The sequence below is a fragment of the Pocillopora verrucosa genome, chromosome 13, assembly GCF_036669915.1.
Source record: "Pocillopora verrucosa isolate sample1 chromosome 13, ASM3666991v2, whole genome shotgun sequence".
NCBI classification, from domain to species: Eukaryota; Metazoa; Cnidaria; class Anthozoa; order Scleractinia; family Pocilloporidae; genus Pocillopora; species Pocillopora verrucosa.
Window position 1 is genome coordinate 3981500 of NC_089324.1, and position 107451 is coordinate 4088950.

The 107451-nt window shown below is 38.4% G+C and overlaps 8 protein-coding genes and 2 pseudogenes across 12 annotated transcripts in view; 3 read left to right on the forward strand and 7 right to left on the reverse strand.

Annotated features, from left to right (window-relative positions):
• The window catches only part of LOC131776892 (putative leucine-rich repeat-containing protein DDB_G0290503), a 14223-nt gene extending 10468 nt beyond the window's left edge, over positions 1-3755 (reverse strand). For both annotated transcript variants that reach the window (XM_066160695.1, XM_066160696.1), the window contains exons 1-3: positions 3617-3755; positions 1207-1396; positions 429-570 (exon numbers count right to left, since the gene is read on the reverse strand). In XM_066160695.1, coding sequence (XP_066016792.1) covers positions 429-570; positions 1207-1396; positions 3617-3709 — 425 coding nt within the window. In that variant the 5' untranslated portion in view covers positions 3710-3755. The remainder of the gene's footprint in view (positions 1-428; positions 571-1206; positions 1397-3616) is intronic.
• Positions 3756-13328: 9573 nt separating this feature from the next.
• LOC131776507 (aryl hydrocarbon receptor repressor-like) lies at positions 13329-33087 on the forward strand. 3 transcript variants are annotated; one of them, XM_066160151.1, is made up of 13 exons: positions 13329-13630; positions 16912-17081; positions 18064-18158; positions 19016-19105; positions 22076-22177; positions 23038-23104; positions 23530-23618; positions 24184-24371; positions 24650-24756; positions 25835-25973; positions 26726-27012; positions 28629-28859; positions 30004-33087. In XM_066160151.1, the coding sequence occupies exons 1-13, from the start codon at positions 13596-13598 to the stop codon at positions 31026-31028; spliced, it is 2625 nt and encodes an 874-aa protein (XP_066016248.1). In that variant the 5' UTR covers positions 13329-13595; the 3' UTR covers positions 31029-33087. The 3 variants fall into 3 exon arrangements, with proteins under 3 accessions (XP_066016248.1, XP_058948691.1, XP_066016249.1); XM_059092708.2 differs by having other exon boundaries at positions 23533-23618; XM_066160152.1 differs by lacking the exon at positions 28629-28859.
• A 9071-nt stretch (positions 33088-42158) lies between these two features.
• Positions 42159-44625, reverse strand: LOC131776567 (protein transport protein Sec61 subunit beta). Its single transcript, XM_059092776.2, has 4 exons — positions 44470-44625; positions 44270-44364; positions 43217-43315; positions 42159-42416 (listed from the first exon to the last, which is right to left on the reverse strand). The coding sequence occupies exons 1-4, from the start codon at positions 44608-44610 to the stop codon at positions 42329-42331; spliced, it is 423 nt and encodes a 140-aa protein (XP_058948759.2). The 5' UTR covers positions 44611-44625; the 3' UTR covers positions 42159-42328.
• A 288-nt stretch (positions 44626-44913) lies between these two features.
• LOC131776591 (adenylyl cyclase-associated protein 2-like) lies at positions 44914-48312 on the forward strand. The gene is made up of 9 exons (XM_059092808.2): positions 44914-45089; positions 45232-45433; positions 45523-45554; positions 45664-45732; positions 45813-45890; positions 46538-46591; positions 47341-47430; positions 47605-47687; positions 47781-48312. Exons 1-9 carry the CDS (start codon positions 45030-45032, stop codon positions 47884-47886), a joined length of 774 nt encoding a protein of 257 aa, XP_058948791.2. The 5' UTR covers positions 44914-45029; the 3' UTR covers positions 47887-48312.
• A 429-nt stretch (positions 48313-48741) lies between these two features.
• On the reverse strand, positions 48742-52845 carry LOC131776578 (uncharacterized). 2 transcript variants are annotated; one of them, XM_059092796.2, is made up of 2 exons: positions 50651-52845; positions 48742-50033 (listed from the first exon to the last, which is right to left on the reverse strand). In XM_059092796.2, the coding sequence occupies exons 1-2, from the start codon at positions 52125-52127 to the stop codon at positions 50029-50031; spliced, it is 1482 nt and encodes a 493-aa protein (XP_058948779.2). In that variant the 5' UTR covers positions 52128-52845; the 3' UTR covers positions 48742-50028. The 2 variants fall into 2 exon arrangements, with proteins under 2 accessions (XP_058948779.2, XP_058948771.2); XM_059092788.2 differs by having other exon boundaries at positions 48742-52845.
• Positions 52846-53026: 181 nt separating this feature from the next.
• LOC131776882 (uncharacterized) lies at positions 53027-55588 on the reverse strand. The gene has a single exon (XM_059093090.2). It carries the CDS (start codon positions 55560-55562, stop codon positions 53730-53732), a length of 1833 nt encoding a protein of 610 aa, XP_058949073.2. The 5' UTR covers positions 55563-55588; the 3' UTR covers positions 53027-53729.
• Positions 55589-58942: 3354 nt separating this feature from the next.
• On the reverse strand, positions 58943-60807 carry LOC131777094 (uncharacterized; annotated as a pseudogene).
• A 612-nt stretch (positions 60808-61419) lies between these two features.
• LOC136277757 (uncharacterized) lies at positions 61420-64242 on the reverse strand. Its single transcript, XM_066160415.1, has one exon. The coding sequence runs from the start codon at positions 64240-64242 to the stop codon at positions 62410-62412; it is 1833 nt and encodes a 610-aa protein (XP_066016512.1). The 3' UTR covers positions 61420-62409.
• A 3996-nt stretch (positions 64243-68238) lies between these two features.
• LOC136277881 (uncharacterized) lies at positions 68239-70107 on the reverse strand (annotated as a pseudogene).
• Positions 70108-80986: 10879 nt separating this feature from the next.
• On the forward strand, positions 80987-89180 carry LOC131793309 (tetratricopeptide repeat protein 28-like). Its single transcript, XM_066160588.1, has 3 exons — positions 80987-81053; positions 83364-87038; positions 88269-89180. The coding sequence occupies exons 1-3, from the start codon at positions 80987-80989 to the stop codon at positions 88289-88291; spliced, it is 3765 nt and encodes a 1254-aa protein (XP_066016685.1). The 3' UTR covers positions 88292-89180.
• The last annotated feature ends 18271 nt before the right edge of the window (positions 89181-107451 follow it).

Sequence of the window (107451 nt, forward strand, 5' to 3'; positions counted from 1 at the left end):
CTTCTGCTGCTACTTCTGCTGCTACTTCTGCTGCTACTTCTGCTGCTACTTCTGCTGCTACTTCTGCTGCTACTTCTGCTTCAACTTCAGCTGCAACTTCTGCTGCTACTTCTGCCACTACTTCTGATCAGCTGCTATCTCTGCTCCTACGAGTGCTGCTACTCAAGCTGCTACTTCTGCTTCTACTTCAATCTGCCGCTACTTCTGCTTTTACTTCTGCTGCTACTGTGGCTGTTACTTCTGCTGTTGGTGGTGCTACTGCTACTGACATTACTACTGCACTAGGTACTGTTGCTGCCACTGACACTGCTACTGCTAAACCACTGGCAGTGTTACTGCTACTTCTATTACCACTAACATTCTAATACTAGTCCTCCTTCTACTACTTCTAACAGCACATTAAAACATAAAATTAAACTTGAATTTACTCTTTACTGTCAGGTTGTCTGGCATATCCGGGTCTCACAGCATGACGAGCTCTTTTCTTCTTTGTAGCTGATTGGCTCATCTGCTGTGGAACAACTTTTGGCTGCATTGGCTTGGGTAACAACTCAGCTTCGATGGGTCTTGCTGTAGCAAAATGAAGGAAACCAAAATTAATTTTTTTGTTGATGTAATCTGAATTCTCAATGATTATGCAATCATCACTTAACCCTTTAACTCCCATGAGTGACCAAGACAGAATTTCTCCTTACAATATCAATACAATATCAATACAATATCAAGCAGACATTAAGTGATGGGAATTAAGCAAAATATTGGTTAGGAGATTATACGTTGATCCAATACCAAATTCTCCAAACTAACATCCCAAGAACTGTATGGGAGACAGTAAGGAGAATTACTAATGAGATCTTGGGAGTTAAAGGGTTAAAGGAGTGTATTTCTAAAACCACTCACCCACAATCTGATTTTTAATCCTCCCCTTAAGCTACTTGACATTTCCTTGTATATTGGTAACAAGAATTTTGTGTTAAATCAAGATAACAACTTCTACCTCATAAGTTTGAGTATTCTACTTTCCTGTTGCTGGATAATGTACAGATATCATGGGAAGAAGTTACATGCATGTTAATCACTTAAAAAAGAACACCTTTCTAGTTTATGGTTTTGATTTCCAAGTGTGCCAGGAGTAGTCCACCCTCCTTGTTGACAATGTCCGCATCTCAAAGAAAAGTCAGAGCAAACACAAATTTTCTGTCTTACCAAGAACTGCACCAAAATCTTGTGGATTTTCAATATCTGTTTTGGGTAATTTATCTTGCAGTGAAACATCACCATGACCCATCAGATTAACTTCATCAGAGGAGGTTGTCCTTTCAGCAGGAGCTGCTGTTAGGGTCATGCCGCTGAACAACGACCCACTAATAGCACTGTCACCATCATTCTTTTCTCTCTAAGATTAAAATTTAACATAAAATGGTTTCATGAATGAAATAATCAGGGAGTAGGAGTGGCAAGGAGCAGGACAGCTCAAAAACAGAGACTGAGAAACAAGCTCTTATGGAATCATGGGCAAAGCTCTCCTAAAAGGTTTTTAACTGCAGTTAAACTTATATGCAGTCACCCACAGGGAATGGCAGGGTGACCGCTTAACCCTAACATCACTATCTATATTCTCCACACTCTTCTTTAAACAATTCCTTTTATCTGGACAAAGAGAATTTGTTTTATAATCAAAGCATCTTAGCTTGGCGATCATTATCTTTATTCTCATGATATTAATGAGTGATTCTACAGTATTACTGTAAGGAGAATTTGGATGCTGGTCACTACTAAAGGAATGGATGGTCACTATTAGGGTTTAAAGGGTTAAAGCAGGTTGACCACTCAACATTGGTTCTGATTGTTAATAATATTCTCCCCTTTAGCTGCTACACATTTCCTTGTGAAATAGTTATGAGAACTTGGCTCTAGATCAAGATAGCAGCTTCTACCTGATAAGTTTGAATGTTCTCATTACCTGTTTGCTGAAGAATGTATGGATATTGTAGGGAGAAGTTTCATGTTAATCACTTCTGGGAGTTAAAGGGTTAATGTACAAAAACTCTCTCAAAAATACAACAAACATTGATTTCATAGAAAAACATGGATTTTTGTAGTTCTATTTTAGTGGTTCCACTTAAGGTGAGTGTTGAATACAGGCAAAAGACAATATAAACAGGCTGTTGGGACTCAGAGAAGGGTGACCGTGACTGCTTCAAAATTCCTAAGATCTCATTTGAAATTTTGCTTACTGTCTACCTACACAACTACAGAGAATTTGGTTTTGGATCAACTAATAATTAGCTTACACAAAGTACTGGGTTTAATAACCATACTGCAGCACAAAATATTTACCATGGGCTCCAATTTAACAGTTTTTAAAACTAAATCTTGAATCAAAAAACCTTCATGATCAGTTAAGCAAACTAACAGTGGCAGATTGCAAAAGAACAAGTGTATCACAAGCGACATTGAATTTATGTTGGACAGCTTCATCGTAATGCATCTTTATCACCTCTAAAAACTGAATCTGTGTTGGACAGCTTAACCGTTATGCATCTTTACAACTCTACAAATTGAATTTGTGTTAGACAGCTTCATTGTAATGCATCTTTATCACCTCTACAAATTAAATTTATGTTGGACAGCTTCACCGTTATGCATCTTTATCAACTCTACAAATTGAATTTGTGTTGGACAGCTTCATCGTAATGCATCTTTACCAACTCTACAAATTGAATTTGTGTTGGACAGTTTCACCATTATGCATCTTTATCAACTCTACAAATTGAATTTGTGTTGGACAGCCTCATCGTGATGCATCTTTATCAACTCTACAAACTGAATTTGTGTTGGACAGCTTCATCATTATGCATCTTTATCAACTCTACAAATTGAATTTGTGTTAGACAGCTTCATCGTAATGCACCTTTATCACCTCTACAAATTAAATTTATGCTGGACAGCTTCACCATTATGCATCTTTATCAACTCTACAAATTGAATTTGTGTTGGACAGCTTCATCGTAATGCATCTTTATCACCTCTACAAATTAAATTTATGTTGGACAGCTTCACCGTTATGCATCTTTATCAACTCTACAAATTGAATTTGTGTTGGACAGCTTCACCGTTATGCATCTTTATCAATTCTACAAACTGAATTTGTGTCGGACAGCTTCATCGTAATGCATCTTTACCAACTCTACAAGTTGAATTTGTGTTGGACAGCTTCACTGTTATGCATCTTTATCAACTGTACAAATTGAATTTGTGTTGGACAGCTTCATCGTAATGCATCTTTGCCAACTCTACAAATTGAATTTGTGTTGGACAGCTCCACCTCTATACATCTTTATCAACTCTTCAAATCTTCTTGGGGAGCTACAAACTGTGGGAGATCCGATAGATAATCGATGTTGTTCGTGTATGAAAAACAAACATCCTGGTTTCAAATTACGAAAAAAGGAATTAAGAAGGAATTTTATTGCTATGGGGACCAGAAAACCTTAATCAGTGACACAACGTTTATAAAAAACACCTCCCTATAAAAGGCATTGGACAACATCTTGCAGCATCTCACACGGAAGTAAATTCATAAATTACACCATGCAAAATCAAAACTACCCACCGAAGTTTCCTGAGAAACATCTCTAGGACCTTGAGACTTTTTATTGTGAGAAGGTGAGGATTTCGCCTTTCTAGATCGTGAAAAGAACGACATATTTGACTTTAAAATAAAACAATTTCATTTTCAGGTTGAGCCACCATATTGAACATTTAACCTGCGCCTGCAGTTTAGACCGCTTTTACTAGTTCCAGTCTACCTCCAGTCACATCAGCCATTTCGTGTTTTAAGATACTTGGAAAAAATCTGGGATATTAAGTTATCACATTTTAATTTTTCACTCTTACATTCATTGCACGGGTGAAAACATGAGGTTAAGGTTACCATTAGAATTTCTGACGTATAAAGAGGATATGAGGAGCTTGTCTGAATAGATTAACGCAAATGAACAAAAAATATCGCATTTGTCAAGAGTTAGTTCAGTGAACAGCCTCAGTGGTTCCATCAATTTACTAAAGGAATGGATGAAAAAAAAAATTAAGACAAAATTTTAAAGAAGCTTCATTTTTCTACATGCTCTATAACTCTTTTCGATTAAATCACCAATAGACAAATTAAATAGTAAAATATTATCTTTATTACTCCAAAAGACAAAGGTACTGGCCTAACTCACAAAAGCTTAAAATATGAAAAAATTCAAACAAAATGGGTGACCAAAATTTTCTTGATCAGTTTATCAGTCTTTATGATAATAAAACTACTATAAATATTTGCTCAACTGGCTCGCCTGTTCGTAAAAAAACCATTACAACTGAGATTTCCAGTCATTATCACAATTTTGTTGGTACAGGCATCCTGCCTGATTATACTTTTGACAAAATGTATTTTGTCATTTCTTAAAATATATGGAAAATAATTAGTCGGGTTAAAAGGAAGCAAGTTAAAAAAATTACGTGCACACCTCCTCTTCTAAATCCCCGTCACAATATTTTTTTTTATTTCGTTCTGGAGTCTTAATTATAAGGGCAGATATAATCTTGCATATTTTCCTTCAAGAACTTGATTGTTCCAGCAATGCCACAAGACATAAAAAATTCATATTTTTTCCTTTATTGAAACCGATTTCTGAACTGGACCGCACGATCTCTTTAAAATGTGTCACTGTTATTTCTAAAGTTCACTGCCTATATCAAAACGATTTTGACTTCAGCGTCACTTCAACGACGTCTTGAAAACAGCCACCGCGCGCCCCTAAGTGTCGTCCTTTTCACTGACACGCAAATTAATGAGTTACTTTCTTTCAGTTCTTTAATGAAGCGATTGTACTTACCACACAATTGTTTCAAGCTTTTTTATAGGAAACGAACTGAAGATATCGTCTTTACCGAAAGCGTTCGATTTTGTTCGAACTGTGTGTTTGTTACCAAGTGATGAAATGAACAAGTCTCGAATTTCGTTTCTTTTTTAATAAATAAGTCAAACTTTTAAAACAACTATGTCGTGGGGGCCAGTAAAAACCGATTATTAGAGGTCTACCACTACACCGCCGCCTAAAGAACCTCTTACCGCCGTTTGTTTCGCCAGCGAGCAGTCTCTCATGTTTGGTTTCGCCTTCGGCCCCCTTTAGGGCACAACTACCTATGAATCATCGACAGCCGCTTTTAGAAAAAGCTATCGAAATCCCTGGATGTTTTGAATTGGTTAAGCACAAATAAGTAACTACTTTTTAACCGTAACTAAAAACCGCACTAATTTCCCATCTCCTGTGTATTTTCCTTTACAAAGAAATGTTTAAAAAGGCCATATCGTCAACTCTTTTACTGAGGTCATAGGATAGCTTTTTGGGTGAATTTCTTAATAAACTGAAATTTTCTATTTTTGTGGTCTGTCACAGTGACAAAAACACGCTTTTCATTTGAGTGTCGTCATACCAAACCTACGCAGTCACAACGGCCAATCAGAAGGAAGGTAGTATCACAAGGAGCCAATCCCGAAGTATGGGAATATATTTGACCTGGAAAACAAGAAAGAAGTCAATGTTTTGCATGTGATTTTCTTAAAGGTGGTGCGACTATTTTTGACCAATGACAAAGCGAGGTTACTGGTAAAACCAGATAGTGATTTACAGGGCGGATCGTATTCCATATTGAACACGACGGGATCTGGAATAAAAAAACAAAGTTTTAAAGAAGGATTAATTGAAAAAACAACAATGTGCCTTTGCCAGCTGATGACAACAATAAAAGAAAAATAGAAGCCGCACTAACAGAGGAATTTTAACGTAATAAAATTGTTGGGGGCGATGTGATACAATCATGTTCTTTGGTTTATTTATAGAAAACCTCTTGAAGCGGTGAATAATGATGGACGACCTGATTTCAAACAAATATGTCGGTGTAAAAGATGGGATGACATAAAGATGATATTACATTATCAGCATTTAAGTCGGGATATTTCAAAGTTTAAGCTATCTTTATTCCATAGAAAAACAATTTATTTTTTGTGGGTAAATTACACAAGTGTCACTTGCGGATTATGATCTGGACAGGTGCGAAACTAAATGAATTCATCTCGTAAGTAGTTCCAAACAGGCTGTGTAAATCAACGTAGTATAGCCTCCATCATCAACATCAGCAATTACTTTCATTGTGATAACGAACTAATGTCTTCCTAGAAAGTATAGTAGCAACAAGGCAAAATTATAGGTCACGGCCTTAGCTTTTGTAGAAATTGCATATTACCATAATTCCTATACTTGAAGAATTATATCACAATCAACAAGAAATTGTTTTTTTCCATTACTTTAATGAAGTCTAGACAGTATGCAAAACCTAGCATGTTATTAAGCAACTTCGTCCGGCCCTCAGAAAACCTCGCCCCGCCCATGTAGGTTGTGTACATGTGTATCGTTAAGAAAACGTGTTGCTTTTTCATTTAGTTTTAACAGCTGTTAGGAGAGACCTAACTGCTAAACTTAAGTTATAAAAATGACAGTCTTAATTACTTGCAAATAACAGAGACGATAGGGGCTGTTTTATTCTCACCTGACCATATTTCAGTCAGGGAAGAATGTATGATTTCGCGTTTCGACTCGTCACCACACCTGATTAAAAATGTATTTAGTTTGGTTCCATACTACCGACAATTTGCACAATTTACGTTTAGTGATTAGCCTATACTTATACTTAAACGATTTGGCGCGACCTGGCAATAACACCATTAAAACTTATCGCGTACTTATATCAATGACAATTTTGACATGCATTTCAACTTTAAACCGAGTGTCTCGTAAGTTAATAGGAAGTATAATGGTAGGTAGAAACACTGGTTTGTGAACGAATGTAAGTAAAAGATAGAAAAGTAAGTCCCAATACCAGTTTGAAAGCACTGTGTTCATTGAGATATTTTCCTGACACTCATACGATATACCTCAATCAACATCTACAGTGTTTTCAGCTCGGCCCGGAAAACAGGACTACTGTATTTACCTGTTCTATATTTTTTAAGAATTTGATAGGCTAAATTGTGTTCGATTCTGCATGTACAAAATCCCTTCCCATATGATTAAATACTCCTTGCGTGCAAGCGCCATCATTTCATTGTTATGGCTGCAGTCGTGTCGAACCGCAGGTTTGTTAACTCAGCCGGTAGAAAAAGGCAAATTTTGGGAATCACAGGGCTTCTCATCCTAATTTTTGTTTGTTCACTCCTGAGACAATCAGAAATATTGTTGAAGGAAAATTTTCACCCCGCTTTTTTTCCACACCCCAAATATGGCACCCTTGTGTCAGTTCTTCTCCTTCTTTCTTGAGACGCAACGTTGAAGTGTTTTTACCATCAAAGGCGCTAAAGTAAGATGTTTTTTAAGATTGGAGAACCCCCTCCAGTTACTCTTCCTTTACCACTCTTTTTAGATTTCACAACAGAAGTACTCTTGTACTACGACGTCTTCACCAATTAATGAAGCGCAGTGGGTGGAACTTAATTAGCACCCGGCAGGTTATGCCCTCGTGATTTTGTCACACAGTTCCCGGTCTGTTCCGAAGTCGTTTGAGCTCAAACATCACACTATGGAGTTTTGAGTCAGTGAATACTCTTCTGCCAAGGGATGGTTTTTTGTAAAAAAGGCAGGGGAGAGTCTATCGGGAAAGTGACATCGTCAACATATCTAACCGGCATGTTCAGTCGACTCGATGTTGATCGGACCTCTACAACGCAGGGCAAACCATTGCTTGGTAACACCTGCCGTTGTGAACCTCCTACTAAAGGCAAGAGGTTATACAAGCCATAGAAAGTGTGATCCCTCGCAACCGTGAGAACCTAGCACCGTCTTATCAGAATAGAAGTGGAGTCTGTACAAAATCATCGCGTTTCTGATTGACCCATGCGGTTCGTGTGTTCGAATTCATTGGCCTTCCAGATACGAGTTGGGCACCGTAGCTATAAACCGAGCTAGAAAGTCACACGTTGGTAGTGGGGAAAACTGTCAGAGAGATTCTTCTTCTCCTCGTACATGCTCCTATTAACGTATCCGAAATGATTGAGTCAGTCGTGTACCGCCTCTCGTCAATGAGCTGAACTTTGTGTCTTCCATCGTCTAATCGCTCTGACGAAGGGCTAACGCTCGAAACGTCAGCTTTTTAACTATAAAATCCTTTTAACGGTGGCTTAACTTACGCTTTTTTTACTCACCTTGTTGTTTACTTCTACTACAAACCTTACCTGGTTTCCTCCTTGACGTCCCCAAGCCAACCCTGGCGGGTTATGTTTGATAGACCTGCCCTGGGTCTTATCAGGAGCCGTATCCAAGAGTAAAGTCGTATTGTGACAGCAAAAAAGTGACAAGGAAAATGTTTTTATAGGAGCGTGGTTGAACGATTAAGCTGCTGCAATGCCGACGCTGTGTGGGAGTTAAGGACATTGTGAAGGCAGGAAGTTCTCCCCCCTGAGGTCTCATAGGGTGGCACGTCGCCCGACTCTTTCATTGACGGAAAAACTCCTAACGAGGTCAGGGATAAAAGCAGGAAGTAACAAGATAAAAGAAAGTCTTACGTTAATATTGCATCTTCGTAGTTCCTCTACTTAAATGTTCCAAGTATAATCTTATCAGAATTAAAGTATTTCTTTCAGGTAATCGCGGGTCAGGCGGTCCGGTCTTCGCCGACAGATGTGTCACAAGTTGGGTATCAATTTTCATCGGTTTGGTAACGGATTGGTACCTTGAGGTTTCCGCTTATCTAGGTCCTGAAAAAATAGCGTCTGTGGTGAAGAACACAATGCAATCTCAAGTTGGAGGCAGATTTTGATCTCTTTCCGAGAACGGACGCATTTCTTGTCTTGTTACCATGTATCTACTTGACCTAGATTAACCCACGTCAGCCCCTTTCAGGAAGTATAGAGTACTGTTAATGTGTATTCACTCGTCATTTTTCCAATTTCGTCCTGCGGTAATCTTTTGGAAATGCTCGCTGCTTCAACGAATATCAAACATTCTAACTGAAAAGGTTTTCAATATAAACCCAAGGACTAACATACCTGCCTAATTATGGATTTTTTCTTATAAAAAGGAGCAATGAATGTTATATTTTCTTTTTTTACCATTTAACGTCATAAAAAGAACAATAGGCTTCGAAAAAATTTATTTAAGTAGTTCGATCCGATTGGGGGGAGGTGTGCCATGGTGTGCCGCCATGGTTCAGTGGCCGTTGGTTCCCATATCTCAAATTTTAAGGGAACAATTACTAATGTCGACTAAATCTTTCTTTTTCTCTGGAACACTGTATGTCTTCCCGGAAGTTCGACGCCAAGAAGCAACTAGCAGGAACGATCAACAGGAAAAACCCCTTGATCGATAAACAATGAGATAAAGTGGGAAATTGCAAATGGATTTGTCCTGAACAACCACTCAAAAAGCTCGCAAGGCGAGAATGCTTGTTAAGCTGCTCTTATCACTTTTTCTTACTTAAAAAAAATTCCTTTCGGCATACAGTTTTACTTACTTCTTCAGTTCAGGTCACTTTAAGTTATCATACAATGCTGAAATTTTCAATCTAACCCTTTTCCTCACCTTACTGTCTTCCCAATCTCGCAGGCGCTCTAGATTCTGTCTTTGCTTTCAACTTGAGTGGAATTGCATAACCCCGCGTGACGGTAACGGTCCTTTGATGTGTTAACCAACTACTAGAAGAGAGGAACATTTTATCACGGGTTCGACGTTTCACCGCACGTCGATTTCCGGTCCTTTTTTCTGTGGGTTTACTATATCCTAACATCTGTTGGTTATTTCACCTATAAGAATGTCATCGCCGGGGGCATAAGTCGAATATCTGTGCTGTTTCCAGAACGAATGAGGTGAGGCAGAACACCATTTGGGTTCACCGCGCTTCGTTTTCTTTAGACGAGCGTTTGTTTTCATCTAATTTTCTTATGTTTGTTTCTATTTTCTTCTTATTACCCAACAGTTGGTAAACACTCAAAGCATTTCCGTTTCTCCCTAACTTGTGGCTATGCTTAGGATCAGTAGACTTGAGAGAAACTTTCTGACTCCAGCTTATCTAATAAGCCATGCGTGAACCGCACGGTAACGAGCAAAAAACACTACCAATATCGATTGTTGTAAACAATTATGTTGCATTGTTTCAGGTCACCCCAAACCCGTGAATGAGCCGCCGGAGCTTGACACTTAAAACAAACAATTGGTGAAAGAGTCTTTTGTTTAAGTTGTTTACAGGAAGTCACGTTCGCTCCGCGCGGAGCGTGAATGACCTTACGTAGCAGACACCCGGGCGGTGATGTGTACAGACTCGTCTAATAAACGACTACAAAGTGATATTATGACTCTCGCAGAGGGTTTATTCCACGCGTCCGTGCATCTTGGGAAAAGGCCGGGATCTCAAAAAGCACCGGTTTCTCTTTCTCACTTACCCAACTATTTTTCAACAACCGTTGATGATGAATCAACACCATTTTTGCGAAACTTACTAAAAAAAAATTATTTTGAGGCTATGAAGAAGATTTATTCCTCAATCAGATTTTGAGAGTTTGGGGAATGAACAACAATTGTTCCCTAGCGCCCAAAAACTACAAAGACCTTCCTTGGTATGTTCCTGTATGAAAATTGCACGTGTTTTTTTTTTCCTTTCGATAAAACCACCGTGCAATCTGATGATTGATAAAAAAAAAAAAGTTATTACATACAGCACGAGGGAGTTCTGTATTGCAACGGATCTCAAGTTCTCTAACGAAAATTGAATCAAACTAAGTTGACACAACACCCAAACATTACAAAAGCTGTTCATAACCTAACAACGGTATCCCATAATCCAAACTTCTTAACAGCCCATATCCAGAGGTTCTGGCAAAAATTTTCCGTCAATCGGCGATTCGTGAAATTTTCAACTCTGCAAATTTACAGTCTTGACGTCCTAAGCCCTATATCCACAACACATAAACCCTTTCGGCCGCCTTTTCCCATAAAACATGATGGCAACAAAGTTTGACTGACAAACAATAACACAAACAAAAGCAGGTAAAATACTTTATCATAAGAAAAAAAGAAACCTGTCAAATGATTTTCAAACCAGAGGATGCAAACCGATTTTCCTGAAATTTCTTCTAGTTTCATTCGTTAACCTCAGTACAGAAATTAAAGCAAATTATTGAAGCATTTTCAAACTACGACTACGGTCCTCAAAGTTTTCAAAGTGTGTTTGCACATTATACTGATCTTGGGCCATACAAAGTAAATAATTTATCCGTTTCAAACCCGTAAAAGAGACCTGCACGCATAAAACAAAGCACGATCTTTATGTCTATCAGGAGAAAGATAATTCGTTTTAATAAATGCATTTTTTTAACCACCCACAAAGACAACCTGAATAACTTCTCTGCGCATCCCAAAAAATTTTGTGTTTTTTTTTTCACGGCAATTACTACAGTTTCCACGTCACTTTTGTTTAGGTTTGTCTTTTGAGGCTCAATCAGCGTTGGCTTCTTTTCCTCAAAACTCTGGCTCCCTTCTCGTTTGTTTAATATTTTTTAAAAATTTTATTATTTTTAACTTGATTAACTCTAGGTTTAGAGGCATTTATTGAGGGTTTTTTTATAGTCCTGTAGATAAAAAAAACTAATAAAACTAGAACTTGCGGTTTGGAACAAATCCTTACATACTGTTTTCTCAAGGAAAAAAAAGCGAGATTCGTAATGTCTTTTAAATCATTTTCAAAAGTGGTCGTTTTAGACTTCATTACGTTGTATGTTTGGATTTATACTGACATTTTATAAACAACATTGACACGTAGGAGGAGAATTTCTAAATATGGCTGTTAGACAGACAGGTGTTAAGATTCCCGCCAAATGGCAACAAAGCTTGATTTGTTTCGAGTGTATTCCAACAACCTGAGGCAATGGAATCAGAGCTTTGATTTAAAAGTGAATGGCTGGAAAAAAGTATATTTTCTATTTGAAAATAACGCTATCTTTACAACAGTAAAAGATGTCTCCTTGGAATAAAACACAGTTCGATTGCTAAAATGACTCGGTGATCGATGTAGCAGAGATCTTGTCTTTGGGAAAGTAGTAGACGCTATACATTCATTACACATACACGTAGGGTCCGAGTAATTTAAGTTTTTAAAGAAAAGTTCGTGTATTTGAGAGAAAATAACGATAACTAGTAATCCCAAGTACCTCAGCGATATTCAGCTCACGAGACTTGATTTCTGATCCAAGGAAAGCGAGTGGACATTTTTTGTATAAGGTTTTGGAAAATTTTTAAGGCAACCAGATTTTAACGAGTAGGTTCCAACAATTATTTTGCCAAAGAGGTATTCTTTAGCAAAAAATATTGAAATAAAAAACATTGGCCTTAGGATATCAGCTTTAAAATCATGTACCCTAGCTAAAGTAGGAAATAAGATTGCATAAACAGTAATTTTGGAACTCGGAAGTTCGTGCACTACAGACGATTGCTGTCGGCCAATGGTATGAATAATACAGCGTGAAGTGTCACCTGCTGTCTAGAAATGAATTGGTACAAAAACAACATTGGCGTTGACAAGTTAGACGTACTATTGAAGAAAAATGTTAGAAAAGCGATTTCTTGAGGTGCGTCCGCCGCGCCTCACAGGTTCAAAGTAATAAGCACCCTGTGGTGATTTTACTTATCAAGCTGGGTAGAGCTGTGGTTGGCTATTAGAGAACGATTTTTTACCCATTCAGCTACGCTACTGACACAAGGCTAAATTTCATAAACCCATTTTATTCTATCGTGCTGTTTTGTACATTACTCTTTCGCCTCAAATGGCCCTGAAAATTACGCGGGATTTCTTGCCGGGGTTAGGCGTCGACCTCGTGTAAAGCGCGCATCAAAATGCTTTGTTGAGAAAACGCAACCTTTTCTCGAGAACTCTCGACAAAACAACATTTTTAAGTACTCTTTGCTCGTCAATAAAATGCAAAGCTATTTTTCCTTTGGTCTCCTTTGTGTGATAACAATGGAAGACTGCTTGTGATTGTTTTAACACAGGAGGGGCGAAGCATAACCCACTTACTTAGGGTCTCAGATCGACGCTAAAGATTAAATCGGTGTGCCAAACCATAAATAGGCAATTCTTTATTGTTGCAAAATTTAAGCATAAAATAAATTGAATTTTCATTTCAGCTCAGAAACGCTTTAGTTCACATGCAAATTTTTCATGTGACGTTTTACGTAAGTGGTTCACTATCTGACCAATCAGCTTGAGATCTATTGTGTTTGCTCGGTTATTCAGCACGATTTCTTACTTGACATCATGTACATGGTTCGAGGGCGAACGGAAAATATGGCCGCCATTTCTAAACATAGTTACGTCGAATAAGCGCTGTTTGGAGACACAACCAAACAGCTCTTGGCTCGATATTCTACTTTAGTGATCGTAACGTGCTTTAGAACCATAAATCGCTTCGAATTGACGAGAGACCGCGGTTTGAACGCTAGAAAAAGAACACACAGACATAGACGACTGGAATGGCGACGCGTTGATTTGTTATCGTAGACGAAAATATGAGTACAGCGAAGAGAAAGAAGCGAAGCTCGAGGTAAGTTTGTTCATATTTGTACTTTTTTTATCTTTCTGCAAGAGAATAGGGTGGCGAGAAAGAGATTTTGAATCCGTGCGCCGTAGCGCGACAATAGTGTTGTGTTCGCATGAATTCGGCTGCACGTCGATTACTATTCTTGAGCGATGCAAAACCAGTTACGTCCTATTCTTTTCGATTACGATTTAACTCTGATAGATGCCACTAATAGTGAGGTCAATCTGTTATTTCATCTGTTCTGGTTTTTGTACCTGGCGTGTATTTAGTCTTTCCTCACTGCAAGGTTAAGAAATTGTATGGCATATGTATACCTCAGCTTTTTCCGGTGTGCATTTCCGAATTGTAGCGTTTGGAACCCCTTCGATCTTCACTCCCCACGAAGCATAAAACTGTAGCTGTTCTCAGCAATGGTATAAACAAACCCCACCAGCCGGCTGAGTTAAATTCACCGTCACGATACTGTGAAGCGACTGTAGAAAAGGGTGGCAGAAAGACAATTTGCATTATTTGACATCGCTACAGACGCTGTGCGCGTACCGCGTGAAACCCGCGAAAAGGGCATCATTTTAGCTCGTTCAATCGTTTTAATTCCAGTTATTCTGCTTTGAAAACTGAACTTCGAGACATTCAGATCACAGGCCTGATCGATTAAACTTCCAATTTTCAATTGTGTTTTCCATGTTGGTGTTTTCGACTCTTAGTTTAAGCTTATATTCGATGCTTTACGCAACGCCCGATAAAGTGCTGTATATCTTATGATGACCTTTGACAGCAACGACATACTTTTACTCTTTTAAAGCAATGAAGTAAACTTGAACGCGCAAAAGGATGAAGCGGTGCTTTAATACCTTGATAAGTAACGACGGCATAAGTTCGTGCTCGGTTTAGTCGCGGCCGATCAAAGAAAGTTGAAAGTCGAGTTTTCTTTTCGGCCCAAAAAAACTGTGAATGGGCTAGTGGGCGATAGAAATTTGCGTTGAAAATCATCGAGTATACCTTCTTCGACAATGCTTTATTTTTTCTTAAATCTTCTGATATAAGATTGTGGAAGTGATTTCGTCAGACCTTTAGAGTTAACTGCAGCGAAATAGCGCTTTTGTTATTTGGAGCCCAGCCCGCCATGTTTGTCTTTCAGAGATTCAGGGTGATCGACCAATTTTAACCCTCGATGCACGAAATCATTTTCTCGCGTCCCGGCCGACATATGAACATGTTTTGTGATGATTTAGATAGTTCAAACCTTGGAGGAACGTTTTGTATAGTTTTTATGGGTATTTGCCACATATTTTACGCGTATCGAGTCCTTTCATCCTTCGTCTTCGCGGTCATAATAATTTACGACGGGGGAATACATTCTCGAGACAATCTATATTATTCCAAGCGTTTTGTTGCGGTTTTCAACAACCTGTGCTTGACTGTTAAGAACTCCTCGAATTTTCTAACAGAAGCGAAAGGTTTTAGAGTAAATTTTTACAGATAGGGGGTCCATAACAAGAGAAAAAAAGGCGCGCTTACTCATTACCCCTCCAACATTTTTCAAATGTTTGAAGCAATTTACATATTCACCTGGCTGTCAAAATAATTCGTTCTTTTTGTGTTTCATGGATAATACACATGGCCTTTATCTTTGGCGTGTTTCAATTGATTCTTATGCAAATTGTAAATGGAGGTTTAGCTTGGGATGGAAATAGTTATTCCGTGATTCACAACCTATGTTTCTTGTCACGGAGGCTTCGTTTGCCGCAGAGCGCGACTTCAACGTTTTCTAGCCTCCCTAGTGTGTGTGTGTGCTGCTTAAATTCTCATTTTTCCATGGTACTTTAAGGAAAAAATAAACATCTTTTGTTATTTGCTTCTTGATCAATTTTATCTGTTTACGAATTTTCACGTTGAAGGAAAATGGCTGCGGTTTTTGTTTTTTGTAACCCTATTTGTCTAAGCGAGAGGTCGATTTTTTTTTTCCGAATTGAAAACCATCCTTTTCCTGAGTTTATCATGAAAAGGAAAACCGTTAGATGGACAGGCATCAAGTACCATTAATTATCAAGAGGAAACGTAGTATTTACATACATCGGATTTCGCCGATTTCTCATTTGATTGTTATCAAGATTTCACTCAAGTTCAGATTGCACGACAAATGATTTAGCATTCATCAAGAGCTAAAAATTACTGTACTTTCGGGGATGAGTCTCGAGAATCACTTAATGTTTGACACGTTGGCCATGTGAGAGAATGTGTGTTGACAGCTTAAGGAACAGTACGCTTGAAGAATTTAAATAATTTGGTTCAGCCTCTAGTCTGGCAGCCAGACATTAATTACTTTGGCAAGTGCTCCTTCAGTTACCGAGGTACACTTTCTTGTGGCAAGTTACAATTTTTGTCGTCAGTGAGGTTTCCGCGAGTCGTTTTCACATGTATTCGTACATACCGTGCTTGTACTTGTGACCAAGACAACATAACCACAGCATTATTTTAAGCTTTTAGCCTTCTCGTTTAAGCAGCTTAACCCTAACCCCGAACACATCATCGCAGATGTCTGGGAATTTCCATTTATTTTCATTATTTTTTTATAAACAATATTCTTAGAATTTTTTTCTTTCCCTTAAAAATATCTGAACTGAATGCAATGTTTGGTAGAACCACTTTCTAAAAAACAATTTTATTACACCAGGCAGTAAAGACTGAATTCAGTTGTTAGACAAGGGTTTTAGCAGCTGTGGAATAGGACTAAGAGTATCTTTGGCCACTGTTTAAAATAACCTTGGCAATTCAAATTTTGTGAGAGAAAGCTTAGCAAGAGCCAGAGAATTCTCTGATATCTATTAGGCAATGAACAGCCTGAAAGATAAATTGTTTTGGTATTTCTTGATTGATAAATAATTATTGTTTACGTTTTGGTTTTTACGTTTGAAAAAAAATTAAAAAGAAAAAAAGAACTGTCATCCCTTCTTTTTTTTTTGTCTTTTGCTCACTTAACAGTGGGCATCATTAAGTATTTTGTGCAATTTTCAAATTCATTTAATCCACCCAGGCCTCCTTGAATAGTACATTTATTTTCCAAAAGCAATTAGCCATAGGCAGTAACACATCACATGCAAACTTAACATTTGTGCGAGGATTCTACCACTGACCTTTAGCAAAAGTACTCTTGTGTTTCAAGATATCAAGACAGCTCATACCAAGGAACAAGAGCATAAATTTGTTTTTCTGAAATTTACAAGTCTTTTTTATATTACCAAGCTATTATTAACACAAGAATTTGTTTTAATTTTTCTTTTCAGCCTCAAAGGCTCCTTGAATCCATCTAAACGGCATCGTGATCGTTTTAACATTGAGCTGGATAACCTAGCAAAACTTCTGCCATTTCCCCATGATGTGATCCAGAAATTAGATAAACTGTCCATTCTGAGATTGTCTGCCAGCTACCTCAGAGCAAAAAACTTCTTCAAAGGTGAGGGTACTGGAAACATTGTAATATTATCCAACTTTGTGAATGATATACTCCTGTTCAATTTTTTACCTAGTGGTTCTTTGGTCAAAGTTATAAAATGGTTTGTCCATTTGATCCATATTCTTTCTAATGGTATGTGAAGAATTGTACACAGTCAGTTTAGAGAATCACCATTTTGATCTTGGGACATTTATCATGGCCTTTGTTTGATTTTTGCTTTATAGTCAGCTGATTCCAGGTCATTGTAGAATTTAAAAAAATTGCAGGTTTCAAATTTGTGTTTTGTACACAATCTGCTCGAGTAAATTTTTAAATCCTAAAAATGATGCATATGTTAACCTCGTTTGCTTGTTTTGGAAAACTGCAAAATTTTATTCCTGGCAAAAATATCAAATGCTTTCCATCCAAAAAGTAAAAGATGAAAAAACTTTACATTGTAAAGAGTATTATTGAGAAGAGCCAGGTTTACATAACATAAATTTGCATTTCTAGACAAGTTTTTTGTCAAGCAAAAAATGTCCCCTTAATTGTTAAATCTGGTTCTTCAAAAGATATTATTTGCACACTTTTAAGACTATTGCTGACAGTCAAAAGATTAGAAAACTCTGATTTTTCATACAAATTGATGAGAAACGTGGGACAAAAATACTTATTATTGTAATATTTATTGTATGTCGTTGCGAAGAGTTTGGCAATCTCTGGTCAATTTCTGGAATTGGAATATTTGATCATGAAATGTAATTTGTGGAACTAGAGGCAACTAAGGTAGTGGATTCTGCCTAGTATTGTCTAAAGTCCTGATACCAGCCATGCAAGTGTAATCCCAAGGATTTTAAGTGGTTTTTTTTTTCATTTTTTCAACAAAACTACGCATATCTATCTAGATAGTTTGTGAAATGTTAGATGAACCGGCTCAGATATTGGACTTACGGATCAAACCTAAATTTAGTTATTCCTCAACTGAATTCAATTTTTTTTACAGGCCAGCAATGGACAGAGGAAAACAAAGTTGGTAAACTTTCTGATGGACCACCAGATTTTGAAGGCAATGGAATATTTTCTAAGCTTTTACTAGATGTAAGTCCTGTTTTTGTTTAGATCTTAATATGGACAGATATTCAAATATATTTATATTTTTTATGTGAAATGAATATGACTGTTGTTGAAGATATATTAATTATAACACTTCAAGTTAATCTCTGCAAGGGAACTATATGTAAAAATAACATTTGTGGGTAAGGGTTGGTGGTTTTGAATTCTTCTTTCAAAACAGTGAAAATGATATAGTTAAGTATCTATTAAGCACTTGTATCTCGGAAGATAGCCAGATGACCATTCAGTAGAGGTTAACTTAAAAAGAGGTTGGCCAAAATTTAGTGCATTGTGATCCAGAGAGTAATTTGATGACACAATTCACATCTTATCTCAGACAATTACTAACAATGATATGAAATATATTTTAAGTATTTTTAAGCTCACATGTAGCCAACAGATGTTGTGGTGAACAGTCTTGAGTCCAAATAAATCATCTTTGTGCAGTGATTCACTGTACCTTGCTCAGAGCCAACAGGTTTTGATACAACCACAAAGAATGAACTCTTGGTTAACCAAACCAGTCACCTTTCCAAATTTTAATTTGATAAGATGACCGTTCAATAGAGATGGATTTGAATGAAACTTGAGAGAGTGGGTTGTTTAACAGATGTCCAATTTAAATGTACAGTGAATATGTGAAACACATGAAATATGTGGATCAACTGCCTTATGAAAGGTGACCTTGGCTGGTAATATTATGTGCTCTTTGAGTGGTATAATTCAAAATTTAATTTGGCATTTAGGCATGGGAATTTTATATCTACACTTAGTAATGCATTTGGTTATCTTGCTCTGTATCACTGTCTGTTATAAAAAGATTTTTGCATTTTATTTTTCAGGCTTTGGATGGTTTTGTCATTGTGTTGACAAGAGAGTTTGAAGTATTTTATGCATCTGAAACCGTTCAAGATTATCTTGGCCTAGCACAGGTACACCTTACTAGTTACACCTAAGGGCAGTTCTTTAGCTGCCATGAATTGTAATTCAAAGGCCTGTTGTAGCTTACCTTCTCAGAATATTTTCCTTCTTCCCCTGTCCCTGTCAATGTTATTGAATCTCTTCCACCCAAATATACATTCCGATATTTTTTGAGGGGAAAAACATATGGTGATGTACAGTAAAATTAGAATGCATCAGTCTTAGTTTAGTTTAGCCTTAGAAACAAGAGTAATAGTTTCCTAGTTCTTTCAAGATTTTTTTCCTTGATTACAGGTGCTACAGGCATCTAACTTTTCTGTTTTGGCAACTTGAATGATAATTTTTCTTATCACAGTGAAAACTTTTTAAGAGCTGTGCATCTTTGACTTATTAGGTAACTGATGATTCCCCTTAGAGCAGAGCTTTAATGTCTGAGTAAGACTTTTGCCTCTCAGTAAAACCTTTTGCTCTTAAGTTTTTTTTTCTTTCCTGAAGTTTGTCACCCACTGACACATTTATGTTTTGATAGTAGTACATTGCTTTTGGCCTGTTTTCTGTAATGAAATCACACCCAAGGCTTAGGAATTTTACTCTGCATGCGGTATACTGCTCTTAATGGTGATGTTGATTGATAAAAATGAAAGTCATGTTACAAAAGGGAAATTTGGAAACTTAAAGATCATTATCTTTTATGTATTTGTATGTTAATAATATTTTTATTAACAGCTCCAGGTGTTATGAAGCTTTCCTTAGAAATTGTAGCTTGTAGAATTTTGAATCATCAAGTGTTTCATTTTCTGATCATCAATGTGGTAATATAAAGCAGCGAACTATTTATTGTGACCTCCTGTCCCTGAGAGGTTATTTCAAGTTAAGCTAACAACTGCTGAAGTGTGTATATCAATGAGTGAAAGAATTTTGTTAATAGTAACAATTCATCCCATTGTTCTATTTTTCCCTCTTTTGACGTCTGAATGATTCATTGATTTTGTAATTAAGTTTTGTCATCAGGTGCATTATCTTTCCACAATGTATATTATTATGTTACTACTCACAGGGTTATTTCTGGTTCAGTGGTCTTCATATAAGTTTTCAATGAGCTTTTTCCAGAACTCCTACTCTTGAAATTGAAGGAATGCAATCAATAAACAATAGATTGATTGAACAGTTCTCTTTGGCTTCCTAAAATATCACACAACTAATTATGTTAAATCTACTAGAGACAGATCAATGTGACAGTTTAAAAAAAGCAACTCTGAAATACAGTTTTATTCCAACTGCACGTGTTAGGATAAAATTTGATCTGCATTATTCTCAAAGGTCCACATTTAAAATTGATGAGAATTTTTGACATTTTTTGTCTTTTATGCGGCTCTCTCACATACCATACATCACCAAGTCATTACATACAGATCTATGGAAGAAAAACTTGTGTTAACCTTTATATAATGGCTTTCATCAAAATATTTTATTCAGCAATTGCTTATATTTTGTGCCTCAAGTTAGTGAAATCTTCTTCGTTGTTTTGTACCTTAGCAAGTTACCTGAGTTTTCCATTGCCTTCTATTCTCATCAGTGTTGAAATTTTAGTCAACACATAGGGGCTGTTTACATATGTTTACACCAGCTGTGTAATGTTTCAAGATTCTTTCACGTCCTCTTGAAGCTGAACCCCTCCTCTCCCATATATCAGTGTCAATTTTCCACAGTTGTGTAATTTAAACTCTAAGAATTTAACATTACTCAAGCAGAGTTTATTTTTGTTTTTTTGGTTACAGTATTTCTCATCACCTTTTCATGGGACTTTTTATTAATTTTGAAAGGAGAAATCAGTGGGGGGCAATTACACATGCTAGTTCAAGGGTGAATGAAGGTCAACCGCAGCACGGAAGCTTTTTTTGAATTTTCACTCCTGAAATAACTATTGATTTTTATTTTTGCTTAAAAAGGCTCTAACTATTTTGTCTAACTTCTTCTGCTGCAGTTTGTTATTACCCCTTATGTCTTGGCAGCCTCATCATATTGATGTTTTTTAGAATTATTTTTGAACAACTTTAAGGACAAGGTTTTGGCCACCAATTCTGGATTACTTGCTCAGTGACAATAACCCTTTATCTCTCACAAGTGGTTAATCATTAACTTCTCCCTATTACATCCATACACTTTCTAGCAAACAGTTTATGACTCATCTTGATCTAACACCAAATTCTTTGAACTATTTTACAAGGAAATGTGTAGCAGCTAGAGGAGAGAATTAACAATCAGATCTTGGGAGTTTAAGGGTTAGATAGCTGAGAGTACCTCTACTAATAATGTTTGGAGGACAGCAAGAAGGGAAAAAAGGGAATTGTCAACTAGTTCTTTTTGCCAAATATCTTAGAACTCTTTTTTTGTTTTAAATAGAATATGAGAGATAGTAAGTTTTGAGCTCGGTAAAGAAGTGGAGAAAGGTATTTTTTGTCTTATCATTAGTGTTGGAAGAGCATCAGAGTGTGGAATCTGAAGGTCTGAGGTTTGATTCCTCATGAGGACTCGGAATTTTTTCTTTGTCCCATGCTTGTGATTAGACAAAAATACCTTTTCTATTTCTTTACCAAGCTGAAAACTTACCATCTCTCATTATTTCATAAAAATGGTGCTATTGACTTCCCTGATCCTAGCAGTATGCAGGACGTACATCATAATTATATGAACTTTGTGATGGGCTTTGCTCATCACCTCTGTGTGGCTTAGTTATAGAGTGTTGGAGCACAGAATCCGAAGGTCTGATGTTTTATTCCTCATGGGGACTCAGAATTTTTTTCTTTGTTCCACACTCCTGACAAGACAAAAAGCATCTTTCTCTTTTTTATCTTCTTGCAGTGCAGAAGTCCCAAGTCCACTTGTTATGTAATACTCTGAGAAAGTCTACATGTAACCTGTTTTTTATTCATTTCTTTCTTTCTTTTTCTTTTTTTTTTTTTAATTTATATTTTTTTCAGGCAAGTGTCATACACCAGGACTTTTTAAGATTTATCCATGTTGATGATCATGATCTCATTAGAAAAAATCTTCTCCCTTTCCCTGAAGATGAAGAAGAACAGGTTTGTTTTGTTGTATTTTCCATATTTTTTCTTGCAATGTCTTTAAAATTTTTATTGTAATTCATCAGCTCATTGAATAAGACTGCACAAAAATCTTGTGATGGTATATCACATGGCAGAGTCTCTGTGACTCAGTGACAGTATCAAAGTATGAAATGCAAAGGTCCAAGATTCAATTCCTCACAAGGACTACAATTTTTTTCTTTGTCTAATGCTTATGACAGGATAGTAAAAAAAAATTCTCTATATTGCCCTTGTTTTGATTAAATTCTTCATTGTCAAAGCAATATCTAGACTTGGAACCAAGTTTTTAATTCAAAAGAGAATTTTCCTCTGCTTTATATGTGACAAAACCTAAATTTTAATTGTGGGAAGAGTGAAATGTGGTTTTTCTCTTGAGAGTGTCTTTCCCACTGTATGTTTTTTAGAACAGGTCTCTCTGTTTTCAGAGCGGGTGATGTTTGTAGTGGGAAAAACAGGAAGCAATCGAGAGAATTGTATTTTACCTCATTCATGACAATTCAACTTCAAGCTTAAGTTTTCTCTCTATTTTTTTTTCGTTCTCTTTATAAATTGCACAGTTTACCTGCAGAATTTTCTTTTTACTCTTCAAGCCTTTTTTTTAAATTGGTTCTATATTGCAAAAAGGTTTCCTTTCAAACAAAAACTTATATTGCATTGTACAAAGTACCTCAATTGTGTGACGTGTCTGCGGTTAAAAATAGTGGTTTTGATATTGATATTGTGAAGCACTATGTGTAGAGAGAGGTTTTAGTGCTTTGGTGAATTCAGTAAGTTTAACCTCAGGACTTTTTGGTGATTGGTAAGTTAACATTTTATGATTTTTTTTTTTAATGTAGAAAATAAGAATTCTTGATGAAGAAAATGATGGGATTGCTTCTGAGACTGGCAGCACATGCAGCTCAGGTATGATGCTGGTTCTTTGTTTTTCTCTTACTTGTGATATTTTACAGTGGGTTTTAAGTGCCCTCATGTCACTTTTTATTTTGATTTTGAAAATAACAAGTTATGGCAGGTTGTCATCTTCAACAAATCAGAATTCTCAACTGGAATCATGCAGATCATATTTCTCTGCAATTTGTAGGGGTTGCAGTATGTTTGAAGTAAATGGCAAAAACTGCAATGTAGGCGGCAAATAGAAGTTCAGTTTTTTAATCTAATATTGATTCAGGGGGAAGGTAGTAGTGATTTCACTTTATATCTATGGAAAATTTTGCCAGTTGCCTGCTCCTGCTGAAACATTTGGATATGATGAGGCTCTCCTAGTAAAATCTACTGGTAACTTGATTTTGTGGTTATGCTCCTATGTAAAATGTCTTTTTTTATGTCAGCAGATGAGCAAGGCAAGGATGTGGAGACAGAGAGGTCTTTTGTTTGCAGAATGAAATGTATTCTAAACACTAGTGCTGGCTTTTTCAAGGTACTTGTCCTTTAATTGAAGCATTGCTTTGATGGCCAATAATAATCATTAAAATGTGAAGTTTTCAGTGTCTGAACAAGATAGCTCATCATTCAAAAGCTTTTCCTCAATTCTGAAGCATGATTCAATTGGCCATTTTACAGCTGTGGATTTTGTTGCCAAGCCTTTGATTTGGAGTGAGGCTGAAGATGAGCATGTTGTGATAGAGTCCAGGTTCTACTTAGCATGAAAACAAAGTACCTTTGAAAGCAGCAATGTCTCTATCATAACAAGGTCATCCTCAGCCTCACTCCTGTTCAAAGGCCTGGCAACTAAACACACAACTGTAAAATAGGCTATTTGAAGGATTGCCCTCAGTCCATTACAATTCACTGGTCTCTCCACCCCTGGGTGAAGAGAGCACTGTGTGAGTAAAGTGTCTTCCTCTAAGAATACAGCACAATTACTTAACTGAGGCCTTTGATCCAGGTTCCAGTGCACCAACGATGCTGCCTCTCTGTCTTCCATTGAAGTACTTGTTGAAATCACTCTATAATCAAAGTACAATTTTGATTTAATTCTTCAGCCATTCAGATGCAGTGGACGTTTACGTGAAATGACACTTCCTGACTGTGAGAGAAGAGAGTATGGGCTGTTTATGATTTGCACTCCTCTGGAAACGGTGTCATCATCAGTGCTTGAAATAAGATTAAAAACATCGCTGTTCTGCACCAAGAACAGAATGGATTTAAGTTTCATGGATATTGACCAAAAGTAAGGAAAACCTACTAAGTATCCATAGAAGGGTTAATATTTTCAATGAAAGACTCGCTGTTACAATAGCACCTTTTAGTTTATACCTTCTGTCGTTGAAACAGACCTTAACAGAATGTTATTCATCAACACAATTCCCAGCAGAGTTTCTTTGACTTGAAAACACTGTGTGATTATCTGTTCTGTTAGGGTGGTGTGATTTCTGCTTTTAGTCATGTTTGATGTGATAACTTCCTCATAAAGGTGTTTGTTAATGTGTGAATTTTTTTCGGTGACAGAGGCCGATCACTTCTTGGTTATCATAAGAGAGACATTGCCTTGCAATCAAGTTACTGTATGATCCATTTTGATGATATTCCAGTCCTGAAGACACTTCATGGTGACTGTAAGTGCTTCAGAAGTTTATTGGTCTAATTCTGCAAGGGTAATTTAGGATTATTAAGGAGGTGATAATGGAAATTGGCCACTGCAAAGAGTTTCAAAGCTTCATCAGAACCCTTCATTCATTTGCTCTGAAGAAGGGCTGACACTTAAAATGTCAGCTTTTAAACTCTTTACTGTGGACAATTTACATCATCAACACCTTGATAATACTGAATTACCCTGTTATACTCTCCCACTGACACACCATAGTTTCCTTAGAAACCTGCCCCTTTATTAATTCTCATAGGATTTGATATGCAATTTTTTTCAAAGGTTAATTGAATGTTAGTGTGTAGACATTGATTCCAGGAGCAATCACTTCATAAGTTATTCAAGCAGTGACCAGAGACATTTTTCCTTATATTATCAATTGTTACACTGTCAACTTAAAAACATGATGAGAAGGAAGAAAACTACTGCATCAGCTTGTGGTTGTAATTCCACATTGTGAGAGCTAAAAGTGTAAGGAATGGATAGAACTGATAGTTAGATCCATGAAAGAGAGACAGGCAATGAGAAGAAGAAAGGAATCTATCAACTTAAGGTTGTAGTACCACATTCTGATGGCTTAACCCTATAACTCCTGTGAGTGACCATGAGAGAATTTTTCCTTACAATATCAATACAATATCAAGCAAACAAGTGATGAGAAAAGGAAAAATATTAATTAGGGGATTATAAGTTGATCTAATGCCATATTCTCCAAACCAACATTACAAGAATTGTATGGCAGACAGTAAGGAGAATTACTAGTGAGATCTTGGTAGTTAAAAGGGCTAAAGGTATATGAAATGGAGATACTAGGAATTGATGATTAATTCTGTGGGAGAGAGAGACAGGTAATGAGAATGAAAAAGTGTTTTCTAAAAGATATTGTTTGTACTCTGTAGACAAGCCAAAAAAAAACAAAATGAAATGACATTGCGTTCAGGAAATAGAAGTACCTTTCATATCTTGGGAGTAAAATGACTCCCTAAGCAGCAAGTTGAAGTCACAGAACTTCATGGATTTAATTACTGGTTGATGACTGTTCCTTTTAGTGATGAGCACTGGGAAATGTCAAGGGACCTTCCGTATGCTGAATAAAAACCTAAAGTGGCAATGGCTTACTGGCACTGCACAGGTTGTGTTCAAAGGAAGTGAGCCTGATTTCATTATTACAACAAACAGGCCCTTGAGGTAGAGTGATATTCTGGTTTTTTTTGTTTGTTTGTTTGTTTTTGGTTTTTTGGGTTTTTTGGTGTGGTGGAACCAAAATCAGTGTAATCACAACAATCATAACAAAGGAAATATCATATATCACAGTGCAAAAATCAGGGCACAAAAATCAGGGCACAAAAATCAGGGCACAAAAATCAGGGCACAAAAAATCAGGGCACAAAAAATCAGGGCACAAAAATCAGGTCACAAAAAGTCAGGGCACAAAAAGTCAGGGCACAAAAAGTCAGGGCACAAAAAGTCAGGGCACAAAAAGTCAGGGCACAAAAAATCAGGGCACAAAAAAATCAGGGCACAAAAAACCATGGCATAGTGGTGAGAGGGTGTGCCTCCTACCACCACACCACAGGTTTGATTCCTGGACCTGGTGTCATTTGTGCATTTAGTTTGTCATTGGTTCTCTTCCTTATTTCCTTTCTCTTGAAAAACAAACACTCTGAATTCCAATTTGACTTGCAAACAGAGGACAGGAACAGCCACCTTGTGGAATGTCAGCTGCTAAATCCCAGTTGTTATCCCATCCCATTTATAAGGATAAAATGTAGACTCAAGGTGAAAACAAGTAGACTATCTATGAAAATATATCTGCTTGTGACTCTGTTGCTCATTTTTTTTGCAAGAGGTCTCTGTAGGAAACCATCACCACCTATTACAACAGGATTACCGAATTTGTTTACACCACTTTTCACATTTCCTAATTTTTTTTTTTCCAGTGAAGAGGAAGGTGAAGAAATTTTACGACAGAGGGGGGAGTTTCCTGCCTTGCCTTTCACAGCAAGTGATAGTGGCTCACCAAGCCCTCGTAGTCCTAGAAGTCCGGGTAGCATTAGTAATTACAGCAATGGTGGCAGCCCTCTAGGCGTTCCATGGGGAGACTTCTCTGCCACCTCTGACTTCAAATACCCACCTATGCCTGCGTCACATAAGTATTCTTCTACCAATGGTAGAATAAAAAGAAATCGGAATGTTCCTGATGGATTTGTGAAATCTCCTGCCAGTGGTAAGTGTCTAACACTTTTTTTTTAGTTGAAAATCTCCTAAGATTTTGACTAACCATAGGTAGAGTTAAATACTTGTACAATTCTTGTTAGGCTGCTCGATTCCATTTTTTTTCAATAAATCTGCATCTATGATATTTAAAAGGAAGCCCTCCTAGAAACATAAACAAGAAGATACATACAGCCAAACGGATCTTAAACACCAACTCTGTTTAAAATAGTCAACCAGCTGGGTTCCAATATAACTTGAAATTGACTGTTGGCAACCGGACTTTAGGTGCCAGTCACCAGCAGGCTATTAAGATAAAGTAATATCAGTGTTCTTTAAGAAAAGTAGGGCTTAAATATGAAATGACTGTTTTTTTCTTTTTTTTTTTTTTTTTTTTTTTGGGAGAGGGGGTGCACTCTTGTACATTCAACAAGTGATTGTGTTAGATTTGGAAGCTGAAATAATGAATTTGGTTTAGAAAAAATGTTTCTTAAAACTTTGAGTTTTTTTAACATCATTGTTTGGTTAAAATTTTTTAAATGGTGTTCTTTTTTTGAACTCTTTTCTAAAACAGATCATGATTTCCAGAAAAAAAATGTATTTATGTACATTGTGGCTTTGGGCTCCAAGGAAAACACTTTTTCAGTTTTTCAGTTGATAATAGCATTTTACCCCTTAAATCCATGACGTTATACATAAATGTGGGTTTCTTCTCCACAGCCAACTGCCTGCAATGTTAAGTTATTGCTTTTTTGCTGCTGTGTCATCCATACGTATTGCTGCCAGTCTCGCTGTTGCTGAACGGCAAAATGGGGATGAAAGTTGCTGCTTGTCCCTTTTGTCCCCCTCCCCCACCACCCACCTCCTCTTTGTGGCATTTGTCAGTGAAACCTGCATTCAAAGATGAATTAATTTATTTTGGAATGCTGTTTACTTATGAAATCAGACTTTCAAAGCTTCCCTCTGTATAAAATCGACATAGTAGACATTCCAGAAAATTTATTATGCTTTGCAGGTTTCTCTGCAACTCTTATATATGCGATCAAAATTTGGCTTTTTTTAAAATTGCACTATTTCAATGCATCCACAAGACAGTTAAAATCCTTCTCACCATGTCACATTTCATCTGATTGAAAATGGACACTTTAATGTATTATTTAAATTTAAACAGTGCTTGATTACAGCCAAATTCCTTGGATTATGCTCTGCAATTTGCAAGCTTAACAAACACATTTTTGCTGTTCTGTTCTGACAGTCATTTGTGTGTGAGTTACAAGCCAAGGTAGTAGCTCTGCTTCACCTTCAGAGCTTTTTATTGGAAAGCAAGAAACGCACAACTGAGACTGACTTGGCTTGTTTAAGTGAATTGCAATGACAATGTCTTGCTGATCGTTTATGCCCTCTCTAAATTACTTCACCTGCAGCAGGTGAAACTGGCAGAACAAGATATGCATGATTGTATTCCCTTCTTCTGCTCAGATGATGACCAGAACAAGAAGGAAAAATTAGAAAAAGAACAGAATCCCTCCAAGTTTGCAAGAGGCAAAGCATGATAAAACAAATGTGGCTGTATTATTTGCTTGGCAATTTTTTGCCACCCATCTTAGTTGCTGGCTTTTTTGTCGTTAGGCTCGGCTCCTAATCCCATGCTTCAAGAAGGTGACTTGAATTCGCCGCTGCTGCAGCAGCATCCGTCGTCCCCATTTCTTGCTGATGCTCTTTTGAGTTCCGCTACCTCTTGTACTTCTACACCTATGACTCCCGAGGAGCCTGAGCTCTTCGACCTGGGTGTAGACATACAAGCGGAACTTGAAAAAGACGCTCCTGAACTCAGTGATTTCATGCTTCTTGACCCACAAGGTAAGATGACCTTGTGTTGCACACACACTTTCTTTTTTTCTCTCTCTCTCTCTGCAACTTTCTTCCTTATCTTCTCACTGCTTGCTTCTCTGTGCTGCATCTTTTGTTTGTTGCAAACCTAAAAAGCATAAGATAAAGTGCCCTTAACCTCTTTTAATGCTAATTAATTTAACTTCTAATCCTAGTTAGTATAAATATTGTTTCTACATGCATAATCTTTAACCTTTAATAGCAAAGCACTGAGTAAAATAAAGGCAGTTTTTCAATGACTTTAAGGTAGTGGCAAATAATTTGTTGCAATAGGGAAAAAAGGCATACTATATATTTGTATTGTCTTTTGTTTACTTGGTCAAACACAAAACTCAACTTGTTAAAACCGAATTGGCTCCCACAACAACTTTTTCAGATTTTCATGTTTGGATAAGTGTTTTTACTCTGCCATTGGAATGCTGCTTTGTTTGTTTGTTTGTTTTCAATGTTATTGTCAGCAGAGATAACTTCAGTTATTATAATTTTGTGTGGGGGAAGTGGTGACCTTGTGGTTACTGTGTTGAACTCTGGGTTTGAAGATCTGGAAAGGTCAGTGTGTTGTGTCCTTGGGCAGAATACTAAACTCTCTTAGGAACTTTCCCCACCCATGAGAATTGATGGGTTTTGGCAATTTGTCAGGGAAGCCTGATGGTATGCTGGGGAGTACACTGGTGATGGAGTATCATCCCATCATGCCAGGGAAACTGGCACAAGCTCCTGTTGTCTGTGTGGTGCACAATGGTGTCTTTGTGTTTTGAGACACAGACAAACAGTTAGACTGAAAGACAAAGAAACTGACATGGGAAGAATCAGGGAATATAAATAATTTGTCTGTAGGATGATTGGAACCAGGTGGTACTTACATTTTTGCGCAATTATAGGAGAACAACAGGGTTGGGGCTAAATTGCTGGGTTGCTCTTATGATAAGGAGAAACTGTATGCATGCACCAGTTCATGTGACAAGCCGAACTTGGTGGAAAAAGAACTGACTCTACACTATTTATCTTTACACAGATTTAGCCTTAAATGATTTTCGTCTTGAGCCATTGGACAATGTTGTTAGTGAAGGCAATCTACAGCAACCAACTCTTAATTGTGTTTGGTTTTTGACAGATTTAACCTTAGAAGATCTTCATCTTGAGCCACTTGACAACACTGGTGGTGGAGGCGATCTACTTCAAGGGATGGATCCACCTACCTACGAGGAAGCACTGTTACTTGCAACAGATTGTCTTTCTATTGCATGTAATAGTGACAGCAATAATTTGACAAGTCCTGATGGAAGCCAACCTTCATTATCTCAATCTCCTCCAAAGAATCTGGAGCATTTTTCTCCTAAAGCTCAAATGGCCCCATCACCATATCCATCACCAGCTGGTCACCCTTCGCCTCACATGTCGCCAGGTGGCTTACCAACCCCAGACCCCTCCCCTGTTGGGCACTGCAATCCTGCACCAGCAAGAGTCAATATTTCCTGGCAGGGGATGGGTCAGATGAAAGTATCTAAGCCTCCACAAGCCCCTCCTCCTCAAATGCAGTCAAAGTCGGCTCTGATTTCCACAACAATTAAGAAGAAAGAAAGACATGAAATGTATGGTTCCAGCTGCATAACAGGTCAGCAGCACCCAAACCCTATGGTGAGTCCCAGAGGCATGCAGCATGGTGTACAAGGAAACTGGATGCACCAGAATCACCAGAATCAAGTCCAGCAGGCTCCAAGGAACATCCAACAACCACAACAGCAACAACAACACCAATATCCAGATTGGAAAATGCAACAGCATACAATCCAGCAAAGTGCGATGCAAAATTTCGGTGGGCAAAGAACTGCAACAGTCATGGGCACAGAAAATGCAGTTTACGCAACAAACATGCAAGGTGGAAAATGGGACTTGAATGTCCCCCCTTTGTTCGAGGACACTCTACCAACTCTTGAGTATGATGGAGGCCTAGGATATATGAAGACTGCATCACAGCAGAACATGGTCGGCACAGGTCACTTACAACACCATGGATGGGATCCCCAAGTAGACATTTTATCCCCACCATATCAAGAGGACTACCACTCAGGCTTTGGATTTCAAGGAAATCCTCTTCCAGCAAATTCCCAAGGTCAAACAACGCTGGGTTGGGGATGAGAAACCCGTTTCAAAAGCTAGTATTACAAAAATACTTCTGGCCCTCCCCTCAGGGGATAGGGTAGATTGACAGTCTTCAAAATATACACTAAGAAATGATCCTGGGTAATTCACAGTTTGTACTGGCTGACTTCAGAACCTTTAGGTTTTGCTAAGAATACCTCGCAGAATGTCGCAGTTTTCTGTTCAATGACTACTCAACAGCATGTCATCTAATATTTTAAGACAGAGGCAGGTATTAACACACAGAAAGAGTTTTGCTCTGGGTTGTGGGTCAAAGTGCTGTCTTGCGTATTGAGGAATTTTGGTTTTCACAATTGCTTCCAGTTTGATGAAGTTTATCAGCTGTTCTCAAATATGTTTAGAATATATTCATTGTATTACATTTGAGCACATCATTGTGCTTATCAGGTAGTTAGAATTCCTTGGTGATATCTGTAAATTTCTGTTGGACAGCAGTGTTTATGGTGAAGGTCAGAAATAGGAAAAAAGGACAAGTGTATAAATTTGATTGTATTAGATACAAGTATGAGTACATCATGAGTCGCATGATCACCAAGGCTGATCTCTACACGGTTTACCTTGATTGCAGTATCTTGGCAAAGGCTTGGACCAAATACAGAAAAATTTGATAAACGTGTGATTTATTTCCTTTCGAACCTCCTATAAATTGGGGCAGTAAACTAGTGACTGAAATCTTGGGGTTTATGAAGTAAACCTGAGGTTTCAGCTCATGAGACGAGTCAAGAAGGTTGTACCTTTTATCTTTTTCATTCTTCCATTTGCGTACTATTTTCCTTGTTATTTTACTCAAGGAAACTCATCCAGTTTATACATTTTTCCCCTAAACCCTTTAACTCCCAGAAGTGATTAACAGGTAACTTCTCCCTATAAAATCCATACATTACTCAGCAAAAATGTAACGAGAATACCCAAACTTATGAGGTTGGAGTTTTTATCTTGATGTAACCCTAAATTCTTGTAACTAATTGGCAAGGAAATGGGTAGCAGCTAGAGAGGAGAATAACAATCAGTTCTTGAGAGTTAAAAGGGTTGATACAGAAGTAGAGAGCAGTTACCTAAGTAGAACAAGAAATAATTTGAAACTACTTTGCAATCAAGACATTTTTACTCAGATTACAGTTTGTTCACAACTATTTACTTTTCTATGTTATATATTTATGGATGTTTATAGACTTAATAAAGATTTTCTCCCTTAGTTTCAAAGGGGGAAAATGTCTTTTTGCTAAATTTTTCTATTCATTTTTCCAATATTTTCAACTGTACACTTTTTGTATATACAAAGGTACATCCTTCTTGCTCTCCATGCCTTACAAACTGTGATCAGACAAATTTATTCAGTGTCAGGGTTATTTTTGTGTAAATACTCTCAGAGAATTGTCAATAGGGTTTACAGACTTTTTTCGTTTGTTTATGTAATCACCTGCCAGGTGAGATGATTGTAACAAAGTGATTGTAGCAAAAACTGAAATAAATGTGCATATGATCTTAAAGTAGATTAACTTATGTTGACTAGCGATGGATGTGGTGATTTTTTTGTTCCATTCAAGGCTATTGTTTTGCCAAAACCAAGCTCTTAAAATGGAAGAGATTAGAATAAAGGTCACCCTGTTTTTTGTTTTGTTTTAAATCTTTACAGAAAAGGCTGGTAGCCTTTGATGACACATCCTGCAAATTTACATAGAGGCGATGAGAAAGCTTAATTCAAAGGCTTTTATCCAGTGGAATCTGAGGAAATTTAAAACTGTAAACCTTACCACACTGTAAACAGCGATGCCTAAACGATCTTTTTAAGAGCTTGGGTTTGAGCAAGAGAGAATTTCTATCACCCGTCACTATATTTTTTAATTGGCTGTAAAATGCTAGTAAGGCCGAGTGATACAATCAGGCTAAAAATTGTAGACTTACTAGTAGGTCTTAAGTTTTAGGTATTAGCTTAGTAGAGTATATTTCGTGTAGATTACTATATAGTATGATCAGATGGGTTATGTGTCAATATGCTATTAAATGTTGCCAATAAACAGCACTTCAAAACGTGGTTGAATTCCTTTCGTCATCCTCAACAGTAATCAGTACTTTGACTGGAAATATCTGAAGATCACATATGCACATGACGGTGAAGAAATGGAATATAAGCGATCCTCGCAGCTATAAACACTACTGAACTAGTAGTTGAAATGAGACCTGAAACCTACTTTGTTTTTTTTCTTTTCGTGTGTGTGCGTGTGTGCGTGTGTGCGTGTGTGCGTGTGTGCGTGTGTGCGTGTGTGCGCGCCCTTAAGCTTCTCCCTTTTTTAACTCGTGAATTGCGCGCATGCGCAAGAGCGAGTTATAGATACGATGTGGGGAATAGCATTCGCTCACTCGCTCGCTCGCTCGCTCGCTCGCTCGATTGGTCGATTCCTGTAAACTTTTTTTAGATTTTAGGCTTTTGAGTGCATTTTATAGTTTTTGGCGAGCAATAAACAGACGAAATGGCGACCTTTGTTGCTAAGAATAGTGGTTTAGTGAAAAAGAAGCCAATGATAATCTTAAAAGAGTTTTTTTTTTGCGTTTTAGTTTCAACAAGCGGCGCCAGTGACTGGCAGGCATGCAAGGATTCACACTGAAATAACAGAACAACCTTCGTTTTTCATAAAATTGTAATTTACAATCCTTGAACTTGAAAACAATCCGAAGATTCATTGAAAATATCACTGCGAAGCGCTCGGAGTTTACAGATGTTCAAAAGCTTTTTCTGTTATAGCGTGAGATTGAGGACAAAATTGGTCATTACGTTTCGTCGCGTGTGTTTTTCCTGTGTGAAGCAACAGAAGATGCCGGCGACTGACGAAATAACAAGTTAACACGAAAATCAAATAACACCTAAACAAACAATTTTAGCTACCGATTTTCAGTGAATTTTTAAAGAACAATTTTCTTTTAAGTTTCAAGACAATTTGAAGATTCAACATAAATACAACGCACTAAAATGCGAAAGTTACACACCACAAAATTGATAAATAGGCCTGAAATGAAATACTATCTTGTTATTGATTATACGTTGCCTAGCACGTGACTTAAATCTACCCAGGCGGAGATCCAAAATGACGGTGGCAGGCTTGGCTTTGTTATATCACTCAAAACTCGTTCCCGTTTGTCTCATTTGATAAAGAGGGAATCGTTAATGTTTTCATTAAGACAGTATTGCCTTGATTTTCTAATATTTACAACGAAAGACAGTAAATTTCACTTTTCACCCACATTTACTTCCAACCTTTTCTTTTGAACCAGAAACAAAAATGATAGACGTTTAAAACACATGACATCATCCACCTTGTCAAATGTAATAGCATGATCATTTCAATTGTAATGCCTTCTTATCCCAACGTTACTTTGTTTCTTTGCTACATTATTAGCGAACACTGAACTACTGCTCGTACTCTAGATATGACAATCAACCACAAAATTCCCTAAACCAGATAAAATTAAACATAATCTAAAAAATCATGTGTCAATTCACGAGTTTGCTCACAGAGCACTTTGATTTTGTTTATCCACACAGTGTAACCCCAAACTTTTTTGGTATATGTTGTGTGACATCCCAAAGAATGGCTGTGGATAAGATAAAGAACTAGGAAAGAAAATGTATTAAGGTGGGTTATGAACCTCTTGCAGGACTGCCTCTGGTTTTAATGGCACATCTGCTTAACCCTTTAACTCCCAAGATCTGATCGTGTTAATTCTTCCTACTAGCTGCTACACATTTCCTTGCAAATTACTTATGAGAACTTGGATAGCAGCCTCTACCTGATAAGTTTGGGTAATTGTGAAGAAGAGCCCCCAAAAAACCTGTCGGCCGACAGTCTACCGACAGGTTAAGAGAAAAGAAAAATTGTGTTAAAAACGAACAGTTAACCTGACATAACAATCCGTAATGGTGATGTATGACTCGACAGACTTCACCTACTTACCGATCGACGGCAAAGTTGGTAGTATGTAAAGAAACGTTTCTTCCAAAATGTTATCAGATGCGTATAGGATCACCGACAGGTAGCCTATATTTCAGGCAAAACCTGTCAGCCGTCTGTCGGCCGACTGTTGGCCGACAGTCGACCGACGTTTTTTGGGGAGCTCTTCTTCACAATTACCTAAGTTTGAGTATTCTCATTACCTGTTTGCTGAATAATGTAGAGATATTATAGGGATGTTCATGCCAATCGCAACTGGGAGTTGACCCTTTGTATTTATACTCTCCTCACTGTTTACTTTACATCTCTTATGGCACTGGTAAAGAGAATTTGATTGACTATCAGTAGCTTCTGGAATTGGAGGTTATTTCCTTTATTCTCATGACCTTAACCCTTTAACACCCAGATCAAATTTGTAATTCTCATTACTATTAACTATACAGTTCTTATAATGTTAGTTCAGAGAAATTAGTATTGGATCGACTAATTATCCCCAAATTGATATATTTCTTTATTCTCACCACTTGCTGTCACAATTTTTCCATTTAAACTCTTTATTCAATAACGCAACAGCTACTACATGACAACATGGGCGAAATCAAAATGGCGGGTCCGATACCACGTTTTTTCCCACAGGTCCGATGGGAGCGCGTGGTATGACGTAATATGACATCCCCCTTTCTACCGATGTAATAATAATAATAACGACAAAAAAAAAATGGAACTTATCATATCTCCAGAACATTACAATACTGGTTGAAAGGATATCCCTCCTGTGCTTATACTTATAAGTCTATTCTTTAGTGTCTCTACTGTTATAGATCCAGCCTTTGTGCAGGTGTCACAGTCCTCCCAGATCTGGTCACATATCCTCCAGCTATGTCTGAGGGTCCCTGGGGGATGTTGTTCAGTGGCACTGTTTCGCCAGATCCTGGTCTGGGGGCTGCACCGTTTTTGTGCGATGTCTGTGTGTGACTGACTGGGGCAAGACTAGTTGTCTGCTGAGGTATCTCAGAACCTTGGTATACTGGGGTTTCCACCCGCTGGCATTGTGTTCCCCTCACTGCAGTTGTGTCTGGTTTCAGTTGGGCCCGTGTTCTTCGATAGGTGGTACCTGTACTGCTGGATCTGATGATGTAAGATCTTGGCTGTTTGGCGGGTTTTACAATAATGCCAGGTTCCCAGGTTTGTGAGTGGTGGTTGTACGTGCGGATGGGTTGGTCAGCTTCGAATGGCTTTTTGGGTGGTCCTGAATGCTGGTTGTAATAGTGGGCTTGTTTCTCCTGACGGGCTATGAGCTTACTTTTCATGACCTCATGGTGAGAGTGGTTGAGGAGGACTCTATGGCATGCTGGTAATCTAGTTTTAAATTTTCTGTTGGTGAGCAGTTCTGCTGGGGATTTCAGCTGGTGATCCAAGGGAGTGGCCCGGTATGATAGGAGAGCAAGGTACGGGTCCTCTTTATTTTCATCGCACTTTTGGAGAATGTTTTCCACGGTCTGGACCATTCGCTCAGCAAACCCGTTGGATTGGGGGTATAGGGGGGAGCTAGTAATGTGTTCTACCCCGTAGACGTTCATAAAATGCTTGAATTCTGCCGAACTGTACTGCGGTCCGTTGTCGGTCGTCAACTGCGTAGGGATGCCGTGTTCTGCAAAGATGCTCTTCAGATGGTTGATAACTGTAGATGACGTGGTGCTTGTTAGTCTCCTGATGACAGGAAATCTGCTGTATTGATCTGTCAACAGGAGGTATTGCTGCCCTCTAAATTCGAACAAGTCCGAACTGAGTCTTTCCCATGGTCGGTGTGGCGGTTCTGGCTGTAGTATTGGCTCTTTCCTTGCTTTATTTTGGTATTTCTGGCAGGGTTCGCACTGGTTAACTTGGTTGATGATTTCCTTTGTAATTCCAGGCCAGAAAACGGATGTACGTGCTCGTAAAAGGCATTTCTCTTGCCCTAGGTGGCCTTGGTGTATGATGTTCAGGATTTCAGGTCTGAGAGTAGGAGGTATCACGATGCGGTCTCCTTTTAGTACTAAGCCGTCCTCGATGGTCAGCTCTTCTCTGAAATTCCAATAGCCATGTAGCAGTTGGGGGCACTCTTCTCTTTTCTGTGGCCATCCTTCAAAGACCATTTCTTTTAACAGAGACAACACAGGATCCCTCCCTGTTTCGTCACGGATCTGTTGTAGCTTTGTTGGAGTTGCAGGGAGATGTTGTGTGACGTGGTGGACATATATCTCTGAAAGTTGACTGCTGCTAGGGGTAGGCTGGGGGCTGACTCTTGAGAGAGCGTCGGCTATTGGTACATCAGGACCTTTTACGTAGTTGACCGTAACGTCGTATTTCAGGGCTCTCATCAAGAACCTCTGTAATCTAGGTGGGCAACTGGACAGTCGCTTCTTGAAAAACGCCTCAAGAGGTTTATGGTCAGTGTTTACTGTACAGTGCTTCCCAAAAATGTAGTAGTTAAATCTCTCTAGGCCCCATACTACACCAAGTGTTTCTCTCTCAATGTTGCTGTAGTTTTTTTCTGTGTCTGTAAGTGCTTTGGAGGCATAGCATACAGGTTGCCCCTGCTGCAAAAGGACGGCGCCTACTCCCTTCTGGGAAGCGTCAGTTTGAATGACAGACTCGATGTTTGGGTCAAAGTATCTGAGGACTCCCATTGATGTGATTTCCTGTTTGACTTGGTTGAATGAGTCGTCGTGTTCAGGTCCCCATACATATGCGGTGTCCTTCTTGGTAAGTTCTCGCAGTGGTGCTGTGAGGCTAGCCAATCGCCCTGAGTATCTTGTAAGGTAGTTTACGAGGCCTAAGAAGCTTTGGAGGTCTTTGCGGTTCTCAGGTGGGGTCATCTTCTGGATTGCAGATATCTTACTGTCATCTGGTTTGATTCCATCCTGGGTCCATTTGTGGCCGAAAAAGCTGACTTCCTGACATTTGAGCTGTACTTTGTCTTTGTTGAATTTGATTCCCCTTTCCCTGGATCTGATCATGAGGTTTACCATGTTCGCATCGTGCTCTTCCTCTGTAGCTCCGTATATGAATGTATCGTCTGCAATGCCGGTGACTCCTTTCAGGCCCTCCAGTGCTGAATCTAAGTGTTTCTGGAACACATCTTGTGATACAATAAGGCCAAAGGGGAGCCGGGTGAAACGGTATCTCCCGAACGGGGTGTTGAAAGTAGTCAGGTAGGAGCTGGCTTCGTCTAATGGTACATGCCAGTAGCCCTTTTTGGCATCAACTACACTAAAGAATTTGGCACCACTAAGCTGTGTGACTACCTCATCAATTGTTTTGGTGTAGTAGTGTTCGCGTTTTATTGCCTTATTTAGGTCACGTGGATCGAGGCAGACTCTGATTTTGGTGACTTCTCCTTTGCCGTTGGTTGTTTCAGAGAGGACGATGCTATTAACCCAGTCTGTGGGTTCGCTTACGGGTATGAGCACTCCAAGTTCTACCATGGTGTTGATTTCCTTTCTAAACATGTCTCGAAGGTGTACTGGTACGGTACGTGGTGCGTGGATGACAGGTTCAGCATTGGAGTCTAGGGTGATGTGATAAGGTTTCATATTGAAGGTTCCCAGGCCTTCAAAGCAGTCTCCGAAGTTGTTGAAGAAGGTTATCCTGTCCAGTGGGGGGTATGTTTCAGTGTCTAGACGGCTAGGGTATCTGCTGGTCCTTTGGTGCGGTTTGCATGGTCTGTGTTCTTTAAGGCGGGTCTCTTTGTCTTCTTTGGAGGTTTCTAGGCTGCAATTAAATTTTACCAGCTCAAGTTCCTCGCAGGTTTTACAGCCAAGCATTGTAGGTCCTGGTACGTCAGTAACATTGAAAACGACTTCTTTAATGCTGCCATTTTGATGGACGTATAGTGGACAGGTTCCAAGGGTCTTGATGGCGTGGCCTCCATACGCAGTAATCCTGTGGTGTGTTGGGCCAAGGGGTATCTGCTGGGAACTGCGGTTGAGTCTGTCATAGTCGTCTTTGGAGATGACATTAACTTCTGCACCAGTGTCGACCTTGCAGATAATAGGTATCAGGTGTGTATCATGGGGGTCTACCGTGACTTGTATTTCAGTCATGACTTTGGTGCGTTGTTTTTCTTTTTGTTCAATGCTTGCGATCATTGAGGTACTGGGGCTGTCTCGGGCTTCTAGTGTTCCCAGGAAGACTTTGTCGTAGCTTGTGCATTCACTTGTTACACCATCAGGTTGTTCTTTTTGTAGGGTCATCACATCTGACCTTGTTTTAGACTTGCAAACTTTGCTAAAATGACCGCGTTTGTTGCAGTTGAAGCATTCTACTCCAGTGGCTGGGCACTGCTGGTCTTTGGTGTGTGGTGTGTCTCCACATCTGTAGCACTGTCTTAGGTTGTTGTCACGTCGTCTGTTTCCTCTACCACTGGTGTACCTTTGGTGGGGCTGGTTTCTGGGCTTGTTTCCTCTGCTGATTGCATTGACTTCCCCTTCTTCTTGCTTTGGGTTTGTAGTGTCACTCATTGCTTTTAATTGCATCTGGGTAGCCTCATCAGTTCGTGCAATTTCTTTTGCCCTTGCAAAGGTTAATTCATTACCGCGGGCAATGCATTTTCGTCTGACCTCTTCCGAATCGGTGCCGAAAACTAATGTGTCACGCATGAGTTCGTCATGTAAGTCAGGTGGGTAACCTGAGCTCTGTATGAGTAGCCTTGCTTCAGTCAGGAAGGTGGCTAGGGGACGATTATTCTGTTTCAGACCTCGTAGATAATATCTGTTCAAGATATGGTTTGCTTGTGGTTTAACATGGTCTTCGAATCTTTTCCAGTAGTCTTTCAGGTCTTTTTGTTGGTCTTCGGTTAGCGACCAAGTGTTAAATAAGTCTATTCCGTAATCGCCTGACCATAGTAGCACATATTTGCATTTTTGAGTGCCGTCTCGAGCTTTTAACGGTCCATCAAGTAGCAGTTCACACTTTTGGCGGAATCTCTTGAATCTAGTTAATAAATCTGGGCCAGGGGTCCAGTCCATTTTTGGTACTTCAAACCCAACCAAGTCGCTCATTTTTGGCTAAATTGCACGATAAGACAGGACTTTGTAGTAAACACTGTAAAATCGTACGTACCGGTTTTCTTGGTTGTTCTAGCGGTGAGAATTCCTCTATTGGTGTAAATCTATCCCACTTCCGACATCCATGTCACAATTTTTCCATTTAAACTCTTTATTCAATAACGCAACAGCTACTACATGACAACATGGGCGAAATCAAAATGGCGGGTCCGATACCACGTTTTTTCCCACAGGTCCGATGGGAGCGCGTGGTATGACGTAATATGACACTTGCCTACTTGATATTATATTGATACTGTTAGGAGAAATTCTGTTTTGGTCACTCATGGGAGTTCAAGGGTTAATATGGTTAAAGAGTTGAGTGCATCAAAGCCACTGACTGCTCAGCCTACTTGATAGCATCTTTGTTTTTTTTTATTTCCATCAGAAATCTCTCATCTCTTTCTCTCTCTCAGAATAAGGTAAATACCTTGGAATGTAGTAGCTTGTTTTGGTTGGTGGCCTTTTGTAGCATGTATTTCTAGAATTTCATTAAATCATTTTCTTTTAACCATTCCATCAAGTGGCCCTCAAAATGGTTCTATGTGCAGAAGTACTGAATCAGATCACAATTTTGCTGCAATACATCTCTTGCCAAACAGAAGAAGCTCAACAAGTCAACCTCAACCTTGTTCTGAGGTCTTTTTTTCCTTCCCTCCATTCCCCCCCCCCCCTCATGTTGAACAGCATCAGGAAGAGAGACATTGGGTACAAGGTTGAATAAATGTGTTTGTCCTCAGAAAGGATACAGGGTAGTATTAAGCATTCTTTTGTTCCAGGACTAAATAATTTAGTCTTTAATTATTAAACCTTTAAGTTCCATGAGTGACTAAGACAAAATTTCTTCCTACAATATCAGTACAATATCAAGCAGACAAGTGATGAGAATAAAGAAAATACCAGTCAGGAGATTATAAGTTGATCCAAAACCAAATTCTTCAAACTAACATCACAAGAACTGTATGACAGACAGAAAGGAGAATTACTAATGAGATCTTGGGAGTTAAAGGATTAAGAAAGGGGTGAAATGAGTGAAGGAAAAATGTTTAAGATTGGTTTCCACACTTTTCTTGCTAATAATTTTAACCCTTCAACTCCCAGATCAAATTTGTAATTCTCCTTGCAATCAACCATGTAATTTATATAATGTAAGTTCAGAGAATTTAGTATTGGATCAACTTATTATCCCCAAATTGATATTTCTCTTTATTCTCAGCACTTATCTGGTTGATATTGTATTAATATTGTAGGGAGTAATTCTGTCTTGATCACTCATGGGAGATAAAGGGTTAAAAGTGGCTGCAAATGGTAGAACAGATGGCTGAGACCACTAAAATGTTGACTGAAGTCAGCCCAGTCTTCATGCAGTTAAGTTTGTGCCATTTTGGTTACGTGACCAGGATGTTGTGCTTAGCATGGTCGTAAAGTTTGTCGTAATCCTTTGAGCGCTAAGAGCAACTAACATCTTATTTTTCCTTACAACACCACCCCTTAATCAAACAATAAGGTTATGAGAATAAAGGAAATGATCACCAGCTAAAGAAGCTCTTTATTGTTGAACAAATCCTCCTTGTCAGAACCCAAGGAAATGTCTAGGGAGTTGTGCAGAGAATATGCATACAGATGTTATGGGGTAACCGGCCAAGGCTGGACAAGTTTATGGTTTCCGTTGTGAGGTCAGCTAAGTCTACCAGCCACGACTACAATGGTTTGTCTAATCTATGTAGTTACAAAGGTTCTAAAAGTCTTTGTAATACAATCTTCTCAGATTGCTTCATGAGTACTGGACTGCGAGGATCTAACCTCAATTGATCACCTTGGGTTTTCAGACAGATCCTGTAAAATAATTAACCCTTTAACCCCTAAAAGTGACTAGAATCCTATTTCTCCTTACATTATCTCCTCTGAATCAAGCAGTTAGGTCATGGGAATAAAGGGCATGATCATCAACTCAAGAAGCTCTTCATCATTACACAAATTCTCCTTGTCAGCACCTAAGGAAATGTAAAGTATAGAGAATATCCATGCTGATGTTAGGGTGAAAAGGTTTAATAGAATACGAGGAAAGAAACTGAAAGAGTTTTATTCTTTATTGAGGTTCCTATAAGTACTTGATTTACAATAAAATATGTAAAAGAAAACAAGTTACATTCACATTACTGCAAGACAGTATCAATTGGACATTAAGATCTTGTGACGTCTAACTGAAATTTGAAAGGTAGATTGCATTTGTGATCATCAGTTATCCTCGTGTATATTTCCCCCAGATGTGAAGCATGAAGACTGAAGCAATGAACAATAAACTCATGACCAACACAGGAACAGGGCCACTGTTGGGAAGAGAGAAAACCCAAGTTAAAAAGTAATAAATATTTAAGAAGAGCAACTTTAAAACCTTGGTCCATCCCCAAAATACAACAAAACTGTTACATAAGAAATACACTGAAAAACCGAGAGAATTTCAATTTCCTTCATTAAAGTTGCTCTCAATGACTAAACTGTTCTGCAAGCTGTTCACCATTACATTGCCTTGAAGATTTTTTTCAAGGTAAGTCATCAAGCAGACATGTCAGAAAACACAATACATTGTGCTATCCTTGAGATCATCACACATTGCTGTTCACCCATGGCTTTAACTCCCAAGATCTCATTAGTAATTCTTGCCCATACAGTTCTTATGATGTTGGTTTTGAGAATTTGGTATTGGATCTACTTATAATCCCCTTATTGATATTTTTCTTTTTTCTCATCACTTGTCTGTTTGATTTTGTATTGATATTGTAAGGAGAAATTCTGTCTTGGTCACTTGTGGGAGTTAAGGGTTAACAAAACTCCAGCAAAAAGTTCTCTTCAAGTAATTAATATTGCCCACTTTGGATAAATTAAAGAAAGGGTCGGGAATGCTAGAAGGAAAAAATGTGCCCTTTGTGTTTCTTGTTATAAAAAATGTTGTTGTTCATCATGGTTTTAAAGATAAATGAGTGTTAAATCATCTGTCTCAAGATGTGAGAGTCAGGCTAATCAGTTGTGTTAAATAATGTGGTTTCAACTGCTAATCTTTATTAGGCAATGAGATTGAAAGTTTTTTCTCATTTCATGTAAAATGTAACTGTAACCAAAGGCTACTTACACTTTAAGTCCTGGGGAATCTTCAGTGTAAAATCTCCACATTCCACTACTACTGGCTGCTGATCGAGTTCTTGCTGCAGGGGCAGCACTTCCACCTTTCCTGTGATGAAATAAGACATTCTCTTTAGCAACAGCAATACCATTTTTTCATCTCTCTTTGAAGGAATTCTGATTTGGGAGAAATTAAATAGTCCCTAGACAATACATCAACTTGAAAATATATCCAGTTTTGTTGAGAGTAAGTAATTGTAGATCAATGGTGATTCTTTTTTATTCCCTGGTCTCTTTTTCAGAAAATTTTGCAATGAAGGTGAAATCTTTCTTACAGTGCCTTTAGCTGCTAAGAGCAATAAGCATATAATTTTCCCAACAGTACCATACTCAAATCAAAGATTATGTTCAAAAGAATGAAAGAAATGATTGAAAGTTCAAGCTCTTGATTATTAAGCACAGTCTCCTAGTGAGAACCTTAGTAAATGCAAAGAGGATGGTGAGGAGAAATACACAATCATGCTAAGGTATAATGTCATTATATTCTCAAAAGGGTCATTTTTTGATAGACGAAATACATTTTTTTGGTAGCAACATCTGTTTAACATTTTTTCACCTGGATCCGAGAGTAATTCCCCTTTAGGAGTACGTTCTTCACCCAGTATTGTCTGGTATTGTATATCTATGCGTTCTAAGCTTACGCGTACGTGTAACAACTAGAACAGCTTAAAACACAAATTACATATCCTATAAATTTGTATCGGGGACTACAATTCCGTTACTTTCAAGTGTAGAGCAAAGCACAAAACATTATCGTCTAAGGATTAAAGACCATGTAAAAGTTCACATCCTACCGAAACAACTCAACGGTTTGTACCGATACAAATCCCAACAAGAACTCATTGTAAACTCACGCAAAAAACATAACACGAAATATTAAGAAACGACAAAATAAGCCAGCAAAAGCAACAAATGTGGATCAAATTGCTTAGGGTTAGGCTTCCAAGAGAAGCTAAATAATACTTAAATACGTGGTTTTTAAAGAAGAAAGCAGTCTTGTCACCTTTGTTTTACTTGTGTTCCGCCAGACGAACGAGGGGTAACCGATTTTGAGCCGGATCTGCCCGATCCGACTGTCGTAGAAGAAGCTGATTGAACCTGTTGGTAAATAGGAGAAAATTATTCAGATGAAGTCTTTATGTCATGGATGTAACTTCCATAACTCCAGAATTTTTCTCGATTGAAATTCTACATCTCTCTCACCATGTTGATGACTCGTCTTTTAAGACAAAGAGGAAGCAGATGATTAACGTCACGATTTTCCCATAAGCCATTGCACTGAGACAAAGCTGGTATTGGTACCAAGCCCTCAATGGGATGACGGTTCCTCTGACCCAGTCCCATAAAGATTTATGGATGCTGTTCCGGTGTTTTTAAGCTTGATTTAATTTAAATAAATGTAAGCAAATGAAAGAAAAGAATGGAATTAAAAATGTTTCGAGAGCAGAAAACAAAAAAATGTTGAAATTGATTTTAGTAAGTCCATTTTGTTTACTGAATGGAGTAAAGTTTTTTTGTTCCCTATACTGTTTACGTTTAGAACCTTTTAAAACGCCAAACCTCTGTTTGTTCTGTGAAGTTTGACGAAGCCAGTGCTGCAATGCATGCTGTGTTTATGCAGAGAATTGCTGTTTAGAGACAAAAAGAAGACGGCTTATGAATTTAATCTCCAGCGCCTTTTGTTGTCTTCAAAACTGGGCAGCTGGTTTCACGAAAAAAAAAAACCTAAATTATTCATCAACGTTGGTGTTGACCGTAAGATTATGGAAGCGGTCCGCGCAGGCGAAATAAGACGGGTGTTTCGGTCTAAATGTGAAATCCAAGTAAGTTATTTTGGCAAAGTTAAAAGGAGTCTTACCGCGGGCTTCGACCGCGCCTATTGGCCCGAGATCAGCCAAAGAAATTGATGCACCGTGACTCTTTCATTTTACATCTGTTTCAATTTACATCTGTTTCTCACTTCAGCTCAAAATGCCAGCAAATCAAGCGACTCTTAGCAAGCTAGAAGCCGTCTTAGCCCGACTGGAATTAGTGGCTGATAAACTTGGCCTAGCTGAGTGTTCAATTAAAAAAGGAGGAACTGAAGCGGACATACAGGCTTTAGTGGAGCGTCTCGAAAACGTGGCAGGAAAACTCGAACAGCTAAAATCTGGAGCGAGCGGCGAAGGTGACTAAGGGGAAAGAGCTTTCATTTATTTTCTTAAAAGAAAAATAAAACAACCGAGTTTGTACTGAACTTATTCCTCCGTTCGGCAGGATCTGGAAAGATTGTTGAGTTCTACGATGAGGTAAAGCGAATATAGATGTTATTTTCTTTCATCGTCTGTTTACAGGCTTCTATGATTAATTTTCTCACGCAACGATGTTTATTTAATTTTATTACTACCTCTCGTGTAGTTTCTCAAGGGGAAGATACAGGTCTTTTTCAAATTATCAAATGAAATAGGAGGCGATTTGCAGGCACAGGTAAGAGTGGATATTTAATTTTTCAGAACATGGTTGCGTGACTAAGATACGTACTAAACTCGTGTCGATTTCATTTTCAGGTGGATCTAGCCAAAAACACTTTTCAAGCACTGAGGGATTTTCTGATGAAAGCTTCTCAAACAAAAATACCTTCTAGAGTAAGGGAATCCTTTTAAAATTCATTGAAATTTAAACATTTAAGCGAACTTGAAAAGAAAAACAGCGCACAGATTTGCGTGGCATGGATCGGTGATATGATAATTTGCATTTCAGCTTTGAGAATGGCCAGTGCTTCTTGCGGTCACGCAAAATACATGAGAAGGGCAACGACAAAATTTTTAAGAGTTTTTTCAAGCTGTAACGTAGAAAGTCAATATTACCTCAAATGACAGACATCGATTTGATTCTGTATCGACCTCTCGCCCGGTGACTTTGTTGTCCTCCCCTTCTCTGTCAGGTGTAGAGCGATGAAGAAGGCAGCGTACGATCTAAAACGGGTAGTAGACGATTGGAGGGTAAAGAAACACTAGTATTAAAAATTAATTCAGCCTCAGATTGGACCAAAAAGGAATTTCAACTAAAAATGTTAAAACAATTTAATTCTCAGAGTCAGAATTATAAAAGATGTATGACAGACAGTGCTAAGAATTGATCGTTCGATCTTGGCAGTAAAAGAATTTTACACATATATTTGTATATTTTACTTTGCAAATGTATTTGCTAATATTTTTCTTAGAATATTATTAATTTTCCTTTAATGACACGTGAATAAGTATCTTGAATAGTTTGCTTATTTTTATTTCAGAATGAACTTGCCTCCATGGTTAAACCCATTGCTCAGTGTAGAGAGGAAGTGGAGGTATTTTTTTAATCATTTACGCGTTCATTTTCCTGTTTTATTTCCCTGGACGTTGCTTGCAATTTCCCTGGTTCATTTCTGAATCAGGGTGTCGGCTGAGATATGTCCGTCTTACCTCCCCTCCCCCCCCCCCTCCCCCACGCAATTTCGTTCGAAAGTCCCTGAAAATAAACCTCCGTTCGTTCCCAGAGCCCGGCTGACCTCTTTGTCTTGCCTTTTTCTTATCGCACAGACGATCTAACAAAAATTCAACTACTTCCGTATTCGAAACAGGAGTATGTCTTTTAAAGAGAACGTTTCAAGTTTTAAAAAAGTGAACCCAGGCTAGTTTAAAAAGTTGGTCATAGGAGTACAAGACCAGCACAGGAGAAGTCTCTCATGCAAAGGTCTACGAGTCCAGCCAGGATCAAACCTCATGGAGCAAAATAATCCGATTGTATTGGTTTTGCTTCACTTCGCTTGTGATTGGTCGTGCCACTCTCTCAACCAATCAGATGCAAACCTAAACCAATCACGACTTGGTCGCCCGCGTTTTCCCGCGCTTTGGTAGTGTGGTTGTTTTACATTGAGTACTCATTGTCATTTAAGGATATCTTCCTTTTTTCTGATTTGTTGTTGTGAAAACCTTGGTTTTGGTTTTACGACACTCGATCGAAAAGCGCTCTAGATGCTCAACTGATAGGCTTTATTTACGGCACTCGATCGAAAAGCGCTCTAGATATTCAACTGATAGGCTTTATTTCTTCCAGGCTTTCCGTGACCGTAACCGCTCCAGCAAGCAGTTCAATCATCTGTCAGCGGTCAGTGAGGGAATGGATGCACTGTTATGGGTTGGAGCGGTAAGACTATGTTTACGTATGTCTACAGCGTTTTGATGTAGCGCTTTTTGTTGAACAGTTACTGCGTGGAGGATGCAAATAAAGAGCCGTCAAGATGTTGCCCAGAAAGGGAACTGAAAGAATATGAGAGACAGTGCGCCTTTTGATACAAATCTATTTTTTTTACTCTCAAAGCCCGGAAAGCCAGATATTTTTGTGAGGGACAGAAAAGATGGAGCAGTTTTCTACACAAACCGAGTTTTGAAGGACTTCAAACAGTATGTATCATAAAAATTGAAATTAGTCAGGAAGTAATTTAGAGGACAAATTGAAGATAGACTCCAAAATTAAGTGATCGTTTTTGTTTACAGAAATCCATTGCACACTGAATGGGCCCACAGTTTCATCGGCGCTTTGATTGAACTACAACAGTACTGCAAAGAGTTCCATCCGATGGGTGTCACGTGGGCTTCTTGAAAAGAGAAAGGAAAATGCATATACTTTTAATGGCCGCCAGTTAATCTAAGAGAGACTGGGTAATGCACAAAAGATAGAGGCTCACTGGCGACTAAAAACAGGAGGATAAACCTCGAATGATAAAAATGAATGAAAAATAGCAAAAAAATTTAATGGTATTTCTTGTTCTGTTTCGTTTTGCCTAAAAAAAAAGAGTTTGTCGTTTAGAAAATACGAATAAGTGTACCTGCAACCACCGTGCCCAATTCTCCGCTTCTCGTCTGGACATATAGAGCCGCTTAGACCAAAGAAGCAGTGGTCACATCAAGGAACTTGGGTAGTTTTTCTTTTCTAGTCTGTGAATTTTTGCGGTAAAATTTTGAGACAACGGTAAGTCAGCCCAACTTGGATTGGGCGGAGCTAGGAGCCTATTTTAGGCGGAGTTGTGTTTTTGGTGAAGGAAAAAGCCAGCACTACACCAAGCTTGTCTCGCATAAAAATATGAATGAGTGATCGGCGTATATTTTCAATGGGCCACTGACCTCAACTTCACCTCAGTATATTAGATATTGTGATTATTCTAATAAACTGCGTTAAAAAATTGGCGATGGTTGCTAAAAACCCTCGCGTTTCTACATTTTTAACAATCCCCATCAACCCTAATACCCAGCGTCCACAGAAACTGGGACGAGCGATAACCATGACGTCATCAGAGGAACAGATTTGCGATGAGATTAACTGCTCTCAACGAAAATTGACGTGACACAGTTTTTCCTCCGTGTCGCTCTCAACATGAATATAATTTGATCGCCTTGATGTTTGTTGTTCCCACAGAGATTATTTCATGGTACTAAACAGCCTATTTGATCATTTAATGAAAATGGCTAAAGTTATTGTAATAGTTTGACTCCAGAGTTAACCTGTTGTATCTTAATCAAAATAGCAAAGGAAGACATTGTTAAATTGAGTAATATGTGTTTGGTGTAAATCCTTCACATTCCTAACATTAGTATGCATATTCTCCAATCTCCAAACTGTTCTCTATACATTTCCTTTGATACTGACAAGGAGAATTTGTTTAACAATCAAGGGCTTATTTAGCTATAGATAATTTCCTTTACTCTCAAAATCCAAAGGCGGTACTCAAATGAAAAATTAGACGCTAGTTACTTTTGGGGATTAAATGTTAATTACAGTTGATAGCTAATACTACCTCAGGCTCTGATGAGAATTTTTTTAAAGTAAAGTTTTTGGTGACTAGTGTCCCTAATTTAGTAAAAATTAAACCATTGAACAAAAGTGCATGTGATGTTAATCAGTTGTTGCCTTGGTGAAGCAAATTTCATTCTTATGAAATTCTACAGTCAGACAGTAAGGCCTTGAAATATTTCAAGACTTAGTCTTTCTCATCATTAACCCTTAGCAGAATGCAAAAAATTCAAAATGTCCATACTTGACAATACAGTAAAATCTCAGTCACAAGCCCTTAGCTTAACCCTTCAACTCCCAAAAAAATCTGAAACAAAATCTGATTGTTAATTCTCCCCTCTAGCTGCTACACATTTTCCTCTCAATCAGTTATGAGAATTTAGAGTTAGATCAAGCTAATTACTTCTACATGGTAAGTCTGAGTATTCTCATGACCTGTTTGCACGATAATGTATGGATATTATAGGGAGAAGATCCATGTTAATCACTTCTGGGAGTTAAAGAGTTAAATGATATGGTACAGAGTTTCTTTCTGTTTATGATCATGGAAGGAAGAGAGTTGGGATATTTACATGATATGTCTTTAGGAGACATTGGCACCATCTCCCTTTTTTAGTTTCTAGAGATTTCTTATCTCAAATATGTTTTTTCATTATAAATGAAAATTTATAATAGAAAGCTCATTGCTACTCGCGAAAGAAGTTGCATAAAAATCCTGATTAAACAGCTAATGTAACAGGCATTTCTTGTTGTTAGAAATGACAAATGTAAGACATGAACAATTCCCCTCATTAAGCCTGGGTGCTTTTGGGGAAAACAATGAAAAATATGTTTAGATAAAGAAAAAAAGAATTATTATCCCTTGATATGCCTGCTGTCCTACTGGTGAGTGAGGGGGGAGGCTTGCTCTGTTGTTCAAATTCCTTTCACCCCCTCTTTTGGAATTTTCTGGTTTCATCCTAATAATAAAACAATTTTTAGTTGAGTGAGGTGCAATAGGGTATGGCAACCATGTTTGGACATTAAAAGGGTGTTGTTGTCAGGGGAAATTGACATCTTGTTTAACCTCTTTAAACAGGTTTTTACTTTTAACAGTTGGCAACTCACAGCTCTTGAGATTCGTTTACTGCTACAAATGAGGAATATTTCTTGTAACAACCTCATAATTTTAGGTTCAAAACTCCATCACCAAATTTTTACCACACAGCACCCAACTTATAATAGCAGTAATGAGCCTTCTAATCTAGAAAATGTTTTGCCATCTTACAGGTTGCACCACTAAGTACAAAGAGAGCAAGAATCATTTTACAAGGAGACTGGGCACTATTCCCATTGATTGGAAGTGAGTCACAAACCAGTTCATGCAGCTGTTGATATGAAATGTTCTTTGCATCAAAATTGACCGTAGCTAAGAATGTCCCCGTAATGCAGCAAACACCTTGGATAAGATCCATAGTTTCCTTTCCTTCCTCATCAAAAGGGCCATTCTGCTCTTTCAAAAATGTATGGACCTTGCAAAAGAAAGAAAACAGTTTGTCATTTGTTCCTTTGGAAGTGAGGTCAACAGAAATCTTACCCAGCTCAAGCCACAACAACAAAGACTGATTCATTTGTGCTATGTCCATCTCAATGAAATCTTCTTGCACTAAAGTAACGTTGATCTTGGAAAGTTCGCTCTCAGTTATCCCCGGCAAAGCAAATTGGTGACCCTGTGCAAGAGCACCAACGTACACTTCGAGTAGGGCACCTCCATCTGGAGATACTTTGATAGAGATGGTAGTATCTTCCAAGGTCTCCCACAAACACTTTAGCTGTACATCTCCATGCCCTCCTAAATTCATGAAGGAGGGGAGGCCTATAATTTCCCTTTCTAATCTTCCTTTAACCTCCACTGTTAAAAACTCAAGACGAGGTATCAACCCCAGAAACGTCTTGTTTACAATCTTTCTAAACGCAACCAAAGGATCCTGAAAAAAGAGAGCAATTTCAGTCGCAGCTTCTTCAAGCGCAACCTTCGATGTTTTGTAACACAAATTGTGATTGCGGATGAAGAAATGAGGACAAAACCCGTCTTGAATAAATCGTAAGAGCTTCTTAAGAACTCGCAGCAATAGATTCAAGGTACTTTCCTCAGACCAAAGGCCGGGATCTTCTTCCTCGAGTGTCCAAAACATCACTGTTTTAAAGTGATAGGAAGTTAATAGTCCTCCTAGTTTTTCTTTGAAGTGCCTCGCAAACAACGAACGTAGTAAGTAGTAAACTTTGGATTGCTCTTCTGTAAACCACTTGAAAAGTTCCGCTTCCGGGTTCGAGAACGAAAGTCGCCATTCCTTCCTGATGTCTCCTGAAAGGTCGGAAGGCTTTGGTACAATCATAAAGCCACTGGAGGTGATATTTTCCACCACATCAGCACTGGGCCAGTTTCTTGGCTGTCTAATTTTCCATTCGTCAGCATTTGTCGGCCATCCAGTGCACTCGATCGCTGGTACACGGTCGGACTCCGCAGATCCTTCCACAATATCCTTCGCTGGCGAACGAAAGGTGTAAGAAACCGAAATTTTGTTCTCAGCGCCCGCTAATGGAACAGTCCACTTAGCACTTGGCTTTTGGTCAGCCATAAACTCAGGAAGAAAGTCTCGCTCGTTAAGTTTTCTCGCAGTCTCAGCTGACACAAAGCAACAATCTTGTTCGGCTTCCACAAGACCAAGGAAGGTTGAAATTGTAGGGTATTTCTCTTCGAAGCGCTTCCTATAACCTGGAGGAATGATTAGCTTGACGTGGGCTGGCGCTTCACTAACAGGCTGCATAACTCTAATTTGAGTCTCCAAGGACCAGATCTCTGTAGAAGGGTTCAACATCACCATGACGTCGCCATCACTGAAAACAATATCCGGATACCCTTCTCGGAAGCTTCCTGTGAGGACATAGCGGAGTTCATCAGTCGAGTAATACTTATGTCTCAATTCATACTTCTGCCTTATAGATTCTACGTAACGTTTATAGACTGGAAAGCCATGGAATAACACACGAACTAGTGCTTCCAAATCAGCCATTATGTAATGCAGAGACTTAAACTCGAAAAAACAAATTAGCTCTTTAAGTAACAAGCCGATCGAGTCGCTCACAGCCGATTCTCGCAAACAAGGTTGGGTGGACTTCCTTTTACACAAATTGACGTAAAATGTTAAATTAAAGGTGGTACGTTTTACGTCATATGTAAGTGTAAGCGAACGAAAAAGTGTAAGAAACCGAAATTTATGTGATGTTTTTATTTTTACTGGGATACCTGTGGTAGCCCAGTCATAAAATGCCTTTGTTTTTTTGTAGTCTTTTTTCTTTTTTTTTTTTTTTCCCCTCCGCCACAAAATGGAAAAATTGTGCAATAGTACCCAGAGGTCATTGGGCCCTCAACACCATGACAACTAACTGTGATCCAATGAGGTGTTCACATGCTGATCACGCGTGCTATCTTGATGATGATTGACGTTGTCATGCACGGACATCATTGTATGTGATGTTAATCAGTTGTTGCTTTAGTGAAGCAAATGTCAGTCTTATGAATTCTGCAGTTGGACAGTAAGGTGTGGAAATATTTCAAGACTCAATCTTTCTAATCATTAACCCTTGGAATGCAGAAAATTCAAAATGCCTGTACTTGACAACACAGTAAAATCTCAGTCACAAGCCCTTAGATTAACTCTTCAACTCCCAAAATCCAACAGTTAATTCTCCTCTCTAGCTGCTACACATGTCTTTGTAAATAAGGTATGAGAATTTGGTGTTATATCAAGCTAACAACTTCTACCTGATAAGTCTGAGTATTCTCATTACTTGTTTGCAGGATAATGTATGGATATTATAGGGAGAAGATCCATGTTAATCACTTCTGGGAGTTAAAGGGTTAAATGATATGGTACAGAGTTTCTTTCTGTTTATGATCATGGAAGGAAGAAAGTTGGGATATTTACATGATATGTCTTTAGGAGACATTGGCACCATCAGTCTCTTGTTTAGTTTTTGGAGCTTTCTTCTTTCAAATATGCTTTGTTCATTACAAATGAATATCTATAATAGAAAACTCATTGCTACTCACAAAAGAGGTTGCATGAAAATCCTGATTAAACAGCTAATGTAACTGGCATTTCCTTCCATTGGAAATGACAAAAATATGACAAATAATGCCCCTTGTTAAGCCTGGGTGCTTTTGAGGAAAACAATGAAAAATATGTTTAAATAAAGAAAAAAAGGAATTATTTTCCCTTAATGGTCCTTGCTGTTCTACTGGTGAGTGAGGGGGGAGGCTTGCTCTGTTGCTCCAATTCCTTTCATCCCCTCTTTTGGAATTTTCTGGCTACATCCTAATAATATAACAATTTTAAGTTGAGCGAGGTGCAGTAGGGTATGGCAACCACATTTGGACATTAAAATGGTGTTGTTGTCAAGGGAAATTAGCTCTGTTTCCCATGGCAACATCTTGTTTAACCTCTTTAAACAGGTTTTTACTTTTAACAGTTGGCAACTCATAGCTCTTCAGATTTGTTTACTGCTTCAAATGAGGAATATTTCTTGTAACAATATCATAATTTTAGGTTCAAAACTCCATCACCAAATTTTTACCATACAGCACCCAACTAGTAATAGCAGTAATGAGCTTTCTAATCTAGAAATTTTTTTGCCATCTTACAGGTTGCACCACTAAGTACAAAGAGAGCAAGAATAATGTTACAAGGAGACTGGGCACTATTCCCATTGATTGGAAGGAAGTCGCAAACCAGTTCATGTAGCTGTTGATATGAAATGTTCTTTGCATCAAAATTGACCGTAGCTAAGAATGCCCCTGTGGTGCAACAAACACCTTGGATAAGATCCATGGTTTCCTTTCCTTCCTCATCAAGGGGGCCATTCTGTTCTCTCAAAAATGTATTGACCTTGCAAAGGAAAGAAAACAGTTTGTCATTTGTTCCTTTGGAAGTAAGGTCAACAGCAATCTTACCCAGCTCAAGCCATAACAACAAAGACTGATTCATATGTGCTACATCCATCTCAAAGAAATCTTCTTGCACTGAAGTAACCTTGATCTTGGAAAGTTCGCTCTCAGTTTTCCCCATGATAAAAGCAAATTGGTGACCCTGTGCAAGAGCGTCAACGTACACCTCGAGTAGGGCAACTCCATCTGGAAATGCTTTGATAGAGATGGCAGTATCTTCCAAGGTCTCCCACAAACACTCTAGCTCTACATCTCTATGCCCTTCTAAATTCATGAAGGAGGCATGGCCTGTAGTTTTATTTTCAAATTTTCCTCTAACTTCCACTGTTAAAAGGCCAAGGCGAGGTATCAACCCCAGAAACTCCTCATTTACAACCTTTCCAAACGCAACCAAAGGATCCTGAAAAAAGAGAGCAATTTCTGTCACAGCATCTTCAAGCGCAACCTTCGATGTTTTGTAACACAAATTGTGATTGCGGATGAAGAAATGAGGACAAAACCCGTCTTGAATAAATCGTAAGAGCTTCTTAAGAACCCGCAGCAATAGATTCAAGGTACTTTCCTTAGACCAAAGGCTGGGATCTTCTTCTTCGAGTGTCCAAAACATCACTGTTTTAAAGTGATAGGAAGTTAATAGTCCTCCTAGTTTTTCTTTGAAGTGCCTCGCATACAACGAACGTAGTAAGTAGTAAACTTTGCATTGCTCTTCTGTTAACCACTTGAAAAGTTCCGCTTCCGGGTTCGAGAACGAAAGTCGCCATTCTTTCCTGATGTCTCCTGAAAGGTCGGAAGGCTTTGGTACAATCATAAAGCCACTGGAGGTAATATTTTCCACCACATCAGCACTGGGCCAGTTTCTTGGCTGTCTAATTTTCCATTCGTAAGCATTTGTCGGCCATCCAGTGCACTCGATTGCTGGTACACGATCGGACTCCACAAATCCATGATGGCTCGTCGCTTTCACATTAACCTTCGACGGCGAACGAAAGGTGTAAGAAACCGAAATTTTGCCCTCAGCGCCTGCTAATGGAGCGGTCCAATTAGCACTTGGCTTTTGGCCAGCCATAAACTCGTGAAGAAAGTCTCGCTCGTTAAGTTTTCTCGCAATCTCAGCTGACACGAAGCAACAATCTTGTTCAACTTTTACAAGACCAAGGAAGGTTGAAATTGTAGGGTTTTTCTCTTCGAAGCACTCATTGTACCCTGGAGGAATGATTAGCTTGACGTGGGCTGGCGCTTCACTAACAGGCTGAATAACTTTAATTTGAGTCTCCAAGGACCAGATCTCTGTGGAAGGGTTCAAAATTACCATGGCGTCGGTATCACTGAACAAAGTATCCGGATACCCTTCTCGGAAGCTTCCAGTGAAGACGAAGCGGAGTTCATCGGTCGAGTGATACTTATGATTTAATTCAAAGTTCTTCCTAGCAGATTCTACGTAACGTCTATAAACTGGAAAACCATGGAATAACACACGAACTAATGCTTCCAATTCAGCCATTATGTACTGCAAAGACTTAAATTCGAAAAAATAATTAGCACTTTAAAGCAACAAGCCGATCCAGTCCCTCACAGCCAATTCTCGCAAACAAGGTTGGGTGGACCTCCCTAACACAAATTGTCGTAAAATGTTAAATTAAAGGTGCTACGTTTTACGTTAAGTGTAAGTTTAATTAAGCGTGAGAAGTAGATTCATTCACGGTGACTTAGGTTAAACGTAGGCATGCGTAGTATGCAAGAGTCATTTTTTTGGCTGGGTGGGTTAGGAAAGGACAGGTTTTTTTGTGTAATTAATGTTTTTATTTTTGTCACTGAAAGGAGCTTAACTTTCAAAAACCGAAAATATCGCAGAAAGACAGAAAAGAACCAAATTTATCTGACCTCACAGAGACGTTATGTGATGTACTGTCTCTATCGTCTAAATGATTCTGACTAAAAATGAAATGCATCATGCCGCCCTTACTGTTGTCTCCTTCGCAGGCGTTGTTTGGCCTCGTCACGCAACGCCCTCTCTTTGAAACTGGAAATAGAGGGCGTTGTGTGACGAGACCAAATAACGTTTGCGAAAGAGACTACGCTTACTGCCGCTTCCTCCAACAGAGAGAAATCAAAATTATTCGTCTACAGTGACTCACCTCAAAGATATAATTCCGCGTAATTTTACTACGAAAAGCAAACTGAAACTCTGTTGTACCTCTAATAGACCCTAACCAAAGATATATTGCGATCTCGAATAAGTAAAGATACATTGAAGAAGATGAAAGGATAATATTTCAAAGAGGGCTCCTTAATTGATTGTTGCCTATCTGGACTTTGCCCTCTGTGTGTGATCTACATGATAAAATGCAGGTTGTTTTACATGGAATTAACACGCAATTGGGTTAAGTCGAAGGTAGCTTAGAGCGACTTCAATTCGTAGAAAAAGTCAAACGCGGGAGAATTGCGTGGAAAACTCAATATCAGTAGCATTTAGTTCCATGTGAATTTTTTCAGTGGGTTGGACAACACAGTTAGAATGCGTGATAAAATGCAGGTTGTTTACAAGAAAATGACACGTGATAGAGCGAAGTCCAATGTGTCGAAATGGAATTTGATTGGTGGAATACGATTCAAGCAAGTGAAAAATTGGCTAATGTTCATGTAGTGCAATAATTGGATATGTTCTGATTGGACTTTGTACGTCATGTGTGTACGTTATGTGTGATTAGAGGGTGATTTGTAAGGAAAAATTAGATGTTAGTCACTCTTAGGAGTCATAGGATTAAAGAGCATCTATAAACGTTTTCCAAGATTTCAGTTGAAAAGGCAGACCTTAAGGATCATGAAATAGAGCGCTGGTCGATTGATTCGGTCGAGGATCCCTAACAAAGCATTCAAAAAAGCCAATAAAAGGAAAATAACTAAAGAAGTAAATCAGAACTCTAAATACAAAGAACTGAAAAAAGCCGGAAAAGGAGAGTTGGTGGCGATGTGTTTTAGTTTTTTCAGATCATCATAATTATGAAGGTTTGAATAAGAAATCTAGCAGTCACAACCCTTGTTAGTGGAAGACAGCATTAGATACGGCATTTGCATTGTGTTTAATCTTAGCGTTTAGTCCTGATAGCGCGATTTCAGCCAAGTTAAATGGTGTGGATCATCTATGTCTTATAAAATTTCCTTTCAAACCCTCGTAATCTGCGTTACTTAATACTTCACATGTACACTCATTCAACTTCTGCTCGTGCTCTGCTGTTTTCCCAGATCAGGGTCGATTAGGTCTTCCATCCTCCATTGAAGTTGGGTGGGGGCTGGGAAAGGAGCGAGCGACTAGGCTCATCCTCTGAAAAGCGGCAGGTCAATCGTACCTAGTCGTGTTTGCATGCAAAACATAACCATACCTTGGAATTACAATTTTTGAAATCATTGACTCATTTCTTTAAAAAGTGTGTATTTTGTGTGGTTCTGAAACCATTGTTGTTTTGTTGTTGTCTTGTGGTAGAAGGATTACTTCAAACTGTTCTGTTTAAATTTCCTTTGGTACTGACAAAGAGTTTTAGTTTCATGATCAAGGGCTTATTTGGCTCTAAATCGTTTCATTTATTCTCACAATTCAAAGGTGATACTCGAAGGTAAATTAGAAGCTAGTTACTTTTGGGGGTTAAATGTTAATGACAGTTGATAGCTGATACCACCTCTGGTTCCAATGAGAAATTTTTAAATGTCAAGTTTTTGGGGACTTGTGTCCCTAATTTAGTAAAAATTCAGCCATTGAACAAAAATGTATGTGAAGTTAATCAGTTGTTGTTTTAGCGAAGCAAATTTCATTCTTTTGAAATTCTACAGTTGGACAGTAAGGTGTGGAAATATTTCAAGACTCAGTCTTTCTCATCATTAACCCTTAGTGGAATGAAAAAAATTCAAAATGTCCATACTTGACAACACAGTAAAATCTCAGTCACAAGCCCTTAGATTAACTCTTCAACTCCCAAAATCTGATTGTTATTTCTCCCCTCTAGTTGCTACATATTTCCCTGTAAATAAGTTATGAGAATTTAGTGTTATATCAAGCTAACAACTTCTACCTGATAAGTCTGAGTATTCTCATTACCTGTTTGCAGGATAATGTATGGATATTATAGGGAGAAGATCCATGTTAATCACTTGTGGGAGTTAAAGGGTTAAATGATATGGTACAGAGTTTTCTTTAGTTTATGATCATGGAAGGAAGAGAGTTGGGATATTTACATGATATGTCTTTAGGAGACATTGGCACCATCAGTCTCTTGTTTAGTTTTTGGAGCTTTCTTATTTCCAATATGTTTTGAAAATGAAATGAAAATTTATAATAGAAAACTCATTGCTACTCACAAAAGAGGTTGCATGAAAATCCTGATGAAAAAGATAATGTAACAGGCATTTCTTTCTATTAGAAATGACAAAAATATGACGGATAATGCCCTTTGTTAAGCCTGGGTGCTTTTGAGGAAAACAATGAAAAATATGTTTAAATAAAGAAAAAAATTATTATTTTCCCTTGATGTGCCTTGCTGTTCTACTGGTGAGTGAGGGGGGAGGCTTACTCTGTTGCTCCAATTCCTTTCATCCCCTCTTTTGGAATTTTCTGGCTACATCCTAATAATATAACAATTTTAAGTTGAGCGAGGTGCAGTAGGGTATGGCAACCACGTTTGGACATTAAAATGGTGTTGTTGTCTGGGGAAATTGGCTCTGTTTCCAGTGGCAACATCTTGTTTAACCTCTTTAAATAGGTTTTTTTGTTTTTTAACGGTTGGCAACTCACAACTTGTGAGATTTGTTTACTGCTACAAATGAGGAATATTTCTTGTAACAACCTCATAATTTTAGGTTCAAAACTCCATCACCAAATTTTTACCACACAGCACCCAACTTATAATAGCAGTAATGAGATTTCTAATCTAGAAATTTTTTTGCCATCTTACAGGTTGCACCACTAAGTACAAAGAGAGAAAGAATAATTTTACAAGGAGACTGGGCACTATTCCCATTGATTGGAAGTGAGTCACAAACCAGTTCATGCAGCTGTTGATATGAAATGTTCTTTGCATCAAAATTGACTGTAGCTAAGAATGTCCCAGTGGTACAACAAACACCTTGGATAAGATCCGTAGTTTCCTTTCCTTCCTCATCAAGAGGGCCATTCTGCCCTCTCAAAAATATATGGACCTTGCAAAGGAAAGAAAACAGTTTGTCATTTGTCCCTTTGGAAGTAAGGTCAACAGCAATCTTACCCAGCTCAAGCCACAACAACAAAGACTGATTCATATGTGCTATATACATCTCAAAGAAATCTTCTTGCACTGAAGTAACCTTGATCTTGGAAAGTTCGCTCTCAGTTTTCCCCATGATAAAAGCAAATTGGTGACCCTGTGCAAGAGCATCAACGTACACCTCGAGTAGGTCACCTCGAGTAGGTCACCTCCATCTGGAGATACTTTGATAGAGATGGCAGTATCTTCCAAGGTCTCCCACAAACACTTTAGCTCTACATCTCCATGCCCTTCTAAATTCATGAAGGAGGGGAGGCCTATAATTTCCCTTTCTAATCTTCCTCTAACCTTCACTGTTAAAAACTCAAGACGAGGTATCAACCCCAGAAACGTCTTGTTTACAATCTTTCTAAACGCAACCAAAGGATCCTGAAAAAAGAGAGCAATTTCAGTCGCAGCTTCTTCAAGCGCAACCTTCGATGTTTTGTAACACAAATTGTGATTGCGGATGAAGAAATGAGGACAAGACCCGTCTTGAATAAATCGTAAGAGCTTCTTAAGAACTCGCAGCAATAGATTCAAGGTACTTTCCTCAGACCAAAGGCTGGGATCTTCTTCCTCGAGTGTCCAAAACATCACTGTTTTAAAGTGATAGGAAGTTAATACTCCTCCTAGTTTTTCCTTGAAGTGCCTCGCAAACAACGAACGTAGTAAGTAGTAAACTTTGGATTGCTCTTCTGTAAACCACTTGAAAAGTTCCGCTTCCTAGTTCGAGAACGAAAGTCGCCATTCTTTCCTGATGTCTCCTGAAAGGTCGGAAGGCTTTGGTACAATCATAAAGCCACTGGAGGTGATATTTTCCACCACATCAGCACTGGGCCAGTTTCTTGGCTGTCTAATTTTCCATTCGTAAGCATTTGTCGGCCATCCAGTGCACTCGATCGCTGGTACACGGTCGGACTCCGCAGATCCTTCCACAATATCCTTCGGTGACGAACGAAAGGTGTAAGAAACCGAAATTTTGTCCTCAGCGCCCGCTAATGGAGCAGTCCACTTAGCACTTGGCTTTTGGTCAGCCATAAACTCAGGAAGAAAGTCTCGCTCGTTAAGTTTTCTCGCAGTCTCAGCTTACACAAAGCAACAATCTTGTTCGGCTTCCACAAGACCAAGGAAGGTTGAAGTTGTAGGGTATTTCTCTTCGAAGCGCTCCCTATAACCTGGAGGAATGATTAGCTTGACGTGGGCTGGCGCTTCACTAACAGGCTGCATAACTCTAATTTGAGTCTCCAAGGACCAGATCTCTGTAGAAGGGTTCAACATCACCATGACGTCGCCATCACTGAAAACAATATCCGGATACCCTTCTCGGAAGCTTCCTGTGAGGACATAGCGGAGTTCATCAGTCGAGTAATACTTATGTCTCAATTCATACTTCTGCCTTATAGATTCTACGTAACGTTTATAGACTGGAAAGCCATGGAATAACACACGAACTAGTGCTTCCAAATCAGCCATTATGTAATGCAGAGACTTAGACTCGAAAAAACAAATTAGCTCTCTAAGTAACAAGCCGATCGAGTCGCTCACAGCCGATTCTCGCAAACAAGGTTGGGTGGACTTCCTTTTCCACAAATTGTCGTAAAATGTTAAATTAAAGGTGGTACGTTTTACGTCATATGTAAGTGTAAGCGAACGAAAAAGTGTAAGAAACCGAAATTTATGTGTTATGTTTTTATTTTTACTGGGATACCTGTGGTAGCCCAGTCATAAAATGCCTTTGTTTTTTTGTAGTCTTTTTTCTTTTTTTTTTTTTTCCCTCCGCCACAAAATGGAAAAATTGCGCAATAGTACCCAGAGGTCATTGGGCCCTCAACACCATGACAACTAACTGTGATCCAATGAGGTGTTCACATGCTGATCACGCGTGCTATCTTGATGATGATTGACGTTGTCATGCACGGACATCATTGTATGTGATGTTAATCAGTTGTTGCTTTAGTGAAGCAAATGTCAGTCTTATGAATTCTGCAGTTGGACAGTAAGGTGTGGAAATATTTCAAGACTCGATCTTTCTAATCATTAACCCTTGGAATGCAGAAAATTCAAAATGCCTGTACTTGACAACACAGTAAAATCTCAGTCACAAGCCCTTAGATTAACTCTTCAACTCCCAAAATCCAACAGTAAATTCTCCTCTCTAGCTGCTACACATGTCTTTGTAAATAAGGTATGAGAATTTGGTGTTATATCAAGCTAACAACTTCTACCTGATAAGTCTGAGTATTCTCATTACTTGTTTGCAGGATAATGTATGGATATTATAGGGAGAAGATCCATGTTAATCACTTCTGGGAGTTAAAGGGTTAAATGATATGGTACAGAGTTTCTTTCTGTTTATGATCATGGAAGGAAGAGAGTTGGGATATTTACATGATATGTCTTTAGGAGACATTGGCACCATCAGTCTCTTGTTTAGTTTTTGGAGCTTTCTTCTTTCAAATATGCTTTGTTCATTACAATTGAATATCTATAATAGAAAACTCATTGCTACTCACAAAAGAGGTTGCATGAAAATCCTGATTAAACAGCTAATGTAACTGGCATTTCCTTCCATTGGAAATGACAAAAATATGACAAATAATGCCCCTTGTTAAGCCTGGGTGCTTTTGAGGAAAACAATGAAAAATATGTTTAAATAAAGAAAAAAAGGAATTATTTTCCCTTAATGGTCCTTGCTGTTCTACTGGTGAGTGAGGGGGGAGGCTTGCTCTGTTGCTCCAATTCCTTTCATCCCCTCTTTTGGAATTTTCTGGCTACATCCTAATAATATAACAATTTTAAGTTGAGCGAGGTGCAGTAGGGTATGGCAACCACATTTGGACATTAAAATGGTGTTGTTGTCAAGGGAAATTAGCTCTGTTTCCCATGGCAACATCTTGTTTAACCTCTTTAAACAGGTTTTTACTTTGAACAGTTGGCAACTCATAGCTCTTCAGATTTGTTTACTGCTTCAAATGAGGAATATTTCTTGTAACAATATCATAATTTTAGGTTCAAAACTCCATCACCAAATTTTTACCATACAGCACCCAACTAGTAATAGCAGTAATGAGCTTTCTAATCTAGAAATTTTTTTGCCATCTTACAGGTTGCACCATTAAGTACAAAGAGAGCAAGAATAATGTTACAAGGAGACTGGGCACTATTCCCATTGATTGGAAGGAAGTCGCAAACCAGTTCATGTAGCTGTTGATATGAAATGTTCTTTGCATCAAAATTGACCGTAGCTAAGAATGCCCCTGTGGTGCCACAAACACCTTTGATAAGATCCATGGTTTCCTTTCCTTCCTCATCAAGGGGGCCATTCTGTTCTCTCAAAAATGTATTGACCTTGCAAAGAAAAGAAAACAGTTTGTCATTTGTCCCTTTGGAAGTAAGGTCAACAGCAATCTTACCCAGCTCAAGCCATAACAACAAAGACTGATTCATATGTGCTACATCCATCTCAAAGAAATCTTCTTGCACTGAAGTAACCTTGATCTTGGAAAGTTCGCTCTCAGTTTTCCCCATGATAAAAGCAAATTGGTGACCCTGTGCAAGAGCGTCAACGTACACCTCGAGTAGGGCAACTCCATCTGGAAATGCTTTGATAGAGATGGCAGTATCTTCCAAGGTCTCCCACAAACACTCTAGCTCTACATCTCTATGCCCTTCTAAATTCATGAAGGAGGCGTGACCTGTAATTTTATTTTCAAATTTTCCTTTAACTTCTACTGTTAAAAGGCCAAGGCGAGGTATCAACCCCAGAAACTCCTCGTTTACAACCTTTCCAAGCACAACCAAAGGATCCTGAAAAAAGAGAGCAATTTCAGTCGCAGCATCTTCAAGCGCAACCTTCGATGTTTTGTAACACAAATTGTGACTGCGGATGAAAAAATGAGGACAAGACCCGTCTTGAATAAATCGTAAGAGCTTCTTAAGAACCCGCAGTAATAGATTCATGGTACTTTCCTTAGACCAAAGGCTGGGATCTTCCTCCTCGAGTGTCCAAAACATCACTGTTTTAAAGTGATAGGAAGTTAATACTCCTCCTAGTTTTTCTTTGAAGTGCCTCGCATACAACGAACGTAGTAAGTAGTAAACTTTGGATTGCTCTTCTGTAAACCACTTGAAAAGTTCCGCTTCCGGGTTTGAAAACGAAAATCGCCATTCTTTCCTGATGTCTCCTGAAAGGTCGGAAGGCTTTGGTACAATCATAAAGCCACTGGAGGTGATATTTTCCACCACATCAGTACTGGGCCAGTTTCTTGGCTGTCTAATTTTCCATTCGTAAGCATTTGTCGGCCATCCAGTACACTCGATTGCTGGTACACCATCGGACTCCACAAATCCATGATGGCTCGTCGCTTTCACATTAACCTTCGACGGCGAACGAAAGGTATAAGAAACCGAAATTTTGTCCTCAGCGCCCGCTAATGGAGCAGTCCACTTAGCACTTGGCTTTTGGTCAGCCATAAACTCAGGAAGAAAGTCTCGCTCGTTAACTTTTCTCGCAATCTCAGCTGACACGAAGCAACAATCTTGTTCAGCTTCCACAAGACCAAGGAAAGTTGAAATTGTAGGGTTTTTCTCTTCGAAGCGCTCACTGTAACCTGGAGGAATGATTAGCTTGACATGGGCTGGCGCTTCACTAACAGGCTGAATAACTTTACTTTGAGTCTCCGAGGACCAGATCTCTGTAGAAGGGTTCAAAATCATCATGGCGTCGGTATCACTGAACAAAGTATCCGGATACCCTTCTCGGAAGCTTCCGGTGAAGACGAAGCGGAGTTCATCGGTCGAGTGATACTTATGATTTAATTCAAAGTTCTTCCTAGTAGATTCTACGTAACGTCTATAAACTGGAAAACCATGGAATAACACACGAACTAGTGCTTCCAAATCAGCCATTGTGTAATGCAGAGACTTAAATTTGAAAATATAATTAGCACTTTTAGGTAACAAGCCGATCCAGTCCCTCACAGCCAATTCTCGCGGACGAGGTTGGGTCGACCTCCCTTACACAAATTGTCGTAAAATTAAATCAAAGGTGCTACGTTTTACGTTATGTGTAAGTTTAAGCGTGTGAAGTAGATTCATTCACGGTGACTTAGGTTAAACATAGGCATGTGTAGTGTGCAAGAGTTATTTTTTTTGGCTGGGTGGGTTAAGAAAGGACAGGTTTTTTTGTGTAATTAATGTTTTTATTTTTGTCACTGAAAAGAGCTTAACTTTCAAAAACCGAAAATATCGCAGAAAGACCGAAAAGAACCAAACTTATCTGACCTCACAGAGACGTTATGTGATGTACTGTCTCTATCGTCTAAATGATTCTAACTAAAAATGAAATGCATCATGCCGCCCTTACTGTTCAGTGGGTTGGACAACACAGTTAGAATGCGTTATAAAATGCAGGTTGTTTACAAGAAAATGACACGTGATAGAGCGAAGTCCAATGTGTCGAAATGGAATTTGATTGGTGGAATACGATTCAAGCAAGTGAAAAATTGGCTAATGTTCATGTAGTGCAATAATTGGATATGTTCTGATTGGACTTTTTACGTCATCTGTGTACGTTATGTGTGATTAGAGGGTGATTTGTAAGGAAAAATTAGACGTTAGTCACTCTTAGGAGTCATAGGATTAAAGAGCATCTATAAACGTTTTCCAAGATTTCAGTTGAACAAGCAGACCCTGAGGATCATGAAATAGAGCGCTGGTCGATTGATTCGGTCGAGGATCCCTAACAAAGCATTCAAAAAAGCCAATAAAAGGAAAATAACTAAAGAAGTAAATCAGAACTCTAAATACAAAGAACCGAAAAAAGCGGGAAAAGGAGAGTTGTTGGCGATGTGTTTTAGTTTTTTCAGATCATCATAAGTATGAAGGTTTGAATAAGAAATCTAGCAGTCACAACCCTTGTAAGTGGAATACAGCATTAGATAGGGCATTTGCATTGTGTTTAATCTTAGCGTTTAGTCCTGATAGCGCGATTTCAGCCAAGTTAAATGGTGTGGATCATCTATGTCTTATAAAATTTCCTTTCAAACCCTCGTAATCTGCGTTACTTAATACTTTACATGTACACTCATTCAACTTCTGCTCGTGCTCTGCTGTTTTCCCAGATCAGGGTCGATTAGGTCTTCCATCCTCCACTGAAGTTGGGTGGGGGCTGGGAAAGGAGCGAGCGACTAGGCTCATCCTCTGAAAAGCGGCAGGTCAATCGTACCTAGTCGTGTTTGCATGCAAAACATAACCATACCTTGGAATTACAATTTTTGAAATCATTGACTCATTTCTTTAAAAAGTGTGTATTTTGTGTGGTTCTGAAACCATTGTTGTTTTGTTGTTGTCTTGTGGTAGAAGGATTACTTCAAACTGTTCTGTTTAAATTTCCTTTGGTACTGACAAAGAGTTTTAGTTTCATGATCAAGGGCTTATTTAGCTCGAGATCATTTCATTTATTCTCACAAATTCAAAGGTGATACTCAAAGGTAAATTAGAAGCTAGTTACTTTTGGGGGTTAAATGTTAATGACAGTTGATAGCTGATACCACCTCTGGTTCCAATGAGAAATTTTTAAATGTCAAGTTTTTGGGGACTTGTGTCCCTAATTTAGTAAAAATTCAGCCATTGAACAAAAATGTATGTGAAGTTAATCAGTTGTTGTTTTAGCGAAGCAAATTTCATTCTTTTGAAATTCTACAGTTGGACAGTAAGGTGTGGAAATATTTCAAGACTCAGTCTTTCTAATCATTAACCCTTGGAATGCAGAAAATTCAAAATGCCTATACTTGACAACACAGTAAAATCTCAGTCACAAGCCCTTAGATTAACCCTTCAACTCCCAAAATCTGATTGTTAATCCCCCCTCTCTAGTTGCTATATATTTCCCTGTAAATAAGTTATGAGAATTTAGTGATATATCAAGCTAACAACTTCTACCTGATAAGTATGAGTATTCTCATTACCTGTTTGCAAGATAATGTATGGATATTATAGGGAGAAGATCCATGTTAATCACTTGTGGGAGTTAAAGGGTTAAATGATATGGTACAGAGTTTATTTCAGTTTATGATCATGGAAGGAAGAGAGTTGGGATATTTACATGATATGTCTTTAGGAGACATTGGCACCATCAGTCTCTTGTTTAGTTTTTGGAGCTTTCTTATTTCCAATATGTTTTGTTCATTACAAATGAAAATTTATAATAGAAAGCTCATTGCTACTCACAAAAGAGGTTGCATGAAAATCCTGATTACACAGCTAATGTAACAGGCATTTCTTTCTATTAGAAATGACAAAAATATGACGGATAATGCCCCTTGTTAAGCCTGGGTGCTTTTGAGGAAAATAATGAAAAATATGTCTAAATAAAGAAAAAAAAGAATTACTTTCCCTTGATGTGCCTTGCTGTTCTACTGGTGAGTGAGGGGGGAGGCTTACAATGTTGTTCCAATTCCTTCCACCCCCTCTTTTGGAATTTTCTGGTTTCTTCTTAATAATATAGCAGAGGGTCTCGATATTAGCAGGCAGGTCAAGAATTTAAAGAAAGCGACAAAACTTTTGAGTTTGTAAAACATGTTTGGACAGAAACTTCTGTCATCTTCAGTTAATTACTGTACAAAGCGTTGAAAGTTGAATTATATAGTAAGTACATAGTATATAGTATAGCAGGTTAATCACAAATTACCCTTTTTAGATGTCCTGGTTGACAACCATGACCCCAGTTCCTCTCTAACTAGGGTTTACCGCAAGAAAACTTTCACTGGGTTACTAACTAATTATTTCAGCTTCACCTCGTACTCTTACAAAGTGGGTCTCATTAAAACACTCGTTGATAGGGCTTACAAGATTAATAACACCTGGTTAGGGTTTCACGAGGACATTAACAACCTTACTGATATTCTAAAAAAAGAATCTTTTCCCTGCTCATTTAATCGAGAAGATTATAAACCGTTACATCAGTGGGATCCAAAACAATCATCATCCCCGGGGTTCCCTTCCTACCACTTCACCTACGTTCTACTTTAAGCTACCCTACATAGGCCACTTTTCTGCTATCACTCAAAAAAAGATCCGCCATTTTATTAAGCGCAATTGCAATGACTTGGATATCAAATTGGTTTTCTCATCCTTCAAAATCGGTAACTTGTTTTGTGTGAAAGACCCTGTCCCTGACGGGCTCCGTTCACGTGTGGTTTATAAGTTTGTATGTGCTAGCTGTAATGCCTGTTGAGTCGGTGAAACCTGCCGACATTTTTCCACACGTGTTAGAGAGCACTTAGTCAGTGACAGGGCCTCTCACATTTTCAGGCATTTGAAAGATTCTCCGCACTGTCGCGCTTTGTGTTCAACAGATAACTTTCATGTTTTAGATCACGCCTCTACCGGTTTTCAGCCTAAGATAAAAGAGGCTATTTATATTCAAAGAGAACAACCATCTTTAAATCAACAATTACACCATGTAAATCTAAAACTATCTTTTTAGTTCTCACAGTTGCATGCTTCACCTCTCTTCTTGTTGTCACTATTCATCTTAATTAGCATTGTTGTACTTACTATGTAATTCAACTTTCAACGCTTTGTACAGTAATTAACTGAAGATGACAGAAGTTTCTGTCCAAACATGTTTTACAAACTCAAAAGTTTTGTCGCTTTCTTTAAATAAAATAACAATTTTTAGTTGAGTGAGGTGCAATAAGGTATGGCAACCACGTATGGACATTAAAATGGTGTTGCCAGGGGAAATTGGCTCTGTTTCCAGTGGCAACATCTCGTTAACCTCTTTAAACAGGTTTTTACTTTTAACAGTTGGCAACTCAGAGCTCGTGAGATTTGTTTACTGCTACAAATGAGGAATATTTCCTGTAACAACATCATAATTTTAGGTTCAAAACTCCATCACCAAATGTTTACCATACAGCACCCAACTTATAATAGCAGTAATGAGCTTTCTAGTCTAGAAAAAAATTTGCCATCTTACAGGTTGCACCACTAAGTACCAAGAGAGGGGGAATAATGTTACAAGGATCCTGGGCACTATTCCCACTGATTGGAAGTAAGTCACAAACCAGTTCATGTAGCTGCTGATATGAAATGTTCTTTGCATTAAAATTGACCGTAGCTAAGAATGCCCCCGTGGTGCAACAAACACCTTGGATAAGATCCATAGTTTCCTTCCTTTCCTCATCAAAAGGGAATTTCTGCTCTATCAAAAATGTAAGGACCTTGCAAAGGAAAGAAAACAGTTTTTCATTTGTTCCTTTGGAAGTAAGGTTAACAGCAATCTTACCCAGCTCAAGCCACAACAACAAAGACTGATTCATATGTGCTATATACATCTTAGAGAAATCTTCTTGCACTAAAGTAACCTTGATCTTGGAAAGTTCGCTCTCAGTTTTCCCCATGATAAAAGCAAATTTGTGACCATGTGCAAGAGCATCAACGTACACTTCGAGAAGGGCAACTCCATCTGGAAATGCTCTGATAGAGATGGCAGTATCTTCCAAGGTCTCCCACAAACACTCTAGCTCTACATCTCTATGCCCTTCTAAATTCATGAAGGAGGGGAGGCCTGTAATTTTCCTTTGTGATTTTCCTTCAACCTCCAATGCTAAAAAATCAAGACGAAGTATCAACCCCAGAAACTTCGCGTTTACAACCTTTCTAAACGCAACCAAAGGATCCCGAAGAAAGAGAGAAATTTCAGTGGCAGCTTCTTCAAGCGCAACCTTCGATGTTTTGTAACACAAATTGTGATTGCGGATGAAGAAATGAGGGCAAAACCCGCCTTGAATAAATCGTAAGAGCTTCATAAGAACCCGCAGTGATAGATTCAAGGTACTTTCCTCAGACCAAAGGCCGGGATCTTCTTCCTCGAGTGTCCAGAACATTACGGTTTTAAAGTGATAGGAAGTTAATACTCCTCCTAGTTTTTCCTTGAAGTGCCTCGCGTACAACGAACGTAATAAGTAGTAAACTTTGGATTGCTCTTCTGTAAACCACTTGAAAAGTTCCGCTTCCGAGTTCGAGAACGAAAGTCGCCATTCTTTCCTGATGTCTCCTGAAAGGTCGGAAGGCTTTGGTACAATCATAAAGCCACTGGAGGTGATATTTTCCCCCACATCAGCACTGGGCCAGTTTCTTGGCTGTCTAATTTTCCATTCGTAAGCATCTGTCGGCCATCCAGTGCACTCGATTGCTGGTACACGGTCGGACTCCACAAATTTTCCCACATTATCCTTCGATGGCGTACGAAAGGTGTAAGAAACCGAAATTTTGTCCTCAGCGCCTGCTAATGGAGCAGTCCACTTAGCACTTGGCTTTTGGTCAGCCATAAACTCAGGAAGAAAGTCTCGCTCGTTAAGTTTTCTTGTAATCTCAGCCGACACAAAGCAACAATCTTGTTGGGCTTCCACAAGACCAAGGAAGGTTGAAATTGTAGGGTATTTCTCTTCGAAGCGCTCCCTATAATCTGGAGGAATGATTAGCTTGACGTGGGCTGGCACTTCACTAACAGGCTGCATAACTCTAATTTGAGTCTCCAAGGACCAGATCTCTGTAGAAGGGTTCAAAATCACCATGACGTCGCCATCACTGGAAAAAAAAATCCGGATACCCTTCTCGGAAGCTTCCTGTGAGGACATAGCGGAGTTCATCAGTCGAGTAATATTTAATTCTCAATTCATACTTCTGCCTTGTAGATTCTACGTAACGTTTATAGACTGGAAAAGCATGGAATAACACACGAACTGGTGCTTCCAACTCAGCCATTATGTAATGCAGAGACTTAAACTCGAAAAAAAAAAATTAGCATTTTAAGTAACAAGCCGATTCTCGCGGACAAGGTTGGGTCGACCTCCCTTACACAAATTGTCGTAAAATGTTAAATTAAAGGTGTTACGTTTTACGTTAAATGTAAGTTTAAGTGAACGAAAAGGTGGAAGAAACCGAAATTTTATGTGTAATGTTTTATTTTTGTCACCGAAAACAGCATAACCTTCAAAAAACAAAAATATCGCAGAAAGACAGAAAAAAAAACTAATTTATCTGAACTCACACAGATATTATGTGATGTACAGTCTCTATTGTCTAAATACTTCTAACTAAAAATGAAATGCATCATGCCACGCTTGCTACTGTCTCCTTCGCAGCAGTTGTCTGGTCTCGTCACACAACGCCCTCTATTTCCCGTTTCAAAGAGAGCGCGTTGCGTGACGAGACCAAATAACAGTTGCGAAAGAGACTACTCTTACTGCCGTTCCTCCAACAGAGAGAAAATCAAAATTATTCATTTACAGTTAGTTACCTCAAAAATATAATTCCGCGTAATTTTAATACAAAAAGCAAACTGAAACTCTGTTGTACCTCTAATGGACCCTAAACAAAGATATATTGTGATCTCGAATAAGTGAAGATACATTGAACAAGAGAATATGATTATATTTCAAAGAGAACTCCTTGATTGGTTGTTGCCTATCTGGACTTTGCCCTCTGTGTGTGATCTACATTAAAAAAAAAGATTGTTTTACAAGGAATTAATACGCAATTGGGCTAAGTCCAAGGTAGTTTAGAGCGACTTTAACTCGTAGAAAAAGTCAAACGCGGGAGAATTGCGTGGAAAACTCAATATCAGTAGCATTAAGTTCCATGTGAATCTTTCTCAGCGGGGTTGGACAATACGGTTAGAATACGAGATACTAGACCCTGTGAGCAGGGTAACTGGGATACCTGGATGGTACTGGATCCTTGGAATCAAGTGTAGTGATACTACGGGTGTCGGACTAATAGTGCGCTCAAGTCTGGCCAAGGGCATACATCTATTTCAAAACATAGGCATGCTATGCGTGCAAAAGTTCCTTTTTTGTAGGGTGGGTGGATTACTTGAAACATTGTGAGTGATGTCTACATTCTTACAAAAGGAGAGAAGAATATTAATGTGGGAAAGAACGAAAATGTCGAATTACCTCACTCACAGGTATTTTGTGGTAGATTGTGTGTGTTTTGCGAATAAATGTAACCAAAATAAACGATATTGGTGCCACGGATACAGTTAGTACAAAATGCAGACAGCAGACTGCTAGACCGGATACAAAATATAGACTGCAGACTGCAGAGTGGGTACAAAATGCAGACTAAGAATCTGAGGAGTTTTTACGTCTGGTATATAATAACATGTCGTCTTACAGCTTACCGAGCGTCACGCAATCGCTTTTCTGCAATCCGCCTTCACGATTATTTGCACTATTGTGGAATATTCCTGGCCCATTTCTTAATGAATATTGTTAGAAATATTATTTCAAGCCTTCGATATAGTCTTCTTACTTTGCGCGCGAGTTGGTTGGTGTGATGTCTGTACAGATTTTATCAACGTAATAAAAGTAGATGATGTGAACAACAGTGATGGTAAAGCAAGCTTAAAACGGCAGAAATCGCCAGAAAATACAACGGATACACAGGGAATGAGTAATTTTTATTGATTTTACGAGAAAGATGTTCATATTTCGAAATATGTATCGTTGTAAATCGACCATACTTCGTTCCCTGTAGTATTCCTTATAACGTGCAGTTCCTCTCGTAACTTAACACCGAGTCACACAACGCGTGACGCGTTCATGAATAAATCGTTGGCTTTTTCTCGAGACGTGAGCTTGGGCCGCTTGTGACAAGACAATTGCGTAACAGGTATCCCAGTAACAAAGGCATTTTATGACTGGGCTACCACAGGTATCCCAGTAAAAAAAGACGACAAAAAAACAAAGGCATTTTATGACTGGGCTACCACAGGTATCCCAGTAAAAAGACGACAAAAAAACAAAGGCATTTTATGACTGGGCTACTACAGGTATCCCAGTAAAAAGCGGATGAAACGCCAGTGATAAAAGACGAAATTTGAGAAGCAACAATATTAATATTTGAGTATACTAATACCAAATGTTTTACATAAACAATAAACATGCCATTTCTCTCTAAATTTAGAGACTTGCGTCCACATCTCCATTATACTTTGTAAGTTAAATTCTTCACTTTCATTTTACATATTTTCGCGATCAGAATTTAGTGTCTTAACTTAAATGAAAGAAATCAGACAAAAATCGTAACATGTGTCGAGCCCGCGTTTTTTTCTTTTGATTTTAGATAGTTTACATTTTGTTATTCCGACCTACCTGCAGATAGCTTGTTCCGTCATCTTTCACTCCCCCTATTGCCACATCATAGTTACTGATATTATTTGGTGCTACTCCAGCAACACCGAAACCAACCCAACCTGTGGTTCTTACTTGCACCATAGTAGTTGTAGGAAACATTGTAATTTTCTTTGTCATCGAGTATGATCATGTTGGAGTACATGTTATACATACTGCTACTTTTTGTGGAAGCCACAAACAGCGCTAAAATACACAACTGTACAACAGCCATTTTCTTCGTCAAAGATCGGCCTCGCCTTCATTGAGGAACAGTAGCCTTGAACGACCGTGCATTTTTGTAATTGTCCGTTTTATAGCCTTTTTACTAATTACTTACGTAGCCAATATCTGTCGATGGCATATTTTGTATTTTTACCTTTGTTTTGGCTTCAAAACAAGCTAAGTGCGATAACAGAGAACAGGAAGCAGCAATTAGAGGAAAAAAAAAGATATGCGAAGAGAATATTCAAGTGGAAAGTTTTCAGTGATAACAGGATGGGAAACCAAGGAAACCAGTTGTTTTCTGAATGAGATATTTCCTTTTACGGTGAATCTGAAGAGATCAAAATTGAATCATGCAGAAGCTGGAAGAATTTGTTAACTTAATCAGATGAGCACGGAGATCTCAACTACTATTCCGATAAAGGGAAGTGATAAACTGCAAGCGAATGAAGTGAAAGAAAGGTAGAAAATACATAGGTATAAAAGTGACATCTTAACTAGCTGAAAATTAGCCAATGATATCTGAGAAATATCCAAAAGGCAAAATCTATCTAAATTTAGGCAATTGGTCGTTAATTTTGGACCTACTTATAACACATAACCGCTGGTATTTAAGCGTGAGTCCAGCATTGGAACATTATTGGTCAAGTAAGATAAATTAATCAACTACCTTCGCTTTCATCCAATATCGATGCAAAGTTTCCCCACTTTGAATACGCATGTACTTGACTTAACGTTTAAATATGTCAGTTGTCAATATATCTGATGACTCTTAAGTTCAGGAAATTTAATAAGCCACGTCACTGTTTTTTTATGTTGAAAAATGTAGTCTCGCTTTATAAAGTTTCTCATTTTGCAATCAGCGTCACCGACTTCTTTCGATTATGTGACCTCTGCGTTAATTTCAAAATCGACTTGATTACTCGGCATTTTTACGAGGGACCGGCGTCTGCTCAGGGCACACCAAAAGGGCAACTAAATGTCATTTTTTAAAGCAGCATGATTTTTGTCTTCGTTCAGCCGTAACGAACAAACGGCTTCTTCATTTTTGTAATGTAGCAAAGGCAGTAACAAAAAACTGTTTTGTTACTGCCTTGAAATTGTGAGTTTTGATTTGAGGTTACTGTCAACAAGATCCGGTCAAATTTCCAAACTTTCATTTCATTTACTCTTTATTTAGAGAAAACACTGAAACTAAATTTGCTGGGGAAAAAAAAAACTTTTGTTCCATACTTTATAAGTTTTTCAGTGATATGTAGTTTTTATGGTTTCTTTGAAAGTAGGGCGCGTAGAACGATTTTTCAAAATGTTTCCTTGTTTCCTTACATTTCGATGTTTACTGTCCATTTTGTTGCATATTTGTCGTCTTCACTTAAACTCCCTCGACGAGGCCGCACAGTTCATGATCATAAAGGCAGGCAAAGCGCTAGTTCCACTTTTTCTTCCTTCTCGTTCCTCACTGAGGAGGGGGGACGGAAGCCAAACCCCAGATCAAAACTTAGCACATTTTTCTCCAATTCCGATATTTATCACTTATACTTGAAATTACTTTGCGAGTATTGGGAAAACTGTGAGTTTGAAATGTTTTCAAATTGCGCTGGTAAATATTAAAAGTGTGACGTCCCAACAAGCTGCGTTTACATACTCTCATCTAAACTAACCAGCTGACCTATGAGAGCGTGCGAACTATCTCAATTATTTTATAACCATCCCTAGTTACAAAAGTGTGACGTGCAAAACCGAATTACAGTCACTTGGCTTTTTCAGTAGTTTTGGCTTTGATCATGCAAATCACACCTGCTAGAAAATGAAAAGTTCACGAAGACAATGAGTCCATTATCACGCAAAGATAGCTTAGCGTTAAAAAAAAATAGACTTAAGTTGTACTGTGGCCGATCTTGTGATGAAAATCAAACCTTTCAAAGGGGTAAACACTGAAACCTGACATTTCCTGTTGAAAAAAGAATAACACTTTTCATTTTTCATGTTCAATTACATCATGAGTGATAAAAGTGTGACGTACGAAACCAAAATACTGTGTGCTTATTGATGGAGTGGTAGGGGCGGAGCGAGGTCCTTTCTTCATGACCCCGAGCTTAATATTTTCCCCACTGGCCCCACCAAATTCGGTCAATAAGCATTTTATCATATGACCACTAACTAACCTAAATGGAACGCGATAGACGGGCATACGGGCACACAAGAAGTATGCAATTTAAAACTTTTCCCTTTATTTCGATAAGCCCAGAGGGAGGAAGGGAATAACCTAAACACACGTGATCTGGATACCTAAAACACTGTGACAGAGGAAGTTAGGAAGGTTGGGAAAAGTAATTCGTTATTTTTGTTGTTTCATTTTGAAAGCATCAGCCGCACTGTCAACATCTTGGTAAGTGAGATTAAAATCTTTCCTAGTCACTCGGTTTTTATCAGCTTTAGTTATTTAGTAACTGTAGAGAGGTTAGGCTCTTATGGCAAAGCCCAGTACCTACTTTTTTGATCTTTATGTTTGCGGTACGTCACGTTTCGAGTGTTAGTCCTTCGTTAAAGCGGTTGATGGCGCGATTGAATCGTCACCACGGCGAAATAAATTGGTTTTACGGCAACTTTTTCAAATCTCTGTGGCTTTATACCGTATAATTTATCCTCATTAACTAAAATTTAGGTTATTGAGTATTGTACAATTTGAGAACTTGATGATCATAAAACTGGATTGTCCCACGTTGATATAGGAAATCCGTAGTGCTTCATTACGTGGTTTTCCGGTGGCTACGATCTCCACTAGCTATTAACTTGACACTTTTTAGGAGGGTTTAACGATCGATTCCAAGATTGCGGTAGACTCCAATTGAATCTCCGTTTTCTACTTGTACACAAAGGTTTCATGGTCGAGATACTATTCGCTTAAGTTTTTAGATACTAGCGGCGGGTTCTACGGTACATATGTTTCTAAACGCCGCAATCTCTTTCTTTTTTCTGTCTGTTTAAGCGCCAGTCTCGCATAAGAAGATAAGTCATGACGCTGCGCACTCATGAAGAGAGATGTTTTAATTTTCTCAGAGAAACTAAAACTTTCTTAAATTCACTGTTATTGCATACAGAGTATAAGCGTACTTTTGCGTTGAACGGATGCTTCATATCCTCACCGTAAAATCGCTTTCTTCAAACCGTTATGGTTTCATACAATATATTCCAACCTCATTATAACTAAGATTGTTCGGCATTGTTTAGTTTGAGAAACTGATGGTTTCCACAATCACGTGATCAAAAACTAAATTCAATCCTATATTAAGGCATAGTTATAATGCAGAATGTCTTTCACCGATGTCAGCAGAGGCGGCCCAAACTCACATCTCGAGGAAACGCAAACGATTAATTCATGAAAGCGTCACGCGTTGTGTGACTCGGTGCTAAGTTACGAGAGTTGAACATGTTATAAAAAGAGGAAGATGTTTCATTTTTGGACGCTAAAATCCGTCATTAGTCAGAAAAGTGTGACGAGCTCAACCGAAATACAGTCACTCAGTTTTTTTAGCAATTCTAGCTTCGATCATGCAAATCACACCCGCTAGAAAATTAAAAGTTCACGAAGACAATAAGTCGATTGTCACGCGAAGATAGGTTACCGTTTAAAGAAAGAAACTTAGGTTGAACTGTGATCAATCTTGTGATGTAAATGAAAGCTTTAAAAGAATCAACACTTAAGCTTGTCGTTCCCCATGAAAAATAGAATAACACTTCTCAATTTTCATGTTCAATTAAATAATTAGGGATAAAAGTGTGACAAACAAACCCAAATACTGTGTACTTATTGATTGAGAGGTAGGAGCGTAGCGAGGTCCTTGCTTCGTGACCGAGAGCCTAATATTTTCCCGTCCGGCCCAGCAAAACTCAGTCAATAAACATTTTATCATATGACCACTAACTGTTGAAAATTTCGACCTAAATAGGACGCGATAGACGGGCATACGAGCACAAATCTTTTTTTTGTTTGTTTGTTTTTTTTGTCTAGCGGCGAATTCTATAGTACATATTTTTCTAAACGCCGTAATCCGTTTTTTTCTCTGTCTAAGTGCCAGAGTCTCGAGTAAGAAGATAAGTCATGACGCTGCGCATCAGAGAAATGTTTTAATCTCTTGATAGAAACTAAGACTTTCTTAAATTCAATGTTACTGCATACATAGTATAGGCGTACTTTTCCGTTGATCGGATGCTTCATATCTCTACCGTTAAATGGCTTTCTTAAAACCTTTAAGGTTTTTATATAATATATTTCAACCTCATTATAACTAAGATTGTTCAGTATCGTTTAGTTCGAGAAACTGATGGTTTCCACAATCACGTGATCAAAAACTAAAATCAATCCTATATCAAGACATATTTATAATGCAGAATGTCCTTTACTGATGTCAGCAGAGGCGGCCCAAGCTCACTTCTAGAGAAAAAGCAAACGATTAATTCATGAAAGCGTCACGCGTTGTGTGACTCGGTAGTCACTCGCAAGAAATGAACACGTCCTATAGAATTGTATGGGGAACCAAATATGGTCGATTTGAAGTAGCAAAAGTGTGACGTGCAAAACCAAAATAGATTCACTGCGGAGTAAACTGCTGATCGGTTTTCCATATCAGTGCATGAAAAGTTGATTATCGCTCACAGCAAGCTTACCGTTTAAAGAAAGAAACTTTGGTTCTATTGGTATCGATCTTGTAATGAAATTTTAATTTTCAAAATGGATGGACACAGAAGCTTGACGTTTCCTGTGAAAAAAGAATGAAATAAGTTATTTTATACATATGTTCAATCCAGCAGTGGTTATAAAGTGTGACGTACGAAACCGAAATTCATTCGTTTGAGATGGAACACTTAAAACTTCGGAGTAAATGTTGATTCGCCCTCCAGATCCCCCTCTCATTAATTCGCCATTAGTATTCGAATTCCGTTTTGAAAGTCGCATGAAAACTGGGGAGTTAAACTCTCACTATCTTCTGCAAGGTTAGAGATATATTTATAATTTGTACTAACACTTCGTGATATGAGAATCACTAGTTCACGTCTCGTACATAACGAATCACTTCAGGAAAAAAAAAAACATACCATTTTGATCTTTTTCTCGATCGTATTTGATAATTGATCAGTTCCTATTCTCAGTAATTTTGTTAAATACTTTTAATCACAGTTTTCATTTTTCCTAATCACAAATTGGCAGTAACAGTGTTAATAATAATAATAATTAATAAGATTAACCGTGAGGCGTAAAACGGCCAAAAAAATTAGCAGTTAAACACTTTTCTGGTAAAAATTTATGGAACGAGTTGTTAAACATTTCTGGTAACAACTCATGGAATGATGTTAACCGTTACGCGTAAAATGGCCAAACTTTTAACCGTAAAAGCCATCACCCCGAAAACGAAATTTCTTCGCATTTCGAGAAATCAGGTAATGTTGACATCAATACTAAATTAAACGGGAAGCAAGCTTGTCAAGCTGGCAATTGTTTGTTATTTTTTAAAGACATGCAAGAACCTAAGCCATATATAATTTTTATCATTCAAATGATCGCTGGGTGTTAGTGCCCTCTAGTTGCAAGTTTCTTGCGATTGTCTGAGGAAAAGAGGAAAGAAAAAGTTTGAAAAGCATTATTGCCATTGGGAGTTTTCAGGAAAGTCCCTTCCGGATGCGCGGATCCTACAACGTAACTGTAGTCCAGTCCATTTCCCCCACCTCTCTTCCCTTCTCAAAAGAAATATGAAGGACTATTAAGTATAACTATTGATTATTACTGAAAGTCAAGCTACCTCCTTATTTACTTGTTGCCATATTTGAGTCATTGGATTAACACCTTCAGAGGTAAGACCAGTGATGTGGTTATGTTCAAGCAAATTACCGATCCACTCCGTCCGTTTTCTTTTTTTTTTTTTTTTTATCAATTATCTCAGTTGCTATTTTTGTCTTCGATCATGCAAATCACACCCTCAAGAAAATGAAAAGTTCACGTATACAATGGGTCAGTTTTTACGCACAGATAGCTTACTGTTTAAAGACAGAAGCTTTAGTTGTACGCTCAATCTTATCGATCTCGTGATGCAAATCCTAACGAACTAAAAGGGACGAACACTGAAGCCTGGCGTCTTCGAATAAACAAAGTAAGATGTGTCATTTTTGGATGCTCAAATCCATCATTAGTTAGAAAAGTGTGACGTGCCAAACCAAAATACAGTCACTAAGTTTTTTTAGTATTTTTGGCTTCGATCATGCAAATCACACCCGCTAGAAAATGAAAAGTTCACGAAGACAATGGGTCCATTATCACGCTAAGATAGCTTAGCGTTGAAAAAGAAACTTAGGATCGATCTTGTGATGAAAATCAAACCTTTCAAAGGGGTAAACACTAAAGCCTGACATTTCCTATAACGAATAAGATTGATGGCGCGATTGAATCGCCACCACAGTGAAATAAATTCGTTATCCAGCGGTCTTCTCAAATCTCTGTAGTTTTATACCGTTTAATTTATCCTCATTAACTAATGTTATTGAGTATCGTTCAATTTGAGAAATTGATGATCATAAAACTAAAATCAGACCTTTATTTATGTTGTGGACTGTCCCTCGCTGAAGGAAATCCGTGGTGCTTGATCAGGTGGTTTTCCAGTGGCTATGACTCTACATCAGCTATCAACTTGAATCTGTTTAGGAGGGTTGAACAAACGATTCAGAGATCGCACTAGATTAGAAATGCCATATTTCCACTTGTACACAAGCGTTTCATTGTCGAAATACCCTTCACTTAAACCTTTGGATACTAACGGCGGGTTCTGCGGTACATATTTTTCTAAAGCCGTAATCTGTTTCTTTTTTTTCCGTTTAAGCCCCAGAGTCTCGCACAGGAAGATAAGTTGTGAGGCTGCGCGCTCACTAAGAGACATGGTTTAATTTTCTCAGAGCAGTGAAATTTTCTTAAATTCACTGTTATTACATTCATAATATAAGCGTATCTTACCGTTGACAGGATGCTTTATATTTCCACCGTTAAATTTCTTTCTTCAAACCGTTAAGGTTTTATACAATATATTTCAACCTCAGTAGTTAAGATATTGTTAGGCATTGTTTAATTTGAAAAACTGATGGTTTCAACAATCACGTGATCAAAAACTAAAATCAGTCCCATATAAAGATATATTCATAATGCAGAATGTCCTTTACTGGTCCAAGTTCACGTCTCGAGAAAAAGCAAACGATTGATTCATGATAGCGTCACGGGTTGTGTGACTTATGTGTTGAGTTATGGGCGAAGTTATGAGCGTTGAACACGTTATTAAGAATAAAATGGGGAGCGAAATATGGTCGATTTATCACGAGAAATATTTCAAGAAATAAACATTTAACACGTAAAATCAATAAAAGTACACACATCTTGTGTGTCCATATTAGTTTCTAGCGATTTCTGCCGTTTTAAGCTTACTTTGCCATCGCTGTTATTCCCATCCCCACGGTGACACCTCGCATTAATCGAGCGTCCCAATCAACCAAGCAGACAGCTGTCCCCGTGATAGGTCTGCAATTCCTGATCCATAATAGGAATGCACGATAGAAGCGGCACCAGGATCGTGCATGCTATACCACTGGATCATACCACAGAAACCTTTTCCAGCCGCTCGAAAATTGTTGTTGACTTCCCTTACCACAGTAGACTTACCAGTTCCCCCCTTGGCCAGTCCCTAAAAAGTTATGACCCTTACAAGCCAAGCATACAATCTCCGCCCGTCCGTGAGATAAGTGAACGCTCATATTGACGACATGCTAATAGCCACCAAACTACTCTACTGAATATTAAGGAGAACGAGTTGTCACAGGTAGAAAAATTATGAAATAACATAATGAACATCACTTGACGATCTGCGTGCTCAAGGAATTGGCTGAACTAATAGAAATTTTATTGTCCTTTACAATGAATTTCCGGTGACTAAATAGGCATTAACACCAACATAACCGTAAGGGGGTAGATTAAGGGTAATTCGGCCAAATCTTGCAGGCTTTTCTTTTTATCCAGAAGTTTAGTGACATCACCTTGGAAAGGTAAATGCAATCGACGGTAGGGCATCATGTGGACAATTATATTTACTATATTCGTTTTCAGGGACATTCGTCTGATAAATGCGCTCATTGCTTTTAAAATGAACAATCTTTGCAAATGTTGCCATATTCCCGAATGTCAATAACTTACAACTGTGATCATCTCGGTAATGAACCAAAAGAACGGTGTTTCAATAAAATCGAGCGAGGGAATTTCCAGTACAAACATTTTGGACGGTACATTATTTAAACTGTCGAATAGTTCTCGAGAAAACTAGAGCAATTTTCTCATTAATCATTCTTGTATTATTCATGAATAAGAAATAAAATAGAGTGATCCTAATGGTCTGCATTGCACATACGTTTTGACAGCCGGTTTAACAAAATCAATAAACTAAGAATGGGGAAACTAGAACTTATATTGTAGACTATTCCTTTCTGATTCCTTTCTGATTTCTTTTGATTTCCATGGATTTTTAATTAGCTGAATTTGTATTTTATTCTCGTCTTTTTTGTTTGTTTTTAATCAAAGCGAATAATGCCTCAAAAACAAATCAGCGAGTCAGGCTATGACACATGGCAGCAGTTTGTTTCCTTTGAGAAAAGGTAGCTTCCTTACCTCACAATACATGATATAACCAAGCCTCTTATTCTTCAATCTTCTTCATTGATTGAATCAATGAGCTTCATTATCAATTAAGAAGGGACTCTCTTTTCCCATTTCTTTCTGTTTCTGGTTTCCTAATTATCTGCCTTAAGAAAGTTGAGACACTGGGAAGAGAAATTTTTTTAGTTTCCTCATACGATTAGAAAGACCAGAAGTTCTAGTTCGATCACAAATCCTGTGACAAATTCTTAGCAACAATGAAACTTTTTGATTTTCAAATATGAATGTAGTTTAAGTCAGGCACAACTGTCTATCACCTGAGTGAAATGTGAACAAAGGTAGAAAAAACTGAATATTAAAACCAAAACTCTTAGTAATTTATTTTTTTTTATGCGATTGTCATTTGGTATCTATTTGTTTATAACCTGTATGAGCTTTCTTAACATTGATTTATTATATTCCAATTGTAACTGTTTTAAAACTACAATTAATTCCATTGTCATTCCTTTAAGCCCATTTGCGGATAATCTTCAAGTTCTCTTTTAAGTTTGTAAGACTTTTCACTAATCTTCAGACTGCTCCAACATCGAGGATGTACATAATAGATTTTTGGCTTTTAACGTTCACTCACAAAAAGATGAAAGACAGAAATCGGTAGGAATATGATTCAACCTAAGGGCAAAATGTTTCTTTTACATCACGTGACGAGATGAAGGAACCAAAAAACCTAGGTCAAAGTATAATATATAGATTTAGCCAAGCCTAAAAGCGGAGCTCGTATTTTTTTTCCCCGCACGTTTCAAGGGCACAACGCCTTGCCCCGGCCAGGACTAGAACCCGGGTCGCCCAACTCACAGCCCAGTGCACTGACCACTGAACTACTGGACAAAGCCGTGGCGTTGGCGTGCCCGCGGTACAGTTGACCACGCATGTTAAAAGAAGCACCTTGTACGGTCGTACGGTCGAACGGTCGTACATCCAAATTTTTTCGGATTGATGGGCTACTACTATTTTGCATAATTTTGGGGCTACGCTCTGCGAGCTCCGCTACTATTTACGACAGTGACCCAATGAGTTAAGTCTAGTTTCTACGGTTCGCTTACCTGCGAGTTAACAAAGTTGATGTACTTCAACACGGAAGCTGAGTCAGTTCAGTAGTAAACTTGGTCTGCTGTCAGGTGACCAACCGACTTCTTCACCTTTTTGTTTTTTTTTTGTTTTTAAGTGGATATTGTGAATTCTAACACTTTCAGATTGTTACAAATAGTTTCCGGGTGTAATCGACCCAGCCCGTTTTTGTAACTTAACGTGTGTGTTCCTGTTTGAAGTGACGCGTTATTAATCAAGATTATCGACCATTTAGTATTGTGTTACTAAAAATAATGTTTCCCTGATAACAGTTGAGGATTGCAATGGAAACCTAACAGCAGAAGCTATGACACCTTTCATGAGCCTCGCCTTATTTGTTGCCCTGTTCTTGCTCAACTCAGATCGCATTCAGAAAGCCATTGAGATATGCAGCGAATGTTTGATTTTACTAAATGGCACCGATCAAAACAGCAAAGACCAATTTGATTCAGCACTGCTACAATTTTACAGCGACATCTATACCGTTCTTTTCAGCGCTTATCGTCATATCTCTGAGTACATAAGTGCGGAAAGATACGGAAGGAAACTGTTTAACTTATACAGAGGGTATGGAATTATGCTTTATAAACTTGGCGAAAGCCTAAAAGCAAAGGAATATTTTGAGAGGGCCCTTGCCATAACAACCAAAATTGGTGACAGAGAAGGGGAAGCATCATGTTATGGAAACCTAGGTACTGTGTTTCTGTCCGTTGGCCAATACGACAAGGCTGAAGAGTATCTCCAAAAAGCGCTTCTCATCAGAACTGAAATTGGCGACAGACTAGGGGAAGCATCATGTTATGGAAACCTAGGTACTGTGTTTCTGTCCGTTGGCCAATACGACAAGGCTGAAGAGTATCTCCAAAAATCGCTTGTCTTCAGATCTGAAATTGGCGACAGACGAGGGGAAGCATCATGTTATGGAAACCTAGGTACTTTGTTTAAGTCGCTTGGCCAATACGACAAGGCTGAAGACTATCTCCAAAAAGCGCTTGTCATCAGAACTGAAATTGGCGACAGAGAAGGGGAGGCAACTGACTACGGAAACCTAGGTACTGTGTTTCAGTCGCTTGGCCAATACGACAAGGCTGAAGAGTATCTCCAAAAAGCGCTTGTCATCACAACTGAAATTGGCGACAGACGAGGGGAGGCAACTGACTACGGAAACCTAGGTACTGTGTTTAAGTCGCTTGGCCAATACGACAAGGCTGAAGAGTATCTCCAAAAAGCGCTTGTCATCAGAACTGAAATTGGCGACAGAGAAGGGGAGGCAACTGACTACGGAAACCTGGGTACTGTGTTTCTGTCCGTTAGCCAATACGACAAGGCTGAAGAGTATCTCCAAAAAGCGCTTGTCATCAGAACTGAAATTGGCGACAGACGAGGGGAAGCATCATGTTATGGAAACCTAGGTACTTTGTTTAAGTCGCTTGGCCAATACGACAAGGCTGAAGACTATCTCCAAAAAGCGCTTGTCATCAGAACTGAAATTGGCGACAGACGAGGGGAAGCATCATGTTATGGAAACCTAGGTACTGTGTTTCAGTCGCTTGGCCAATACGACAAGGCTGAAGAGTATCTCCAAAAAGCGCTTGTCATCAGAACTGAAATTGGCGACAGACGAGGGGAAGCATCATGTTATGAAAACCTGGGTACTGTCTTTCTGTCTGTTGGCCAATACGACAAGGGTGAAGAGCATCTCCAAAAAGCGCTTGTCATCACAACTGAAATTGGCGACAGACGAGGGGAAGCATCATGTTATGGAAACCTAGGTACTTTGTTTAAGTCGCTTGGCCAATACGACAAGGCTGAAGACTATCTCCAAAAAGCGCTTGTCATCACAACTGAAATTGGCGACAGAAGAGGGGAAGCATCATGTTATGGAAACCTAGGTACTGTGTTTAAGTCGCTTGGCCAATACGACAAGGCTGAAGAGCATCACCAAAAAGCGCTTGTCATCAGAACTGAAATTGGCGACAGACGAGGGGAAGCATCATGTTATGGAAACCTAGGTACTGTGTTTCAGTCGCTTGGCCAATACAACAAGGCTGAAGAGTATCTCCAAAAAGCGCTTGTCATCAGAACTGAAATTGGCGACAGACGAGGGGAAGCATCATGTTATGAAAACCTGGGTACTGTCTTTCTGTCTGTTGGCCAATACGACAAGGGTGAAGAGCATCTCCAAAAAGCGCTTGTCATCACAACTGAAATTGGCGACAGAAGAGGGGAAGCATCATGTTATGGAAACCTAGGTACTTTGTTTAAGTCGCTTGGCCAATACGACAAGGCTGAAGACTATCTCCAAAAAGCGCTTGTCATCACAACTGAAATTGGCGACAGAAGAGGGGAAGCATCATGTTATGGAAACCTAGGTACTGTGTTTAAGTCGCTTGGCCAATACGACAAGGCTGAAGAGCATCACCAAAAAGCGCTTGTCATCAGAACTGAAATTGGCGACAGAGAAGGGGGGGCAACTGACTACGGAAACCTAGGTACTGTGTTTCAGTCGCTTGGCCAATACGACAAGGCTGAAGAGTATCTCCAAAAAGCGCTTGTCATCAGAACTGAAATTGGCGACAGAGAAGGGGAGGCAACTGACTACGGAAACCTGGGTACTGTGTTTCTGTCCGTTGGCCAATACGACAAGGCTGAAGAGTATCTCCGAAAAGCGCTTGTCATCGAAACTGAAATTGGCGACAGAAGAGGGGAAGCATTATGTTATGGAAACCTAGGTAGTGTGTTTACGTCGCTTGGCCAATACGACAAGGCTGAAGAGTATCTCCAAAAAGCGCTTGCCATCCAAACTAAAATTGGTGATAAGGGAGGGGAAGCAACAGTTCTTGGAAACCTTGGAATTTTGTTTAGCATTGTTGGTGATTTTGAAGCTTCGGAAGTATGCTTGGAGAAAGCTTTATTCATATCCAGAGATATTGGAGATGGAAGAGGAGAGTTTGAAATCCTCCGAGGTTACGCCGTTTTGTATTTATATCAATATAAAATCAAAGACTCCCTGTCGTGTCTTCATCTGTGCATTGAAAAGTATGAGGAGCTGAGATATTTCTTGGGCGCCAATGATCAGTTCAAAACATCATTTCTGGAGAACACAGGAATATTTCCCTACAAGCTGCTTTGTACTTTGCTTTGTGACACCGGAAATGCTCGGGATGCTCTTTATGTTGAGGAGTTGGGTCGAGCTAGAGGCCTATCAGACTTAATGGCAGAGAAGTACTCGGTTGAAACGCACATCTCTGCTTATCGACAATCTTGGTTTGGCATTGAGGACATTTTAAGAAAGAAAAGAAACTGTACTTGTCTGTACATTTCTTATTTTCAGAATCGTCTGCATTTGTGGATCTTGAAAGCAAGTGGAGTCCTTCACTATAGAAGAGTATCACCAGAAGAGAATCTAGTTCAGGCTGGGTTACCCAAAGATTTGTCTTTGAGTCAATTTTTGGATTATAATTTCCGGAGTCTTGGTATTTTGCCCACTAAAGATTGTGAAGATCGGTCTTTAAAAACGATTAAATTGCAACCTCTCTCCCCCGCGCAAAAGAGCTCAGCAAGATTGCGACTCGTGGAGGAGGACGAGGACGAGGACGAGGACGAGGACGAGGACGAGAAAGTGATTTCAAGTCTATATTTGTGTTACAAAATGTTCATTGCCCCCGTTTATGATTTGCTTGATGAGCCTGAAGTCATTATTGTTCCTGACCGCAGGTTGTACAAAGTTCCCTTTGCTGCCCTGAGTGAAAAGGAGGGAGCCGAATACTTGTCAGAGACTCATAAGATCCGTATCATTCCTTCGTTGACAACACTCAAGAACATTCAAGATAGTCCAGAGGACTATCACAGCAACACTGGTGCCTTGGTAATAGGCAATCCCAAGGTTAATTGGCTGCAACCATTGCCAGCTGCAAGAAAGGAAGCGGAGATGGTCGGACGACTGGTGGGTGTTCCGCCTCTAGTTGAAGAGAAAGCAACGAAGCAGGCGGTACTTGAGCGGATAAGTTCAGTGAGCTTGATACATTTTGCTGCCCATGGTAACGCGGAAAGAGGGGAAATTGCACTCTCCCCCATTCCTACTCCCACCGCTATCCCACCGAAGGAAGCTTACATGTTGACGATGGCTGATGTCTCACGAGTGAAAGTCAGAGCTAAACTGGTGGTACTTAGCTGCTGTCACAGTGGAAGTGGAGAGATAAGAGCCGAGGGAGTTATAGGAATTGCCCGTGCGTTCTTAGGATCCGGTGCTCGCTCGGTGTTGGTTGCGCTGTGGGCCATTCCAGACTCAGCAACAGAGCAGCTGATGAGTCGGTTCTACGAACACCTCATTGAAGGTGGAAGTGCCAGTGAATCCCTTTATCAGGCCATGAAGTGGATGAGAAAAAACCCCCTGAACAAAATCTCTGAGTGGGCTTCGTTTACGCTGATTGGAGATGATGTGAGACTCGAGTTAGACAACCAGCGGCAAGACTCGGTGAGAACAGGTATTTCATAAATTAAAGTTAAATTAGATGTGAGGATGGTTATGACTTACTGGTCGTTGACCGGATGGGGATCCTCTGTTACCTTGAACATCAAGGCTAGTTTAATATCTATCTATATATACATATATATATATTTATATATATACATAAATATATATATATATATGTACATAAATATAAATATATATATATATATATATATATATATATATAAATATTATGAGAGGAAAAAACGACGCAACTACATATCCCGACAAGCCTGTTTCGTGAATCGCTTCACTCTTCAGGTGTTTAATGAAAGAATATTCATGTGACTATCGTTTATATACTAGGAAAATTTACATAATACGCGGTAAACTTAAAAACTTTAAAGTTCAGCTGTTGCGTAGCAACGCTTTGTTTCTGTGTCGGCATGAAGATACGAGTTCGTTACGCTTATTTAGTGATGAGAGGTCGGGTCGGTAAATTATCAGGAATTTTTCTTTTAGGCAGAGCTTGCATCTTTTACTGGAGCTGTTGTAAGGAGAGTTAGATGATAAGACGCGCCATGAAATAGAGTAGTCAATGTTGTCGTTCTTGAGTGTCCAGATGTGTTTGCTAAGTTCGGTAGAGTTTTTGTGCTTGGCGTGGCGGAATGATGCGGTGTGATTTCTGTGTCTTGTTTTGAAGTCGGTTTCTGTGAGTCCAATGTATGTTTCAGAGGTGTTGTTGTCGCTCCGTGTGACGGTGGCTTGATAAACGACTGAGGATTGAAGGCAGTTACCATTGAGCGGGCAATTGTTCTTTTGTCGGCAGTTGCATGTTTTGTTGGTTCCCGTGCCGCAGCTGTAACTGATTTTGATGGTGTTGCGGTTAAATATTTTGCGGAGGCTGTGTTCCTTAGGGAAATGTTTGTCGATTAGGCTGAGGAATTTGTGTCCGATATTGGTGCTGACGTTCTTGCTAAATGGAGGGTTGTACCAGAGGATGTTGCTTCGCTGCCTGTTTTTGCGTTTGGCAGTATGTGCTGTATGAACCAGCTGTATGAACAACACCAAACAGGTCATCGACAACCACAACAAGCGCATCTTACACTCGTCCCACTCACCTTACACGAAAGACAACAAAGACGGCATACAAGTAATAGCCAATTATTTTTATATATCGTGCTTGGTGTAATTGTGTTTCTTTATATCCAAAATATTAATTGAGGTAATAATCAATTGGGTTATTTCAAATTTTTTCTTGCAGGAAAAAAGACCCCGATAGAGTAAATAATGACAAGTACTCGAAGGGAACAGAGTTAAAAGACTTTTAGATGGATAAATTAAATAGAAATAAGAAGAGAAAATACTCTATCCGGTATTTCATCGACATTATAAAAAAAAAAGAGCCATCCCAGGTTAGGGGAGATTTATTCCAATTTTTGCTGCTTTCTTTTCTAATATTCTCAGGAGGAGGTAATGGTTATGTACTCAACAATTATTTTGTTTTTCACGCAAAAATTATATTCTAATATAATAGACACGAAACAATGTTGACCTACGTAAGGCTTTTGAGTAAAACGAATTCATTAAAGTTAATACAGTAGTTTAAGTATTAAACAAACCACTAAAATCTGGTTTAATTTTTGTGTTTTCAAGCCTTTTGTAAGGTTTAGTTATTAAGAATACCTTCCATATTTCAAGAATGAATTTGATGTTGCATCTGAAGGGATCCTTGCCACATTTAAAAAAATATCGTACAGAGCTTAAAAATACGACTAAAAGAGGGGAAAGAGTATACCTGACGAACTTCTGGAGAAATACGTGTCTGAAGTTATCTGCTCCAGTAGAGAAGGATGACTTCCGGCTTTACAAAAGCTCAAGAACACGCTGATGTGGAAATGTCACATTCAAAATCACATCGCCAAAAAAACATTAAAGTATATCCTGGCCAGAACTGATCTTTGGAGACAGAAGTTTAAAATCGCTTGCAGATGGCGGGAGTGTCATGTGGGCATGTCAATACTTCAATTTTTAACTGGTCACTTGCCTCTTGTGCTATGCACCCTGCGCGAAGCTTGTCGACTCTTAAATGCAGAAAAATCTCTGCCAATTGGCTATGAGTTAGATCTCTGAAATATGGTAGTAATCATGTCTTGGAAATAAGAGATTATCTGTTGTAGAATAAGTTGATTCGTAACACCCTGTATGTAAGGAATAACAGCAAAACCAGTCGCTGGTTCCCTTTCATCAAGAGCGTTACTATTTGTAACTGGTTTTTGGCGGTTACGGAGAAAAGTTTTTGTATAGCCATTTGCCCATTTGGATTTTAGTGAAGAGCGAAACAACGTCGAAAGATACTAATTCTTCACAAGCGTTAAGAGTTTTATCTTTTATGAAATCCGCAAATTCGCAGGAATTTTTGACAGTGTAATCAGTATTCCCAACAACAGGCGTCAAAATTCTCGCAAGATAACCAGAAATTGCATAAGTCGGAGAATTAAAAAAAGACACAATGGGTCTCAAAGGAATTCCCGGTTTATGAATTTTAGGTAAGCCATAAAAACGTGGACATAAGCCGTCACTACTGTCTAACATTTTGTACGTAGAGTCACTAATTTTACCAGCTTTTTGCAAATCAAGCAACATTTTGTTTAACTTTCTTTGAGGTTTTACTGGTAGGATCAGAGTTTAAGACAGCAAACGTACTCTTGTCATTAAGCAGAGTCAAAGCTTTGTCGTGATATTGCTGTTTGTCCATAACCACAACACAATTACCCTTGTCAGCAGATAATACGAGCCTGTCCGGATCCTTTTTGAGAGCTATAAGTGCATTGAAAACATCCTTTTGAATGTTTTTGGGGGGAGGTTTAGATCGTGACGATGGTGGTTTGCTTCCTGACGCTTATTTGCACCTCGTCAGAAAAAAAAAAAGGCCGCTAATTAGTGATCATATAAAAGGACCTCTTGTTACGGCGTCTAGATCAACCCTGATGAAGGTACTAGACAGGAGTGTCGAAACGTTTGGTCTTTGAATTGTAACTTCGGTTACATTCATTAAATCTGCAAACCAGAGTAGCATCAAACTATGTCTGATTGTCCAGCTGGTTGCCGTGTGAACTTTAATGTATTAGATAAGAAGGCATTTGCTTACTTTGGCTCCTTTGATCACTGAAAGTCATGAGAAAGTCATTGAGAAGGTTGTGGCAGTGCGTCTTCAAGCTTATCTTGACTTCTACCAACTCACTGAGCCGCTACAATCTGCCTATAAATCATTCCACAGCTGCGAAACCGCCCTTCTCCGTGTTCAAAATGACATTTTGCTTGCTATCGATAATCGCCACTGTGTCATGCTCCTGTTACTAGATCTCTCCGCTGCATTTGACACTGTTGACCATGTAATACTGCTCAAAAGATTGAATTCTAAATTCTCAATACGTGGCACTGCACTTGACTGGTTCCGCTCCTACCTTACTAACCGCACACAAGTCGTCCTAATCGATGGGAGGAAATCGCAATCTCGTGAGCTCAAGTGTGGAGTACCTCAAGGCTCCGTTCTTGGGCCGATCCTCTACCTACTTTACACTGCTCCTCTTGCCGACATTTTACGTTTTCACGACATGCAATTTCATTTCTACGCCGATGATACTCAGTTGTACATTTCTTTTTCCGTTAACGATGATCTGGAATTAACCAGTAGCATTTCTAAAATCGAGAATTGCTTATCCGATCTAGATAAGTGGATGGCCTTAAATAAGCTGAAGCTAAACAAAGACAAAACTGAACTTCTCTACCTTTATTCAAAGCACAACCCTCAACAGTCTATACCTCCACTTCGTTTTGGTTCTGATATAATACAGCCGTCTTCATCTTCCAGAAATATCGGCGTCGTTTTCGATAGTACTATGTCAATGCTCCCTCATGTCAAATCTGTCTGTAAATCTGCCTTCTATCATCTTCGGAACATTTCCCGTATAAGGAAATTACTATCCATTAAGACCACTGAGACTTTAATCCACGCCTTTGTAACCTCCAACTTGGATCACTGTAACTCTCTTTTATACGGTGTCCCCAAATACGTTATCCAAAAGCTCCAATCAGTGCAGAATGCGGCGGCTCGACTTATTACCAGCTCTCGTAAATTCGACCGCATCACCCCTGTTTTGTTCGACCTACACTGGCTTCCAATTTCTGAGCGAATTAAATTCAAAATAATTCTGCTCACCCATAAAGCTCTTCACCAGCAGTCTCCTGTCTACATTCAAGACCTAATACGCCGTTATTCAACTTCAAGAACGCTCCGTTCGTCTTCAACATTGCGTCTGACTCCTGTCAACTTTAATCTCAAGTCCTATGGCTATAGAGCTTTTGCTGTTTCGGCTCCTGAACTGTGGAATAAACTACCTGATGACATTCGTTCTTGTGACAATTTAAATATTTTTAAACGTAAACTTAAGACTCATCTTTTTAAAAATTACTTTAATGTATGATCTCTTTTCTTATCCATGTCAAACGCCTATATCTTAGACATCAGTTAACGTAAGACTTACTTTTAATATTATTTTAACGTGTGATATTTTAATATTTTTGTAAAGCGCTTAGAACAGGACTGGATAAGCGCTATATAAGTAGTTTTATTATTATTATTATTATTATTATTATTATTATTATTATTATCACTGAACCAGTCGGCCTACGGTTGATGAAGTTCGGGATCTTTTGGTCGATAACGGCCCATGGAAGCGCGCTTGACAAGGTGATACAAGATGTCCTGCTGATTGCGCCACTTCCAAACCATTGATTTGGAAATTCCGTATTCCCTCGCTATCTCTCGATTGTTGTTAACAGCTTCAGCTTCAATTGCGATTTTTAACTTAAAGTTGAGATCGTAAGAATGACGGCGAGTGTTTGGCATGATTGTGCTGAATGTAGACTTCGCAAGATAATGTTCACCAGGTGAAGTAATTTTGCGACTACTGATTTTGTTGATCGAATTGTTTTTATATTTTAAAACCATGTTTCCCGAGAGGGAAGGCTAAAAATTAATGTGCACCGATAGGTTGCATTAAATGTGTGACTTTTTTTGCCTTTTGTTTATCACTGTGATTAAATGTGTGACATTTTTCGGCTTTTGTTTATGTGTGTGACCTTTTGCTTTTGTTTAATCAAGGCTTTTGTTTGTGCGCGTGGTCGCGTGTGCGACAATTCTGCTTTTGTTAATTAACGGTAAACTAAAATCAATACGCGACTTTTTTGCTTTTTGGAAGTTTATGAAAGAATTTACAATAAACTTGACCGATCTTTACTCCTCAAACAACGATGCGCCTTATAACCAAGTATTTTAGCAATATTTTCAGTTTGAAAACATGCAATAATGAAATTGCTTCAATGCCTGCTTATGGCAGCTTTTGTTGGATTGGAAATAAAACAGTCTTTGTATATGTGTATGTGCTGGAAACTGTTGCAATGGACCTTCAAAGGGTTTTTTATTTGATCTGTATTAAATTTTAATTTCTTTGTCAACAGTCAAAAATAATCATATAGTATCACCTTTTTTTTCCTCCTCACCTTTAAATCTTTGAAAAATTATTTAATCTTCTATTTGAGAATTGTTAAGAAATGGAATTTATTTTAATACAAATAAGGATTTACACTGTTTAGTAGTATCATTTGTGGCTCTAATGAAACAAACGATGTACTTTCACAGTTGTTAGCTTCCAATCTTTGTTGGAAAGTTAGAAAAAATTTTGGTATGTATGAAATGGAAGCATCATACCATGGAAAATGCTTGAACAATTTTTATCCACTTGTTGCATTGATCAAAAAAATTCACTAGTTCACTAGGCTCACATGTTAATTTTTGTTTGATGCAATAAATCTCATTTGTGCACACTTTCCATGGAATAATCTCTGTTTGTTACAGATTGAAGAATATTTCTTGGGCCCCATACTGTTTCTAAAATTTAACTTCTTTACGCATGAGCATGATAAATTAAAGATTTTCTAAATACTGTGGAAAATGGCATCTAAAACAAATGTTAGCCCAGTTTATTGTAATGTCAGTTGTTGTTAGGTTACTGTTTACTTTACTTCACTATTCCACTTCTTCTTCCCCTTCTCTTTTTTATTATTTTTCTTGTCCACATCTATTTTATGAAAAAAAACAATACTTGGTTTGAACAAGTTTATTAAAAATACTGCATAAGTTCTATAACTGTATTAGAAAAGGTCTCTCTGAAGTGACAATACTAAACCAAATCATAGTAACATTGCAAAATTATGAACTTCTACTTAACTGGAAATGGTCAAAGGAAAAACAGTTTGCTAACCAGACATCATTTCTTATTGCTTAGACTTTAACAGGAAAGTTGTATTTCAAGGAGGCTATGGTGTCACTTTTTCAACTTCCTACAGAGGGGAAAGACTATTCACTGTGTACAGTTGCATGACATTTTGTGGAATCATAGCATTATATAAGAAAAGAAAATACTACCTTAGACACTTACCGTATTTCTTCACCTACAAGCCGAGCGATTTTTCAGTATTTGACACAAAAGTTTGAAAATTTTTTCACAAGAAACGGGTTTCAGCTTATAGCCGAGGGTTTGGAATTCAAAACAATTACAAATTTTAATGTTAATGCGAAATGACCGTAAATTTCGTGACTGCAGCGCTCTTTACGTGATGTGCTTTTAAATTGACATGATAACAACGTATTTCTGACCACCAATCAGATTCTTTGCTTCCCATGCATTGAAAGACGATCTCACTCAACTCGGCAAAAACTCTCCTCATCGCACATTACTAATGAAATATTTGGTCTCTCTGCTGTGAAAGTCACTCCATCGCTTGCTCGTCTAGTTCGGGACACTTGGGAGTGAAACTGCCTATTTTTGCACGTTTTGCCGAAATCTTAAGCTTGCCAGAAAGAATAGTCGCCGAGTCTCGTCTCCAGCGTCGCACCATGGACTCGCTAAGTCCATAATCTCGAGCGATTTCCGAGCTGTTTTCTACAGCTTCGGCTTCCGCGATAACTTTTATCCTGAAAGCTATAGTTTACAAAAAGCGGCGTGCTTCTGGCATGATGAGAAAAATAACAATGACGAAAGAGATACTCGATTGAAATGTTTGTCAGGCTACAGTAACTGTTGTGTTTCTGCAGTCGCGTAGTCACTGATTCACCTTTTTTTCTTTTGGGTTTATTCTCATTCATTAGCTTTTGTGTTCATTGAGCCATTTCCCAATTTTTTCCGCGAGATTCGCACACTCAAATGGCCGGTTATAATCAAGAATTTCGCTCTCGGCTTATAGCCGATGGTTTTGCTTTTTCTTTTGGATAACACGAGTCTGTTGGAAGGTCTCTAACTTTTAGGGTGTCGGCTCATAGCCGAGGTCGGCTTATAGGTGAAGAAATACGGTACCTAAATCACTGCCTGCAGGGGGTGGTCCTTCAGATAGATCTTCATCATCTATTGTATAAAAACTAAACGTATGTAATTGTCAATTTGAAAAAAAAAGTATTTTATTTAAATCAAGGTAAAGCATTATACAATGAGCTAACCTAACAAAACTTCATTGCACAGAGTTTAAAAGTGAAATTGTGTTTCAAGGAGGCCATGATGTCACTTTTTCAACTTCTTAAAGAGAGGGTAGACTATAAATTGTTTACAGATGCATTACATTTCGTGGAATCATGGCATTATGGAAGAAAAGGAAAACTTTATTTTCCAGTCAACACTTACCTAATCTCCACCTAAAGGAGGTGGTCCTTTGGGTAGATCTTCACCATCTTTGATATAAACAGTAAACTTAAGAAATTGCCAATGTGGGGAAAAAGTATTGTATTTCAACATTAAGGAACAGATGTGTTGTGAAAATATTTTGTCTAAATTGACCATCTAAGTTATATTTTTGTCATGTGGTTGCAGAATATATTTGTTGAATAGCATATTATTTATTATGCATATGTAATCTTACAAACATTTAAATCTTAATCTAGTTTAATAATTGTGGTTGAAGTAAGTTAACATTCTGTTGTAAAACTAACACTCATCTTCTTGGTTTAAATGAAGACCATGTGTGAGAATAAATTGAAATGTTTCCACTTTAATTGTGTAAATGAGTTTGTTAGTAACCTGTGGTTATAAAAATCTAATTAAAGTAATTCCATGTAAGTGGTTCAGTGCCTTGACAAAGATTATTAGAGAGTATGTCTGAGTGTTCATTTGAAATGGCAGTTTTAAGCCTTGAATTAATTTTTCAAGAATGATATGCGTCGCAAAGTAAACTGATCTTGACATCTGAAAAAACAAATGCCATAATTTTCACTTGATTGTTTATTCCAATTTAAGATAAGACTTTGTTGAGATATTGTTGTAACAAGTAGTATTGAGATTGTAATTAGAGTAATAACTCCTTTAACGTTTTGCTTGATTGTGGGAAATGAGTAAAACAAATAACAGCGATGTGCTTTCTACTCACCTTCCTCAAAATAGCTCTTCCACTCACCTTTTATCACGGTGAAAGATGGCGGGAAAATAGATGCTGCCTGGCATTTCCTTCATCTGGCGAGAAAATCCAAGGTGTTAATTGTTAGAGAGCAAAATCGCCTGTTTCAGTTTCGCAGTCTCATTTTGCCCCCTTATCGTTGTTTTCAGAGGTACTGCCTCGTTTAATCCAGTTGCTTAGTAAGTTTCTGAGCGCCTTCTGCGTTTCTGGATACCAATTATCTGAGATATGGGATGATGTGTGTCGTGCTTTATGAGCACTAGCAGTGTTTTAGAGGTGGAGACTGCAATTTCACATACTTGTCCATACATGCCCCAATATTAAACGAGTCCTTGCATTTTCTGGTTACATATTGTTGGAAAACTTTTTAACGGTTTACACAATCTTCAGTTCGTTCCTTTTTTTGAAAATGTTCGACTTCTCGCTGCAAGCTATTTTATGGAGACCCCCAAAAATTGAAGTTACGGATTGAAATCCATTAAAATACGCGCTCTACTTTTGGGCTTGGCCAAATCTATGCATTATACCTCAAAATAAGTAGACTCATTTGCAAGAATGTCCTGTGTTTCCTCAGGATGGACGTGGAGGGGAAGTCGACTAAAACGAAGCTTTAGCCAAAAAATGAAATAGGATTAAACGCTACTAATGACAGAAGAGATTTGTTAGCATCAATATTTGAGTAAACAAATACTCAAATCCTCTAGGCTGTTTTATATAAACAATAAACATACCATTTCTCTCTAAATTAAGAGACTTGCGTCCATATCTCCACTAAACTTTATTCACTTTAATTTTAAATATTTTCGCGGTCAGAAATTAGTGTCTTAACTTTAAAGGGAAAATGAAAGAAATCAGACGAAAAACGAATCATGCGTGACGCGAAACTTAAAATCGAATCTCACGATTTTTTTTCTTTCGTTGTTTAGATAGTTTAAATTTTGTTATTCCGACCTACCTGCAGATAGCTTGTTCCGTCATCTGTTACTCCTCCTACTGCCACATCATAGTAACTCATATTATTTGATGCTACTTCAGCAATACCGAAACCAACCCAACCTGTGGTTCTTACTTGCAACATAAACTCCAGTGTGTCTCCGGCCTCATTGTAGTTGTCGGAAACATTGTAATTTTCTTTGCCATCAGGCATGATCATGTTGGAATACATGTTGTACATACTGCTACTTTTTGTGGAAGCCACAAACAACGCTAAACTATACAATTGAACAAAAACCATTTTCCTCGTCAAACATCGGCCTCGCCTTCACTGAGGAACAGTAGCCTTGAATGACCGTGCATTTTCGTAATTGTCCGTTTTATAGCCTTTTTTCTAATTACTTACGTAGCCAATATCTGTCGGTGGTATATTTTGCATTTTTACCTTTGTTTTGGCTTCAAATCAAGCTAAGTGCGATAACAGAGAACAGGAAGCAGCAATTAGAGAAAAATAAAGATATGCGAAGAGAATATTCAAGTGGAAAGTTTTCAGAGATAACAGGATGGGAAATCAAGGAAACCAGTTGCTTTCTGACTGAGATATTTCCTTTTACGGTGAATCTGAAGGGATCAGTATTGAATCATGCAAAAGCTGGAATAATTTGATAGCTTAATCAGATGCGCACGGAGATCTCAAATACTATTCCGATAAAGGGAAGTGATAAACAGTAAGCGAATGAAGTGAAAGAAAGGTAGAAATACATAGGTTAAAAAGTGACATCTTAACCAGTTGAAAATTAGCCAGTGATATCTGAGAAATATCCAAAAACAAAATCTATCTCAATTTAGGCAATTCGTTGGTAAATTTGGGCCTACTTATTACAAGTAACCGCTGGTCTTAAAGCGTGAGTCCAGCATTGGAACAGTATTGGTCGAGTAAGATAAATTAATCAACTACCTTCGCTTTCAACCATTATTGACAGAAAGTTTCCCTAATTTGAAAACACATGTACTTGACTTAACGTTTAAATATGTTGTCAATATATCTGATGACTCTTAACTTCAGGAAATATAATCGAGCCACGTCACTGTTTGTTTATCTTGAAAAATGTAGCCTCACTTTGTAAAGTTTCTCATTTTGTAATCAGCATCACCGAGTTCTTTCGATTAAATGACTCCTGCGTTAATTTTAAAATCGACTTGATTAACTCTGCATTTTTACGAGAGACCGACGTTTGCCCAGGGCACAGTAAAAGGGCAACTAAATGTCATTTTATTAAAATCAATTATTTACCCAGCCTTCGAGACCTGGGCAGCATGATTTTTGTCTTCGTTCAGCCACAACGAACTTTCCTTTGGTATCTTCCAACGTTTATCATGGTGTAGAAAAATTAAAGCTTACTGCACATGGCTTGCGTGTCATCTGTTACAATCAAGATTGACAGAAAGTGCGTGAGGTATGACAACACAAAGACGAACGTAGCTCATTATTGTTCAGCTCTACAGCCTTAATCTCTTTTTTCAATACATAAATGCTTTTCCTATGAACATTTCCATGTAAAAGATCAATGAATTTAAGCAGCAATATATTATGGCACGGTACGATTTGACGAACGTTCATGTTTGCGCCACTCGTGTCAGAAGTTTTTTCTTAAATGAAATAAACAGTATTTCAACGTATAGAACTTTGTTTTTCTCTTGACTCATAGCTGATAACATTCAATATTGGAAATATATAATTGTATTTAAAATTTCACTATACCTTCAATTTCCACACTAATAACTTATTGATTGAACAGTTGAACTAGATATGAAATTTGGCTTTTTAATTTTTGTAATGTAGCCATGGAAAGGCAGTAAAAAAAGAATGAGTTTTGATTTGAGGTTACTGTCAACAAGATCTGGTCAAATTTTCAAACTTTCGTTTCCTTTACTCTTTATTTAGAGAACACATTGAAACTAAATTTGCTGGGAAAAAAGAAACTTTAAAAACTATTCTTCAATACTTCATAAGCTTTTTAGTGATATATAGTTTTCATGGTTTCTTTGAAAGTAGGGCGCGTAGAACGATTTTCAAAATGTTTTTCCAAAATTTTTCCTTGTTTCCTTACATTTCGATGTTTTCTGCGCATTTTGTTGCATATTTGTCGTCTTTACTTGAACTCCCTCGAAGAGGCCGTACAGCTCATCGCCATCAAGGCAGGCAAAGCGCTAGTTCCTCTTTTTCCTCCTTCTTGTTCCTCACTTGAGAGGGATGGTAGCCAAATCCCTGATAAAAAATTGGCACATTTTTCTCCAATTCCGATATTTATTATTTATATTTGAAATTACTTTGCGAGTATTGAAAAAACTTTGAGTTTGAAATGTTTCCAAATTGCGCCGGCAAACATTTAAAGTGTGAATTCCAAACAAGGTATGTTTACATACTCTCATCTAAACTAAACAGTTGACCTATGAGAGCGTGCGAGCCATCTCAATTATTTTATAACCATCATCAGTTATAGGGGTGACGCGCCAAACCGAAATACAGTCACTTGATTTCTTCTAGTAGTTACTGGGATACCTGTGGTAGCCCAGTCATAAAATGCCTTTGTTTTTTTGTCTTTTTTACTGGGATACCTGTGGTAGCCCAGTCATAAAATGCCTTTGTTTTTTTGTCGTCTTTTTTTTTTTTTTTTTTTTGTTTTTTTCCTCCGCCACAAAATGGAAAAATTGCGCAATAGTACCCAGAGGTCATTGGGCCCTCAACACCATGACAACTAACTGTGATCCAATGAGGTGTTCACATGCTGATCACGCGTGCTATCTTGATGATGATTGACGTTGTCATGCACGGACAGGGCCGGGTCACATGACGAACACGAGATTTTTGCCCATAAAACTATTTTGTCAGTCGTTTTGTATTTCAACGTAATTGGATTACGATCATCTGGAGCATTATGGGGCAAACGCTCAAAATACTTGTAGACGCATACACAATTCGTATTGTTCGCGGCCAATCCACACAAAAAGATGTTATTGAGCGGTAATTTTGGATCGGACAGAATCGCGAACGCTTGAAAGCCATGAAAGCATTGAATGCCTTGTATGTCTTGTATGCCAAGTATGCCAATGTCTTAGTTGAAAACGTAAACTCGTTGTAAAAAGCAAAATCTGAAATCTGAAACCAAACTGCATATACTCTATGCAATCTATTGAACAACACTACTACCGTGAGACTGAAGAACAAAATTCAAATGGATGCAAACTGCTAGTGAAGAAACATGTCATTTTAGATTCACTTGATGCCAGGGAACGTAGCTACGATAACAGTGCGAATGGTATTAATTTCACGATCAGAAAGGTGAATCTTATGTTTGTTTTCATTGTAGTTGTATGGATATTCTTTTTTAATAAATACATGATCCAAAATCCCGTGTTTTTTGTGTATAATGTTATTATGTCAAGTATTGTTTACGCAATTGTCTTGTCACAGGCGACCCAAGGTCACGTTTCGAGAAAGAGCCAACGATTAATTCACGAACGCGTCACGCGTTGTGTGACTCAGAGTAAGTTATTCTGGGAACCGTTGAAAATTTGAACACGTTATAAGGAAAAGTATAGGGAACGAAATATGGTCGATTTACAACGACAAATATTTCGAAATATGAAGATTTTTCTCGAAAAATCAATAAAACTTACTCATACCCCGTGTATCCGTTGTATTTTCTGGCGATTTCTGCCGTTTTAAGCTTGCTTTACCATCACTGTTATTCACGTCATCTACTTTTATTACATTGGTAAAATCTGTACAGACATCACACCAACCAACTCGCGCACAAAGTAAGAAGACTACATTGAAGGCTTGAAATAATATTGCGATCGATTTTCATCAAGAAATGGGCAAGGAATATTCCACAATAGTGCAAATAATCGTGAAGGCGGATCGCAGAAAAGCGATTGCGTGACGCTCGGTAAGCTGTAAGATGACATGTTATTATATACCAGACGTAAAAACTCTTCAGATTCTTAGTCTGCATTTTGTACCCACTCTACAATCTGCAGTCTATATTTTGTATCGCGTCTACAGTCTGCTGTCTGCATTTTGTACTAACAGGTATCCGTGGCACCAATACAGTTTATTTTTGGTTACATTTATTCGCAAAACACACATAATCTACCACAAAATACCTGTGAGTGAGGTAATTCGACATTTTCGTTCTTTCCCTCATTAATATTCTTCTCTCCTTTTGTAAGAATGTAGACATCGCTCACAATGTTTCAAGTAATCCACCCACCCTACAAAAAAGTAACTCTTGCATGCATAGCATGCCTATGTTTTGAAATAGGTGTATGCCCTTGGCCAGACTTGAGCGCACTATTTCAGTATACTGGTCCGACACCCGTAGTATCACTACACTTGATTCCAAGGATCCAATACCATCCAGGTATCCCAGTTACCCTGCTCGCAGAGTCTAGTTACTGGGATACCTGTGGTAGCCCAGTCATAAAATGCCTTTGTTTTTTTGTCGTCTTTTTTTTTTTTTTTTTCCTCCGCCACAAAATGGAAAAATTGCGCAATAGTACCCAGAGGTCATTGGGCCCTCAACACCATGACAACTAACTGTGATCCAATGAGGTGTGAGGTGTTCACATACTGATCACGCGTGTTATCCCTCAACACCATGACAACTAACTGTGATCCAATGAGGTGTTCACATGCTGATCACGCGTGTTATCTTGATGATGATTGACGTTGTCATGCACAGACAGGGCCGGGTCACATGACGAACACGAGATTTTGCTTATAAAACTCTTTGGTCAGTTGTTTTGTATTTCAACGTATTTGGATTGCGATCTCCTGGAGCATCACGGCGCAAACGTGCAAAATACTTACAGACGCATATACAAGTCGTATTAATCGCGGCTAATCCACACTGAAAGATGTTATTGAGCGGTAATTTTGGAACGGATTGAGTCGCGAACGCTTGAAAGCCATGAAAGCCTTGAATGCCTTGCATGCTAAGTATGCCAATGTCTTAGTTGAAAAACGTTCACTTGTTGTAAAAAGCAAAATCTGAAATCTGAAACCAAACTGCATATACTCTATGCAATCTATTGAACAACGCTACTACCGTGAGACTGAAGAACATAACTATAAGGGATGCAAGCTGCTTGTAAAGAAAGACGACATGTTGGATTCACTTGATGGCAAGGAACGTAGCTACGATAACAGTACGAATGGTATTAATTTCACGATCAGAAAGGTGAATCTTATGTTTGTTTTCATTGTAGTTGCATGGATATTCTTTTTTAATAAATACGTGATCCAAAACCCTGTGTTTTTTTGTGTATAATGTTATTATGTTAAATATTGTTTACGCAATTGTCTTGTCACAAGCGGCCCAAGCTCACGTCTCGAGAAAAAGCCAACGATTAATTCATGAACGCGTCACGCGTTGTGTGACTCGGTCTTAAGTTACGAGAGGAACTGCACGTTATAAGGAATAGTACAGGGAACGAAGTATGGTCGATTTACAACGATACATATTTCGAAATATGAACATTTTTCTCGTAAAATCAATAAAACTTACTCATAACCTGTGTATCCGTTGTATTTTCTGACGATTTCTGCCGTTTTAAGCTTGCTTTACCATCACTGTTATTCACGTCATCTACTTTTATTATGTTGGTAAAATCTGTACAGACATCACACCAACCAACTCGCGCGCAAAGTAAGAAGACTTTGTTTTTTTTTTAAGAGGGCACGGTAACGAATCCTGCAATCTGATTGGTTCTTTACCCGGTCAGTATTTTCCTATCTCTGCCCACGGGCCACGGTAACGCTTTCGTGAATCGCCGAGTACATTCCAAATTTCGTTGCCATTTTTCATAAATATATCTCGTTTTTCCGGCTGGGCAGTATTTTTAAGCAAACAAGTCGGTTACTACCTCAAGCCGATAAATAACTTATGAATCCTCTCTTTTCTCTCTCTCAAATCACTTTGATTGACAGGAAAAATTGGTTTCAGAATGAATTTTTACAAACAGTGGCGTCATTCTTATATTAATATTTAGCTATTTATTAGAGAGTAGTAGAGAGAGTGAGCTAGTTTAGAGATAGAATCTGTACATATCTTACATGTAAATTATTCGAATATCAATATTTTAGCTATTTACTATTTTATTTAAACTATTTTGTTGTGTCCTTACTTAGTGGTTTCATTACTGCTATTTTTCATAATTGACACATGAATAAAGTTATTATTATTATTATTATTACGTTGGTTGACAAGCGGCCTAAAAACCGTCTGCAGTTTATTTTAATCGTCCACAAAAAGTACCTAGAAAGTTAAAACGTGAGGTATTTCGTTACAGTTAAACAATGGAACTTTCATTCATTTAATACCTGAATTTTCTCAAGCAATTTGTTCGTAGTGAAAAGAGCGAGCGAAGTTTTAATTGAAGTTCTACAACAAATATACACTCTCGGTGAGTCTTTCCAGGTCCATTCAATTTGGACATTTGTACCGTAAATTGCACGACAGAAACTGAAGGACTTTTTTGAGGAAAGGCCGCATTAAATCCCCTTGTGTCTTGTTGGAGTGTTCCATTCGAATTTAGTTTTTGTGAAGGAAAGACGAGGTTTACACACGCCATTGCAGCAAACAAACGAGCAAACTCTCACAACTTCAAAATAAAAAATTTGAATTTACTCACAATTACTTTCCTCGCTGTTTACTTAATGAACAGAGGTAAATCTTCGTACGCGAATGAATCGTCGATGAGACGATTTCTGCCGTTTTAAGCTTGCTTTACCATCACTGTTATTCACGTCATCTACTTTTATTACGTTGGTAAAATCTGTACAGACATCACACCAACCAAATCGCGCGCAAAGTAATAAGACTATATTGAAGGCTTGAAATAATATTGCGATCAATTTTCATCAAGAAATGGGCCAGGAATATTCCTCAATACTGCAAATAATCGTGAAGGCGGATCGCAGAAAAGCGATTGCGTGACGCTCGGTAAGCTGTAAGATGACATATTATTATATACCTGACGTAAAACCTCTTCAGATTCTTAGTCTGCATTTTGTACCCACTCTGCAGTCTGCAGTCTATATTTTGTATCCGGTCTGCAGTCTGCTGTCTGCATTTTGTACCAACAGGTATCTGTGACACCAATACAGTTTATTTTTGGTTACATTTATTCGCAAAACACACGTAATCTACCACAAAATACCTGTGAGTGAGGTAATTTGACATTTTCGTTCTTTCCCACATTAATATTCTTCTCTCCTTTTGTAAGAATGTAGACCGGATACAAAATATAGACTGCAGAGTGGGTACAAAATGCAGACTGACAATCTGAAGAGTTTTTACGTCTGTTATATAATAGCATGTCATCTTACAGCTTACCGAGCGTCACGCAATCGCTTTTCCGCGATTATAGTGCAAATAATCGATTGCGTGATGCTCGGTAAGCTGTAAGATGACATGTTATTATATACCAGACGTAAAAACTCTTCAGATTCTCAGTCTGCATTTTGTACCCACTCTGCAGTCTATATTTTGTATCCGGTCTGCAGTCTGCTCTTTACATGCCATCTTACAGCTTACCGAGCGTCACGCAATCGCTTTTCTGCAATCCGCCTTCACGATTATTTGCACTATTGTGGAAAATTCCTGGCCCATTTCTTGATGAAAATCGATCGTAATATAATTTCAAGCCTTCAATATAGTTGGTTGGTGTGATGTCTGTACAGATTTTACCAACGTAATAAAAGTAGATGACGTGAATAACAGTGATGGCAAAGCAAGCTTAAAACGGCAGAAATCGCCAGAAAATACAACGGATACACAGGGTATGAGTAAGTTTTATTGATTTTACGAGAAAAATGTTCATATTTCGAAATATTTATCGTTGTAAATCGACCATACTTCGTTCCCTATACTATTCCTTATAACGTGTTCAAATTTCCAACAGTTCCTCTCGTAACTTAACACCGAGTCACACAACGCGTGACGCGTTCATAAATTAATCGTTGGCTTTTTCTCGAGACGTGAGCTTGGGCCACCTGTGTGGCGTAAACAATATTTAAAATAATAACATTATACACAAAAAAACACAGGGTTTTTGATCACTTATTTATTAAAAAAGAATATCCATACAACTACAATGAAAACAAACATAAGATTCACCTTTCTGATCGTGAAATTAATACCATTCGTACTGTTATCGTAGCTACGTTTCTTGCCATTAAGTGAATCCAACATGTCGTCTTTCTTCACAGGCAGTTTGCATCCACTATAGTTATGTTCTTCAGTCTCACGGTAGTAGTGTTGTTCAATAGATTGCATAGAGTATATGCAGTTTGGTTTCAGATTTCAGATTTTGCTTTTTACAACAAGTGAACGTTTTTCAACTAAGACATTGGCATGCTTAGCATACAAGGCATTCAAGGCTTTCATGGCTTTCAAGCGTTCGCGACTCAATCCGTTCCAAAATTACCGCTCAATAACATCTTTCAGTGTGGATTAGCTGCGATTAATACGACTTGTATATGCGTCTGTAAGTATAAGCTACCACAGGTATCCCAGTAATTAACTTGCAATTGAGTTAAGTCCAAGGTAGCTTAAAGCGACTTTAATTTGTGGGAAAAGTCAAACGCGGGAGAATTGCGTGGAAAACTCAATATCAGTAGCATTAAGTTCCATGTGAATTTTTTTCAGTGGGCTTGGAAAATGCAGTTAGAATACATGATAAAATGTAGGTTGTTTACAAGAAATTGACACGTGATAGAGCGAAGTCCAATGTGGCTCAATGAAATTTGATTGGTAGAATATAATTTAAGCACGTGAAAAATTGCCTAATATTTATGTAGTGCAATAATTAAGTATGTTCTGATTGGACTTTGGACGTTTTTTTCTTGGTACGTGATGGAATGTAAGTTGTTTGGCGTGTGTGTTGCGAGTAAAGGAGAGGAAAAAACACTTTTTACCTTAAAAATTTAAATGCGTACCTTTCATATTACGATACATCTCGACCTTAATCGACGAGGCTCTCGCGAAGGCCAGAAACCATTGCACTTATCAAATGAGCCCAAAATTTCTGGTGAATGTCATTCTTTGTGCACAGCCCCATGATCCATGACATCATTTACAAGAAAATAATACCCAAACACTGTGATTGGTGCAAGATATTCAAATGCTATGATATGATTGGTGCGAGATACATACCCTAATGCTGCAATCTGATTAATGCGAGATGTTCCGTAATGCGGCGATCTGATTGGCGCGAGCAACATACCACTCTATACGCTAACATAGAGTTATTTAGAAAAAAAAAAACTAAAAAATACGAGTTATTTAACCCCTAACACACTAAAGTTAGTATACATATTCTCCTTACTGTTCGCTATACATTTTTTAAGGTTTTGATAAGGAGAATTTGTTTAACAATCAAGAGCGTAACTGAAATGTAACCAACGTGTGTTAGTGGAAGGTCTGGGTACAAGACTACTTCCTCGGTCATTATCGTGACCTTTATATGTGATTAGAGGGTGATTTGTGAGGAGAAATAAGATGTTAGTCACTCTTATGAGTCAAAGGATAAAAGAGCATCTATTAACGTTTTCCAAGATTTCAGTTGAACAAGCAGACCCTGAGGATCATGAAATAGAGCGCTGGTCGATTGATTCGGTCGTGGCGGATCCATGACAAAGCAATCAAAAAAGTCAATGAGAGGAAAATAACTAAAGAAGTCAATCAGAACTCTAAATACAAAGAACCGAAAAAAACGGGAAAAGGAGAGTGATCAAGTCGCGATGCGTTTTAGTTTTTTCAGTGCATCATAATTATGAAGGTTTGAATGGGAGATTTAGCAATCACAACCCTTGTAAGTGGAATACAGCATTAGATACGGCATTTGCGTCATCATTTCTCTTGATTGTGTTTAATCTTAGCGTTTACTCCTGATAGCGCGATTTTAGCCAAGTTTAATTAGTGATTTATCTATGTCAGATAAAATTTCCTTTCAAACCCTTGTAATCTACGTTACTTGATACTTCACATGTACACTCAGTCAACTTCCGCTCGTGTTCTGCTGTTTTCCCATATCAAGGTCGATTAGGTCTTCCATCCTCCATTGAAGTTGGGTGGGGCTGGGAAGGGAGCGAGCGCAGGCTCGTTTTCTGAACAGCGGCTGGTTAATCGTGCTTAGCCTTGTTTGCATGTAAAACACAAACATAACTTGGAATTACAATTTTTTAAATCATTGACTGAATTCTTTAAAAAGTGTGTATTTCGTGTGGTTCTGAAACCATTGTTGTTTTTTTGTTGTTTTGCGGTATAAGGATTATTTTTTGCCTCTTTAAAAAATTTTCTGCTTTACATAATTTGGTCATCTCGGCACCCGCAAATTGTCATGTTTTGTCTGCGTTTTGTCAAAAATATGTTTTGGGTCAATTCGATAGCAATTCCATTACGTTCGTTGAATCATACAGGATATGATAAAATCAACAAAAGGTAGCGTGCAAAGTAATATAAGAGAGAAATATTTGCGATTTTCGATTCATGAGCAGGGAAGTTTATATCAAGTTTTTGTAGGGGACATCTTATTAAATCCATGATTACATGGTAGGTGGGCAGGTTACACGAGTGCTTCAACTAGTCCGATTCGGTTGGAGAAGGAATTGTTTTCTTAATTTTTCAGTCTTAAGTTAAACTTGAACTAAAATTTTCAAATATGTCACAATATAGTGATAATTTGTCATTGGTGTTTGCGAAAGAGGAAATAAAAACAAACTAATGAAGATAACTAGAGAGATAGTTCTAACTACAAAAATTTGGCAGTTTCGAATGCGGTTCGTTCTACTCACTTTCTGCGTTGAAAACGGTAATAAGTATATTAATCTGTGCTTTCGGTGATTCAAGGTGATGACCACAATAAAGGACGGATATATTATATAGCGAAATTAAAAATATGTTATGTGTTCTCTGAAGTTTTGTTTCATCTGAAGAAAG

What these genes read in the sequence shown, in the direction of transcription:
- LOC131776507 (XM_066160151.1), top strand. Translation starts at nt 13,596, where the DNA reads ATGAGTACAGCGAAGAGAAAGAAGCGAAGCTCGAG. An exon ending in ATTATCTTGGCCTAGCACAG is followed by an intron (nt 19,106 to 22,075) that starts GTACACCTTACT and finishes TATTTTTTTCAG; the next exon opens with GCAAGTGTCATACACCAGGA. An exon ending in ACAACAAACAGGCCCTTGAG is followed by an intron (nt 25,974 to 26,725) that starts GTAGAGTGATAT and finishes TTTTTTTTCCAG; the next exon opens with TGAAGAGGAAGGTGAAGAAA.
- LOC131776567 (XM_059092776.2), bottom strand. Translation starts at nt 44,610, where the DNA reads ATGGGACTGGGTCAGAGGAACCGTCATCCCATTGAGGGCTTGGTACCA. An exon ending in AAAGACGAGTCATCAACATG is followed by an intron (nt 44,365 to 44,469) that starts GTGAGAGAGATG and finishes ATTTACCAACAG; the next exon opens with GTTCAATCAGCTTCTTCTAC. An exon ending in GGAACACAAGTAAAACAAAG is followed by an intron (nt 43,316 to 44,269) that starts GTGACAAGACTG and finishes ATTTCATCACAG; the next exon opens with GAAAGGTGGAAGTGCTGCCC.
- LOC131776591 (XM_059092808.2), top strand. Translation starts at nt 45,030, where the DNA reads ATGGAAGCGGTCCGCGCAGGCGAAATAAGACGGGTGTTTCGGTCTAAA. An exon ending in GAGGCGATTTGCAGGCACAG is followed by an intron (nt 45,733 to 45,812) that starts GTAAGAGTGGAT and finishes TTTCATTTTCAG; the next exon opens with GTGGATCTAGCCAAAAACAC. An exon ending in CACTGTTATGGGTTGGAGCG is followed by an intron (nt 47,431 to 47,604) that starts GTAAGACTATGT and finishes TTACTCTCAAAG; the next exon opens with CCCGGAAAGCCAGATATTTT.
- LOC131776578 (XM_059092788.2), bottom strand. Translation starts at nt 52,127, where the DNA reads ATGGCTGATTTGGAAGCACTAGTTCGTGTGTTATTCCATGGCTTTCCA.
- LOC131776882 (XM_059093090.2), bottom strand. Translation starts at nt 55,562, where the DNA reads ATGGCTGAATTGGAAGCATTAGTTCGTGTGTTATTCCATGGTTTTCCA.
- LOC136277757 (XM_066160415.1), bottom strand. Translation starts at nt 64,242, where the DNA reads ATGGCTGATTTGGAAGCACTAGTTCGTGTGTTATTCCATGGTTTTCCA.
- LOC131793309 (XM_066160588.1), top strand. Translation starts at nt 80,987, where the DNA reads ATGAACCAAAAGAACGGTGTTTCAATAAAATCGAGCGAGGGAATTTCC. An exon ending in CAGTACAAACATTTTGGACG is followed by an intron (nt 81,054 to 83,363) that starts GTACATTATTTA and finishes ATGGAAACCTAG; the next exon opens with GTACTGTGTTTCTGTCCGTT. An exon ending in GCAAGACTCGGTGAGAACAG is followed by an intron (nt 87,039 to 88,268) that starts GTATTTCATAAA and finishes TTTTTCTTGCAG; the next exon opens with GAAAAAAGACCCCGATAGAG.